Source organism: Bos grunniens, chromosome 23 (genome assembly GCF_055505025.1).
Source record: "Bos grunniens cultivar Pamir isolate PY7600 chromosome 23, Bosgru_T2T1.0, whole genome shotgun sequence".
Classification (NCBI taxonomy): Eukaryota; Metazoa; Chordata; class Mammalia; order Artiodactyla; family Bovidae; genus Bos; species Bos grunniens.
Genome location: NC_141187.1, coordinates 39,779,092 through 39,923,270, shown reverse-complemented (window position 1 = coordinate 39,923,270; position 144,179 = coordinate 39,779,092). Strand labels below are relative to the sequence as shown.

General features: G+C 40.4%; 2 long non-coding RNA genes across 3 annotated transcripts; both read right to left on the bottom strand.

Moving 5' to 3' along the window:
• Positions 1–62,542: 62,542 nt before the first annotated feature.
• On the bottom strand, positions 62,543–65,851 carry LOC147347674 (uncharacterized). The gene is made up of 3 exons (XR_015152444.1): positions 65,735–65,851; positions 64,796–64,861; positions 62,543–62,629 (listed from the first exon to the last, which is right to left on the bottom strand). It is a non-coding gene; the product is annotated as an uncharacterized LOC147347674 (long non-coding RNA).
• Positions 65,852–82,923: 17,072 nt separating this feature from the next.
• Positions 82,924–139,032, bottom strand: LOC147347673 (uncharacterized). 2 transcript variants are annotated; one of them, XR_015152443.1, is made up of 2 exons: positions 136,876–139,032; positions 82,924–84,122 (listed from the first exon to the last, which is right to left on the bottom strand). It is a non-coding gene; the product is annotated as an uncharacterized LOC147347673 (long non-coding RNA). The 2 variants fall into 2 exon arrangements; XR_015152442.1 differs by lacking the exon at positions 136,876–139,032 and adding an exon at positions 95,279–95,420.
• Positions 139,033–144,179: the final 5,147 nt, after the last annotated feature.

The following is a 144,179-nucleotide window of genomic DNA, read 5'->3' as shown; positions in this document are numbered from 1 at the left end:
TTATCCTGACCCAGCAGCACGTGGCTATCAAGAGGAGACAACGGTAGGCTTACCCCCTCTTTGTCCCCTCCAGCCCAGTTCTTTCTGTTCATTCACCACTGGTCCTCTCACTGCTGTAGGACATTCATTTGATTCTGACGGAGATATAACTGGCATCCATTAATTAACCATTTATTGTACCTCCTTGTTTTCCTTCTGTGTCACCTGTTTTACCACCACAAAGACTCAGATTTCATTATCTCATCTGTCAAGACTACAGTCTAAGAAAGAAAATGTTTTGGATATGAAAACAGTCTCCTTTATCCCCCCCTCAAAATTTAAAGGCACTGTATTCCAACTTTTAATGATTCCTCAATTACAGTAAGATTTTTTTTAAAGTCAAAAAAAGTGCCTCTTTCAGTTCACATAATTAAAATGAGTATCTTCCTTAGACAATTTGCAAGTTGCCAGTCTGAGAACTGTACATGGTTTGATCATTAATAAGTGGTAGAAAAAATGACTATAAAGTGGAAGAGAACTGTACAGTTTAATATTGCATTTTTCTTCAAGTCCTCTTCATATAAACAAGTTCCTCCTACAAATGATGATTAGTGATTAAAAGCCACAACCACACATTATATGTAAGGTAGCCAGTGTCTTTGAATATGGCAAGGTACATTCTCTACTAATCACTTACTAAAATGCTCTGTCTTACAGAATTAAGACATGAATATCAAATGAATCAGTTTTTTCCCTCAACATTTTCATTGGCTCTAAATCTGAAGATGAAGAGAAATTAGTTCTCATCAGAAGAAATGGAATATTCCTCAAGCAAGTAGACCCATAATTTTACAAATGTGGAGAAGTCAGGGCAGTACTGCCCAAACTCTGTGATCTGCATTCAGAAATGAATTAATGATGAAATTATTTTTCAGTTTCTGAGTTAACTGAATGGCCGGCATTCAGAAATAGTGGTGAAAGTGAAAGTGTTAGTCGCTCAGTCATGTCTGTCTCTTTGCAACCCCACAGACTATAGCCTGCCAGGCTCCTCTGTCCACGGAATTCTCCAGGCAAGAATACTGAAGTGTGGTTGCCATTTCCTTCTCCAGAGGATCTTCCCAACCCAAGGATGGAACCTGGGTCTCCTGCATGGCTGGAAGACTCTTTACAGTCTAAGGCACTTGGGTATCTCACCATAAACACTATTCTAAAATAATGTAATTCATTGTAAAGTGGTTCTTTCTCAGAACCTCTTTATCCTAATTACCTATTGCTATGTAACAGACCACACTCCAAACTTAGTGACATAAAAATAGCAACTATTTTATAATAGTCATGGATTCTGTGCATTAGGATTTTGGACAGAGTAGAGTGAGGATGGCTTGTCTCTGCTCCTGGGCATTTGGGACCTCCACTTGGAAGACTCAAGTGGGTTGAGGTTGATTTAGTCGGTCAGGGACTAGAATCATCTGGAGGGTCCTTCACTCACGGGACTGATGCTTGGGTTAGGATGACTCAGAGGCTGGGCTCAGAAGATCTGTTGACCCCATGCCTGCATAGAGTGTTTCCATGTACCTTGGGCTTAATCATAGCATGGCAGCTGGGTTCCAGGCAAAGTCCCCTGAAATGGAACAGCTGATAGTTGATTATTCCAGGAGATAAACGCTAATACTGCTGACTTCTGGCCCAGCCTCATGCAGCATCACTTCCAGCAAGTTCTTTTGTTTACAGGTGAGTCCTGGAGGCCAGCTCAACTTCAAAAGGAGTGCCCTGAGACTCTTCCCCTTGATGGGACAGACCCGAGGTCATTGTTGAAGGATATGTGGACACACGATATTGTTGCAGCTCTTCTTGGAGAATAAAATATGTCACCCCAAGGAAGGCAGACGATGGAATATGAAATACACTTAGCAGCTTTTATATAGCATTCTCTCTTCTAGGCAATATACACATCATGACATCAAGTTTCCAACTACTTTGTGAATCAGTCCTAGAACTTACCACATTATATTGAAAATACGGATTTTAATCTATCTCGCCTACTCATTGGCAAATTTCTCCAGACCAAGAATTCCCTTTGAATCAATTCCAAGTGCCTTGAGTATCTGGCATGTAATAGATGCTCAAGCATTTGTGAAGTAAAAATTATCTCTGTAATTCATTCATTGTATCTCATGTATTCATTATTAATTAGTAGCAATTATTCTTTTATACACATTTTCTCTGTTAAACTGTCTGCCACTTGCTGACTCAGACTCTGTGTTATCTCCAAAACCTAACCATCTGCCTGGCACAGAGTAGGTTCTCAGTAAGCTTTTATGAAACCAAACGGGCCTTTTTTGGAAGATGGTTCCACTGCTTGGAAACCAATAATGAACCTCGTAGGATGCTAGAGTTTCATTTTATTTGTGATCCCCTTACAATAGAGACTAAAAGAATGTATTTCTTTTATCTTATTGCTTCAAAACAAACCACTTCAAATGCTCCTGACTTAAAACAATGACTGCTTTATTTTACAGAAAGTCTTCTAGTTATGAACTTTCAAAGACATGAACATGCATTCCATCAACGTTAGCCGTGAGCACAATTGCATCTTGCCCTTCGACGTCTCCTGCTGCTGACGATCCTTCAGCTCTACCATCTCCCCCCTCTGCTCCCTCCTGCTGAACAGGTAACTCTTCGTACCTGTTCACTAGATGCCAGCCCCATATGCCAGCTGTTGTGCTGTACTACTGTACTTTTCAAAGTGCTGTACTGAAAGATTAAAAATGAGTTTTTGTATTTGTCTTTTGTGTATTATTTGTGTAAAAAGTATCATAAACCTATTACAGTACAGTACTATATAGCCCATCGTGTTAGTTAGGTACCTAGGCTGACTTTGTTGGACTTATGAACAAGTTAAAAACTGGTGCTCTTAGCACAGAACTCTTTCGTATTTAGGGTTCTTGTGATTTTATTATCATCTGAGATTCTACATGTTAACTAGGCATGTAGTTAACTAGGCAATGTAATTCTACATGTTAACATAATAACTTCTAATATTGGCTGAGTCTATAGTTATCTGAAGGCTCAACTGATCTGGAACCACCAATACGGCCCCGTGGTTCAGATGAGCAACCAACAATAGGGCCTGCACGACACCACCCCTAGTGGCTTGAGCATGTCACGGCTTGGAAGGGTGGCCCTGAGGGGGACGACCCAAGAGCAAGAATTCCAAGAGACAGCTGCCGGTCCTTGAAAAGCTAGACTCATAATCACCCAAGTATGATTTAGGTAAAGTTACTGGTTAAATCATCTATTTATTCTATTGTCATGACACATATTCAAGGGAAGAGAAGATAAGTTGCGGTCTTGAAAGGTAACATTCAAAAAAAAAAAAAAAAAGTGGTTAAAAGCTACAGTCCCTTTTAGCCACCACAGAACAGACAGAGTGAAAAAGGAAAAGCAAATGAAGACTGTTTGGTACAACTTCTGCTATGTGTGAGTACTTAGGCTAATCAGATATGACACAGTTAGTTAAACACAGCTCAAGGCAAATACCCTGAATGCTTTGTGCAGAGTTCAGAAACAGAAAACTTAATCTTTCCCCAACTGTCCAGTAGGGCTGAGATGCTCTACAAAAAGGGTTCATATTATTTCTTTATGGAGCATTTGAGATAATCTAAAAAAGTGAAGAGCATAGGTTGGTTGACCAGTTAACACTCTGAACACATGTCCATATATTTTAACCAAAGCAAATTGAAAAAAAAAAATTGCATAGGAAAATAATTATGACATTAGGTTTTTTGTTTTTTGTTTTTTGTTTTTCAAAAAAATCTTATAACATTTATAATAGTTTTTTTTGTAATTTATAATATTACACCAATTATGCTTTTGCTTATATGTAAACAAATTGAAGTGTTGGCATTTAATAGGACATGAAAACTCTGGCTTCTCAGGTAGCTCAGTGGTAAAGAATCTGCCTGCCAATGTAGGAGAAGCAGGAGACGGGGGCTCCATCCCTGGGTTGGGATGATCCCCTGGAGTAGGAAATGCCAACCTACTGTAGTATTCTTGCCAGGGAAATCCCATGGACTGAGGAGCCTGTGGGCTATAGTCCATGGGGTCGCAAAAAGTCAGACACAACTGAGCTACTGAGCATGCACACACATAGGTGAAAACCCAAAAGTTATTATCTTTTGCTGCTTTTAGAAGAAGCTGTACATCCTGAGGGGTGGAGTTTCCAGATTAGATGTCAAGACTGGAAACTTCTTAGCTCTTGGAATGTTAAATAGTCTATGCTGGGTCTCAAGCCTCAGAATCTGGCCATTTTCAAGATGGATTTGTTCAGATGAACCTTAAACATTGCGATACAAATGACTGGGAAAGAAAGGCTGCGTATTTCTAAGATTTAGAGGGGCTCATGACCTGATTTGGGGATGGACAAGCAGCAATTAAAAGAGTGAAGGGGTCCTCAGGATCACGAGAAAAGGACAAAAAGGTTGCAAATATCTTCAATGAGTAACTCTAGATGGCAAATCTAAGCAGGAACGGTGGGACCTCCAAATGGGGGTGTGGAGCAGGGGCCCTGGAGGCAGGTCAGGAAGCTCTGTGGCTCTGGAAGCCCTAGCAAGTCCCCACATGGAACAGGGCAAGGGACTCTGGGAGGCAGTCTCTAAATAAACTAAAGAACAGAAGTTCTTCCTGATTTCCTGGATTACAGAAATGTTGCCATTCTGTTCCAACCTAAGAAAGATGGGAGCAGATGCAGAAAATAACCAAGATTGGACTTCAGCTGTAATGGACAAGAACAGAGTCAAATGAAATTTGATTGTACCCAGGATTAAGAATGGAGAAGGCAATGGCACCCCACTCCAGTGCTCTTGCCTGGAAAATCCCATGGACAGAGGAGCCTGGTAGGCTGCATTCCATGGGGTCGCTAAGAGTCGGATATGACTGGGCGACTTCACTTTCACTTTTCACTTTCATGCATTGGAGAAGGAAATGGCAACCCACTCCAGTGTTCTCCCTGGAGAATCCCAGGGACGGGGGAGCCTGGTGGGCTGCGGTCTATGGGGTCGCACAGAGTCAGACATGACTGAAGCGACTTAGCAGCAGCAGTATTAACAATGTGAAGGACTTCCCTGGCAGTCCAGTGGTTAGGACTCAATGCCTTCACTAAAGAGGGCACAGGTTTGATCCCTGGTCAGGGAACTAAGATTCCCACATATGGTGTGGCCAAAAAAAAAGAAAGAAACATGAGATACTTTTATGTGAAGAGCAATTTAGACCTCTCTCTCTCTCTCTCATACACACACAGGCATGCACACACATAGATATATACACACATGAAGAAAAGAAGAAGACACACTATAACTATTGAGAATTATTTATATGCTATTAAATTATGGCTGACATTGTTTAGTTTTTCAGGGTTTTTTTTTGCAGTGAATATATGTTAACTTCAAAAGTGCAAAATATGAGGAAAAAAATAGAACCTAATTAGAAAACATAAAGCAAAACCCCAAAGTGTATCTCACTCCCCAGCAGTACCTCTTGATCTGTAATCAGGCGCATGGCTCCAAGCAACATTCAATGAGTGAGTTTATATGGTCAAAAATAGAGCAAGAAGACATAGCCAAAATAGTTCTCCTAAGTAGAGAAGAACTAGCTGCCCAGTATTTACAAATTTTGGCATAAACAGTGTAACAGCTCTTATTTTAGCATGCTTACTATCTGTTTTCATTACTTTCAAAACATGGAAGATTACTCTGAAGCAGACTCTAGAAATGTGTCTTTACTCACATTTCAGTGAAATTAAGCTTTCTATGAAATAAAGAAAACAAATGAAACATTTGGAAAGAGTATCCATTTTACATTTCCATCTCTGGAAAAAGTAAGTTCTACGGTGAGGCAGAAGGAAGGAGTGAGAATAGGTCAAGATATTGTTTTTAAAAAAATAAGAAAAAGAAGAAAGAGGAAGAATTAATAACTCACTGAGTAGCAACTACAGTTTGGTGCTTAAATGCACTAAATTAGCTGGAATCTTTTTAGGTGTTGCTGAAGTGGGGTGAGCATCTTTTATGAAAGTGATATTTCCAACTCATATTATGAATCAAAAAAAAATACAAATTTCTTTCTCTGAGACTCCAGCAGTGAAAAAGATGAAACAGCACAGAGGAAATAAATACTCTCTTTCATCAAGCAGTGGAAAGTTGAGGGCAGGGATGGCAAAGAGATTGGGACCAAGGCAGAAAAATATGACTGAGTGGCTTCTGAGTATATCAACTGAATTTTTAAAGTATTATATCAGGGCAGCTAAACCATGGGGGGGGGGGAAATACTGATTTAGTCCTTTCTCCAGAGAAACAAAATCAATAGTTTGTTGAGAGAGAGATTTGTTTTAAGGAATTGGTCCACATGATTTGGAGAGCTGACAAGTTCAAAGTCTGCAGAGCAGGTTGTCAGGTTGGAGATGGAACAGCTGATGCTGCAGAGTCCAAAGTCAGCCTCAAGACTGAATCCTCCCTCCTCAGGAGACCTCAGTCTTTATTTTGAAGCCTTCAACTGATTGCACAAGCCTCACCCACATTATGGAGAGTAATCTGCTTTACTCAACTGTCTACTGATTTAAATGTTCACATCTAAAATCTACCTTCGTAGCAACCTCCAGACCAATGTTGGATATCACAGCCTAGTCAAGTTAACACATAAAATTAACCATCACAAAAACCAAACAAACAAATGCAGAGAGAGCCCAGGAGAAAATAAAAGACGACTGAATTAGAGAATGAAGTGGTATATCATGACTGCAATTTTTTCTAAGCATACTATTCATTTGGTTGGATGGCATCACCGACACGACGGACATGGCTTTGGGTGGCCAGGAGTTGGTGATGGACAGGGAGGCCTGGCATGCTGCAGTTCATGGGGTCGCAAAGAGTCGGACACAACTGAGCAACTGAACAGAACTGATAGTGGATGGAAGTTGAGCTTCTTTTTAAAAAGAAAGGTGTCAGATTCCATCTGTTTTCTGATCAAGTGAATGATTTAAAGTACCTTTTCTCTGAGTCAGCTTTCACTATGATGTTCTGTTTTTCAGAAAAGACCAATAATTCCTATGGTTCTCTTGTTGTTATTGTGATACATTTAGATTTTACCTGAGTCTCAACCAAGACCCTTAGTCCACACTTAACCTTATTTTCTTCATTTCTCTAGGTGCAAACTTTGTCAACAAGTTTGTCAACTTTGTCAACAAAATCAACAAGTCACTTTGCTTTTCTTTCTCTACTATTCTCACTTTGCAGCCATATTTATTTTCTTCTCATCTTCACTGGTTTTCCCTTTTTTTTTTTGCCTATTCACCAAACATTCTAATCTTTGACAGATCAAAATAAGTTCTACCTAGTGTATCATTCCGGAGAAGGCAATGGCACCCCACTCCAGTACTTTGCCTGGAAAATCCCATGGATTTTTTTTCAGTCCATGGACTGAGCGACTTCACTTTCACTTTTCACTTTCATGCGTTGGAGAAGGGAATGGCAACCCACTCCAGTGTTCTTGCCTGGAGAATCCCAGGGACAGGGGAGCCTGGTGGGCTTGCGTCTATGGGGTCGCACAGAGTCGGACACGACTGAAGTGACTTAGCAGCAGCAGTCTTTCATTCAAGTTCATCTATGAATTCTCTGACTATTCTTGCCAACAGCAAGTGCTCAGTAAGTCTCTCTTTACTAAATACTTTATAATATAATATAATAGTATAAATTATACTTTTGCAATAAATTCAATTTCATTCATTTTTTTCTATATTTTGGTGATACAAAAAGAGGAACAATAAATATGTCATCCAAGGAATTGCATTCTTGTCCAATGAGAACACAAATGATTTATATTACAGAATTGCAAAATTTTATTTTCAATAAACAAAATCTACTGAACCCATAAAATAAATATGTACCAAGAACTGGGCTGGGCTCTTGAGATAAAATGAGAAATGTGATCACAATCCAGTAGGGGAAAATAAAATGAAACAAAAATGTATTTTCAATATAACATATATACAACATAACTCCAATATAATAATGAGAAAAATGGTTAGAAATCATCTCACATCAGTTCCTTATTTTAAAGCTGAAGACACAAAGGCTCAGAAAGAAGAAAGGCCTTGCCCACGGTCATTGGTTTATTTAGGTGTATCACCTGGGACTGAACTCCAAGCCATTCATTGGTTGCTTCAGCTAATTTCAGTCCATGGAAAGAAAAATGTCTATAGAGAGAAGGGTCACCCAAATAGCACAGAAAATCAGTGCAGCTCCAGATTCCACCGAAAAACATCTCATCTAAGTCTCAGACTAGGGACTCTTTTTTTTTTTTTTTTTTTTTTGGTAGAGAAATGACCCAGCCAAGAACGGTAGAGCATTAATCTCACCATTAAGGAAGGCCCTGACATCACTGAGATCTTTACCACCAGTGAGTAGCAATTATTTTTGTAGGAGAGGTCCATGTCCAGGGAATTGATTCTCCAGTGCATATGAATATCCCCTATTAGCCCCACTTGATAATGGGAGCTATGCTCTTGCCTGCAGTGGAGGCTACAATGGCCCAATCGAACAGCCTCTCTTCATGCATAAACATGACTCCTGCTATCACTAATGGGAAAGGGTTCCACAGTGCTGCAGAAAATAGAGCCCACGGTCTTGTGATAAATCTGTCAAATGTGACATGCTCTGTGTGAACAGCAGCACCGTGGCTGATGAAATGAGCAACCCAGAGTACAGTACAATAATGTGTCAAAGCACTTCGATGCAGACAGCGTGTCTGAAGCTCCAGGAGACAGATCAGGACTCAGCATATGAGTCATTAGAAGGAACCCAGGTACAAACATTAATGGACCACTCTCGTTAACATGCCCTTCACTTCCCTTCCCTCCTTGCCTTCTCTTGGTCACCCTCCTAGACTTGTAAGTCTGGACAAGTTTCTCTATCATGCAGAGTTGACAGCACAGCTTATCTGTGGTTTGGGTGGATGAGATACAGACCTATGACCAATCTCTGTCTGTCCTTTAACACCAGACCACAGGACAGGCTGTGCCTGACTTTAAAATACTCATAGAACAAGGCTCTCTCTACCCTGAGGCTCCCCTGACACCCTTTTTACCTCTTTCCTACCCACGTTGTGATTCAGTGACATAATAAGAAACTTGGTCTTTCTTCCTATTCTTGGTGCAGAGCTCCCAAAACCCTTGGAATTTCTTTTTTCTTTCTTTGTTTTTTGGCCTCATGGCATGTGGGATCTTAGTTCCCCAACCACGGATAGGACCTGTGCCCCCTGCATTGGAGGCATGGGGTCTTAACCACTGGACCACCAGGGAAGTCCCAACCCTTGGAATTTCTTGAGCGAATAATTTCTTACTATGAATAAGCCCCTTTTAACTACATCTGAATATATGCTAATGAGGTGATTCCTGGAGGGTTGGTTACCAGGGGAATCAACCACATGATTAGATGTTTAGAATTATTCTCTCACCCCCAAACCCCTAGGCGTTTAATGGCCAATGGCCAATGATTTAATCAATTATGACCACATAGGAGATCCTCCGTGAGAACCCCTATACAACAGGGTCGTGAGAGCTTCTGGGTTGGTGAACATATAAGGTGCTGGGAGGGCGGTTTGCCTGGATGCGGCATGGAGGCTCTGTGCCCCTTCTCTGTCCTTTACTCTGTGCGTCTCTTCCATTGGGTTGTTCCTGAGCTGTTTTCTTTATAATAAACCAGGTGTTGTTTAGTCGCTAAGTTGTGTCTGACACTTTGCGACCCCATGGACAGTAGCCTGCCAGGCTCCTCTGGCCATAGGATTTCCTGGGCAAGAATCCTGGAGCGGGTTGCTATTTCCTTCTCCAGGAGATCTTCCCATCCCAGGGATCAAATCCACATCTTCTGCATTGCAGGTGGATTCTTTACCACCGCGCAACCTGGAAAGCCCATAATATACCAGTAATAGTAAGTATTTCCCTGAGTCCTGTAAGCCATTCTAGCAAATTATGGAGCCAAGGAAGGGGCTTTGGGAACCTTGATTTATAGCTGGTCAGTCAAAAGTACAGGAAGCCTGAGACTTCCCTGGTGGTGAAGAGTCTACCTGCCAACGCAGGGGATGTGGATTCAAACCCTGGTCCGAGAAGATCCCACATACCTCGGGGCAACTAAGTCCAGGCACCACAGCTACTCAGCCTGAGCTCTAGAGCCCACAAGCCACAACTCCTAAGCCCACGTCATGCCATACTACTGAAGCCCAGAGCCCGTGGTCCTAACAAGAAAAGCCACCAAGATGAGAAGCCCGTGCATTGAAACTGGACAGTAGCGTCCTCTCGCTGCAGCTAAATCCCAAGTGCAGCGATGATAAAAAATATTTTTAAAAATTAAAAAACTATAGGAAGCCTGGACTTGTAATTGACATCTCAAGTAGAGGGGGCTGGTCTTGTGAGATTGAGCCCTTAACCTGTGGGGTCAGTGCCAGCTCTGGGTATATAATGTCAGGATTGAACTGAATTGCAAAATACTAAATTGGTGTCTGTAGAGAACTGAAGAACTGCTTGGTGTGAAAAAATCCAAACATTTGGTGTCAGAAGCATGGCGAGGAGTAAGAAAATAGTTGTTCCTTTACACATGTACCCAGGGCCCTCTCACCTCTCTATAAGCCACACCTAAGGAACAACAGGGTCCTGTCTGAGCCCCCACCTCTTTGTCATCTGCCCCACGGCCTTAAGCTTCAACCTCCTTTCTCTTTCACCCTGTTTGTCCTCCTGTGGAGCCTAACTAACAACACTGAAAAAAAAAGAAAATAACACCATCCTAGAAAAGATAAATGTACTGCAGGCATGGCCACCTGTATAAAAGTCTCTTCAGGTACAAGAACAGAAAGTACGTTCCAAAGATGTGAAAGATGAGCAAGCAGAGGGTGAAAGACTGATGTATGTGTGGGTGACATTTCAGTTCTGCTTCAGCTAAACCGCGTTAACGCTACCAGCTTGAGGTTGGCATCTCTCACACACTTCTGGGAAAGAGTTCTTGCAAGTGATTCACAAAAATTAATTACAAAGGCAATCTGAAAAAGTCCTTGAAGACGTTTTTTGTATGTATTTTTATTTATTTTTGTTTATCCATTCATTCATTAACATAAACCATACTTAAGAGTTCACCGTATAGATACAGAGCCAGACTCCAGCAGCTTAATGTCTATTGGAGACATCTTTTCCATCCTTAAAGGAATTTATCATCTACGATCAGGCTCCATGCACGTTTTCCTAAAAGACCACATAATGGAATTCCCTATTGGTCCAGTGGTTCAGACTCAATGCTTTCACTGCCCAGGGAGCAGGTTCAAGCTCAGATAGGGGAACTATAAGATCCCGCAAGTCATGCAGTGTAGCCAAATCAAGAAAAAAAAGACCAGACAGTAAACATTTTAAGCTTTGCAGGTCATTGTGTTTCTGTCGTAATGCCTCAACTGCCACTGTAGTGTCATAAATATGTAAGTATAACTGTGTTCCAGTAAAACATTTTCTATAGACACCGAAATTTGAATTTTGTATAATTTTCACATATCACACAATATCAGTCTTCTTTTGACTTTTTTCAGCTACTTAAAAATATAGGAGGGTCTTCCCTGATGGCCCAGCGGTTGAAAGCCTGCCTACCAATGCAGAGGTCATGGGTTCCATCCCTGGTCCGGGAAGATCTCACATGCCATGCACTGCAACAACTGAAGCCCACACTCAAGAGCCTGTGTTCTGCAACAAGAGGAGCCACTGCAATGAAAAGCCTGAGCACTGCAACAAGGAGTAGCCCCAATCACTGCAATTAGAGAATGTCCTGCACAAAGCAAAGAGGACCCAGCACAGCCACACACAAAAACACAGGTCACCTCATCCAGTTACTGGGAGAATAATTTTTCACCTAATAATTATAAATAACAGCTACTGAGCTCCTAATTCATACTTGGCATTACGCTAAGTGCATTCCGTATATAATTCTCACACAGCACCCTGAACTAAGCAGTGCTGTTCTTTTTACTTTATGGATAAGGAAAGTTAGGACTGAGAGGGTAGCTTGTCCACAAAACCACTGCTGATCAATGATGACTCTAGGGTTTGAATTTCAGTCTGTCTGATTTAACTACAGAGTTAATGACGAAACAACATTATTTCCTATGAGCAGATTCACAAGAGACCCAAAGGGCAGGCAGAGTTTTCCTAAAGTTTGGTGCACTATAGGGCTGTTTGATGGTTTAAGAGTCCAGTAGGTGACAACACTGTTTGCACTGTTGCACTTATTTTTCAGGTTAAAAACTTTCATACTATTATACACATCCAGGATGCGAGGGTCTTCTCTGAGCCCTTGTTCCAGCACAAGAGACTGAATTCTACTTTTTTAAAGTAATAATGACCTTATTTATTACCATTCTCAAAGTCTACCCTCATAGGTTAGAATTAGGGTCAAGTCCAAATACTTCACATCTGTTAGTCTGGTAGCTAAAGCATATGAACTTCTTTTTAATAAACAATACAAAGGCTCTCCCTTAGTCTGGGCAGGCAATTTAATCATGATTTAAATTTTGATGCTGAAGTTTATTAGAATTCTAATATTTAAACTAAAGGAGCAAAGGAAATTTTGTTGCTCAATTAAGTTTTGTCATCAGAAACAAAGTACTCAATCTATCAACCTGCTGCTGCTGCTAAGTCGCTTCAGTCGTGTCTGACTCTGTGCGACCCCATAGACGGCAGCCCACCAGGCTCCCCCATCCCTGGGATTCTCCAGGCAAGAACACTGGAGTGGGTTGCCATTTCCTTCTCCAATGCATGAAAGTGAAAAGTGAAAGTGAAGTTGCTCAGTTGTGTCCGACTCTTAGCGACCCCATGGACTGCAGCACACCAGGCTCCTCCATCCATGGGATTTTCCAGGCAAGAGTATTGGAGTGGGGTGCCATTGCCTTCTCCGATCTATTAACCTAGGTTTTTTAAAATGCTTTTTCTGAGTTACAGTTGCATGCTATAACTTCAGCATTTGTGGTCTATATATACAGTCATACCTCATTTCATCACACTTCACTTTATTGTGCTTTGCAGATGTCATGTATTTTTACAAATTGAAGGTTTGCAGCGATTCATGGGGTCGCAGAGTCTGACACAACTGAGCGACTGAACTGAACTGAGCAACTCCGCATCGATTGAGTCTATCGGTGCCATTTTTCTAGTATTATCTTTTAATTAAGGTGTGTATACTATTTTTTAGACATAATGCTATTGCACATTTATGGACTATGGCATAGTGTAAACATAACTTTTATATGTGCTGGGGAACAAAAAGCTTTGTGTGACTAGCTTATTGCAGTACTCACTTTACTGTGGTGATTTGGAACTGAACTGCAATACCTCCCAGGTATGCCTTTACTAGTTTCCATTTTTGGAAGGACTCTGCATCTATTACAAAATAACTGAATACACTGTTTATCATGTTACCCAATATCCCTTACATAGAGATCCAAATGATAGATTTCTTCCAAAACTGTAATCATCTTTCCAAAATAACTTGTAGCCTCCCTAATTACCATTCAATAAATACCATGCAACCCCCCGGGTTCTCTAGATCGTTTCTGTGCCAAGCCTATATTGTGCTTTGTCCTGGGTGAATCAGAGTCGATCTTCATCTCAGGTATGGTTACCAATTAATCGTAAGTTCCTGATAAATGTCTCTTGTTTCTCTAACTCATCTTGGGTAAATCTGCTTTTTTTTCTTCTTCTTCTTTTTAATGTTTAGCTCTACTGCCCAATTGTATTTAGATTCTAGTATCATAAAATATTGCTTCTCCTACAGGGTAAGGCTTCCCCGGTGGCTCAACGGTAAAGAATCCACCTGCCGATGCAGGCGACTCAGGTTCAGTCTCTGGGTTGAGAAGATCCCCTGGAGAAGGAAATGGCAACCCACTCCAGTATTCTTGCCTGGGAAATCCCATGGACATGGGAGCCTGGCAAGCTACAGTTTGTGAGGTCACAAAAGTGTGAAACACAACTTAGCGACTAAACAACAAGAACAAAAAGTCAACAGACAACTAGACACTAAGACCCATGCAGTCTATTTGGTCTTGTTCAAAAATGTCATAAGACGTTTGGTTCAAGCCAAAATGTCCTTGATATCTGGTCCTATCCGATACCATTTGGCATGATCAAATACAATTATGGATGTTTTGGATAGGACCATATCTCAAGGATCTTAGGGTGTGAACCAAGTGTCTTCTGGACATTTTGGGCAAGACAAAATTTCAAGGATCCTTTGTCATGGACAAAATATCTTACAAACCAAAGGGTTATGGATGTTTTGAGCAGGACAAAATGTCTACTAACCAGATATACAGATGGATGGATAGTTACATACATTTTCATAATACACATAAATAATACATGTCAGGGATCCCAACCCCCGGGGTACTGGTGGGTACTGGTCCCTTGCCTGTTAGGAACTGGGCCACACAGCAGGATGTGAGCAGCAGGGCAAGGGAGCAAAGCTTCATCTGCATCTATAGCCACTCCCTATTGCTTGCTTTACCTCCAGAGCTCCACTTCCTATCAAGTCAGTGGCAGCATAATAGATGTAATGTGCTTGAATCATCCCCAAACTATCCCACCTTGCCATCTAATGGAAAAAAGTATCTTCTATGAAACCGTTCCCTGGTGCCAAAAAGGTTGGGGACCACTGATATACAGCCATGGTAGAATGATAAAAATGAGACCAAAAAATGGGACTTCATTCATTAGTAAACAATTATATGTACAGAAGGAAAAAAAAAAAAAAAAAACCTCTTCATTGTTAGATTGCTGTTGTTGGTTTTGCTTAGTTGCTAAGTCATATCTGACTCTTTGTGACCCCAAGGACTGCAGCCCGCCAGGCTCCTCTGTCCATAGGATTTCCCAGGCAAGAATCCTGGAGTGGGTTGCCATTTCCTTCTCCAGGGGATCTTCCCATCCCAGGGATTGAGCCTGAGTCTCCTGCATTGGCAGGTGGATTCTTTACCACTGAGCCACCAGGGAAGACATCATTACAAGAGGCTACTTGTTTAAACACTGGCCAGTGTTTGCCAAAAACAGTATGAAAGTATTTGGAAAAATATGTCCAAACTATTGGGAAAGCAATTCAAAATATACATCATACTGATTAGTCCCCAAAGGAAAACACAGTGTAAGGCAGTAAATGGAGAACCAGCAACATTTCTGTTTAGCTGAGAATGCTGCTGCTGCTGTTGCTAAATTGCTTCAGTTGTGTCCGACTCTGTGCGACCCCATAGACAGCAGCCCACCAGGCTCCTCCGTCCCTAGGATTCTCCAGGCAAGAACACTGGAGTGGGTTGCCATTTCCTTCTCCAATGTGTGAAAGTGAAAAATGAAAGTGAAGTCGCTAAGAGTGTCCAATAAATAGGAGGTGATGATATTATTATCTGTGCTGCTCTTAGCAAATATGAGATTGTTACCACATATACAGAGGCCTGTATAAATTATTTACTCAATATTCAGACTATACTTGCCAGTTCTTTGCCTTTATATTATCTTGAAATAAAGGCCATATCTTAAAGGGGCTTCCCTGGTGACTTAGATGGTAAAGAATCTGCCTGCAATGCAGAAGACCTGGGTTTGATCCCTGGGTTGGGAAGATTTATTGAAAAGGGGAATAGCAACCCACTCTAGTATTCTTGTCCCGGAAAATTCCTTGGACAGAGAAGGCTGGCTGGCTCCAAGTCAGCCTTCTGACTCCCTGGGGTCACAAAGAGTCAGACACAACTGAGCAACTAACACTTTCCGCTTTAAAATAAAGAAATAAGTGCCAGGTCAATATGATACGTTTGTCACTGATACAGAATTGAGTTTCAAAATATGCCCTACCGACAAGTAAGGTCACTTCTACCAAATGGATGGTTCAGTTCAGTTCAGTAGCTCAGCTGTGTCCAGCTCTTTGCGACCCCATGAATTGCAGCACGCCAGGCCTCCCTGTCCATCACCAACTCCCTGAGTTCACTCAAACTCACATCCATCGAGTCAGTGATGCCATCCAGCCATCTCATCCTCTGTCGTCCCCTTCTCCTGCCCCCAATCCCTCCCAGCATCAGAGTCTTTTCCATTAAGTCAACTCTTTGCATTGAGGCGGCCAAAGTACTGGAGTTTCAGCTTCAACATCAGTCCTTCCAATGAACACCCAGGACTGATCTCCTTTAGGATGGACTGGTTGGATCTCCTTGCAGTCCAAGGGACTCTCAAGAGTCTTCTCCAACACCACAGTTCAAAAGCATTAATTCTTCAGCGCTCAGCTTTCTTCACAGTCCAACTCTCACATCCATACATGACTACTGGAAAAACCATAGCCTTGACTAGACGGACCTTTGTTAGTGATTATTTAAAATAGTTAAAATTTCAACGGGAAGTTTTCTTTCAGTTGTAGATAATAATGGAAAGAGTTAAAGCAGATTATCTGCTCATTATACTTATCTAAAATGAAAATATAACATTTAGGGTAATATTAAAGTAGCACAGTCAACTCTAAATACAGGAACAAATAAAGAAATACAGTGAGGAGCAAGGTATTCTAAAAGCCAGAATATATTTAAGTACAATGGAGCACTGCCTCCACTCAACTATTTCATTTATTCAATTAAATAAATTGAACAAGTTTGGCATGTATGGCAATACATGAAGTAATATTCTGGACATGAATAGCACGAAAGCAAATTAAACAGTCTTTGCCTTCAAGGGTTTTGTGAGTTACTGTGCTTTTGTAACCATCTTGGGAACAAATATTCTTTAATATTAGTGTTAGAAGCCTCTGCATCTGAACTTGTCTCCATTCACCCTCTCTTCGATATATACACAGTATGAGTTTGTTTTGTCCATTCTACTTTTTTAGTGTTTTACATGAGATTATTCCTATTCAACGTAAGAAGCTTCATGCTTATTTCTCCATTACTGTATCTTGTCTCTTCGTGGCCCGTTGACAAAAGCCTCCCAGGAAACCTTCCTAACCGTGGTCTGCACTTCTGAAGTCAGATGGAAGCACCTCCAGTCACCCAGAAGTGACTCTTCTACAAAGATCTTCTTCAAAGGTCAGCAAAATCACACTGCATAATGCTAACATGTTCAACATATTAATAATTGCTTTTGATACTTCAAAGACTTTTTTTTTCTTTCTTAGTCATTTTAAGAATTGTTTTAAAACAAAAGTATAGGGTAATCATCCCATACGGTGCAATGGGAAATTTTTTACTTCTTTTGTCATTTTAGGCAACTAAAGACACACTTGAGATGCCATTCCTGTATCACAGGTCTGAAGTTACCACGATAAATAGAAAATTTGTGAATTTCAGAGTTTGAGTAAGATAAGTTTCTATTTTTTTTTTCCCCTGTTGACCACATTAAGTCCTATTTAAAACATTGTCAGCCACATGTCAGATTATCTCAGAAAGCATACACATAGGGAAAAAAATAAGGAAAAAGAAAGACAAGAATTTCCAAAACCTTGGGTCAGCTAAAACTGTAGTTTAAAATGTGATGGATTCATTCTATTTGTTATGACTCTGAATTGCTCAGCAGCATTCTTGGACATGTACGAAAAGGCACAAATACTGAGTTTTAAAGTTTGGTCTACTTAATGTCACAGGTTCTGTATAATGTGACAGCACTGCAGAAAGGTACGTTGGAAACATACATGTTCTGTCCAACTTTATCCTCATAAAACCCTATTTCAAACATTAAAGTGGAGGCAAATTTAGTGAGTGCCACTGTCCCTATGTGAACCTCTGTAACCTTGGGTATATAATCGAAGATTAATTAGTCTACAGATCATAAAGATGTTCTGAAATCTATTTCAAAAGGGATACCGCAGGATTTTCAGTTCCAATACGGCCCACTAAGTCTGGAGGTTCTCCCAACACAAACTCTTGGAAATCGTGTACACAAGAGAACCAGGGCTTCCCTGGTGGTCCAGTGGTTAGGAATGACGGGGACATCAGTTCGATCCCTGGTCCAGGAAGATCCCACAAGCTGTGGGGCACTTAGGCCCCCATGCCACAATTCCTGAGCCTGGGCTCTAGAGTCTAAGCTCCACATCAAGAGAACCCACTGCAAAGAGAAGCCCACTCGCTGCAACTAGACAATAGCCCCCGTTCACTGCAACTAGAGAAAGCCTGCACACAACACTGAAGACCCCGGGCAGCCAAAAATTAAATAAATTAATTAATTAAATTAAGGAATAAAAAACAATAACCAAAAGTCTTCTGAATGCTTAGCTGAGCTTTTAGGAACTAGAAGGAAATCTCTATAAGCCAGGAGGGGGAAAGAAATTGAAAATCAAAGTGGTAGGAAAGAGGAAAATCCTGTAGAGGGGGTTCTGCCTTGGTTACCCAGGGGCTGGATTTTAGTATCCATGTGATGACTGAAGGTTAGGCCATCTTCTATGTAAAAAGGGGAGTTAGGAAAGAAATAAACTCAGAAAACTGGGATTTCTGGAGCAGACACAAGAGAAGGGGGACAAAGAGAAAATATCTTCCAATAGGCACAGAGAGAGAGCAAGAAAGAAGGAAAATTATCTGTCTTTGTCTAGATTCTGCTGGAAAAGCAATTTTAAAAAAATTCCAAAAGCCCTCATGAGAATGCAAATGCAGATATACTTTCTTCATGGTCAGATATTACCACAGGGTCTAAGGAACTCCAAGCTGAGAATGAATGCAAAGCATGGTCATGAACACTGATAACTGGGCACCCAGACACTCCCAAAACTCAGACTCAAAAGACTGTCAGGGGAAAAACAAGCCCCACCTAAAAGATGTGATTGTGCTGAAAATTTCCAAACTTTAAAAAATAATCAATCTAACATATGTAAGACTAAAAAGGATTTTAGGTGAAAAAACTTCAGATGATAAACTAATAACCAGAAGATGAATAAAAAATAAGTTTAAAAAAAATTAAAGGCATAACATCCAATTCCCAAGTTACATAGGCTAGAAATGACACTGAAAATGAGCCAATTAGAACTCACACAAATAAAATAAATATGATCATTGAAGTTTAAAAACTCAATGGATAAGTAAAAGGACAGGTTAGAAATAGCTGAGAGAATGTGCAAACTGAAATATGGATCTAAGGAAACTGCATAGAAGAAACAACTGAAATCACAAAGACACAAAATATTTAAAAGTGATAAAGAGACAAAATAGATAAAATGAGGAATTCCAGCTTATGTAGTGCCCCCCCCACCCCCGCCAATAAAAAAGGACAGAGACAAGCAATATGCAAGGAGTTGGTGGCTGAAAATCTTTTTTAGAAATAATGAAAAATATAACTCTTCAGATTGAAGATACGTGTCCAATAACTGCAGAACAGCATAAGTAAAAATAAATCCACAGTCAGGTACATTATTGTGAAAGCAAAGAATACTAAAAAAAAAAATCAAAGCCAACAGAAAGAAGAGTAAATTATCCACAATAGGATAAAAACTTAAAAGACAACAGACAATAGAGGTCACATGACAATGAAATGATACATTGAAAATACTTACAGGAAAACATCATCAAACAAGAGTTTGCATCCAACTAGTCATTTTTTTAAGCGAGAGAAAAAAAAACTATCTTGTTCAAAAAAAAAAAAAAAGGCTAAGGAAATTTACCACTTGCAAATACTCACAGAAAGAAGTGTGAAAGACATTTAATGAAACAAGAAATCGGACCCAAATGGAAGAAGTGGGATGTGAGAAACAATGGAGAGCAAATTAGTATGGAAGCACTGATTGCATAAAAATATTAACTAACTGTTGTATAATAAAGGCAACGTGTAAATTAAAATACTGCACAACAATTACTCATGTATGGTAGCGAGTAGAGGGAGGAAACTATAAAGCAGTTTAGTTTCTTTTATTGTCTTGAAAAAGTTAGAGATAATATATAACTTAAGGTTAAGTATTTTCTGTTCAACTTTCAATGGTAGCATTAACAAATACAAATTCTTTTCACAACCAGTGTAAGGGGGATAATCAGGATAAACAAAATTCAATACACTTAATACATATTAGCAGAAGACAGAAAAAGGAAGCCAAGAAAAATGTGATGGATAGATAGCATTAAAGTAAGTATCGGGGCAGGGGGGAATCCAAATAAATTTAAATAGACAAAACCAATAGCTGAAAAATAGTGATTCTCAGATAGTATTTAAAAAACTAAACCCAGATAGAGTTAAAATTAAACCCTGCCACTGCTGATGCCTAGACCCACGATTACTCCTCCCAACCTGAGTTCCCCTAAAGCTGCTGTTAATCATCTGAACACAGAGAACACCCCACCTGTAGAATACCTGGTTCTTGTCTTCTCTGCCTGATGGTTCTGTAAATTTTCTGACCACAAAGAGGATCAAACAGGATATATAAAGGAATTAACATCCGGGACAACCTTCAAAGGCATGAAGTCATTGTATAAATCTCCCAGCCTTCCCAGCCCCAAGGAAAAGATTTCTAAGAACATCTTCGGGGCAACTGAGCCTCAGTTCTCTACTGCGGTTATTTGACTATTTGCACAAACTTCACTGGCTTTTCTCCGATCTCACTTCTCTGATTTTCTTTTGTAAGTTGCTGGCCTCGCTTCCCCAAATAAATTAGCTGCACCCAAATCTGAGTCACAGGGTCTGCTTTGTAGGAAGAAAGCCAGAAATGAAAAAGACAACGCTGTAAACAACAAACACATAAGTTAAAAACAAAAGAAATGTAAAGAGAGTCTATCACAAATACTAAACAAAAGACCATATGAATGGATAGACAGAATAAAGGATAGATAGTTGACAGATAGACAGACGGATAGATAAGTGGATGAATAGAAAGATAAATAAAAACCACTACAGAAGGATAGAAACAATTCTGAATTGTGTCCTCTCAAAAATATAATCTCAAATATATTGTTAAAGAATTCCTAAAATAACCAAAAAGTTGAAAAAAAATAATAATAGGAGATTTTAAAAAGATGCCTTGTAGAAATTAATAGACTACACTGGCTAAAAATTAACAAAGATGAAATAAATTTAGAGCTTACCTTATACAGATAGAACATATGCTCAGTTGCTAAGTCATGTCCGACTCTTAAGACCCCACAGACTGTAGCCCGCCAGGCTCAGAGTCCATGGGATTTTCCAGGCAAGAATACTAGAATGGATTGCCATTTCCTTCCCCAGTGTATCTTCCTGACCCAGGAATAGAACCCGAGTCTCCTGCATTGGCAGGTGGGTTCTTTACCACTGAGCCACCTGGGAAGCCATAGATAGAACATACTAGGCCATAAGTCAAGTTTCAACAAATACTAAAGAGTGTATATTACATCAACTAAGTTCTCTGCGATGCAATAAAATTGAAATAAAATTATGAAATTATACTAAGTCCTCTCATATGTTTGTTAATTTGAAAAAGTATGCCTAAATTATTCATGAGTCATAGATTTCAAAATGGAATTAGAACAAACGTAAAACTGAATGACAATGAGATATATGTAAAGCAGTACTTTGAAGAAAATTATAATCTTCTTAAATTGATTATACTAACATGAAAAGAAACATTTAAATTAATGAAATAACTATCCAATTGGAAAAAAATGAACAATGGAATACATTTGAAGAAGGCTGAAATAAGAAAAATATAAAATAGGACCAAAATGGTATAAAGAAAAATGAAACATATTAGAGCTACATGGTCTGATAGGGTAGCCACTAGCTTTGTGTAGCTTTGTGTGTCTCTTGAGCACTTGAAATGTGACTAGTGTGACTGTGGAATTGAATTCTTAATTTAATTTTAATTAATTTAAATGTAAATTTAAAACTGAAGCAATACGAATTTTTTATTAAATATTACTGTTTTGATAGGAAAAAATGCTAAAACATTTCATTGTTTTAGCAGAACTACATTTTAACCATTGAAAATTAATTACCCAGTTTGAGATCTCCTTTCAGTATAAAATACATACCACATTTTGGTGACTTAGTATAAAATGAAGAAAATATCTCACTAATAAATTATATATTGATCACATGTTAAAAATAACATTTTGATGTATTAAGTAGAATGTATTATTAGAATATAATAACTATAATTGCAGTTGAAGTTCTTTTTTTCTGTGTTTGAATGTGGCTACCAGAAAATTTTAACTTACCTTTGTGGTTCACATTACATTTTTACTAAACAATAAACAAAGTTTAGCATTATTTCTGAGTACAAGATTAAAATATACAATGTAATAGCATTTCTATGCAACAAGAAACAATTATAAATAAAATTGCATTATGATACAATTTACAACTGCCACAAACTTATAAAGCACAAGAAGAAAAAGTACTGAAATATAGCTGCTGCTGCTGCTGCTACTATGTCGCTTCAGTCATGTCTGACTCTGTGTGACCCCATAGACGGCAGCCCACCAGGCTCCCCCGTCCCTGGGATTCTCCGGGCAAGAACACTGGAGTGAGTTGCCATTTCCCTCTCCAATGCATGAAAGATAGGGATAAAAGGAAAAAAAAATATTCCATATAATTAAAAGCTGAGATATGTTAAAAATTCTCTCCAAATAAATATGTAAATTCCGTGTGATTCAATAACATTTCTACAGACTAGACATGAACATTTGGGAGTTGAAAATTTTAAAACATTATTATTTATACCTAGATATAAATCAAATAAAATATGTACAAAATCTGTAGGCTAAAACTGAAACACCAATGAAAGAAAGCAAGGCAACCCTGTATAAAATGGAAAGATATATCATGCTCCTGTACTCGAAGACTTGATGCCATTCATATGAAAATTTTCCTCTAAATTTTGATCTATAAATTCAATATGATCCTAATCAAATCTACTGACAACAGAATCTAAAATATATATGGAAAAACATAAAGGAATTAGAATAGTTGAAACATTTTAAAAAAGAAAAAGTTGGAGAGTTCACCTTATATGAGCTTATGAACTAATATAAAGCTTCAGTTGTCAAACAGTCTAGTATCAAGATAGACCCACACAAATATGGCCAACTGATCTTTGTTAGACAAAGAACTTTAGATGTGTCAGTGGAGACACATTGCTGGTTTTTTAAAAAAGGTACCATTCTGGTGAGAGATGTTGATAATCAGGGGAAATTACGCAAGGGTGGGAGCAAGGGGGTATATGCAAAATCTCCTTGTTGCAAACATAAAACTGCTTTTGAGCTCGTGCTCAGTCGCTTTAGCTGTGTCTGACTGTACAACCCCATGGACTATAGCCTGGCAGGCTCCTCTGTCCATGGGATTCTTCAGGCAAGAATACTGGAGTGGGTTGGGATGCCCTCCTCCAGGGGATCTTTTCAAGCCTGGGATCGAGCCTGTGTCTTCTGCATTGCATATTCTTTACCCACTAAACCACCTAGGAAGCACTAGAACTACTCTATAAAAATGAAATCTTTCAGACAAGTACATGGGAGAGATTCACACCAGTATCTCAAGGGTGGTTTCCTCTGTAGACAAAGAGAAAAAAATGAGGGTGGAGGACTTGGGTTTATCATTAGTTCTTGTATCAGAAGAGGGAGAGAGGGAGAGAGAGAAAGACGGGAAGGGAGAGAGAAGATGTAAAGTAGATACAGCCAATGTTAAACTTCAAGTTGCAAATCTTTTCTGTGTTTGAATTTTTTCCTAATATTTAAACAATTTCTTTACAGTAATATAGTGTTTCATAAATGTGTTAACCATGTCAAAATTATCTTCCTAAATAGCTCCATTAAAGGGCAACACTTGTTTACTTAAGTGCTTCTGAAAAAATAAACTATATTGCTATTTTTTATATACCCCTTGTTTAAAGATTGGAATACAACACTGAACTTCAAGCATAGAATGAATAATTTTTCATGAAGGGAAGGGTAACTGGATCAAGACTAGAGCTATATCTATTAAGGATCTGTCTCTTCGATGTTTTTACATCTATTGAATTGTTAGGTACTGGCCTTTATTTTTTCCAGTAAATATCAGATTAATGTTATAAGAATGTTTTTTCATTTGGCCCTAAAGGGCAGAGCCTTAGGTAAAGAAATGAGATTAGAGGTGGAAACTTGAAAAGAAGTCAAGGTTCTAACTGCCTGCCTTAGTTGTTGTTTCCTCGGATGCCCGCAATTTATAACAAGTTGTTAGTGCTGCATCCAGAAAATGATATTCAGAAAGGTCCTCATGCTTTCTCCACTCCCAGCAAGATGCCATGAATTATTTAATCCTGGAGTTCCTTAAGCTTATTTTTACCAAAAAAAAAAAAAAGTTTTTCATCTACTTTGACAGTTATATCATATTTTTTTCTTCCAGTGTCTTCACGAAGCTCTTGATATGAAAGCACAGCCTTCCTAGCCAACTGTTGTTTGAAATGAAAAGCTGCATGGGCCTTGTCAGCCTCCATCTGACACTGTTTAACTTTCAGCCTAGAGTTCACAATATGGCCATTCCTATAATGCATTCCACGTTTCCAGATAGGGAAAATGGCTAGCACCGTAAATGTCCATCCAAGTCTTCTTTCTCATCAACAAAACAAGTCGTTTGTAGTACCCACACATCATCAGAACTTCCTCAAGCCTGCCACGATTGCTTTTTCATAATTCTATTTTATAATCCTCCTTTACACACGAGAGCTCAGTTCACTTCCTCCTACAATGCATCAGCACCCTCTTCAAATCCGTTAGTGGTATCTCAAGCTCCACAGCGTCGTTCCCTCTTCAAAGTATTTTATTATTAAGTTGCTGTACTGCGAGCAGGGAGCCTATGAATATGGAAGCAAGGCATTATATGTTTATGTACACTCTGCCAAGACACACACACACACACACACCTATTTGCCCTAATATTTTGGCAGTAGTTTAAAAGCTGCTATGTTTTTTAAGTGAGATGTTTGCTCAAGATTTCATGTTGCTCATGAAAATGATTGCTGTAAATAAGTAAAGAATCTGCTTGAAATTCCTGATGATTTAAATCTTACCTGTTTCTCAAACTGCAAATAAAACGTCAACACTGGTTATCAGCAGGAGTAGGAATAGGCAAACTGACTCCAGTGCCCTGAGAAACCCAGAGAGTTCCTTAGCACGGCTAACTCATTCCAGTTTCACTGACTCTATATTCACGTTTTAGCATTTGCAACTGATTAGCCCCACATCCCCCTGATGGTTATGGAGACTTTTCTATTACTGTGTATAATTTTTAAAGTTATACCATTCTCTTGAGTTAGTTGGGTGTATACCATTCTCTTGAGTTAGTTGGGTGTGTATATACATATAACATACATCAATAATCCATTATTTTCACCCCAAATAAATTACGTGATTTCATACATTGGATGATCTATTACTTAGCTGAGATGCAATGACAAAAAAATGTGTGAAATGTCCATCTATAGGAAAAATGGATAAACACATAGGGCATATCCATGCTGAATATTTTTCAGCAATAAAAAGAAAGGAAATATTGATGATATACTGTATAACATGGATGGAACCTGAAAGCATTGTACTGAGTGAAAAAAGCCAGTCACGAAAGGCAACATAACATGTGATTCTATTCATACGACATGTCAAGAGTACACAAATCTATAGAAAGTAAATGAATGGTTATTAAGGGCTGGAAGGGTGGGAACAGGGGGAAAGGGGACAAGGGGGTGATGACTAAAGAGAACAGGGTTTCTCTTTGTAGTAATGAGAATATTCTACAATCAACTGTGAGAATGACTGCACATACCTGTGACTATACTAATACCTGTGACTATACTAATACCTGTGACTATACTAAAAACTACTGAACTGTACAGTTTAAACGAGCAAATTGTATCCTGTGTAAACTGCGTCTCAATAAAAGCGTCCTGAAAAATGAGGTGTAGTGGGACTTCTCTCGTGGTCCACTGGTTAAGAATGTGCCTGTTGATGTAGGAGACACAGGTTCGATCGCTGGTCTGGGAAGATCCCATATGCTCCCCAGGTGTAGAGCCCCACGCCCCAACTACTGAGACCCACATGGCTATATGGAACAGTAGCACCTGCTCTCTGCAACTGGAGAAAGCCCGTGCACAGCAACGAAGACTCAGTGAAGTCAAAAAAGACATTAATTTCTTACATCATCTTGAACACTCTCTATCAGCCCCTCAACTTGTGTGTGGGAATGGAGGTGGGATGGGCAGGGAGTCGTGTGGGGGATGGGCAAGGAAGGAATGACCCAGAGCAGAACCACTTTGGAGTTTTTCAAACCACAAATACCTCTTCTTGGGCTTTCCAGGTGGCACTAGTGGTAAAGAACCCACTGCCAATGCAGGAGACATAAGAGATGCGGATTTAACCCCTGGGTCGGGAAGATCCCCTGGAGGAAAGCATGGCAACTCACTCCAGTATTCTTGCCTGGAGAATTCCCATGGACAGAAGAGACTGGCGGACTACAGTCCATAAAGTTGCAAACAGTCAGATACGACTGAAGCGACTTGACACGCATGCACACACATACCTCTTCCTTCAACAAATGTGCCATCTCCACTCCTATGCCAGAAGCCATCGCTCCATGAGGAAGTGGCGAATGATGTGACTCTGAGTCGCCGGCCTAAAATCTGGTTGAAAACAACTGCTCTAAGTAAGGGTGTCAATAGGGAGCTAACAAGGACCTACAACAGTGATGGTCAACATTGTGGATTTATTTTAGGAAATATAGCTGGCATGTTCAGCATTTAACAAAGATAATCAGGCTTCTTTTTCCCTAGCAATGTTTTACTTTATTCTTGGTTTACTTTATTCTAGTTTAAATGTTTACAATGACGAGACGAAAAGAATAGTTTTAAGCCAAATAATCGGATAAGGTTGGCAATATTTGTTTTGTGTCAAGCCAGATGGGTTGTAAAAGTTTCCAGAGGAAAACCAGTGTGGAGAGTTGAAATCACTGTATAAGATACATAAATGCAAATTTTCTGAAAAACTGTGTATTATGTTTCCTTCCCTGTTTGGATTACTTCTAAAAGTTTTACTTCCCTTTGACCATGGAAACTTGACCTGTGTATCCAGTTTACAGCACAGAACAGAAGTAATTTGGGACAAACTCATTATTCTTTTTTATCTGTTGCCCTCCCTAATTTTTCCTTTTCATTTGCCACTGTCTTTTTGGAAATGGTCCTCTCTTTGATGCTGTATCTGGGTACTGCTGTTTCTTTTTAAAATGATAGGTAAGCTTTCTTAATATGTGTCACTTACTATTGTAAGAGCCTTATATATTTATCCCATGTAATCCTCTCAACAACTCTATGATGTGGTGCTACTAATTCCATCTTTAAAGACAAGAAAATTTAAAGACAGAAGTTTAAGTAATCTTTCACTTACACTTTTTTGCCCCATCTTGATATCTATAGCTTCTGCTCCTTCACAAAAAAGGGTTAACTTTTGACTCCATTGACACCATTGGGAGTTGGCATCCCATTCTTGGATTCAGACAGGGAGTGAGAAGCCTCTCTTTGGTGGGTCCTTTCACAGGTCTTGTTTTTCCTTTTTAACTTTTGCTTTATATTAGCTTATAACCGGTTAACGATGCTATGATAGTTTCAGATGCACAGCAGAGTGACTCAGCCATACATGTACATGTATCCATTCTCCCCCAGACTCCTCTCCCATCTAAGCTGCCATATAACATTGAGCAGAGTTCCCTGTGCTGTACAGTAGGACCTTGTGGTGGTGGTTTAATCATTAAGTTGTGTCCAACTCTTGCGACCGCACAGACGGTAGCCCACCAGGCTCCTCTGTGCATGGGATTTTCCGGGCAAGAATACTGGAGTGGGTTGCCATTTCCTTCGCCAGGGGATCTTCCTGACCCAGTATGTGAACCCGGGTCTCCTGCATTGCAGGCAGATTCTTTACCAACTGAGCTACAAGGGAAGCCCACAGTAGTACCTTGCTGGCTATCAGTTGAAAATATAGCAGTGATTTCATGGGTTCTTAGGAGACTCTCATCACTGAAGGACTTTCACCTGGAGTTCCCTTGATGCTGGGGGAATACCAGCTCATTGATTACCATTATCTCTGCCTCTGAAATCAGGGAACTGAATAGATTCTTTGCTTATGTCTATCTCTTCAGAAATAATCTGTTCTTTGACAGAATCATAGAAGATCCCCAGCTGATATTCTATCCTGCATTTGGCCCAAATTCAGCCCACAGGAAACACTCACACACATTTATCTCTGCAACACCAGAGAAGGCAGCTATGCACCACTGCAATCACTTCTTGCTTATTCATCCAACAGGAGTCGGTCAGTGTCTTTCACCCCTGTTATGCTCCTTAGGTCGGAGTTAGACCATCCAATGAGTCTCCCCAGCAGGAAGAACATAGATCAACTTAGAACTGTCTCATCAAAAGTCTTCTTATTCAACCGAAGAATCGGACTCCATAGTCTTTTACTGAGTTGAGATATGGAAGAACTCACAGAACACAATAAGGTCTCTCTAAAAACTCTCTCTCTCCTCATTCTCTTATTTCCATACCCTTTTATATCCCTTATTTAGGAGAGGGAGTTAAAAGTTCTCTGAATAATTTCTGCCATCTACTTTTAAAATCTTGCTTTAATAGCACCTATTCTGGAATTTGGTTTCTGAAACATTGTGAGTGTGTGTGCATTTACATATAAAGATATATTCATTCATGCTGATTTCTGTACAGAACTATTACGTCACCAGGGGCATCAACCAGGTCTGTTGTAGTCATCACAGCACACACAGCATTTATTCAGGCACGTGGCACTTAATAGGCATCCATTACAATATTTGTATAATGAATGAATGCATGAACACATCTTTTTTACTTATTCATAAAAATATATTAAGATAATTCAGAAAGATCCCCTGCCCAGTTCTAATCATGAAGCCATACAGTCCCCAAAGAGATTTCCATTTATTCCACAAGAAACTTTTTTTCATTTTTGAACCTTTCCTGTAAATGCATCAGTTAAGAGATAAACATTATCTCCAGAGTTCTACACAGTTATGTCAAAATGTCAATCATGCCATGACATAAACAGCTATTTTTTTCTAAGTAAAGCAATTTACAATACAATCGTACACCAAGTGCCATGAATTCTCAGTTAGCTATACAAAAATATCAGACCTCTCTGCTAATGAGATGAAGGAAAACATAATTGACAGTTATCTTAGGAGATTTCATTGTAATGCACATGACGTTATAATAAATCTGGTTACTGGAAATTCTGTGGTGCACTCTTTTTAAGGTATATTTTAAAAAGCTGCCTTGAAGTCAGCTTATTTTGAAATTCCTAAACATGTAGTATACATCTGAACTATATTATAATAGGTCTTTACCAAATCTACTGCATAAAACAAAAATCTCTGTTACCATCTATTGCCAATTTGTAACAGATGTTGTGGCAAAAAAAAATTCCAATTTGAAACAAAAAGATTCTCCATACTAGCCTTTCCATGGTGCCTCTTCTGGATTAACAATTCCAGATCAAGTAAAGAAAAATTAATTTAACAAAACAGAACCACCTTGAAATCAAAAAACAAAATGATTATTCTATGTGACATTAAATTTGAAAATTATGTCATGAGAATTTATTTTAATGTGAGGGTTTTGTCTGTTTGAAATTAAGAAGGTGGGAGGGGGGTTCAGGATGGGAAACATGTGTACACCCGTGGCGGATGCATGTTGACATACGGCAAAACCAATACAATATTGTAAAGTAAAAAAAAAAAAATAAATAAGTAAGTAAATTTTAAAAAAAAGAAGAGGAGGAAAGTAAGAGCACTATTTTTCCTGCTGTTGGTGTTTCACCTACCAAGAGTCATTAACATGAAAGTCTAGTTGGGATCTACAGAATGCTTCAGACAGCATCTTCAAAATATGTGACCGTCCAGTGAGGAACAATGTTTCTGACCACTCCTAATCTAAAGTGCTCAGAATTTCTATGCTTAAAGTGAATATTTCATTCAAATTACAAATTTATTTTCAGGATTTTGTAGGAAATATCCAGATATGTCAATGAATCTTTTGTTTTTAGTTAAATTATTTGTCTTTTTCTTACTGAGTTGTAAGAGTTGTTTATTCTGGATACAAGTCCCTTATCAGATGCATGTTTAGTAAATATTTTCTCCCATTTTGCAGGTTGTCATTTCACTTTCTGAAGAGTGTCTTTTGCAAGACAAAATTTTTACATTTTGATGAAGTCCAATTCATCCTTTTTTTTTTCTTTTATTGCTTGTAATTCTTGTGGTGTTATATCTAAGAAATAAGCACCTCATCCAAGGTCAAGATTGACAGGAAAAAGTTGTATCATTTTAGCCCTTTCAATCAGAAATTTGAATTAAATTTTATATATGATGTGAGGTAGGGGTCTTTATTCTTCTGCATGTGGATATCCAGTTGTCTCAGTATGTACTCAGCCTCATTTCTTCCGAGATCAGACGAGATCGGGCGCCTTCAGGCTGATACGGCCTGAGACTCAGCCTCATTTCTTGAAAAGACTTTTTTTTTCCCACTGAATGATTTTGGCATCTTTTAGAAAATCATCTGGGTTTATTTCTGGATTTTAAAACTACATTCTATTAATATATATGTCTGTCTGTATGCCAAAACCATACCGTCTTGGTTGCTGTAACTTTCTATCAAGATTTAAAATCAGGAAGTGTGAGTCCTCCAATTTTGTTCTTCTGATTTTTCAAGACTGTTCTGTTATTGTGGGTCTTTTGAATTTGCACTAGCATATAAATTTTAAGACTGGGATTGCACTGCATTTGCAGCATTATTCAAGGTATAGAAACAACGTTAGTGTCCGTCAACAGATGAATGCTTTTAAATATCTCTATGTAAACTGCTTTATTCATGTTTTAGTTTTTAAAATGTTTCTTCATGTGAACTGACTGGAGAATTGGGAATTCAGACAAAAGTACAATCAACAGAAAGGAAGGAGTTTTTATGTCACATATGCCATAGACAGATAGATGCTGCATCTTAAAAGCTTCACTACTTTTAGCCTATATTATATGTTAAATTGTTAGTTTTAAGTGTTTCATGGACAAATTAAGATCAGTGTTAAAACTACAACACAGATCTCCTGCTTCCCAATCTGGGACCCTACTCACATCACCACGTGGTTTTCAATGCAGTATGAAGCTAACAGTACACAAATATGAGCATTTCATAAGTTTGTACAAAACTTATGAAATGTACAAAACATCTGATACAAAAAGATTGTACAAAACATCGAAACATCTGATACAAAAAGACTGTGTCAGATGACTAGGGTCCAAAGGACAGAGACTATCCTTTGGAGCTCAGTTTCCTCATCTTAAAGTATTCCACACCTCATATTCTCATTATCTCTGTAGAATCAAATGAGCTAACATATATAGCTTAGCTGAGTTCCTGGGAAAACTATTACTTACTCGATACCACCTTAACATGACTAATAGAGCAACAGGGACAGAAATACTTATTGATATAAGGATGTGGTCTAAAACAATAGAACTTGTTCTATTTTCTGAAATTTTCTTTCCAAATGAATTTAAATATATCTATTTTCCATATTGCACAGAATTCTATAACACGGTGTTAATATTGTGCTGCTGCTGCTAAGTCGCTTCAGTCGTGTCCGACTCTGTGCAACCCCATAGACAGCAGCCTGCTCTGCTGTCCCTGGGATTCTCCAGGCAAGAACACTGGAGTGGGTTGCCATTTCCTTCTCCAATGCGTGAAAGTGAAAAGTGAAAGTGAAGTCACTCGGTTGTGTCCGACTCTTCGCAACTGCATAGACTGCAGCCCACCAGGCTCCTCCATCCATGGGATTTTCCAGGCAAGAGTACTGGAGCAGGGTGCCAATTTTGAGCTAATTCAAAGTAGAATACTAAAGAATTGAACTCAAATGAACATGAAGTGTTGCCACTTTTATTGGGATGGTGAAAAAGTTATAATGTTACTAAAGACTCTGTTGGTTTCCTGTCAGTGCTAATAACTTGAATTTCAACAGTTATTAGTGCAATTGAGAAATCCTTTCAACATTGCCTCAAAAAAGACACCTCCTCCCAAATAATTCCTCTTAATCATTCCAAGGCATGTTTTTAGTCTGCTGACTTCACCAACTCAGGCTGAAAAGGACAAACAAGGAGATGAGTGTTGACTCCTCTCCCAGTCACATACCAACTATTCTATGAGAATGCAGAGCTTTTGTGTTCTCCAAAAAGAAGTAAGAAAGTGTACTTAGGAGAAATAATTCCCAATCCTCTAGATATGAGACATCCCAGTAGATTTCCAATGATTACAAAGAAAATTAAACTTTATTTAATTTTTTTTCTAAATCCTCCATTAAACATTTTAAGGTAGATTATATGCTTTATAACAGGGTCATATTGCAGAGACAGTCAATAAGAAGTATATTATACAAATATTGATGAACTCATCATTTCAAGAAAAATCAAGCCCTGAAACAATACAGTTCTGAATTTTAGTCATTAACTATGATGAAAATAAAAAAACTCGGACATCTCTATGGTAAATTTTATATCTCCTCTAAAAATTCCCTTTCTTACCCATTATAATAGCTCAGAAGATATTTTTAATAAAGTAGATAGCACATAAAATAGAACAGTTGTCTGATGTCAAATAAATATATTTTTGACTTAAAATCATTCAACAATAACCCTTCAGATGTGCTTGATCATTAAATCCATCAAAGGCACAGTTTAAGAGTGAAATTTTTATCATTCTCCAGTAAGCCTTTTACAAAGAAATAAAGTTAAAAGGATGATTAAAGCAGTTAAGTTCTCTCTGGGGGATGTGTAAACGTAGGTCAGTACATTCCAGTGGTCAAAAAGAGGTTAACGCCAGCTCTAGACTTATTCAATAAGGTACATGCAAGGTTATAATGATTCAGATGGCATGGCAATTCTCGGACATTCCCCAACCTTACCATTTTCCCAAACTTTGAGAAAGCTTTCTGATTCTTCCCATATATGCCACTTTTACAAAGGAGCGGAGCCTCTGAAAGAAAAACATTTTTGGCTCTGTTAATGCTAGTGTATTCTTCCAGCCCATTATTCGGTGTTCAGGACTGGACAGGCAATTACATGCAAATTTGTTGGGAGCTAGGAGGTTCATTTACTACATTCAACCCCATAGAGGAAGATCAATAGAAGTGCAAAACCTAATCCCAGATGAAAGCACCATGATCAGGTAATGGTTATAGAGTTAAGGCCCTCAGAAGAATGTTGAGAATCAAAAGGGCATGCTAGAGAAAAGCATTATGCACAGTGCTTTTTTGAACCATATGGGAAAGACAACAGACAAAGTGAGCCAAAGGGTTGGAACACAAGAAGGTAGGCATGCAGTTCAACGCAAATTGTGAGGGTTTTTCAAAAGATATGAATGAGGATCGGACCAATTAAAAATGGCTGCCTCGAAAACCTTTTGTTGGCTTTTTAAAGAATAGTGGTGTGCAAACCATTGCTCGAACTTAAACCATGCAAGCCATGCTTGCATTTAACTCAAGAAAAAGAGAAACTCTTTACTGCTAGTTTTCCTATCTTTTAATTTTTGTGGGCTTTTTTCTTTTTCTGATGTTTTACCCTACCCAAGGTCACAGACCCTACTGGCATTTAATAAAATGTATTGGATATTTCTTAACAAAAATGTAGAAGAATGCACATGCTAACAGTTATTGTTCGTTTCATGGAAGAAAGATATTGAGAACAAACAGGGTGGGAACTCGTACATGTCGTAGAGGCTGTAGAGGTGGTTGTTCTGATTGGTTGTTAAGCAATTTGAATATCACCACAGGCTTTGAATGGCTATGGAGCCTGCTTTACAAGGCGAAAAGAAAAGTTCTTAAAGCATAATTAGTCCTTATCAATGCAGACTATCAATGTCTTCAGAGTGTATTGAGAGGATACTTGACCTGGTGTGCTGTGGACTTTCAGAGGACTCTCCAATAGTTTACAAAGTTCCCATGTGTCTGCTAAAATTGCATGCAAATGTTTATGGGCCTCTACCCTGTTGCTATTTACTGGAAAAAGGGGCCTTTAAGAAGATTAGGAAAGAGTTTCTGAAACAGAAAAAAAATCTAAAACTTTTAATAAATAAGAAAATTGGTCAGCAATTTTTCTCTATGTTAGTTTAGATCTTCTAAGAAGCAGATGCCAAAACGGGATTAAGCATTCAAGGGTTTTATTAGGGGGAAAGCCTCTGAGAGAAAACAGGGGAAGATTCTGGGAAGATGGGGACAGCCATTAGACCAGCAAACAAGTCTAACCCCAAGAGAGGGAGGGAAGGAAAAGCATCTTAGACTGCCCTGTGGCCAGGGAAGACGGGGCAAGCCTGGATGGGGAGTTCTCGAGACAAAGTCGGATCCAACATTTAAGGGTCATTCTTGTATGAGTTCCACATCATACAAGAATAAGCCTGCTTGGTTTCTGTGCCAACGTTCAGTCTGGCAGAAGCCAGTGTGGAAGGGTGGTCTCAGGACAAACAGAGCAATGGATTTCATAGCCCAGCAGCCAGGGCATTAGTCAGTTTGCTCTAACTGAAGGTCTTCAAGACACATGCTCATGGCTACCATTCCTTGAGTCACATTATTGGTCAAATCTGCTTTCCAGCCTGCTGATAGTCTTGTTCAGGAAATCAGACTGAATTCTACGCAGTTTGGAGCTAGTCACTTAAGCATCATGTTTCATTGTCCAATTTGAAACTTATTTAGAGCTCTAAGCCTTTAAAGGAGTAAGTCAAGGCTGCGTATTGTCACCCTGCTTACTTAACTTATATGCAGGGTATATCATGCAAAATGCCAGGCTTGATGACTCACAAGCTGGAATCAAGATTGCCAGAAGAAATATCAACAAAATCAGATATGCAAGTGATACCACTCTAATGGCAGAAAGCAAAGAGGAACTAAAGAGCCTTTTGATGAGGGTGAAAGAGGAGAGTGAAAAAGGAGGCTTTAAAGTTGACATTCAAAAAATTAAGATCATGGTATCCAGTCTCATCACCTCATGCCAAATGGGGAAAAGTGGAAACAGTGACAGATTTTATTTTCTTGGGCACCAAAATCAAAGCAGGTGGTGACTGCACCACAAAACTTAAAGGCACTTGCTCCTTGGAAGGAAAGCTATGACAAGCTTAGACAACATATTAAAAAGGAGAGATAGCACTTTGACGACAAAAGTCCAGATAGTCAAAGCTGTGGTTTTCCAGTAGTCATGTATGGATGTGAGAGTTGGACCATAAAGAAGGCTGAGCACTAAAAAATGGATGCTTTTAAACTGTGGTGTTGGAGAAGACTCTTGAGAGTCCCTTGGACTGCAAAGAGATCCAACCAGTCAATCCTAAAGGAAATCAACCCTGAATATTCATTGAAAGGACTAAGGCTGAAGCTGAAGCTCCAATACTTTGGCCACTTGATGAGAAGAACTGACTCACTGGAAAAGACTCTCATGCTGGGAAAGATTGAGGACAGGAGAAGGGGACGACAGAGGATGAGATGGTTGGATGGCATCACAAACTCAGTGGACATGAGTTTGAGCAAACTCAGGGAGATGGTGAAGGACAGGCAAACCAAGTGTGCTCTAGTCCATGGGATCACAAAGAGTGAGATGACTTAGCGAATGAACAACAACAAAAAGCCTTTAATGCATCCCAAACGTACTGCCACCTTTATGTTTGCACGGTTCAGATTGCTTTTATTCAAAACTAAAATTTTAACTCCATACTATGTTTCACCAATACAAATACGCACTGTTTTTCATTTTTAATGTCTCAGATATAGAGGTTCATCTTAGAGCCAGTAGCACTTTAAAATGACTCTCGACCAGAGTAGACTGTTGATTTCATTGTCTTTGCTTATTTGTGTACAAAGCTGACTTTTTCCTGGTAGCTTTTTGAGGGAGCCACAGCTTCTTGATTTGTAATCAAGAGACCATTTAAAGGCCATTAGAGAAAGGTTACCCTGGAGAAGGAAATGGCAACCCACTCCAGTAACTTTTCCTGCTACTGGTCCTCTTAATGTACAGAGTAAAACGTTCTCCGGAAAAACACGGAATACAAATGACTCCAAGTGAAAAAATAATTCAGAAGACTCAAAATTTGAGTTTGAAGATATTTGGGGAATTCCATAATCAATATATGTCACTTCTATTTTCCTTATTATGAATGTATAAGAGTAATGTGTGATTAACAAATCTATATCTGAAAAAATCTAAAGGATTCTTTCAACAGGAATTAAATAAAAACTATTAATAAGAACACATGATGTCAGGTTTAATTAACAGCATATTTTTTTTCTGTCTTGGTACATAATATAATGGCTTCTCTGGTGGCTCAGTGGTAAAGAATCTGGCTGTCAATGCAGGCAACACGCATTTGATCCCTGGGTTGTGAAGATCCCCTGAGTAGGAAATGGCAACCCACTCTAGTGTTCTTGCCTGAGAAATCCCATGGACAAAGGAGCCTAGCAGGCTACAGTCCAGGGGGTCGCAAAAGAATCAGACATGACTTCGAGGCTAAAACAACAACAACATAATATAATGGTACATCTCACAATCACTGATGTTTTGGAATTGACAAAATAAAGTACTCACTGAAGAATATCTTTAAATGTTTTCAAAACTCCTTAATCCATACCAAAGAGAAGAAAAACCTGTTAAGAACAGTGGGCCATCGGGTGGTAAGTAGAATAATGTAGAAATGGTATCATATAATTATCCATCATTACAGCAGCAGTGATGAGCAAAACTATAATGAATTAACTCCTAAATATCTAAGGTGAGTAAGCAATTCTCTTGTAGCAAATGACTTGCTGCTATGAAGTAAATTAACTCCTCCTGGCACTGTTTAATAAATCACTTCTTATGGATTGTCTCTTGATGTTCTGGGAAGTTAATTTGCCACACAGGAGAATTTTTCTCCTATAGGGGATTTTATTCCTCTTACCTCACATTGATCATCTGGAGGCTGAAAAAGTCATCGAGATTACTGGGACACCTTAGAGTTTCTGTGTTTAAATGAAATACACAATGAGGTTCAAAACAAAAATGAATTCAGTGCTGTGAGGGAGCTCGGTAGATTTTCTTTCAGTCAACAGTTTCAAGGTTTGGTTTTGCTTTTGAGGGAAAAAAAAATGATAGGCTTAGGATTTGAAGCTTTCTTTTTTGACTCTAGTTTTCTATAGGTTCTCTTTTAATGTTACCTCTCCTCTTCCTGTTGCTAAGCAGATGGGACACGTTGCTATGTGACATTTTACACAACCACTTTTATGCAGCTTCGACGGTAATGACTAGAGGTCATGAAAACATAATCACACACATTGAAAACTTGAGCACTCGCCTTTTTGTTCCTGGGAAACTACAGGGAATGTACCCCCCAAAATGTTGTTTTTAGAATATAATAATAACAATGACATGTTTATTAAATAAATTTTTCTAATTTTTACTCCAGTGGAGACTCACAAAAACCCAGGATGATGTAAAGGAACAGTGTCACCATCATCACCACTACCATCATCATATTTCAGGTGAGAAAAATGAGATTATGAAAGGTCAGCTTGGATGATAAGTACATGGCAATGATGGGAAATGAGTTCCGTTCATCTGACTTCCCATTCAGAATATACCAAAGTGCCCTTTGAAGTACAGGGGAGCTGGAAGTTTTACACGTGTAATAAAAGCTAATTTAAGGGTATAGTTTCACTTCCCATAGCTCCATATTCTAAATTTGCAGCTTTCTTACTCTTAAATAAGAAATAATAAGAGTAGTAATAATAACACATCAATTATCTGAGTTTTTATTAGACACCCAAATAAATGCTGTCCTTATACCAGCTTACAGAATCCTAAACATTATGAAGAGTCAAAAGCTCAGAAAGTAAATAACACGCTGCTGCTGCTGCTGCTAAGTCGCTTCAGTTGTGTCTGACTCTGTGCGACCCCAGAGATGGCAGCCCACCAGGCCCCCCATCCCTGGGATTCTCCAGGCAAGAACACTGGAGTGGGTTGCCATTTCCTTCTCCAATACATGAAAGTGAAAAAATAAAGTGAAGTCACTCAGTCGTGTCCGACTCCTAGCGACCCTATGGACTGCAGCCTACCAGGCCCCTCCATCCATGGGATTTCCAGGCAAGAGTACTGGGGTGGGGTGCCGTCGCCTTCTCCGAAATAACATGCTGAAGTCCATCATTTAGTATGTAGTTGTTGTTCTTTAGTTGCTAAGCCATGTCTGACCCTTTTGCAATCCCATGGACTGTAGCCTGTCAGGCTCCTCTGTTCACTGGATTTCCCAAGCAAGAATATTGGAGTGGGGTGCTATTTCATTCTCCAGGGGATCTTCCCAATCCAGAAATTGAACCTATATCTCCTGCATTGGCAGGCAGATTCTTTACCACTGAGCCACCAGGGAAGCGCCCCTTGGTAGGTAGTGGGGCAGAATGAAAACGCACGTGTTCCACTCCTGCACTCCTAACCATTGTACCGTACTGTCCAGCTGCTGGCTCTTTCAGATTCTTCAGAAGATCCTTTTCCCAATTATATTACAGGTTGCTTTTTCATCACTCCAGTTTTAATTAATGTCTTTCATTCTCAAGGAATATACTGAACACAGTGAAACTTATGGTTTGAAATGCAGTAAGAGGTTTGCATTCAGAAGACATGGTGAATTAGCTGGGTGATCGAGAACCGAAAAGTAACTCTCTTACAATGACAATAAAGTGGGTAATTAATTGCTCTGTAATTTCTGGGTTCGATCCCTGGGTTGGGAACATCCCCTGGAGAAGGGCATGGCAACCCACTCCAGGATTCCTGCCTGGAGAATCCCCAAGGACAGAGGGGCCTGGAGGGCTACAGTCCATGGGGTCGCAAAAAACCAGACACAACTGAATGACTAAGCACAACACCGCACAGCACACAAAATAGAGAAAAGCCAATGACCACGTGCTTGGTGCGCTAGGATGAACACTGCCACAGGGTTCAGAAGCTCAGTTTTTTAATTGCTTTGTAAAATATTGACTAGATGTATAGGAACATTTATAAAAATTTGCAGTACAAAGAATCACAGTAAAATTCAAATCCATACATCACCATCCAGATAAAGAAACAGAGCATTTCCATTATCTATGGCGCCCCCGCTTCCCTCCACAAGTAACTTCCCTCCTAACTCTCATGTTTATCATTTCCTCTGTTTCTTTCTTTCACCAGACCACTCGCATGCTAGACAACAGGTTGCTGAGTTGTTCATATTTTAGAACATGAATGTTCTAGATCTTCCCCTGCCTTCTAATGTGACTTGCATTGTTCACTTACATTTATGAGATACATTTAACTTGCTGCTTATAACTGCAGTTCATTCTTTTTAATTGTTCTATGTATGTGAATATATTTGTCCTCTGTAATGATTATATCACAATGTATTTATCTATGTGAATTTTTAAAAATTATAGTTAACCTATGAGTTAAATTGCGTTAATTTCTGGTGTGCAGCAAAGTGATTCAGTTTTTATAGGTATATTCAGTATATGTATGTGTGTATATATGTACTTCTTTTCAAATTCTTTTCCATTATAGTTTATTATAGAGATATTGAATACAGTTCCCTGTGCTATACAATAGGATCTTGTTGCTTATCTCTTTTAGATATAGTAGTTTGTGTCTTCTAATCCAAAGCTCCTAATTTATCCCTCTTCTACTTCCCCTTTGGTAACCGTACCTTTGTTTTCTGTATCTGTGAGTGTGTCTGTTTGTAAATAAACTCGTTTGTATCGTATTTTAGATTCCACATATAAATGATTTTGCTACAAGTTTGTTATTGTTGTTGTTCAGTGGCTCAGTTGTGTCTGACTCTTTACAACCCCATGGACTGCAGGACACCAGGCAGTCTATCCTTCACTGTCTCCTGGAGTTTGCTCAAATTCATGTCCATTAAGTCGGTGATGTTATCTCACCATCTAATCCTCTGCCATCCCCTTCTTTTGCCTTCAATATTTCCCATCATCAGGGTCTTTTCCAGTGACTCAGCTCTTCACGTCAGCTGGCCAAAGTATTGGATCAATTCCTTGGATGCTCATATACGGGAATTTTTTGAGACCTGGGTTGAATGTGGGATTTTTTCCCCTCTGCCTTTGCTTCTCCCAGATGCCTACTCACATTGTTAACTAAGGTTCACTTTAAGTTAAATTATTAACTTGAGTGTATTGAGACCACCAAGCTATATAATTCAGATATGAACTCTCAGGGTGGACTTCCTCCCTTTTCCCCAGCCAACACTAAGGTTTGAGATGAAAAATGTTTATTGCTATCAGTGCTACCCTCCTCCACACATACATTTCAGGTCAGGGGTCATGTTTACTTCTAGTTACCTAAACAGTGAAGGTGTAGTCTTTTGGGATCCTGGTTTTATCCAAAGGATCTCCTATGAAGTTTCCTTCCCCTCTCTCTTCTGTAGGAATGGAAAAGCCAAAGCTTAATGTCGTCTGGATTCAGCAAATACCTTCATTGTGAAAGCAGCCTCAGTTCGAGTTTACTTCTCCAGATTCCTACTACCATCTAGTTTTAAGCCTCTGAGTAAGATTGTCAGAATTAGCTACGGAATCCCCAATTAAACCTGAATCTTTAGATAAACTACAAATAATTTTTAGAGTTAGTATATCAAAGGCAAAACTTGGGATAGACTCATACTGAAAAAGTATTTGTTTATCTGAAATTCAAATATAATTTTATTTCCTATATTGTTTTCTTGCAACATTCTACCAATGGAATTATTATTTTCTTGCCAGTTCACCATTGCAGCTAAAGAGACTGTTAAAAAACTATCCTAAGCAGCATTTTCAGTTATTTGCAGGGAGGTCAGTCAGGGTATCGAGTCTGCCATATTGCCAGAAGCAGAGTTAGTTCTTGTCCTCGTACCACCCACCCACTTTTATGAAACTGCAAAAGTCATTGGCCTCACTGACCCTTAAGCACCCACATTATTTTTTTCTGCATATCCTGGAATTTATAAAGGACCTTAGAGATCATCTCCTATAATCCCTTATGTTAAGATAAAGAAAACGGAGACTCAGATAAAGAAAACAGTAAGACCAATATTAAGCCCAATCTAGTGGCAGGATGGAAGCTTGAAATCCTCACTCCTTCAACTTTCCACTCTACCATGTTGACTGTGGGGATCAAATAAGCTAGTGATATCAAGGCACTAGACGGGACATAAAGCATTAAAAGCACACAATGTATTAGAATAAAAGTAAAGAATTTTAAAACGATTTTGATTACAAAGTCCAACAAAAAATTGAGCAAACTGAAATATGAGATTTACTATAACATTTATGGAAGGAACCCCTTAGGAGTACAATAACCTATTTATACATTCTTTCCTTCCAGGAATCTTAAAAATAACAATGAGAATTTTCTATGAATATTTAAAGAAAATAAATGAGTGATATGAAAATAAAATATCTGCCTGGAAATATACTGTATTAAACAGGCATTTTGAACCTGGAATATAATGTATTCTCCATAGCGAATAAAACAAAACGAAAAAAAACACAGAACTTAATTAACAAAAGCCCTCTCTTCTTTTCTCCTTCCTCTTTTCTTACAAAGAAATGCTTTCAGAATGCTTAAGACTCTCACCATGCCACTTTCTTTGCTAAATCAGTGCATGATTGCCACTCAAATTGCTATACTGGTCCTTTTTCCTCTAGCTCTGCATAAAAAGAAGATGCAGATGAATAGATTTTCTGTGGGTTAATTTATTAGGAGTGCAAAGCAATTATCAGCAAGGTAAATCACGGAACATGAAGTACACTGTTACACGCTGGTTGCTGTATAATGTAGGTCCCTTGGCCACAAATGCAATTAGAAAGTTATATTTTATTCCTTTTAATTTGATTTCCTGGTGTATCCTTGGCTTGATGCTGACAAGTCTGACTGTCCATCCGTATGTGATCAATAAGCAGAAATGTATAATAACTACCACAATTTTGTGTTTTTGCTGCTACGGAATTCACGTTCATGATATGACAGCATAAATCTTCAAAATGAGGGTTGAGGAGTTTAACTGAAGGACTCAGTTCCCAGGGCATCAGGTTGTCAGTTTCTTGTGTGGCTGTCAACGGGTGAAATTATATTACTATCATGTGACCAGAGACTGATGTGAGATGAATTAAGCAGTGCTTGCAAATGCCGGTCACATTAATAGTGTCCAAATCTTCCATTTCTAATTTTAAAGGGCAGGTCCTAAGAAATGCATGTTTACTAGGCTTTCAAGACACATAAAAGAAATCCTTGACAACAAAAGCAAACCTTCTCCCTACACAGACCAGTACAAATGTGAATGATCCGTGTTTCAACAAAGAAGAGTGAGACTAACACCTCAGCTCTGCCATTTACCAACTACAACTGGTCAAGCTTCCTCAACCCTCTCTGCCTCGGTTTTTCATTTACAAATTAGGAATAAGGACAACTTCTTGGTGGGATTTAATAATGTATGAAAGATACCTTGTTGTAAGGGCTCTATAAAAAGAAGCTGCTGGGATGATGCAGTTCATTTCTTATTCACTAAGAACTGAAAACCAGTGATAACATTAAAAGTTGCACACCCAAAGCAATACATCAGGCAATACCTACTTATAAGCCATAAAACTTGAAGCAAGCCAATGTGAGTGACCAGGATGCGCAGTGTTAGGGGAAAAAAAAAAAAGATCATGGATAAAATGAGCCTTTATTCTGAGACACAGATTCAAGGAAAGACAGTGGCAAATGCAAGACTCCAGGGGAAGGCAGAGATATCATCCAAGTGTTAGCCTGGACAACGCAGAAAAACGAGATAGGATGAAAGGAGTTATTCACAGAAGTTGAAGAAGAATCTTCAACTATCACACAGTTTGAAGCATTCCTATCTGTGCTAATAATGGACTATTAGAAGCTCCTGAGCGAGGTGGCAATTTGAAAATTATTCTAACCTACGTGCTTTCAATTTCTTTTCTTTTTTTTTTTTTTTTAGCTTACGAGGTCCTACTGTGGAGAAAGGCTTAAAAAAGGAAAAGACCAACCAGAAGATTATTGTCCTAAGATAGATAAGAGGTGATGAACATGGCAGGGACAGTAGGTGACTTGATCTATGATGTGAGCTCCGGAGTAAAGGAAAAATCAACACCTGCTACACCTTTCTCCTCTGAACTAGCTGAAGCCTAGACATCCAAGCTGATGCCCTTCTTTTAGTGAAAGGCTCTGCTCTCAATGATAATGTAAATACTCTGCACAGAGAGTAGAAATTAAACTTTTCACATTTTAGCACCTCAGGGTGAATCCATTTGCTTTTCGTTTTTCCTAGAGCAGATGGCCATAGGGGAGGTGGCAGGCTCAAGCAGAGAAGGACTTAAAAGGGGAGCCAAGGGGGTACCGAACCTTGGTCTTTATACAACTGTACCTGGGGCGCCCTTGAGGCTAATGATCATGGCGCCAATACTGTTCTGAATAACCGAATGTGATCCTGGAAGATGACCTCAGTTACCTTGAGAATTAAAAACAAATGTTTTCATGTAACACGCTCTAAAGAAATAGTGCTGTTGAAACAATATTTCTCCCAACCCACCCTCTTGCTTTCGGGGGAATTCCGTGCTTGTGTGTGTTCCTGCTCCTTCGTGTGAACAGATGGAGGGTCTATCCAGTCTCACCTTGCACTTCTACTACCCAAATGTCTTTTTCGCTTCATTGCCTTTCCTTCTCTTGACATAACCCATCATTATTGTCTCAGCTTACCTATGAAATATGTATTTTATGTTTAACTTACATGTACAAATTGAAATGAGTCGTCAACATGACCATAGGTTGATACATTCTAAAATAAAGACATGCAGGTATTCAAGCTCTTGAGTCCCCAACACCGGTGAACTGTAGCGCCCACAACTCTTCACTTTGTAAAAGGCTTGTGTTTTCTGGGCTTAATCACAAACTTGTCACAGGTGGACGTGCTTGCTCTTTTTTGAAAGTGATCACTTGACACTGAATGACACCTCCAAGTAATCATGTTTATAATCAATTAATGGGAGAGAAGGAACAAGGGAGACTCAAAACCACTTTGATGCACAGGAAAACATGATAAAATCAGATTCCTTAACTTTGAGGTTGGTATAAACTTGGAAAAGATTTACACCTGTAGCTCTTGAGTCATCAAGAGATCACGAGTTATTCACCAACTTGTGGTACAAAATGAGGTCCCATATTCCAAATGAATTGTTTTGAGCCCTCCCAGGTCCTCCCCATCCTTTTCATAGCTGCACTGCACTCTGCTCCCAAGATGCAGCTCTCTAAGTAATTTCTGGGGACCTCGAGCAACTCAGTCACCATGCCTGACTCTGTCTTCTCCACTGCTTGCCTTTTGCCTGCAGGCACATGGCTTCCAGCACATGCCACTCCTGTGGCCGCATGAACCACAGGGTCACGACATCAGTGTGTCCTGTTAATGCCACCTCTGTGGGCTGGGCTGCAACCACCCTCCTTATTTCTTCTCCCAACTCTCCTTACCGCACACTCTGCGCACTTCCACACATCCCTCATGGCACTGAAACATGCATCATGTCACACATTCTGTCCCCTTTGCTGGGAAAGTCCTTTCTCCTCTGTACCTCCCTTGTCCACATGGACAGCCATTTAAATCTCAGCTAAACTGTAATCTTCACCATCACATTAACCCTGGGAGGTGACTCAGATGGAAAAAAAATCTGCCTGCAATGCAGGAGACCTGGGTTTGATCCCTGGGTTGGGAAGATCCCCTGGAGAAGGAAATGGCAATCCACTCCAGTATTCTTGCCTGGGAAATCCCATGGACAGAGGAGCCTGGTGGGTTACAGTCCATGGGGTCGCAAAGAGTCAGACACGACTGAGTGATTAACATTTTCTTTCTTCCCATCACATTAATTCCAATGCCCAGAATCAGCCATACACCCTCCTTTCTCTGATCCCTACCAGGTACTTCCAGTATAACATGGGTCACACTGGATTATAACTGTTTCCTTACACTTTTTTTGTTTTCTTTAAATAGATCATGAGATCCTTGAGGGCACTGAACAAAGCACAGTTTCATAGGAATCTACAATCAGCTGCTGCTGCTGCTAAGTCGCTTCAGTTGTGTCTGACTCTGTGCGACCCCATAGACGGTAGCCCACCAGGCTCCCCCGTATCTGGGATTCTCCAGGCAGGAACACTGGAGTTGGTTACCATTTCCTCCTCCAATGCATGAAAGTGAAAACTGAAAGGGAAGTCACTCAGTCGTGTCTGACTCTTAGCGACCTCATGGACTGCAGCCTACCAGGCTCCTCCATCCATGGGATTTTCCAGGCAAGAGTACTGGAGTGAGGTGCCATTGCCTTCTCCGCTACAATCAGCTAGACAGACCCATTTAGAAATTTTACCAGCTCACCAACAACCAAGCCATTTGTTCATTAGTTTTGTTTTTTTTTTTTTAAGGGTTTTCATGGTCCTTAATTAGAATGAATTTTATACCATGATTTAGAATTCAGCCTTGATTCAGTCCAAAACATATTCTAAAAAAATCTACTTGAAGTATTAGTGTATTTGAGAATAGCAGAGAGGGTAAGGCAATGGGTATTTAAGGTCAGTTGCATGGAGGATAAGAGAGGTAGGTAAAATTAACTTACCTACTTCAATGTTGCAGAAAATTTGAAAAACTAAGCTGTCAAAAAAAAAAGAGAGCAAAAACCCTGCACATTGCTACTCAGCATAATTTTGCTTAGAAAATAGCATTATTTCTGCTTGATTTGATTTCATGTGGTTAGGTTTGGAGGAAACGTTATTTATTATATACACAGCTAAGCTTATGAAATTATCCACAAATGTTCTAGTGTAGTACATACAGCCAACAACACGGTTGCTTGTTGCATCAATTTGGAAAAGAGAAAAAAATTAGCCATGTAATAGTTAATTCAATTTATAAAATTAAATGTGTATTGAAAATATGCCTGGTAAATATTATGCCATCTGCACATGCTCAAACAGCGAGCCTGGTTAATATTTTATAGTTTATCTGATAAAGTTAACAAAAGAATTTAGTCAGAGTGGAGACATACACTGAATATTTCATCACCTTCTTAATTGCAGAATACAGACAAGACATTTTTTTCCCTTTGGGAAAAATAAATGTTAAAAGTTATTACAGATGGAATCAGTTTGGCAATTAGGTTGAAATCCAACTGAAACCAAGCAGAAATTGACGGCTGCAAACATCACAATACCGAAGTATTTTCAGCCAGCTCCATCAATTTACATGATGAAACAGAAACGTGGATAGCAATGCTGCGTTACTCGGCTAGCAGAGGTTATATTAACACAGAAGAAAAACTGGCTTTGTGCCTTTTTTTCCCCAATAGTTCATTCACAGTCATCAAGAGTTGTCATTCTTATGCACAGCAGACAATATGATATACCTAAGGCTTTTCATTCTGACTTCTGATTTAAAGGTCTTCAGCTTGTGCTGTGGACCTTAACCTTGAAGCCAAGTGCAAATTAGCTTTAAATCAATGAAGCTGATTAAAGCTCCATTGTGGTGGAGCCCTTAATAGAAGAAGGGAAGGGAAGGAACCACTTGAAAACAGCAAAAGATTGGCCTCTCTTAACTTGGAACATATGTAATGCTTTTCAGCTCTCCTCTACCCTGACAGAATCATGAATGGTTTTAAGGCTATTTACCTGCTAAGAGAATGGAACCAAATTTTCCAATTCAGTGGAAGAGGCCAAGTGAGAATCAAAGGTATTTTTTCACAAGCACTAGAATATAAAAGATTATTTTAAAAAGAAGTAAAGAGGGGAACATCAAAACCTCTCTCAGCAGAGACCAAGAAAATCAAGTTTCCCTCATGTGAAAAAAATTCTTATATTTTAAGTACTTTGGGCTTCTGCTTATGTTTGTTTGGTTTTGCATTTTAAAATACACCATTTCTAGGTAGTCGCCAACTTCAGACTATCTAAATAAAAAAGTTTTTCCTCACTCCCAAATGAATAGATCTCCCAAAAATATGCCTAAAAAGTTCTTTGCTTTGGTGTGTGAGGGTGCATGCTCAGTCATCTCTGACTCTGCGACCCCATGGACTGTACCCTACCAGGCTCCTCTGTCCATGGAATTTTCCATGCAAGAATACTACAGTGGGTTGCCATTTCCTCCTCCAGGGGATCTTCCCGACCTGGGATCAAACCCATGTCTCTTTGGAACTGGCCAGAATAAACTCCCATCAACAGACAGGACAATTTATTAGTCTACACTCTACCACCAGTACCACCCACCCACTACCACAGAAACTCAGCCCAAGGGATTTACCAATTCTTCCCAATCTAATGGAGAAGGAAATGGCAACCCACTCCAGTACTCTTGCCTGGAAAGTCCCATGGACAGAGGAGCATGGTAGGCCCATGGGGTTGCAAAGGGTCAGACATAACTGAGCAACTTAATGCTGCAATTCAAACCACCCTTCATGGGAATACCATCCTACTGAAATGTCCATGACCATGGTCAATGTCTTGACCATGTCCAATGTGTGGATGAATTCTTATCCTTGTATTTCAGTTTTAATGAGTTTGAAATTATGGAAAAGAAATTTTTGCCAAGGATATCAGGGGAAATAAAGCAAATACAAAGGGCCTACTTCCTGCATTCGTGGATATAAAGTGCTTTCAACAGTGCTTGGCCTATGGCCTGCGCTCAACAAACATGGGCTACTGGCTCTTCATTATTCTACTGAACTGGATGCACACACTTAACCAAGAGGGAGCTCTCAGTTTTTTCGTTTACCTCCCCTTTGATTGGACCAACCCCAAAGCTCTGCATTGAAACCCTCTAGAGGGCCTCTCCTACTCCAAGTTCTATGGAAGCTTAATGGAGGAAGAACAGGGAAAAAGGAAACTGGGCTAGAAAAAAAATCAGTTCCAACTAAGTGGCTAAAAACACGCCAATGGTCACCAAAGGTAGAGAAATATCCATTTAAAGAAACATGTACACTAAAAATAGAGCAGAATAAATCCTTCCCCACTACGTTTTATAAAATTTTGGCTGCACCCCAAGACATGTGGAACTTTAGTTCTCCAACCAGGGGTCAAACCCACACCCCCTGTATTGGAAGGCAGAGTCTTAACCACTGTACTGCTAGTGAATTCCATTTCCCACTTTTGAAAGTTAAAGAGCTGTTCTTTATATGAATCTCTAGGTCCATACTTTATCTTGCATAAACTTTCAAGGCAAGAGAGAATAAGGTGCAGTAGAGATCTGCCGGCGAAAATAGAGAAAGAACAGAATGGAGACAGGGGAGGCAGGCAATGCTAGGAGAGGAGAGAGAAAAGAACAAGGCAAATGACTAAGAAAAAAAAAAAGAAGGGTTGGGGACAAGAAGACAATCAGAGAAAACTCTGTGATCAAAGGTAGTGTTCTCCCAAGATGAGGGTGGAATGGTGACTGATAGAGGATAGACAGCTCTGTTCTGCACAAACTCAAGGTTACATCCTGCTCGCCATCCACTGAGCCGTTGCTACACAACTGCAGGGGGAGAGAAAAGACAAGGAGAGAAGGTTCAGGCATCAGCCCAACTAGACAGTCAGAATCTAGAGAGTGATAATTATCATGATTTCTTATTTGTCATCAACAAGATGTTGTGAGAATAATCAAACTGTCAGTTCGACGATGACAACTCTGGAAAGGGGTACCATTAAATGCAATCTGTTATTATTGATGAAGAGGAGGAGGAGAACAAGGAAGATGAATTCTTCTATGCAGGATCTCCTTAGCTACAACAGTCTGCCTCAAGGAAGCCCGAGCTGTTTTGAAATCTCAGTAATGCTTATTCATCACCATTTAAAAGAACCCCTGGAGAGACGTCCCTGGTGCTCCAGTGGTTAAGACTTCATGCTCCCAATGCACAGGGCTGGAGTTCGATCCCTGGTCAGGGAACTAGATCCCATATCCAGCAAGCCACAGCAAAGATCTTGAGAGGCACAGCCAAATCAATAAATAAATATTTAAAAAACAATAACCCCTGGAAAGCATTTTAGAGGTTGCCAATAAAATGAAAAGCAAAATCAAACAAGAGTAACTTTCATATGACCATGGGAAAATTACAGACACTTTTTATACCCTCATTTCATTTGCTAACAAGCCATTCATTTGAATACATTACACCAATGACTAGGACTAACCTTAAAAGTATGCAAGAGTGGCCAGAGTGGCACAAGTGTGCCAGAGTGGCAAAATTCAAGAAACTTTCTTTGCCCCAAAATATCTCCCTTGGCCTGATATAAAAATTCTCAACAATGTGTCATTAAAGGTCTATTCCTCTGGATTTCTCAGCAATTAGATCTCCATTTTTCTAACACAAATGTTTCTGGATTTTATCAAGAAATTCTATCAAAAAATAATAAGACAAAGTAAAATAAAATAAAAATCCAGTTACTAACTCAACAGAATTTTATTGAGCACTGAATGTGCCGGGCAATTTTCTAAGTGTAGGAACAGATTAACTTGACAAAAATTCCTATCTTTAAAGGATTTTAAATTCTAAATGGACAGAAAATAAAATAATACTGCAATGTTATTTTTTTAAAAAGGTAGTCAACTATCTTCATATCCTAAAACTAGCTGTTGTTTTGTTATCTGATGTTTTTCACCGCTTTGAGGAGGGATTCCTTTCTCCATGGAATGATTAGTCACCTGAAAAACTGGGATGGCTTCAGCGTAAAAGTCACTTAGGGAGTAGCAAGCCCCCTAAAAATAAAAATCATTCATTTCAAGATTTTGCTTAGAACTGGCTAACCCAGGGTTGTTCTAAAGACTGAGCACTAGAACAGGCAAAGCCACAGATCCAAAGAGGACTTAAAATAAAGCATCTTTTGTAGCTTCAGTGAAAAAAATAGCATCCAAAGAGCTCCAGTACACAAGCTCAACTTTATCCTGCTACTTTTCAAAACATGAGGATGAAAGATTTGTCTTCTCCCATTTATTCCTGGTGCTCAGTTTTGCAGCCACAGAACTGGAAGAAGAACACAGTTCTGGAGTTGCCAGCAGGGGACCAGGGCCTATGGCAGAGGGACGAAGACACACACCCTCCATCCAGTCATTGGCACCCTCATTGATAGTATTCTTCCTTCAAGGTCATATTGCTCCCAAAAGTCAGAGCCCTCCTACCTGAATGAGGGCACACAGAGGATCAGCATCTTTCTAAGGGCACAGCTGTGCTTCCTTCCAAATGAAGGTGCCAACAAGTTTTCAGAATTTTTAAAAGTTCTTTATGCATCCCAGAAAGCAAAGAGAAACCTGTTTGAGCCTTGAACTCCTGGAGAGCAACTAGGCTAGCCTTCCACAGACTGGGACAGAGTTCAACAAATTGGTTAACAATTGCTGGACAGAGTTCAACAATTGCAGTCAGCTGCACAGGCTGAATGGGGTCATCAGTCAACCTAAGCTTCTCATGTCAGCAAGACCTCCCCAACATCAGCCCCAGACACAGAGTATCCCTCACACCTCCAGCACCCTGACACTGACAAATGAGATGAATAGGAAGTATGTTCAGCCCACGTTCCCTTCACCAAGTGGTTTCTGAGAATGCGCGTGTGTGTAGACGTATGTTTGTATATGTGTGTGTGCTGATATCTAATTCTCTGCCGATACATATAGGGATAGAAACCAGGATATTCCTAACATTGCAAAGACTCATATACATCCCACCAGCACTGCCAGGCTGTCGTGTGTGCCTATGTGACATGCCCTGTTGCCCACACCAGAGGACACACACTGTCCAGAGAAACCAGACTGAATCACGGTCCAGGAAGCACCATTTCAAGTTATCTTAAAGTTCACAATCAACAAAGCTTATGTTAGCAGGGTTGGAGGATGCTCTTCTGAGTCTGTTTCCCATCTCCTTACACAATCTACTCCCCTGTAACTCACCACCCTCCGTACCCCATATGCAATTCTGTATCTCGCACTGTCTGTTATTAACTCAATCCAGGACTGGTATTTCCATACAGGTTACAAATGTGATTGAATTGACGTCAAAATGCCCACGAAACCTCCCAGATCCTGCCTCCCTCTTCTATGGTCCACATCTTCCCCTCCATGTTTCTACTGCAAAGTTCAAGTGTATCCAGCAGCAGCCAGCTTCTGACTTTGAAAAATCTTGAGGAAGCCAGGATAAACTCCAGCCTGATGCGAGTGGCAGGTGACCTGTCTCCTCTCCACAGTAGGACGGGTTCACAGCTGACAAAGGTCACCATCCCGGGAGGCAGCCTTCTGAGAGAAGCAGCAAGACCACGGGAAGGCGCTGACTATGTGATCATATTCTACCATTTGGCAAAGGTGTAGACTGCTCTTGGCAGCCACTGTCAGGTTAAATCCATTTTACTCCCTAGTGACACTGAAGAATTCTATCTATTTGCTGAATAACAGCTCTACAAATCCTGTGAGATGATTTTTCAAGGGCACAAATGTGCCATCAATCCACTCGTAAGGCTATTTAGTTTGTGTTCTTGTCTCTATAATTCTTCTAGAACAAGGGGGCCATTTTTAAAGTTTGTTTATTTATTTATATTTGGCTGCACTGGGTCTTCCTTGCTGCGTGCGGACGTTCTCTAGTTGTGGCAAGTAGGGGCTCCTCTCTATTGGTGGTGTGCAGGCTTCTCAGTGCGGCGGTATATCTGGTTTCTATGTTGGTGACCATTGAAACCATGACCATTCCAACACTTTCTAAATATCTTTCAAATATTTAAAATAAGTTCAAATCAGCTACACGTGTCAAGGTTGTTTATGAGATCAAACACAGCACACATGATGGAAAATAAAATGACTTACTTCCTAGCCTACATAAAACATAGAGGAATCTCAAAATATAAAGAGGAGCATAACTGCTTGCTCCTGATTTGGCAGATGATTATTTGTTCTCTTCTCACTCCATCCCAGTCCCGATTCAAAATAGCATTTAAAATAAAGCAAACCACACTGAAAGTATAGTAGAGTGTGGATAGTTTTTTCCCCACCCCCCTTAGATTCTTCAAAGTGTAGGTTAGGCTGATCACCTGTTTCACTTCCTTTTATAAAATTTTTAATTGGGAGGATAATTGCTTTAAATGTTGTGTTGGTTTCTGCCATACAGCAACATGAATCGGCCGTAAATATACATATGTCCCCTCCCTCTTGAACCTCCCTCCCACCCCGGACCTATCCCACCCCTCTAGGTTGTCACAGAGCACCAGTTTGAGCTTCCTGTGTCATACAGCAACTTCCCACAAGCTATCTATTTTACATATGGTAATATACATCTTTCAGTGCTACGCTCAATTCATCCCACCCTCGCCTTCCCCCTCCGCTGCGTCCACAAGTCTGCTGTCTGTGTCTGCATCTCTATTCCTGCCCTGCAAACAGGTCCATCAATACCGTTTTTCTAGATTCCACATACATTGTCTCACTTTCTCAATCATTTAAAGAAATTTTAAGAATTTGACCAAAACCCTAAATCTACTCTGTGGCAATTAGCTAGTTATAACAAGAAAAAGCATCATAGTTGTGTACAGGACAACACACAGGAAATATTTATTATTTAAAAAAAAAAACTGGAGAAATATTTGGGAACTGTATAATCCATTTGAAAGCTGAGAAAAATTAAATGTGGGGTTTATTCCTCCTGGGATTGTGAACAACTTCTATAAAAAATATCCTAAAAGCTCCCTTTATTTTAAAACGGACATTCTTGGGACTCAAACACAAGTCAATCGATGAAGAAATCAGATGCTGACAGTATGAAAAAGGTGAAAAAAAAATTAACCTTTCTTTAGTAGAAAGTTCCAGCCCATGGAGGAAAAATAAAAGTGTTTGGAGGAGGGGAAGAGGGAAAAAAGGCCCCAGTGAGTTTAATAATCGCTGAGAAACCTAAAAGGGTGATAATATAAATCACGAGAGAAGTGCAATAGGGCAGCTATTCGAAATTTGTTTTTCACACATCTAGTGCAAAAACAACAGCTCTCGCAGGAAAGGTCAATCCACCCACACGTTCATCTCCAATCAAGCAGCATTTTGAGAATCCAAATGTGATTGCTAATCTCTCGCATGCCAAGATGAAGGGGTTTTCATTTCAATCTATCTATTACTACCAGCATTTTACATTCATTACGGTCAGGGGTTGAAGCACAGACTAGGTGTTTGGCTGGTACAGAATTCCAGCACTTCCCTCATCACACTAGAATAGAATTAACACATTAACACGCACATGCACACACACACACAGACACACAAAACTACGCTAGAGCAACACGAAGCACCTTATTTTCTTTTGCCCAAGTAATCAGATTCAGACTTAAGGCATCTTTTGCAACCTGACTTCGCACCCTTGAAACCCTTGCTGGGGTCCTCTCAGATGTCATAGCTTGCTGCATGTGCCATAACAAGGCACAGGAGTAGTAAGAAGCAAGAGGCAATTAGCAGGGGCCATCCTTGCTTTTGTGACTTTTAAGTCAGACCCTGAAACTTTCTTTACATGTGGCTGTGTCTTAATTTCCTTTCTACAAATAGTTCAAGCACTTTATTTTATTTTTACCTTATTTTTTTGAGTTGCTTATTTCCATATTTTAATTTTTTTAATTTTATTTTAACTTTACAATATTGTATTGGTTTTGCCATATATCAAAATGAATCTGCCACAGGTATACATGTGTTCCCCATCCTGAACCCTCCTCCCTCCTCCCTCCCCATACCATCCCTCTGGGTCGTCCCAGTGCACCAGCCCCAAGCATCCAGTATTGAAGCACTTTATTTTAAATTATCAAATATAGTGTTGTTTTTGTTTAGTTGCTAAGTCATGTCTGAGTCTTCTGCAACCCCATGGACTATAGCCTGCCAGGCTCCTCTGTCTACAGGATTTCCCAAACAAGAATACTGGAGTGGGTTGCCATTTCCTCCTCCAGGGCATCTTCCTGACCCAGGGATCAAACCTGTGTCTCCCACATTGCAGGCAGATTCTTTACCACTGAGCCACCAGGGAAGCCCCATCAAATATAGTATGAAGAGAAAAAAATGCATAAAACCAATGTACACTTTAATGAACCCTTGAATAGTGACATAACCCACACTCATGGCAAGAAGTATAACAGACCAGACATGGATGGACCTCGAGTCTGTCACACGGAGTGAAGTAAATCAGAAAGAGAAAAGCTAATATCATATATGAACACATATATATACGTGGAATCTAGAAAAAATGGTTCAGATGAACCTATTTGCAGGGCAGGAATAGAGACAAAGAAATAGGATAGAGAGAGAATGGATGTATGGACATGGAGGGTGAGGGGGATGAACTGGGAGACTGGGATTGAGAGATATGCATTGCCATGTGTGAAACAGATAGCTAGTGGGAACCTGCTGTATGACACAGGAACTCAGCTTGGTGCTATGTGATGACCTAGATGGGTGGAATGGGAGTGACAGAGGTCCAAGAGGGAGGGGATATATGTATAATATAGCTGAATCACTTCATTAAATAGCAGAAACTAAAACAACATCGTAAAGCAACTACGCGTGCGTGCTAAGTCATTTCAGTTGTGTCCTGCTCTTAAGCGTCTGCCTGCAACGTGGGAGACCTGGATTCAATCCCTTGGTCGGGATGATCCTCTGGAGAAGGAAATGGCAACCCACTCCAGTACTCTTGCCTCGAAAATTCCATGGACGGAGAAGCCTGGTAGGCTACACTCCATAGGATTGCAAAGAGTCGGACACGACTGAGCAATTTCACTATTCTTTGTTCCCCTATGGACTGTAGCCTGCCAGGCCCCTCTATCCACAGGATTCTTGAGGCAAGGATACTGGAGTGGCTGCCATGCCCTCCTCCAGGGGATCTTCCTGACCCACGGATTGAACCTGCGTCTCCTGTGTTGCAGGTGGATTCTTTACCCATTGAGTCACCTGGGAAGCCCTTATTATGCATACCTAAAATGTGGTTGAATTATGCTTGATTTTTATTGATGAAATTCAAAGAATATATTCCATCAGGTCTGGCTTTGTTTTGCTTGATCTTTGCTTATATCTTTAAGATCGATTCACATCCTTCCATGTATGTGTAGTTTGTGCTATGCTAAGTTGCTTCAGTTGTGTCCAACTCTTTGCAACCCCAAGGACTGTAACCTGCCAGGCTCCTTTGCCTATGGGCTTCCCAGGCAAGAATACTGGAGTGGGTTGCCATTTCCTCCTCCAGGGGATCTTCCCGACCCAGCAACCGAACCAGTGTCTCTTAGGTCTCCAGCACTGGCACTTATTCTTTATTGCTGCATGCATGCTTGCTAAGTTGCTTCAGTCGTGTCCGACTCTTTGTGACCCCATGGACTGTAGCCCAGCAGGCTCCTCTGTCCATGGGAATGCTCCAGGGAAGAATACTGGAGTGGGTTGCCATTTCCTTTCCCAGGGGATCTTCCCAACCCAGGGATCAAGCCCTTGTCTCTCAAGTCTCCCTCATTGGTAGGCAGGTTCTTTACAACTAGTGCCATCTGGGCAGCCCCTTATTGTTGCATACTGCATGCCAATGCACAAATATGTCACAGTTGACTTATTAAATTGAATTTTGATGGGCATTTGCGATATGTGAAAGTCGCTCAGTCGTGTCCGACTCTTTGCAACCCCATGGACTATACAGGCCATGGAATTCTCCAGACCAGAATACTGGAGTGGGTAGCCTTTCCCTTCTCCAGGGGATCTTCCCAAGCCAGGGATTGAACCCAGAGGTCTACCACATTGTAGGTGGATTCTTTACCAGCTGAGCCACAAGGGAAGCCTATTTGGGATATATATGTATATATATACATATATATCCCATTACAGGGCAGCTTTGAGAAGTGTTAGCCATATTCTGGTATACATAAACAGAAACTGATGGAGGATACACACATAAGCGTGGAATTACTGGATCATACTGCATATGTATGCTTAGTTTCACTAGACACGGCAAAAATTTTCCAAAGTTTCCATCCCACCAACAATGCCTAAGAGTTCTTGTTCTTTCACATTTCCAGCAACACTTAGGTATTTTAGGTTTGGGGGTTTCTTGCAGGTCTAGTTGGTATTCATTTCCTTTTTAAATAGAATAGTTGGAGAGAGAAGCCTTCATTGGACGTTTTGAACCTCTTATATTCCATACTCACTGACTCACTCTAAAGGTCATCAAAACTCTATCTTGTCAGTGTGCACTATTAGAGAGCCCCTTAATTTAGAAGTTATTGAGGTGATAATCTATTAGTTATCAGTTCTAAAGGAGCTATTCCACCTTTTAAAATCTGGACAAAAGTCTTGAGAAAAGAGACTAAATCTATCAAAGACCCAAGTAGGCAGCAGACCTATATCTGAGATGGAGAAGAACAAGCGGTTCTGTGTTATCTGTAAATCAAATAAATAAACACCAGATTCGGAAAAAACCCAGATCTTATTAATGTGGCTGAGAAAGTTAATCACAAAGAAAAATCGCTCTGAGAAAAGCGGTGTGGGAACATGGGGATTAAATAAAAAACCTCCTCTTCCTTCATTTCTGTCTCCTCCCACACACACACAGATATGCACACATACACACAATTATTTCACTCACCACCTCCAGCACTAATTAGTGAGTGACTTCCTTTCCCTGGAAATGCTGACAAGTTCCAGCTGAATACATTTTTAAAGAAAAGAAAACTGAAAATTATTTGCATTTAGTTAATATTTTTTTAAGAGTCTGTTTCTCTTGTGACCAAGTTCTGTATATACAGAGCTAAACCCCAAATGGGCATTATCGCCACAGGGATGGACAGGGCTTGGTATGAAGATCCGAAATATGTTTCCTAAACAACTCCTTTGTTTTCTATTTAGAAAAATGACAAGAACAATCAATTTTTATATAAAGGCATAGAAACTTAACATAGTCAAAAGATACCTCTTCACCCTTGATTGAGCATTTGCTTTTCAGGCTTTCAGAATCCACACTATGGCTTTCCTTATCTAGATCTATTTAGACATCAAAAATAATCAAAAATTCAATTTATTCCTTATTTTGGAGATTATTTACAATGGTGTATTTCATCTCTCTGGCAAGATTCTACAATGTGTAGGTTAGATCAATAGTAAACTGGCAGATGGAATATGAATTGATTGCCTTTCTGACATGAACTCATTTGCAAATACAAGTAGGGGATTTTAGGTAATATTACTAAGAAATGGACCAGTGGTTCACAATTACCATATCTATCTGGGGGAGCTCTTTAAAACACACATTTTAAAATGCACATATCCTAAAAATTGTGATTCAACAGCACGGGAGTATCATATTTATTTTTAAAAATTACTCTAGTGACTGTGAAACCTAGACAATATTAAAAACCAGTGAAATAAGGAGAAAGAAGAAAGATGGAAAAAATCAAATGCCAAAGGACCAATCTCTTAAGTTTGAGGCTCTCTAAAGGTTATTAACATTGGAGTTAGTACTTCAAATTTATGGTATGAGGTGCTCATAAAACTCCTCCCACTTTCTCCTTTCCCCCTCCCAGCCACTATAATAGAGAAATATGACCACAAGCTTGTCACTCTGAACCCTATTTCTCTTGAGAAGGGCTATATTTCAGCTGAGTTCACTCTCCCCCTTTCCACAATACATAGGACTTTATTTCTGGGGGTTTATTAAATGCATTCCACAATGTTCTGGTTTATGATAACTTTGTACTACATACTCCCATCATATCCAAACATTTTTGCTTTTTCAAATATGAAACAACGGAGGAACGAAACTGATCCAATGTTACTTTTTCAGATGTATCTCTTTCTTTGAAGAAAAATATTATTGTGTAATCTATTAAAAAGGGGACAGGTCACAAAAGAAAAAAACAAACCTCGAGTAAAAGCCTGTATAGTTTAGCAGTCTTGCAAACTATCAAAATTTTACTGGGATAATATATACTAAGTGAAGTAAAACCAAAATCCTAGTTATACCTAACCATATACTGACTAGGTTCCAACTCAGGCTGAAAACAAGGAATCTGTTCAATCCTGCCTATACTAACCCCAGGCTACTCACTCTAAGAAAGACATTTCCAGCACTAAACACTCAACAGCAAGGGGAGGCAGGGGGAAATGCCAGTAAATCAAGCTATAAAATAATTCACTATAATTCTGTATTTTTACCTTTTCAAATAATAAATATTTTGCCTTCTATACCAAATGGCATGGTTTCTATTAAAGTAGCACAAGCTAAAATATGGTCATTCTAAAAGACTATAAAAAAACAAAGCATCAAATGATCGCATATAACCAAACTAGAATTTTATGATCAATTCTATAAAAATAATAATTAATCTCCTGAATTCTAAGTGGCAGACATTTTGCAGAATAGGAAACGACAAGAAACTCATTGATAACAGATCATTAAAGAGCAATATGCTTTTCTTGAGTAATAACAAAATGTTGTTTCCTTCTCACTAAAAGCCACAAAACTATTAGCTAAAGCATTATTCGAATGGCCTATTAAAGCCAAGGAACTAATAAAAAAACATGAGGTTATTACTTTCAATGATTAAAAATCGCCACCCATTATAAATATATCCAGTAATCTGAAATTGCCTAGAAGGAAATCGGATGTAGATACCATTTTCCTGGATGAAAGCTGACTTCTTTTCCTTTACTAAGTATTTTCCCTTTTATAAGCAATCTCTCTGCCTTTTCCTCCTTCGACAGGGAAATAAACACAAACATTACAAACCAGTGCAGTGATATCCAACGTGTATTAGTCACTCAGTCGTGTCTGACCCTTTGAGACCCCATGGACTACAGCCTGCCAGATTCCTCTGTCCATGAAATTCTCCAGGCAAGAATACTGGAGTCGGTTGCCATTCCCTTCTCCAGGGGATCTTGCCAACCCAGAGATGGAACCTGGGTCTCCCACATTGTGGACAGATTTTTTACCGTCTGAGCCATTACCTTCAGAGTAAATAATGTTAGTTTTAAAAAAACAAAACATTCAAGTTTTCCAGGTAAAGTCATTCTCATTCCTTCCCTTTGTTCTGCACATTGAACATACAAAAGCTAAGCCATTATAAGTGAAATAAGATTTTAAAAAACACTCCTGATAAAATTGGATTCTCAGAATATGGACTTGTTTTTTCCCAACCAGGTAAGAGTGCTAAGTGTACTGTTCTCCCTGTGGCCAGCAAACTAGGAAAAGTTTAATTTTTTTCACCTACATTTGAGATTCCCAAGGGCCTTCTCTATAACCCTTGAAAGCAAACTTGTCATAGCTACTTATACTCCTGAATGGAAATTATAGTAATAAGTTTAGAAAATAGAGCCTCTTCAAGTTATTATAAAAGGTATTTGTCATCATTTGTCATCATAAGTATGATTGTACAAACTAGTAGCTAAGAGCTAGTGAACTTCTCTGATCTTAAATTCAAGTCTTAAGATTGACTTTTCACTCTGTGACTATTTCTTTAAAAAAAAAAAGGCGTGAGAGTATGATGTGGCAGAACTAAATACCACAAGAACTATGTATTTTAAATATTTAAATATGTAGTTGAGTTTCCAAAACAAACAAAAAGATGGGATAGCTATCCCTAAAGCCTGAAAATATCTAGAAATCTTGAAGCAAAACACAATAAAACAATACTTCATATGATATGATGGTATATAACACAACCCAAGAGAAGCTACAGTAAATTATCAAATTTAGTAAGACATGTCAGCAAAGTTGCTAGATGTAGTTGTGACATAAAAGTCAAAACTCATTTATGTACAAATAAAACATTTAACTGATTTCAAATATACCATTTGTAATAGCACCAAATATTAACTATTTAGAACAAAAGTCATGAAAACCTGTGAGAGAAAATGATCAACTTTCATTTGAAGACATAAGGAAGATGTAAATAAATAGAGAACTTATGATTTTCATGTCTTAGAAAATTGAAATACTGGGACAATGTCAATTCTTCCCAGACTGAGCAAGAGTTGGGGCAATTTCAACCAAAATTCAGAAGAGACTTAACGTGGAAATTAACATGCTAATTCTAAGGTGTGTATGAAAGAGCAAGAGATCAAGAAGACTCAAAACACACCTGAAGGAGTCAAGCGAACGTTTGTCCTCACCAAATAGAAAGACTACAAAGCCATTTTTAATTAAGATGGCATAGAATTAGGGTGAAAAGTGAAAGTTGCTCAGTCGTGTCCAACTCTTTGCTACTCCATGGACTACACAGTCCACGGAATTCTCCAGGCCAGAATACTGGAGTGGGTAGCCTTTCCCTTCTCCAGGGGATCTTCCCAACCCAGGTCTCCCACATTGCAGGCGGATTCTTTACCAGCTGAGCCACCAGGGAAGCCCAAGAACACTGGAGTGGGTAGCCTATCCCTCCTCCAGCAGATCTTCCTGACCCAGGAACCGAACCAGGGTCTCTTGCATTGCAGGCGGATTCTTTAACTGAGCTATCAAGGAATTAGGGTAGATAGAGTCAAATAAACTAATAGAACACAAATGAGAACCATAAAACAGACCCAGGTAAATACGAACACTGAAAATACAATGGAGGTGGCATGGCACACCAGTAGGAATGAAGGGACTATTTAAACACACTGGGATAAGCAGCTGCCCCTTCAGGGAAAAAACGGACTTGGATCTCTTCTTCACACCTCATGAAAAAACAATTACAGATTGACTGAGGACTTCACACTTTTAGAACAAGGATGTGATATAATGCTTCTTATAAAAATTTTGATTTTTAATTGGAGGATTACAATGTCGTGTTGGTTTCTGAGGATGCATTCTTAAACAGAACATAAAGAGTGAAAACCCTAACCCTAAACCTAACCCTAATTTTCTTTAGATAAGTCATCTAAAGCTCAGAACATATGTGGATCAAAAAAATATCTAATAGAGGATGAAAGTGCCAGCCACAAAGTAAGAATGATTTTGCAATAGCATATAATCATCACAAGATAAGTATGAGAATGTTTCTAATAATTTTAAATTTTAACTAATTTTTAATTTCATTATTTTTTTAAAAAGGAAGAGTATTTTATATGTGACGAAAAAGACAAAATGGACCAAAAAAAAAAAGAGATGAACAGACAATATATACAAAAAGAACAGCTATATTAAAATAATCAAGGAGAGGAAATTAAAAACCAAAATGAGGTAAAATTCTGGCAATAGAGTAATGGTAGGAAGGATAAAAAGCAACAGGAATTCTTCTACAGTGTGGTCAGAGTACATAGATTTTAGAAAGCAATTTTGGCATTAGCTGCAAAGCTGGAGAGCTACATAGCCTTTAATTAACAATTCTACTGTGCAAATACATGAAATCAGTCTAGAGATTACTATTTTGTTCATAACATTATAGCCAGAATAGAAATTAATAATGCATCACAAAAGGAATATGCCTTTGAGATAACCTGGCACCTCTGTAGCAGGAAACAGGCACAATAAAGAAATAGCATTATTTATAACAGAAAGAAAAAACAGAAGCCACATACATGTCCACCAGCAGGAGAACTGGTAAATAAGACAAATATACAATGAAATAAATGCATTCAAGCCTTACCGTTCTTATCTAACGGAGTATCCTTGTTCCAGAAGCTTCTGCTCTGGTTAATTCTCCCTTTCCCTCTGGAGAATAAAATCTGTTATTTCTGGCTATCTGCCTTCCACACTGTATTTATATGTAATTGACCTACTGGATTCAAACCGTGGTTTTATTTCCAAACTAGTAAATACCTGAGAGCCTTATTTATTCTGACGTTTTTTCCACTTCCATTCTGCACCTCACAAAACAGAGACACACACCCATTTCTTGTCATACTCTTCACACCATCTCCAAAATAGTCAAGTTTCTTAAAATACCTATGGAACTGTCCACTGCCTCTCTGTGACAACAGCTTAATGCCTTAAAAACCCTAACGATGTGTAGGACCAAGAAAACCGTTTTTTAACACCTGAACAAGAACAGAGGATGATTAAGATACAAATTTTACATGCTTGCTTATTTTATTTCTAATTATATTCTTAGTAAACAATGTTAATATTTAATAGGAATGACTTTGTCACTCAGTGCTTTTGCCCAGTAAAAACCAGAACCCCTAGCATTTTATTGGCACTAAAGCAGTCAGCTGTGACACAGGATAACAGCAAGGGTAAAGAAATTCTGCTCCGTTTCTAAATTAAATGTCTCCTCAATGACTTGAATGTTCAGGTAGAAATAGCAGTTGCTCAAAGAAATTGGCTCCTTTACAATGAAAAACAATCAACAGAGCATTTCCCACAAATCCAAGGAGACTGAAACATATGTAGAGGAGACCACAATAATTTTATAAGGTGTTGACAATATTACCATAATAGAGTCACCTGTTTAAACCAATGCTGGCCCTCACGCATGTATATTTATCATGTGGTTTCAATAACCCAAAGCAGACACTATACACGTAATCCAGCAAGAACTGTAAGGATCACTCATACCTCTTGCTTGTAGATGAGAGAGCGTAAAATGACTTACTCAACAAGGTCTATTTCAACAGCATCACCTTTATCTTCCACACCCAGTCACAAAACTAGCTAGTGGTGAAGCTCTTTTGTCCGTGTGCTATGGTGCCTATTAAACAAAATATCAGTTTTAGGCATTTGTTTATCTCACAAAATGATTTACGTATCATTTATTGAGCTATATTTTTTTTTCCTTATTTGTTTTTGGCCATGCCATGTGACATGAATATCCACTGGAAGGACTGATGCTGAAGCTGAAACTCCAATGCTTTGGCCACCTAATGCGAAGAACTGACTCATTAGAAAAGACCCTGATGCTGGGAAAGTTTGAAGGTGGGAGGAGAAGGGGACGACAGAGGATGAGATGGCTGGATGACATCACCAACTCAATGGATATGAGTTTGAGTGAACTCCGGGAGTTGGTGACGGACAGGGAGGCCTGGCGTGTTGCAGTCCATGGGGTCACAAAGAGTCAGATACGACTGAGCGACTGAACTGATGTGACATGTGGGATCTTAGTTCCTCAACCAGGGATTGAGCCTACAGTGGAAGCCCCCATTGAGCTATATACATTAATGCACATAAAAATACAACTTGAGAAAATTTTCTCTGGTAATTTAAATTTGCTACTTGTCTCTCAACTAGCATGACATGTGTCCATGGACAAGTCACTTTATTTAAAATATATTTTTTCATCTATATATTTTAGTAGCATATAAATAGACCCTAACTTCAGGTCAAGCCATTTAATGACACATCATCGTTGTCATTAAAATCATTTGCTTTTATATATTTATTTCTGTGTGGCCCCATACTAGGCACTATGAAAAATCAGAATTTTGCAAATCCTCATAGGATATGCAATTTAAAATAAAATGGAAATGCACATATTGAAAACACTAAGATCAAATACAGACACTAAACGTAAGCATGTAAGAATGTTTGATTACATCAAATGGAATGAGAGGGGTTTTAAGGTTTCTTTTTAAGACAGTTAAGGTTTCATGAATATCTCAATCTTTCCATCTTGAAGGCTTATTTCAGCATTTGGGTCTGAAGAGCGGTCTTAGTAAGGAAAAGAAGCCTGTAGTCCAGGGTTTCAGAGAAAGAAAACGCTCCAGAAGAGACTATATCATGGGGTAATTCATAATAGGGACGTGATTACTAAGAGGCCAGTGCTATGCAGTGGATCTCCATGTATCTGAATATTTGAAAACAAACGTATTTCATTAATAAGCCACCACCTGCTGCGAACCCATTCATCTGGCTGGTTGTTCAGTCGCTAAGTTGCATCCAACTCTTTGTGACTCCAAGGACTGCAGCACGCCAGGCCTCCCTGTCCCTCACCTTCTCCCAGATTTTGCCCAAGTTCATGTCCAGTGAACTACTGATGCCATCCAAGCATCTTATCCTCTGCCACCCTCTTCTCCTTCTGCCTTCAATCTTTCCCACCATCAGGGTCTTTTCCAATGAGTCAGCTGTTCGCATTAGGTGGCCAAAGGACTGGAGCTTCAGATTCAGCATCAGGGTTTACTTCCAATGAACATTCAGGGTTTACTTCCCTTAGCTACCAAGTAGTGTTTTTCTAACACACATCTCTTACTCAGGAAGACTTCACTTCACTTTGAGTTCCTAAATAGGCCACATCAATAACCTGGTAATACTAAATTACCAGTTTAGCACTCTGCAAAATGTTACTGGGCTTCCATGCTGGCTCTGACTGCAAGAATCTGCCTGCAATATAGGAGACCTGGGCTTGATCCCAAGGTTGGGAAAAATCCCCTGGAAAAGGAAATGGCAAACCACTCCAGTACTCTTGCCTGGAGAATTTCACAGACAGAGAAGCCTGGTGGGCTACAATACATGGGGTCACAAAGAGTTGGACAAGACTGAGCAACTAACACAACAATAATCTTTAGAAATCTATATTAGAGAAATGTTTACATTTAAGAATAGTTCCTCAGTCTTACTGAATTCCTAGTAGCAATCAGTAGCTATTCTTTTTCTCTAAGCTATTCTTGCAAAGAGGAAACTCTTATCATATTAGGTTCTCTCAAAATCATACAATTCTGATTCTTTACAGCCAGTAGTTCTCCAAAGTGTGGTCTGAGGAAGAGGACCAGCGTCACCTAGCAATTGTGCAAAATGAAGACTCTCAGGCTCCACTCCAGACCTGCTCCATCAAACAACTGGGGGGTGAGACCCAATCATCCAGTTTAACAAGACCCTCAGGTGATTCTGGTACACACTCAAGTTAAAAACTACTGCTTTGTACCTGTCTGATAATAACATCATTCACGCTTGCCCTGGTCCCACGGTCAGGAAAGGTATTTCAGTTCACCTGTGGAAACAATACGAGAAAAACAAAATATCTTTGTCGCTTTATCTTCACGCTGAAAATGACATATTTATGTTTGTCAATAAACATTCCCCAAATGGATTAACATTCTTAAATATTCCATATATCATAAACTTTCAGTGTTACAGGAATTGTAGATTGCAGTGTTTACAAGCATGTTCCAATATATTGTCAATGAAGCCAATAGATTTAACAAGCTCCCGAGGGTCTTCATTCTCTCCTGGGCCTCACATTGAGAACACTAATAGGCTGAGATCTCACAGCATGGCATTTAAAAGCTGTCCTTCGTGTGTAGGAGGGCGGGTGGCCCCAGGAGGAAGGTCTGGAAAAAGTCTCCTAGAGGGTCTGACAGTTTTAAAAAAAAGCCTGAGATTTCCTTTTTGCTCATCAGCAGGCCTTGACAGTCAACTTTACTGCTCTCAGCAGAGCTAAGACACTACCAATGGGCAAGGCCCAGTTCTCACTGTCAAGGTCTGGAAATTAATGGTTTAATGGGACTCAGTGGGAAAGACCCTGACTCTGGGAAAGACTGAGGGCAAGAAGAGAAAGGGGCGCCAGAGGATGAGATGGTTAGATAGCATCACTGACTCAATGGACATGAGTTTGAGCAACCTCCGGGAGATAGTGAAGGACAGGGAAACATGCAGTGCTGCAGTCCATGGGGTGACAAAGAGTCCGACGTGACTTAGCAACTGAACAACAGCGAGGGAATGTCATTGCTTGAAATCTTCGTCTGATACCCATCAGTGGTAGTTAAAACCACACCAGCTTTTTTGAAATACCAAGCCACCTAAGCCAAATAGAAAAGAAAATCGACTTCCTCAGCACGTGCACTGAAAGATTGCTTTGATGTACCTTAGGCCAAAATCCCACCAAGTCTCTGCACAATTCTCCACCTACGTTAGCCCAATGCCTGGACCCCAGGTCCCCCAGGAGTGAAGACCTTCCTGCTCGTGACCGACACCAATTACCTCCCACCAAACTTCACGATGAAAAGGTGGAGGGGGTGGGGGGAGGGATAGAGGGCGGGGGCGGAATTACTCTTTCAGCATTGGTCATTAAAAAAAAAAGATAATAACGTCGAACTCCCTCCAAAATTAGCCTCCACCGTCCTATAAATTGGTTTTCTTTGTGATCTAAAATTGACTCGCAGGGCACCAGTTAGAAAATAGTCGCTGAAAAGCCGGGGCCTCCGCGCTTTCGGATCCTGCCGGCCTTTCATCGTGTAAACAAACGCATCAGATTTAAAGCTTTTCCCATAATTGTTATGCTAACCTTGGAGCGAAACCTCTCCATTTGCATTTGAAGGAGCTAAATATTAGGCAGGAAAGAAAGTGCTCTTTTTGAAAGCCTGAGAAAATGTCCCCGCGCGGGGCTGCCGGGCCATCTGGGGCCGAGGGCTGGGGCGCACGCCCCCACCCCCTCACCCCGCGGTCCTTGGCAGCGGCGCGGGGAGGAAGGGGCGCCCCAGGCCCGTCATCCGGCTGCACAGGAATGCGGACTGGCCCCCGCCCGGAGCCCCGGGGCTCGGGGGGCCCGGGGACGGGAGCCGGGGACACACAGCGCGGCCTGGGCTCCTCACCCTCTTCCCACAGAGCGCATCCCCCAGGCCCAGTGTTTCCAGGATGCCCCGGGGGAGAGGGGCGTCCCCGCTGCAGGGTGAGGGGCTCTCGGAGGCTTGAGGCTGGATGGATGCGGAGGGTGTAGACCTGCGCTGGGAAGGAGAAACTGGCCTCTGGCAAGCGCTCTGACTCACTTTGAACTTGATCTCCTGGAGCCTCCAGTTTAGCCCGGGGAGTCGAGGCTCGTAGGGTAAGCACCCTCGTGCAGGCTAAGCTTGGAGTAATTAAAAGTAAAAACGCGGCATCCGTGGGGGCTTTTTAAAGAAAGGAGGGAGGTCTCGAACTTCACATCAGCCTATTCCCCGGGAATCCAGAAAAGCCTGCAGCCCTCTGCCTTCCAAGGGAACCAAAGCTTGACCAGGATGAGCTAAGGGAAATCATTCCTGGTGGAACAAGAGGGCATGCTGCACCAGGAGGACCAAGCTGGAGAGGATAAGATGCTGCTAGATTCCAAGAATATCATTTTCTCCTTTTAATCTCCTTTCGAATATAACTGAAAGATGCCTTGATTTTTTAAATGACTCTGCTGTTGTCAGAATTAGCATTTTTCACCAGTCCTAGGAGACATTCCAGAGGAGAACGGTATTTTTATTTTCCTTTTTTCCCCCAGCTATGGTTTGACAAAGGCTTCTCATGCATCGCTGGGCTGTGTTACAAAGTTAAGGGATTTTTTCCCTCTCTCAAAGGAAGATCATTGAGGCTGCAAGTAACCCTGGTAGCTGCTAGGAGATGGAATTCTTTAGGCCAGAACTGCATGTTGCACAAAATAACTGGCAAAAAGAGGAATGCAGGCCAGCACTCGAATCCTTTAAAGAGGCAAAAAAGGATGCAACAGTGACCCAAAGTCTGTATGGGAATAGGAGATGAAGTGTATTGTTTTTCCTGGTCATCAACTAAGTACCAGTGTTTGACAAGTCTCTGAAATGCATCAGTTGCCATTTATTTATTAAATGGTCACAATTTTGGTTTTTGGTTTGTTTGTTGAGACATAAGCCCTTGGTCTCAGATTGATTCCAGCTCCAGATGTGGTTTCTCATACGTACTACCTTGGTGGCCCTTTTCCTGGTGAGTTTGAGGTTCTTAATGTTTCATACAGAAAGAATTCAGTGAGAGACAAAGTGATAGGTAAGGAGCAGATTTATTTAGAGAGAAACACACCCCACAGACAGAGTTTGAGCCAACTGAGAAGGTGGGAGGCCCTGAAATATGGTGTGGCTAGTTTTTATGGGCTAGGTAATTAAACGGCAACCCACTCCCGTATTTTTTGCCTGGAGAATTCCATGGACAGAGGAACCTGGCGGGCTACAGTCCATAGGGTTGCAAAAAAGTCGAACACAACTGAAACAATTTAGCACACACACACAATTTCATAAGCTGATGAATGGGAGGATTATTCCGATTATTTCAAGGGAAAGGGGTGGAGATTTCAGTGAGCATATGATGAAGCTCCAGGTCCACTGGAAGCCAAATCTGCCATCTTGGTTCTGGTTGGTTCTAACCAATTTCTGTCATGTCACATGGCTATGTCATTCTTTTAAAGGTTGTGCCCTGCTCCCTTCACTCCTGTTTCAGTTCCAATCAAGTTACTCTGCCTTTCTAAAACCCAGTGTTCCTATCTGCAAAATGGGTGTATTGAAATAAACACAGTGCCTAGCACAGGGTAAGCTCTCTGTAAATCATAGCTGTTCCTATGTACGTTTTGATCATCGTTGTAATCACTGCCTTTTCCCTGAAAATGAAGGAACTGAATGGAGGCATTCAAAGATACTTATTCATTGCCAAGTTGTTTTAGTGTTGGAGATAAATCAATGAAAGTTCCTTGTTCTCATGGACTAGTTCTCATGTGTTCTAGTCTGGGAGATAAACAACAGATCAGAAAAGTATTAAATATGATCATTGTGTAACCAAGCAGAAACCTATGGAGCCTCCCTGGACAGACCTCTCCCCCATATCCTCTGCTGTAGTTCCTCTCTTAGGTACCTCATGCATATCTTCTGAGTTTTTCATATGCTAAAAACTACCACCAAATGGAAGAAATTGACAATTTGATGATCATGAGCATGTAACCCCTAGACCTACAGGTAGATAATGTTAAACCATACTGGAGTGGGTAGCCATTCCCTTCTCCAGGGGATCATCCCGACTCAGGGGTCAAACCCAGGTCTCCTGCTTGCAGGCAGATTCCTTACCATCTGAGCCACCAGGAAAGCCCAACTACTAACAGCTTCTAGACCTACAGGCAGATAATGTTAACCACCCTTTTACCTCACCATCAACCAATCAGAGAATCGTACACCAACTGATCGCAGACCCTGCGACCTCCCTCCCTCTCCTGATTTTTAAAACTGCTTTGCTGAAACCCTTCCAGAGTTTGGGGTTTGGGGAGTACATGAGCCCACTTTCTTCTTGCATGGTCCTGCAATAAACCTTTCTCTGCTCCATACTCCGACGTTGCACTTCACAACATGTTGGGCACATGAACTTGCATTTGGTAACAATTTCAGAGAGCAGTAGATTCCAAAAAGAAAATAAACCAGGGAATTGGGAAGAAAAGTGATTGAGAAAGGTGCTGGGGAAGGACAGGAGGGCTGGTTCAGATGAGATGCACAGAGTACCTCCCAGAGGAAGCACTGGGGTCTGCCAAGCAAAGCAGGCTGGAGGAACATTCCGGGTCTGATTTTAGAGGGTCAGGAGCTCTGAATTCTTTTCAGAGCAATAAGAGATCCCGAGAAAGTTGCAGGCAAGGGACTAACATGATCTGATTTATTATTTAGAAAGGTCACTATGCCTCTTATGTGGTGAATGGACAATGGGAAGTGGTGGAGGAAGACAAGGTAAAAGTGGTCTCCAGCCCTCCTTGCCTCTGGGAAGCTTTTATAAAGCCAAGTCCCACCTGTGGGCATGGAGTAGCAACCAGGCATTGTTTTTCGTTGCTTTGTCTTGGTTCTAAATGCCTGGGTGACTCTACTGTATTGTAAGAGTTGAAAAACACTAATTTAGAAGCCATCTCAATTGTTGAGTGAAAAATGGTGTGATAGACATGCAGATGCTAAGAGGCAGTCATACTCAGGCTGTGTCTTGGAGGTAGAAGCAAATCAACCCGCTAATGGATTAGAAGTGACAGAGGTGGGTGGAGAGAGAAAGACAGAAATGAGGAATGACCTTGCAGTTGGTACAGTAGTATGGATGGTGATCCCATTTATCAGAATGGCAAAAGTGAAGTCCAAGTAGACAGAGGTGAAGACTGGAATCAAGAATATAGATTATGCTGTGTATTCGATGATTATTGGACATCTGTTAGTATAACAATAATCTAATTATTCAGTGGAGACATCTAGCAGGCAGTTGACTGAGAGTCAGGAAGACAAAACTCTAAATGTCGTCTGTATCGTGTTGCCCAATAGAACTTTCATCAAGAATGGAAAATCTTCTATATCAGTACTGTCTGCTGCAGTAACGCTTACCATGAGTGGATTTTGAGCACTTGAAATACAGCTGGTATCACTGAGGAGCTAAATTTTTATTTTACTTTATTTAGTTAACTTTAATTTAAATAGCAATATGTGGCCAGTAGTTACCCCATTGGACAAAGTAGCTATGTGTTGATTCCCATATTTATATGGTATATCTGGCCTGAACCGGACACATTTTCACTACTTCCTCTGGTAACTGATCAAAGCCACTGTCCTCTCCAGCTTAGATTATTGCAGCAGCTGCCTATCTGGTCACAATGTTTCTCCCCTGACCTTCTATTGTATATTCTCAAAACAGCAGCCAAAATCATCTTCACAGCTTGAGTTCTATCACGTGTTTCTTTGTTTAAAGCCTTCTAATGGTTCCTCATCTCAAGGTGATAAAAGCCAAAGTTTTTTCAATAGCACACAAAAAAAGTCCTACATCATCTGACCCCTTCTTTGCCTCTGTAACTTCATTCTTCTCTTTTCGACCACCTCTCTGTCTATCCCATAGCGCTTCTCACCTTCTATTGTGCCATATAATAAACTCGGTTATATTGTTTAGTGTCTGCTCTTTCTTACTAGAAGATAGGCTCTATTAGGGTGGAAATTTATGACTGTTTTGTTCACTATTGTGTCCCTACTATCTAGAACACAGTAGCCTGGCACGTATTAAGCACCTGATAAATACTTACTGAAACATGATAATAGATGCTCACCTTGGTCAAGAAAGATTGCACGTGGCTTCAGGATTGAGCACTGAGCCATTCCTGCATTTGTGGTCACTAATAGTCGGACACGACTGAGCGACTTCACATTTACTTTTCACTTTCATGCATGGCAACCCACTCCAGTATAATTGCCTGGAGAATCCCAGGGACGGGGGAGCCTGGTGGGCTGCTGTCTATGGGGTCGCACAAAGTCAGACTCGACTGAAGCGACTTAGCAGCAGCAGCAATAGCCACTGGTGGCTTTTGAACTTCAAAATATGCTTCTCCAAACTGAGACACACTTTAAGTGCAAAATACCCATCAGACTGTGAAGGCTAATTATATATCTAAAGAATATTAAATATCTCATTAATTATTAAAAATCTCATGAATTATTACTTATTGAAATGATATTTGGGAATATTGTGAGTTAATTAAAATATGTTCTTATAATTGATCTTGCCCATTTCTTTTTACTTTTTTAATGTAGAAATTAAATACTGGGAAATTTAAAATCACATAGGTGGCTCATGTTTTATTTCTATTAGGCCTACTGGATTAGAGACTGAGAAGAAAAAAAGTCAGCAGGGGTTACTGTCCAGTAAGCAGGAGAAAATATCAGGAAAGTGCAGTACATGGAAGATTAAAGAAACAATTTTTTCAACTGGGAGGGACCAGTTAACTTGGTCACACGAGTAAAATAAAGACAGAATTGGCCACAAGACTTGGCAAGATGGAGACCGCTGTTGACTGACAGGGGCCGTTTCAGTGAAATGTGTCACCAGGAGACCAAGTGGAGAGGGTTTAAGTCAGAATGAAAACTGAGGAAGGAGAGACAACCAAGACAGACAACCCTCTCAAGGAGTTTTGCTATGAGAAACGGGATGACTGCAGGACATAGAAGAAAATTATTTTAAGATGGGAGATGTTTTGATAGCTGAAAGATATGATCCAAGAGAGATAGCCCCAAATTGGAAAATTTAGGCCAAATACAAAGAATATAGACACATAGCATCTCAAATCTGAAAGGCCCTTGAAGTTCATCTTAGACAAACACTTTGCATTATAGATGAGAATTCTGAGGTCCAAACAGGTGAAGGACTTGTCAGTATCCTACAGCAGAGCTGAAACCAGAACTAGAAGCATCATGGTCTTTGAGCTTGCATTTCTGCAGACATTTCCAAATCCTGATATATTTGACACAAAATACTCTTCCCCTTGTAAAGGTAACATTTACATGATTGCTAGTGTTCCATTAAGAGCTAACATAATAAAAATAACACCTAACATTTACTGAATACTAAGTGCTGTGTGACTATATATTTTAATAGTAAGCTATATAATAACTCTGTGATATAGATAGGTATTATTATACCTGTTTTATAAATTAGGAAAAACAAGATTTTGAGAGTTTGGGGTTTTCATGTACATAACTGTTTGGATCCAAAGTAAAGTCTTTTCAATATCCCATACAGTCTCATAATCATAATTCCTTTACTTGGAAACCATCCTTCAACAGAGCAAAATACCCAAATTTTCAAATTGATATAAATGAGATTAATAAAACAATACTTACTGCTAGGTCAAGTTTTTTTTCCAAAGTATTTGTCACTATGGATCCAAAGTCTAAACATCTAAAAGTTAAAAAAAAGATTAACTACAGCAATCTTATGGTTCTAAGCAAAAATGGTGGCATATTCATGTTGGGGTTTGCCTTTCAGTTTCCTGGAATCAAGCACATTGATTTTCAACACCCCCCCCCAAAAAAAATCTCATTGAGTGAGATTATCTTATGTGCCAACAACAGACTGTCTCCTTTGAAACATCTTCAATGATTCTAAGTGAATTGGATAAAACCTACAAAAAGATTTATGATCAGGGATGAAAACATCTGTGCCTTATACCTGACAGTTCATACCTGTAACCAAGTATGATTTCTCCATGGTAGAATAAAAACCAACTGTGTTCAGGATGGGGAACACGTGTACACCCGTGGCGGATGCATGTTGAGGTATGGCAAAACCAATACAATATTGTAAAGTAAAAAATAATAATAATAAAAAACCAACTATGTACTGTTTCCATATATAAAAGTTAAATTAACTGGAGTGCCCAGAGAATGGTGGAAATGAGAAGTTCTCATAAATTTTATTTTCTGCTTAACCTGAGGTCAACCAAACAAATTCTTTGTATTCTAACTCCACTGAAAATCTTTAAATGCTTAGCCCTTCTTTCCTTACTGTGTAGGAAATAGAAGATAATTTGATCTCTCTTTAATGATTCAGTATTTCTCTGTGCCTTGGGGTATCATGTTCAATAACATTTTATAATACCTACCTAGGACTTTCAGTGTAGAGAGTGACTAGGGAAGGAAATTTTCCAAAGTTTCTTTCTTTGAACATTAGCCTCTTTTTTGCTGAAGGTTAGGCAGAATAAAACTTCAAGTAATGAGGTTATCTGTTAATTCAACTTTATCATTCTGTTTTCATTTCTTGTTCACTAAGATAACACAACAGTGTTAACACATAAAAAGTACAGTATGTGTTAAGAGGCTTTGGTTTGCAGGTTCTGTTATTACCGTCGTTGTAACATTCTTAATGAGTTGGTGATGACCTTGACATACCCCTCACTTAGAGACTGTTCTGAACAATGATACTCATTCATAAGATGATTAATCTGGGGTGAGTCAGTCTGCAGCCACAGAGAGGCAAACGTTCACATACAAGTGGATTGAGACAGATAGTCTAGTCTCACAGGTGTGTGAACCCCACGCGATATGTGAACCCTATCACACAACTCTTTTCCATTCTACCTTCACATGAGTACCTATCCTTCTCCAAGTCCAAAGCTAATCCTTGTATCTTCTCTGCACATTTATCTCTTCCTTGGTACACAGCCTTGCTCAGCTCTCAGCCAGTTACAAAGGTACCTTACCCTCACTGTATCTCTTATCCTTCTTTTGCCTGTGTGTAGATGTGTGCTAAATCTAAATCACTTCAATCATGTCCCACTCTTTGCAACCCTATGGACCATAGCCCACCAGGCTCCTTTGTCCATGAGATTCTCCAGGCAAGAACACTGGAGTGGGTTGCCATGCCCTCCTGCTGGGGACCCTCCCGACCCAGGGACTGAATCTGCATCTCTTATATCTCCTGCGTCTCCTGCATTGGCAGGTGGGTTCTTTACCACAGGTGCCACCTGGGAGCCAAGCTTCAGAGAAAGTAGTTTGTCTCCGGAGTCTCTGATTCCTCCCAGCTGGTCCTCTTGAGGACTTTTTGTTTTTATTTTTCTTGATTTCCCAGGGCTCTCTGACACAACTGAATCCTTCCATCTGGAAACTCTCTTCACCAAACCATTATTTCACCTTTTCCTATGTTCTATCCTCCTCCTCCCCTGACCATTTCTTCTTGGTCTTCCTCTCTAGTTCTTTTCCGTATGGCCTCTGAAGGTGAGTGCTCCCAGATTGTCATCATTCATGTTTCCTTCCATTTCTTCCTTCTGTTATGTCATCCATTTCCCAAACTCTAACTGCTGCTAATACACTGATAACTCAGAAGTTTGGTATCTTTCTTGAGCCTATTGGACAATTCCACCTGGATATTCTGAAAGTGATATCAAAGTTAATGTATCCCCAAATAAACTCATTAGCAAGATTTTTCTTTATCCATTAATGGGGCTGAGCAGTTATCTAGTCACACAACTCAATTCCCTTGAATCTCACCTTTTCCTTCAGTCATTCAATTGATTTTGGCTTAAACACATATAGCAAACCCGCACATCCCTAAAATCTTGTGAGTTACTTCACTGTAGGTTCACAGCCTTCTTTTCTCTGATCATCCTCTTTTCAGTTATTTATCGCTCCTATCTGTCCTGCACTCTATTTGCAGAGACATCTTTCCAAAACATAAATCTGAGTTATTATTGCTGCTCCTTTGGGGACCACCTCCTTCACCCTCACCATGGAATAAAGTCCAGAATATATTTCAGAGCATGTTATGTCCTTCACATCTGGCCTTAACCTGTGACCCTCCAATACCTCTGCACCTGTTTCTACCCACACTCACCTCTTTCCTTCTGCTCAATGCACTCCTGTCTCATCCATCTGGTACTTCTACTCAACCTTCAACAGACCTTATCGATATCTTTTTTATATCACTTGTTACATTGAATAATTATTAATTTACACACCTCCCACTCCATTGTGTTGTAATTGCTAAACGACGTGCGCTGCTTAACAATAGGGATTGTGGTCTTTCCACCATTGTATCCGCACCATCTAGCAGAGCACTTTTGCTTCATAGGGGCTCAATATATGGATCGGAATTGAATGAAACCATTTCCCATTGTTTATCTCCACCATCGGGTATCCTCCGAAACATGAGACAGGTGATTTCTGATTTCATACACAGGGTGTGTCGTCCCGATTTGTGAGGAAGGGGAACAGCCCCTCTTTTCTTCATTCTTCCTGGGAGAACAAATTGCATGATACAGCTGTGGAGCTGACTCGCTTTTTAAGGGCATACATGGCTGTTCTGTTCAAATATCCCTCGTCTCTCCTGTTGTCCTTTCTCTAAGCCTGTCTGCCCTTTTCCAAAAGTGAAAACACCACAAAGCGTTTCTGTAATAATATGGTGTATACTATCACATTAGCTACAGTTATAATAAAAGTAGCTACATAATCAGATTATGCTTTGCCTCATAGCCACAGAAATAATGGTGCTTTATCAGGAAATTTTTTTATAACCAAATGGAAATTCTCTAATGCAATAGGAAGCTATCAGACATAATATAATTCAGGAAACCCAAACTGCAAGTGTCTCAGTAGGTGAAGGGGAAAAACATCTATTTTATTGTAATGAAACTCTTAAGAGAGACATTTTTGTAGAAATGCTCCACAGTATGTTCTTTTGCTATTTGTATGATCATTTTTTGTGTCATTTTTTTAAACTCTGCTTCTTCTTGTGAAAAGTCTATTTGAACAGCAGAAAAAAATAAAAGCAATCAGTGGTCAGACAGTTATTAAGTAGAAGAAACCATCCAAAACTTTAAAATATGTATTTATACTTTCAAACTGCTTGGAGAGTTTCAGAAAGGCTCCCATAAATGTAATCCACACAACAAAATACCAATGTGCCCATGGCTTGTGGAGAGTGACAGGCTGTCTACCCAAGCACAAACTAATGAGCAGGAAAATACAGAGCATGTCAAACAGTCTGCTCAAATTCCATCCAAGCTTTTACCTCGATTTCCATCTAAAAACAGTGAACAAACAGCCAAAATCGAGGTAGGTACAATTTTTGCCTTTACTAAACAAGGGTTTCATGACAGTCAGAATATCAAATTCAGAGAAAAAAAAAATTAAATGGCTTTTCTGCTTCAAAAAAAAAAATTCTTGCTAGAATTCAAAGGAAAGATGAAGAGGTTTTTTTCTTCAAAAAGATTTCCTTTAGTCCAGGACTGGGGGAAAAGTGACTAAGTAAAAAGGCATGAGAGAAATGCAATTCAAAGACACAGTCCCTTGCCATCACCACGTGTGTACGTGTGTGTACACAGGTACATATATAGTTATGTGTATTAGCATACAGATGGAGACAGAGAGATATAGATAATAGATAATTGGTGATCTCTCATTCTAGAAGCTTTGAAAGGGATACATTTGTTTAAATGATCTCTTCAATGGTGTATTCTATTGAGGTATAGCTACTTCTCCTTTTGACCTTAAATTCCAACCATTTGGTAATACACAATGATTAGATAACAACTATGAACCAGTGGGACTGCCCTTGTGGTCCAGCGGTTAAGAATCCGCCTGCCAATGCAGGGAACATGGGTTCTATCCCTGATCCAGGAGGATCCCACATACCATGGTGCAACTGAGCCCATTCGCCACAACTACTCAAGCCCGTGCACCTAGAGCCCGTGCTCCGCAACAAGAGAAGCCACGGCGATGAGAAGCCCGTGCACCGCAGCTAGAGAGTAGCTTCCACTTGCCGCAACTAGAGGAAGCCTGTGTAGCAGCCATGACCCAGTGCAGCCAAAAATAACAATTAATTAATTTTTTAAATTGTAAGCCATAAAAATGCACTTAAAATAGACTAGAAATACTTATTTTGACCACTTGGACATACTGGCTATTTTTGCATTGTGATCAACACTTCTATTCAGTTTTGTTTCCAACCGAGTTAGTCCTCTTTCCAGTTCCAGGATCCCATCAGTGCTTGGGGCTACAGCAGTGTACACAACCTCAGCTCCCCTTCTGCGGATGACATCCTCTCCCCTCCAACCTCTAAATGTGGCACAGGAGGTGAGTGTGACCTGGGAACAATACAACTAGATACAATTACTAATCTTTTTTTTTTTTTAATCAGACTTTCTAAATATAGAGCAAGCCCATTTTTTGTATGTTTTTCTATACGGCAGGACAGAGATTGGTGGAGGTGTTTGGAGGATGTGAAGGGGAAAATGGGAGCCAATTTGGAATGCGGACAGGTGGCGTTAATTCAAAATTACATATTTAGCGGAGAAAGATCATCTTGGTCTGCAGTTTGAGGACAAAGCTAAAGAGGTAAACAAACCAGCAGGGAGCGTCTTTGTATATGCAGAATCAAGATAAAAAACCAGTTTTCTGTCTTCTCGTCATCCTAGCAGGTGGCAAGTAATCAAGGTTCCATAAAGTGTGCAGGGCCTCCAGCAGTGTTCTGACTGCTCGGGTTCTTTTCCTTTGCCGCTAGTTACTGTTGATTCACTCACTAAAATGTATTTCTGTCCAGATGAATACTCCCTCCCGTCCTTCACCTACACATTTGACGGTATGTTTCTCAGAATGTGGCCCAATGTGGAGAAGAGGGGTGGCATTATGGTCTCATTCAAGTGACACTGTGTTTTAAATATCTCAATTTAATGAAATCAGTCCTGAATATTCATTGGAAGGACTGATGCTGAAGCTGAAACTCCCATACTTTGGCCACCTGATGCGAAGAGCTGACTCATTGGAAAGACCCTGATGCTGGGAAAGATTGAAGGCAGGAGGAGAAGGGGATGACAGAGGATGAGATGGCTGGATGGCATCACTGACTCAATGGACATGAGTTGAGTAAACTCTGGGAGTTGGTGATGGACAGGGAGGCCTGGCATGCTGTGGTCCATGGGGTTGCAAAGAGTCTGACACGACTGAGCAACTGAACTGAACTGATACCTGAATAGAGAATAATATCCAAAAGAACTCCTACAAGTGGCCTACAGATACGTGAAAAATGTGCTCGACATTACCGATCATCAGAAATGAAAATCGACGCACAATGAGATATCACCTCAGATCTATAAGAATGCCTGGCTTCAAAAAGACAAGTGATAACAAGTGTTGGCGAGGATGTGGAGAAAAAGGAACTTTTGTGCACTGTCGATGAGAATATAAATTCATACAGCCACTATGGAAAATAGGGTGGACGTGCCTTAAAACACTGGAAGCAGAAATACCAGTTGATCTAGCAGTCCCTCTTCCCTTTGAGAATATGCCCAACGGAAATGAAATCAGTATCTCAAAGAAATATCTGCATCCTCATGTTCATTGCAACATTATTTACTGTAGTCAAGACATGGAAAAAAACCTAAGTGTCCATTAGCAGATGAATGGATAAGGAATATATTCACACACATACATACACACAATTGAATATTATTCAGCCATAGAAAAGAAAGAAATCCCACCATTTTCAACAACATGGATGGACCTTGAGGGCATTATGCTAAGTGAAATAAGGTAGAGAAAGACAAACACTGCAATATCTCACTTATATGTGAAATCTAGAAAACTCCATTCACAGAAACAAAGAGAAGATTAATGGTTACTCAGGGGTGGGGTTTGGGTGGGGGGACGGCGGGAATAGGTGCAGATGGTCAAAAGGTACAAACTTCCAGCTATAAGGTAAATAAGTTCCGGGAATGTAATGTACAGCATGGTAACTATGCGGTTTAGTATATTTAGTATATTTTAAAGTTGCTAAAAGAGCAGATTTTAAAAGTCTCTCTTGAAAGGTGTTGGAATACTGTGCTTGTATAAGGATTTGAAGCATATTTAGGGGTGAATGGTGAGTCCAGGCTTGGATCCATGTAAGCAAACTTGAGCCAAGCCCCTCTCAGGTCTTTCTTCCAGACAATGCTGGAGTCTGTGTCATTCAGTGAGTGTGCTCTGTTTTCCCCACTCCCAATAGTTACTTAGGAAAGATCCCCTAGAGAAGGAAATGGCAACCCACTCCAATATTCTTGCCTGGAGAAACCCATGGACAGAGGAGCCTGGAGGGCTACTATTCACGGGGTCGCAGAAGAGTCGGACACAACTGAGCAACTGAATGACAACAATAGTTACTTGACATTTTCAAAGGGTTCCTACCACTGTTTGGAGATGTCCAGTCCCAGAAGATTCAGCGGTTTTCCTCCATGTCCTGCTTCACTGGTGCCAGTTGTGTCCAAGTCTTCAGTGAAAACTGGATGGTCAAATTGAGAGTGTCCACGGAGCCAGGAAGGGTAGAAGTCAGTGCAGTCAGACAAATTCCCCCAGCAAGGAAGATGTTCATTGCGCTGATGGGGATCACTATAAATCACTGCCAGTCTTTGATTTAACAAAACTTTATTAAATAACTACTATGAACTAAGATCATGGCATCCAGTCCCATCATTTCATGGCAAATAGATGGGAAAACAGTGGAAACAGTGGCTGACTTTATTTTTCTGGGCTCCAAAATCACTGCAGATGGTGACTTCAGCCATGAAATTAAAAGACACTTACTCCTTGGAAGGAAAATTATGACCAACCTAGATAGCATATTAAAAAGCAGAGACATTACTTTGTCAACAAAGGTCCATCTAGTCAAGGCTATGGTTTTTCCAGTAGTCATGTATGGATGTGAGAATTGAACTATAAAGAAAGCTGCGCACCAAAGAACTGATGCTTTTGAACTGTGGTGTTGGAGAAGACTCTTGAGAGTCCCTTGGACTGCAAGGAGATCCAACCAGTCCATCCTAAAGGAAATCAGTCCTGGGTGTTCATTGGATGGACTGATGTTGAAGCTGAAACTCCAATACTTTGGCCACTTGATGCGAAGAGCTGACTCATTGGAAAAGACCCTGATGCTGGGAAAGATTGAGGACAGGAGAAGAAGGGGACGACAGAGGATGAGATGGTTGGATGGCATCACCAACTCGATGGACATGAGTTTGGGTGAACTCCAAGAGTTGGTGATGGACAGTGAGAACTGGCATGCTGCGGTTTGTGGGGTTGCAAAGAGTTGGACAAGACTGAGCGACTGAACTGAACTGAATTATGGTTGAGGCACTATGGAAGATATAAATATAACACGGTTTGTGTCTTGGAAAAAAGCTACTATTTATTAAATGACTACTATGTACCATATTTTACATATGTTATTCCAACTAATATAATGACATTTTAAGCTTGGAAATATTATCCCTGTCTGACAGATGAAGAAACTGAAACTCGAAGAATTTAAGTAACTCTCAAGATCCTACAGTTGTTAAGGTGTAGAGAAACAACTGTCTGACTCCATGAGACAAAGTCAACTTAAGGTGGGTGAAAAGATAATTACTTGGATAACTAGAATTCAAAGCAGTATGTGATAAATACACCAAGAAAATAAACATTTTAATGTCATAATATTTTGGAGGAAAGAGATAAGAACTTGACAGCCCACCCCCTCCCCCCAAAAAATTAGCCCCTTCTTCCCCACCGGTTGGTATAGAGAAGAAACATCTTTCAAATAGATTGGAATAGAGTGTTACATTTACTTCGGCTAAAAGTTTATGGATAATATTGTTCACATTTCTCTGCACACATCAGTTTATGAGTTCTCAAAATGCCTGCTTAGGAGATCAGCTAGGGCTTAGTGAGGCCACGATAACAAGAGCCCTCCTAGCCCCCAGATAATTCTCTGTTATCAGGAGCCAATCCTGTTTTCTCCTCCTGAAAAACAGATATCTACAAATCTGAAGGATAAATTTTCATTTTTCCATTGCAGATGAAGCAATTATTGGTAAGTAGGTACTAAACAATCTGCTGGCTATGTGAAAAATATGCAAACTATAAAATGTACTGAAATAAAATCATTTTTCCACATTGGGTAGCAAACTTTAATTACCTGACATCTTTTGGTACCTAGTTCTCAAGTCTGAACCCAAAATACTATAGTAATAAAAACACATTTCATACAGTACATCACAGTACAATACAATTCCCTCAGTCCCTCTCAGGTAAATAGGAATTATTTTCTCTGATTAGAGATGAAAAATATGGTTCAGAAGAAAAGTATATTTCCCAGGTTCATGAAAAGTAGCATCTTTCCAGGATCACAGATCTAGGGAGTACAAAGCTGGATCTGTACTCAATATCACCCAGTTGCAAGCTGTGGGTTCTTTCTGTACAGAGTGTGGTTTCACAGTGTATATGAGACTGACTCTTCACTCTTCATCATCAAAGGTGACACTCTAAGATGATTTCCATTGCCAACCTTGTCCTCAGCAAAATTCACATTAATTCACATAAATCTGAGCATTTCTTCCTTCAAAATGTATCTTGCATTTCACATGTCTCTACAACCATATTGCTGAATTTCCATTATTATGACTTTTTGTTATCTTCTGGAATCTGTTATTCTGAATTTGTTATTTTCAGACTAAGCCTTTTTCTTCAGTCTATACTAAATAGCCATACATAGGAAATGAGACAAATGAATGGAAGAATTGGACCCACCTCCAGACATGAGAATGGGTTATTATTGCAATAATAACCTTAGAAAACTGATCAAAAAATCACTCAAGCAAAGCTTAGTTTACTTGGGTAAAACACAAAGTTAGTGACAGTTTCTCCCCCACAAACATCTGAATTATTAGCACCGCTACAGTTCCAAGAAGTACATAGGCAAGTAAAAACAAGGTATGTATATTTGCATCTGCAAATAAGGACAACTGGATATAGAAGGTCTCATAGTTTTAAAAGATTTCCTGTATCTGACCAGTTTTGAAACAAAAATTACATTTATCTAAGGTGTACAATATGATTTGACATACATAGTGAAATTTTTACTCTCTTCAGGGCAATTAACATATTTTCTCGTCACATAAGTTACCATTTTCATGTGTGATGAGAGTACATGAAATCTGTTCTCTTAGCAATTTCTAATATTCAGTACAGTAGTATTAATTATAGTCATCCTGTACATCAAATCTCTAGACTCATTCACCCTACAAAAGTTCCCCTTTGTACTTTTGGCCAGCATCCCCCCATTTCTCCCACCTTCTTGTCCTTGGCAATCACTTGTTCTGAGGCATTCAGCATCTTGGAAATATGAAGCATGATAGAAATGTGTTGGGTTGCTCAAACCTCTCCAACATTTGAGAGCTTTGAATAATTAATGATGTGACTGACCACTTAAGAGAGTGTGATTTATCACTCTCCTTACCATCCTGTCATGGTTTTAAAATGGAAAATTTTAAAACATGTAAAAATAATTTGTTTCTTCCTATTAAAGAAATTTATTTCCTCCTGTTAGTTTTTTGAAAAAAACTTTTTTAAACTTTTGTCATTTTAAGAAAACAACCAGGACTTCCTTGGTGGTCTAGTGGTTAAGAATCCACCTGTCAATGCAGGGGATATAGGTTGGATCTCTGATCCAGGAAGATCCCACATGCCACAGAGCAACTAAGTCCATGCACCACAGCTATTGAGCTGGTGCTTAGAGCTTGCTGCTGCTGCTGCTAAATCGATTCAGTCGTGTCTAACTCTGTGTGACCCCATAGATGGCAGCCCACCAGGCTCCGCCATCCCTGGGATTCTCCAGGCAAGAACACTGGAGTGGGTTGCCATTTCCTTCTCCAGTGCATGAAAGTGAAAAGTGAAAGTGAAGTCGCTCAGTTGTGCCCGACTCTTAGCGACCCTGTGGACTGCAGTACCCAGGCTCCTCCGTCCATGGGATTTTCCAGGCAAGAGTACTGGAGTGGGGTGCCATTGCCTTCTCCGGCTCTAGAGCTTACCTATCTGTGAAATGGAATAACAACAGTGCATTACACCTGCAGAGGAATATAAATTTAATAAGCCTTTCAAATGTCTGCTTTGTAATCCTCAGAGAAAAAGCCACTGTGTAAATATGAAGTAATTTTATCATCATGCCTCCTTATCTGAGCTAATATTAACTGTAGAAAAGTTATGTCAAATATAAAATGGATCCTGGAATAAAACTGCAGTCTGATTTTGTTGTTTCACCATTTATTTTGGCAAGTGAGGATAAAATAAGCATAGAGAAAGAAATAGATGGCAACACTCTGATCATATTATGTCACCAAAATTCCAACCTAGAAATAACATCTAATAATAACATAGCACAATTCCTGGCTCTGCCAATGTCTAAAATAAAAACCAACTCAGATTGGACATGCCAGCTGAAAATCAAGTAATATTTAAAAAAAAAAAAAGGCCTTCTTTGAAAAACCATAATGCCATCCTGATAATTGGCCAGCAGTATCATTTTCCACTACTTAATACTTAGCATATCATTAGCAAGAGTAAAAATGTCAAGAATCTCATACTGATATTGTTTCTGCTTTTGTGAAATGGTCCAGTGATTCTCATGCAAGGACAGCTTACTCTGTAAGTCAGATGCACGGTCTTTACAATGAATTAGAAAGATGCTGTGACTGATCCAAAATATTGGGCAGAACAGGAATGGTGCCCACATCTCGTGACCGTCTCCTTAACGTTTTATTCTTTGCATGTTTATTTTGAACAAATCCTCCTCAAGTCTCTGAGCCCAAGGATAGGTATCTGAGCTTTTGCAAGCTGATCTGAAAAAGCCAATCTGAGGCTCATCCCGAGAGAAAATGATAAGCTATTCCTTCGTGCTGCGATTTTTAACACTTTAACAAATGTTCTGTCATTTACCTCCTTCAAGGCAGGGGCAGGTATCTTCTCCTTTTTTAAGATTTATTTATTTATTTATTTCTGACTGCGCTGGGTCTTTGTTGCTGCATCCAGGCTTTCTCTAGTTGTGGCAAGCATCTGCTACTCTCTCGTTGAGATGTGCGGGCTTCTCATTGAGGTGCCTTCTCTTGCTGCAGCGTACGGGCTCTAGTGCACATCGGCTCAGTACTTGTGGCTTACGGGCTCAGTTGCCCTGTGGCTTTTGGGCTCAGTTGCCCTGTGGCTTGTGGGGTCCCTCCAGATCAGGGATCGAACCCATGTCCCCTGCATTAGCAGGCAAATTCTCAACCATTGGACCACCAGGGAAGCCCAGCAAGTATCTTCTTTATCTCTACCTTCCTTGTGCTATTGCAGTGCCCAGAGAAGGAAATGGCAACTCACTCCAGTATTTTTGCCTGGAGAATCCCACGGACAGAGGAGCCTGGTGGGCTACAGTCCATGGGGTCGCAGAGTGGGACATGACTGAAGCAACTTGGCACGTAGCAATGGAGTCCCAGGAATGTTGCAAACATTAAAAAAAAAAAAAAAGCAATTATTATTGCTGTTTTGTTAGGACCCTAATTCATTAATTTTATAAATCAGATTTTATCTCAGGTTGAATAACAACTTTTCTAGTTCTGTATAAGTCTTTTTCTCCCTTTTGCGGGGAGGCAGAGCTTTTTTTTTCCATCTGTAATTTATCCACGGGCTTCCCCAGTGGCTCAGTGGTAAAGAACCTGCCTGCCAATGCAGGTGACATGGGTTCAATCCCTGGGTTGGGAAGATCCCCTGGAGAAGGAAATGGCAACCCACTTCAGTATTCTTGCTTGGGAAATCCCATGGACAGAGGAGCCTGGTGGGCTATAATCCATGGGGTTGCAAAAGAGTTAGACATGACCTAGCAACTAAACAATAACCACAACAGCAATTTATCCAGAGTGCCACAATTCTCAGCATCTTCAAAAGTTGTCCAAACTCCTCCACCTTTTCTTCCACTGGGGGATTTAGCAACCCAAAGCCAGAGCGTTTAACCCTGTGTAGCTTTCTGCTAAGTCAGCAAATATTTTAGATCAAATTTCCCGATGCTCCTGATTATTTACTGACCACCCAGGATGTTTCATTCCCACAGCCAGAGGTGGGAAAAATCGAGTGGCAGCGGTCATCTATGGGGCGCATTTTCCAGTAGGATATCCTCAGGATTTTCTGTTACAGTCAAAATATTTCCCTCCACCTAGCCTCTCTCTCCCTTATTCCTTGCCCACTGAAGCCAGAGATCCTATTGTTCATATGTGGCATCAAATCTTTAAGCATTTGATGAAGCACTAACACACACTCTTAATCACAATTCTGGCCATCTTCTAGCTTAAAAACCCTGCTTCTGAGTTGAAGGCATAGCAAGTAAAATAATTTTTAAGAGTTTCCACTTTCATAAAGAATGTATTAAAGATTCATGGATGAAACTGTGCTTAGACTTATTTTCAGATTATATCAAAACCATAGGTGGCCAATGTAACAAAGACCAGACTGTCCCCAGGAGTTCAAGTTGGATCTGGTCTTAAGTAACAAATTCTCTAAGCCTAGTTTCTTCATTTATCTACTCCAGGGACAGGTGTGAAGAGCTCAGTGAGATTAATTTATAAATGGTAAATTTTATTCATGTAAGATTTTACACCTTCTCATCCATAACATGCTTACACTGAAAAATAGAACTAGTAGAAGTAAAATACACAAGGAAGTCGAGAAAGGTTGTAGGTTTAGCAGTAAATCTCTGTAAGACTTAACATAGTTCTTTGGCAAAATATTCTTCTAACAAACATTTCTTTGGGAAATATCTAATCTAGAGCTCTCATCACGAAGTAATGTCCCAAACATCATACCCAATTTGTTTTGACCACTAAATAGGCCACTTCATGGTCTCTACATGAAGTCCCAAATTATAGTATAACCTTAATTAATACGTGCAATGATAGGCAGACATTAGTTTGGTATGTGATGACCAAGGACTGCAACCCTTAATTGGCCATTTTGCCACATTCAGCAGTATTTGTTACCCTCTGTCATCCAAATTTATTTTGCTCCAACCCTGTCATCCCATTGGACTTTAATGCCTATAGAGTCATTAAAATCCAGCCTAATGCTTTCTTGGTGACTAGCTCTAGTTCACGGAGAAGGCAATGGCACCCCACTCCAGCACTCTTGCCTGGAAAATCCCATGGACGGAGGAGCCTGGTAGGCTGCAGTCCATGAGGTCGCTAAGAGTCGGACACAACTGAGCGACTTCACTTTCACTTTTCACTTTCAGGCATTGGAGAAGGAAATGGCAACCCACTCCAGTGTTCTTGCCTGGAGAATCCCAGAGACAGAGGAGCCTGGTAGGAGGCCATCTATGGGGTCGCACAGAGTCGGACACGACTGAAGCGACTTAGCAGTAGCAGCAGCAGCAGTTCTAGTTCAAGGGTCATAATGTCCCCCAGGACATGGAGGGTCTCAGATCTAACAGGAAGGTATCGCCTCATATTTTGCAAGAAAAATTGTGTTTACTTAAATATGAAGCTCATCTTCTTAGGAGTGGGGTTCAGTAGAGGGCACCCAGGTTTCCTAAAGCAACTTCACAAGCTTGAACACTTTGGCCTTATGAACAATCTTTTGACTTTTTTTTTTTTTCTCTCAAAGGTGTTCTGGAAAGCAGAGCGTGTGGGAGCATAATCAAAATGAGTCATATGGGGGTGGGGGATCCGCCACTAGGGGACTGGCATTTAGAGATAAACAGACTGTGAGAAGGTTACTGAAATTGCATTTTCACTGGCCAGCTTCATCTTTTTTCAGCGAAACGGCGACGTAAAATAAAACCCAAGACAATGGCTACAGAGGACTGTTAAGGCTAAACAGGAGAGGAGACTGACTCGCATGTACCGTGTTTTTCCCACCGCAGATTAATAAAAGAGGCAATTATCTAATACAAAATTTACTGTTAATTGCTACCAGTTAAGTACTACTACTGTTAGTACTATTAAGTACTATTAGTACTGACGAGATTCATTTCACCTTCTGTTGCTTGGAACTTTGACATCATTCCTGGCTTCTACCTCTCCCCCAATTATAATCCACTGGAAGAGAGAAAGCGACAAGAGCCATTTAATGTGTCACAACACAGAGTGAGGGGAAGAGGTGCTGGAAGGGGGGGCTTTTCAAATAGTCCAGCGGAATGATTACAGACCATGGTTTTTTTTTCCCTTCTTTCTCCCTCCTTTTTCTGGAGGGGCTCATTTTGGTTTTGGTTTTTCTCATTTCACGGCCAAAGTGTGATTCCTGAAGGGTGTGTTCTTGCAGGTTTCTGGCTCTGACTAATGGAATTGCTCTAAATAACATTTTGATCTTGGAAGGTCACCCAGAGTGCTATACCTTTCCTTTAATGATTCAGGTCTGGACCAGGCATTTCCCAGAATTGAGATGGTAATGAAGTCATTAGTTTCTTCCTACTTGAAGCCCTGGCTAGAAAGCAGAATTCTATGGGCAAAGTCTGAGTGGGCTTTTCTTTTTTTTTTTTTTCATAAATCTCACACCCAGCTGAGCTGTAACACCTGTTACATTTTCCCAGGAGCTCGAGCCATAAGACCATTTCCAATCTATTTGCTCTTCTTCTTGCGCAGGACACTGACAAAGGCAGGGGTCCCTGTTTTCTAAGGCGCTGCTAATTGAAAATCTCTGGCTGGTGCAAATGTGAACTCAAACCCACAAGAGTTCCAAATAAGGCCCCCGTGATTATTTCCTCCTCTTTTTAAAAATAGCCTTTATAAATGCAGGTTATACAAGATTAATTTGTTTGAGGGAAAAATAGTCATTGAACCTCTTGCCCCCAATAAACTTTTACTTTCCATGCAGTTGTTTTTTTTTTTTTTTAAAAAGAAAAGAAAGAAAGGGAAAAATAATAAAACCCAACCCAGAGATCAGCTAACCCTACAAGTCCTGTGTTTGTGAGAATGAGAGGGTAGGGGTGGGACAGCATTGAAATGTATTTGCTTTTGTTTTGTGGCTTTTAAAAATCTTTTCTGTTTATTAGATTTGCACACAAGGATTGAGAAGAAAGTTGAGTCCAATGATTGAGTGAATGTAAAGTGATTACAATGGAATGTTTTTTTTTTAACTTAAAAATTAGTTTCAAAAGCTGGATAATTAAAATGGGAGGAAATTTTCCTTTAGGATCCTTGAAAGGAAAAAAAAATTTTTAATGCACTCATCTACAGAAAAGATGGGCATTTCTGGCCCTAGTAAGAGTCTGTGGGAAAAATACTGAAAAACAATATTAATCAGGTCACAGACAGCATTTGACAGAAAAAGGAATGACTAGAAATAAAGTCAATATAAACACATTCACAGTTATATATTCCTCTGGGAGTCAGAGCACCCTATGAAATGGAATCTTAAATCTTTGAGGATTATAGCCCACAGATCATAACAGAGCCAGGAATCAAGCTGTTTTCCCTGTGGTTCTACCAACTGCATTCTTCTCACTCAAAGGACCACCTTTGAATTCAGTACCTTGCTTCACTGATGTTTTGTAGTTTGGTGGTTGGTTTGTTCGGGGTTTTGCTGTTGCTTATGGTCATTGTCATGGTTTGAGTTGGGTACCTTTGTATGCCTGATCCTTCTTTTCTCTCTTTTTTTAACTTTTTATTTTGTACTGGGGTATAGCTGATTAACAGTGTTGTGATAGTTTCAGACTCAGCCATACATACACCCATGTACGTGCATATGTCAGGCGAGTGTATGCGCCTCGGTTCTGTCTCGTCACAACAAAGATTTGGAGTGATGGACATTAAGCCCCCTCGGCGTGTCACAGCTCTTGGGTCTTAGACAGACCGTGCTATAGCTCTCAGGTCTCAAACGGACCAGGTTATAGCTCTTGGACAAATCAGTGTTACAGCTCAGTGTTACAGCTCTATTTTATTTAGAAGATAGCAGGAAAATCCATCTTCAAGGCATGAGGGGATGTCGATCCACAGACACAAAGAGAAGCGCGCCCCAGCCCATGGTGGGGCGTGGGGGGAGAGAGAGTGAGCCCTTTGGCTCCTCTTTTTATATCTTTTTCTCCCCTCTGGGCCTGCCCTATGCAAATTGGGCTTAGTCAGGAGTGCTGTTCTACCTGAAGTCCTCACTCTGGTCCTCGGACCTTCCTTTGACCTGCCTCTGTTTTATTTTCTCAGGCTTTTCTCTTCCTTGTCTTTTAGCCACTGCCATTTTGGACTCCTTTTCCCTATTCTAACTACCTAACACATACATGGCACCCCACTCCAGTACTGTTGCCTGGAAAATCCCATGGACAGAGGAGCCTGGTGGGCTGCAGTCTATGGGGTTGCTAAGAGTCAGACACCACTGAGCGACTTCCCTTTCACTTTTCACTTTCATGCATTGGAGAAGGAAATGGCAACCCACTCCAGTGTTCTTGCCTGGAGAATCCCATGGACAGAGAAGCCTGGTGGGCTGCAGTCCATGGAGTTGCACAGAGTCGGACACACGAATGAAGTGACTTAGCATCAGCAACACATACATACATGTACCCATTCTCCCCTAAATTCCCCTCCCATCCAGGCTGCCACATAACACTGAGCAGAGTTCCCTGTGCTATACAGGAGGTCATGTGTGTGTCTCACTCTTAAGGCACATCTGCATTAACTATATTCCTCCTCATCTGACAATTGAGAATACGGCCTCAGACTGGCTTTCAATGATGGCTTTCTACACATCAGTAGAAAGAGGGCTATCATTTCAATACAAGAGGAAAAAAACAGCAAATACGCTTTTAAGTAAATGGTTGGTAACTGCAGCACATTAGATCTACTATGAAATCTGCATGAGGATCTCAATCTGATTCTGAAAAGAGCTGAGACACTCAGAGCCTTCAGAGAACACTTATTCAAATAGTTTCTAAAGCATATATGAAACCATTAAAAGTAGAGCTGGTTGCCTATTTATCAAAAAGGAAAGAGATGCACAATATGTTGTTCGTGAAAAGCTTTTAAGTTGATCCATTTGTAAACTGCCTTTTGTTTTGGGTGGGGGTAGGTCAAATATGGTCCAAAGTCTGTAATTTCAACTTAAATACTATGTAAGATAATGTGAATAATATGATCACTTTATTGTTGTTTAATATACACTCTGCAAATTATCAGTAGTTTTCCCTGGTAAGGGGATTGTGGGTAACTTTTAAATTCATTTCTTCTATTGGTTTACCTATTTTTTTTTTTTTTTTTTACTTTTTTTGGAGTAATCTCATGAGTTTTATTTCCCAAACCATATCTCACCAATTCTGACTTAATCCACATAAACTGTAGAGTAGACAAGTTAATAACTTAAGAATTAAATTGGATTAGTGATCAAATCTACAATTGACCTTGATGGCTTTTTCTCACTTCAACTACTATAAAAACAATGTCAAAATACTAAAAAAAAAAAAAAAAAAATTAAAAATTCTATTTAGTGTATTTTATGTTCCCATCCACTGCCCTAAAAATTAAAGATACATTTCCACAAAGTAAAAGTCAAGCAAAACAAAGATTCTTAATAAACTGAAACTAAATTTCTAGAAAAAAAAATATAGTCAAGGTGTGGCTTCTTCTTTGTTAGGAAAGCAACACAGATTTTGTCAGAAATATCTTTTCCTTAGCTGTGCACAGTGACAAAATCATAGCCAAAGAGGTTTATCCGAGATGCAATTATTGCTGATATAAATATCTTCTCTCATTTTCAGAATTTGATTTTTTTCTAGGTTCTTCCATCTCCTTTCTGCCATTCACTTCTTTTGACTCCTGGCTTGTCAAGGAGGTGGTTTTTCACTCTGAATGGACGATTGCCTCCTTCTTCCTCTATTTGGTCATTGATGTCCAACAGGACATTACTACCCTGTTCCCCCAGTAGGTTCTGCCATCTTTGCAATATTTTCTGTATGATATTAAGGCCTTGCTTGATCAATATTTATGTATTAGTACTGGTATTCATCATCTTCCTATGACCTTATGAATTTATTAAAAAAAAACTATTATATTATTTAGTTTGGTAATACTAATGTATATTTTAATTAGGGAAAGTTGAGCAAAAATAATTTAAAACTTTCCCCATTGAGAGAGGTAGCATGAAGCAGTAGAAAGAAAATTGCACAGGTAAGGTTATAGCCCAAATTTTATGACTTTGAGCCTATCACTTAACCTCTGTGCTAAGTTGCTCAGTCATGTCTGACTCTTTGCGACCCTGTAGACTGTAGTCCTGATGCTCCTCTGTCCATGGACTTCTTCAGACAAGAATACTGGAATGGGTTGCCATGCCCTTCTCCAGGGGATCTTCCTGACCCAGGGATCAAACCTGCATCTCTCATGTCTCTTCACTGGCAGGCAAGTTCTTTACCACTGGTTCCACCTAACCTCTAGGGGCCTTGTCAGTATCTGTAAGATAAAAGATTTTCAAGAGACAGAACTTAGGTCTTTCTGTTTATACATTTGTTTGGCTCTCAATTCATTAACCCATAAATCCTCTCTGAATTCTTAAGTGTCTCCGATACAATATCAGTTTTCTACAATGACCAGTAGCCAAGAGCAGTCGATACAACAGTCCTGTGGTTCCTGCAGTTCCAGAACTTAGCTGAATGTTCAGTTACCTAGACATAGAGATTTAAAAACTTTTTTTCTTTACTGTTTCCTCATGGCTCCTCTTTTGATTGAGGCTCAGTGAGAGCTCTGCTCCTGACAGATATCTTGGTGGGCGCAGGCAATCCTGCTGAATAAATCCCTCCCTAGAAACACCTGGTAGATTTGAGTTTCATTTGCGTGTCCACTGATGTCTTGTACCTATTCAGGAATTTCCCACTCTCATTCTTCCCTAAGCTCCCACCCAAACTGCACCCCAGTTGAATACGAATAGAAATCGACTAAGAATGTTATCCAGAATAGAACAGAAATCAACTAAGAAAGCTGTCCAGAATAAAAAAAAAAAAAACACTTTTTTTTCTCAGCTTCAGGTAATGAAAGTAAAAAGGTCAGAGTGATTTTTTAATTTTCCTGGAGAAAAAAAGTTATTAGTTGCTACAGTGCCCCAGGAAGGAATCCCCCCAACCATCCCCCCCAATCCCCCCAATCCCCCCACCCACCTCACTCCCTGCCCTTTTTTAAAAATAAGAGCTTCCCCTTTCCCTACACAGCCCTTTTGATACAAGTGCAAAAATTCCAAATTCCTCATTTGTTTAGCCTGAAAATCCCCTGCATATTCCCACAAACTACTTCCTTTTCTCTCTTTTTAGCAAGACTCCCCTCTCTCTCTCTTTTAATGAAGAGAAAGTTCAGAGGGTTTTTCCCATGAATAGATGGCAGGCACCTGGGAGTTATGAATTTTAAAGTGATCATTTTCTTTCAGCCCTGCCGGACAATGGGCATCTCCTTTTGACTCACTTTCACAGCTTTGAGAGGCTCTCAGATCAGCCACATTCCAATCGGACTGGAGTCAGATCAGAGCCGTGCTGGACCGCATCAAGGTCTCGCACAGAAAGACAGGGAGCAGATGGCCGGCACGGAGCTCTCCTCCCCTTTCAGCGCGCAGAGGCGGCCAAATGTGGGAAAAGCGTCCGCCCGGCATTGCCTATTGATCCCTGAATAGAACCACCGCATGCCACCAGCCTGTAGGTATGAACCTCTGTTAACAGATGGTGAGATCATTATGAGCAATTAATTCCTTTAATGTATCAGTGGGAACATGTTGGAAAGGATGATGCAAGCACTGAGTTGAATAGTGAACTTCTCACTCCTGGGGGAGCGAGGAGGAGCTACCTTGGAGAGGGGGCCGGGGGGCGGCTGGAAATAACTTCCCAGGCTTCAGCAGTGGAGCTGGGAACCGACTGCGCAGAAGTGAGGTGGGGTTTTCAGGAACAGGACTGTGAATCCTCCCTTCCGAGTCCTGATGAATGCCAGATTGGTCTCTAGATCGTTTTAATACACAAGAACTATCCAACAAATACAGCGACACACAAAAACATGTGTCCGTCCGAGATGCACGGGGAATTATTTCACAGAAATCCACAAAGTATTAGGTCATCGTGGGTCCCTTTTGCTAAGCCCAACTATAGACATGACAGTTCTAAGTTTAAAATAAAGGTTCCTTTCAATAAAGTTAAAGAAGTGGTAAAATTGTGCTCATCCCAGTGTTTGAGTTGGAGAACTGAATGTTTGGATCCATTATAAATGGGTAGATTTAAAAGACAGTATTTTTTAAACTATGAATGCACACTGAGGATAAATTTGAGCAAATGACACATGTAGCAAATTATCCCCCTAGTATATCCCCCTAGTATAGGATGGAATTTTTTTTTTTCTTTTTAATTTCAGTAACAATGTGAAGATGACTGTCAGTGGTCACCTGGAAAAAATTGTCACCTTCTTATTCAGATGTTTCTATGATTCATGATCAATGAGATCGTGGCATTTTTACATGTTTTCCTACTTTGAAAAATAATATTTAATAGTAGGAGTGTTTTTCTTTTATAGGAAAAATAATCTTAGGACAGAGTACCAATCATAGCATAGCCCTTAGATTTTAAGAAGATACAAAATACAGGAACAGGAAATACTGGCAACGATTCACTTAATTCATATTTAAATGACACTTTTTGCTTGTAATTAAGACACTCAAGTAGTGTCTCTGTTCATGAAATTTACATAACTGTACAATAGCTTGCCTAAATGAACAGCAAATGGCAGTTAACCTTGAAGTGTATTATCTTAATTGAATAAATCTGGCTTTAATTCAATAAATTAAAAACAGAAATAATATCTCAAAAGACTTTTAAAAACAGACTTGCAATCCCCCATAAATACAGCATGGTACTGTTTACAGTTGGGTTGGAATGCTCGGACATTTTCCAATATGATTTTATAATGCTAAAAGCATTCCAGTACACAGTCACTATTTTTCTATCATTGTTTCCAGAGCAAATCAGCGTCACTCCCTGGAAATCATTGATAAGAATATCTGAACACTGAATCAAGACACCTAAGCATGCTTATTTGTGATGGCTTTTCATCTGGGTTCCCAATTCTTCTACCTCCATGGGAAATTTGGTCTTCCCTTTTTTCTCCAATTTTATATTACAGAGGGTCCTAGGACATGCAGAAAAGACTAGAAGAAAATAGATTTCTGACAGAGGAAAGAGACATTCCCTCTACTTTTCCGTTTAAATCAGATTTACTACCAGGCCTGCAAATCCCTTCAGCATAAGAGAACCAACAAAAGATGCTGAATCTTCCCCTTCCAAAGTTTGTTGCGTTCATCAACACGATCATGTTTCAGTGATTATATAGTTAAGGAGCAGAAATCATGCAATATGTTTTTATTTGCATGAAATAAGTTAATGAGGCACCACCTGTGCCTTGTCTGTTTACTGGGGGGGCGGGGAGCAGAAGAACACAGGTGTTCTAAGAGTATCGTGGTAGATTTTATACATTAGTTTAAAAACACTAAAACCTAAAATCATTAATCAGAATCTAGTAGCGTATATTGCTCAGGAATACCCCATCCACACAGAAACATACATAAAAATCATTGTGAAGAAATTCCTGGTTTTCTTGGCTAGCAAGGGGCGGGGGGAAAGCTGTAATTCATTCTTTCCTCGTTCTCACAGCGTTCGCTATTGTACCGTCTGCAATATACAATGTACATGCTCAGCCATAACCCGTAAGGCTGGAAAAGAAGCATTCACACTGTGAATTACCATTTTTCCCAGCATCGAGCTCTAGTCAAAGACAGCACAATAATAAACTAGAAGCTCCTTTGTCTGTTAAACATTGTTCTTCATTACTACATGAAAAGCAAATTGTCTTTGTATAGAGGAAGAGTGGCACATACAGCTATGGGAGTGGGGGGCGGTGGGATTTGCCTCTCTCGCTGACCACCTCACAGACACAGAGGCCACTCATCCATCTTCTCCCCACTGGCCCACCCAACTGTGCCTTCCCAATCATTTCATCTGCACGCACACCGGGAAGAGATCCCTGGTTCTGTTGGGTGAGATGCTGTCTTAGAGACTCAGGGGTTGCTTTTACACTGAGTATCCTGAAGCTTCTATCCATAGATTTCTTTCTTTAAAGTCACTTCAGTGTATCCCCTTATAATGTTTGGGAGAAGTGATGCTTAGCGGAGATGCTCTTTTTTTTTCCCTGGGGCTAAGTAGATTCTGCAAGTTATTGTGGGTTGTTGGGGCTCTTAAGAGCCCAATGAAAAGAAAACAAGCAAACAAACAGAACATTTGGAGCAGAAGATGTGTGTGTGTGTATATACTCACATATACATACATATACACACACACATATACATATATAACAAGTGCACAGTAACAGTTACCATGAAAGTTAAGAAAGCATATAGATTAGACCAGAACTATCCATTCAAAGAAAGGGTCCTTGTAATGGAAATAAGTTACTTGTTAGAAATTAATGATTTTCTGAGGGCTGTTTTTTTTTTTTTCTTTAGGATGTAATAAATTCCAAAAATCTTGCAACAGAATACGCTTGCTTACAAAAACTGTACTCAATTTAAAAATCATTAAGTATTCTCCTCATATGGAGGCCAGTGACCAAACCCAAATCCTTAATTTAAATCTCAGAGAAAATTACCTCTTCATAACATCTGATATGACCCTTGATGGATCATTTCCCGAGTGTGTTGCTAGAGAGGTCGGCCAGGGGAGGTTGAAGGGTGCTCTGCTAGATAGGACCTGGACAAAAATCATGTCTGCTGACTCAGCTGTCCTGGATAGAGTCTGGCTGGATGAAATCAATTGCCCGAATATCAGTCCCAAAGTGGTTTAGTTTGTGTATTTACCATTAAAAAGAAGTTGAGATCTCATCAAACAGGTAAAAAAAAATCACTGAGGGAGTGATGTCCAAAGATCAATTCTGGACACAAAACAGCTGTTTCTACCTTGTTAGGTATGATTTTCTGCACAATTGCTAGTTTTTCTTGTTTTCACATGAAATAATACCTGACTCACTAAACTGTCATGAGGCTTTAGGGAAATCACATCATAAAATAACTATAATAGTTCTCTCTGATATGGTATTAAATGCCAGTGGTCTTTTCAGGTGTAGATGAATATTTAATTTTAATTTGGGGGGGAGAACAGTTGATTACCAAGTAGTATATTCACATTTTTTCTACCGCTAAAAGAGGCACAACTTTTTAGGTGTTTTTAATGTGTAATATTTAAAATATCATCTCAAGAAATTATAAAATGTTTGTGGAGATAACCATGGCAATCTTTCTCTACTCTGAAATCCTGTTATTCTAGAACATTCCCAAATATCTAAAATTCATGCACTCAACCCAGAAATCAAGTCTATTCCCCTAGAGCCTGCAACTATATTCTATCTAAAGAGAAACCCACCTCTGTATTTTTACCATGCATCACATGACTTGAGGCTAGTTTTGACTTAGGCAGGCTCATCCTGTGTAAACAAGACATTGACATCACCAGGAGACAGAAAGGAATAAACTCAGTTCATGCCCATGAGAAAGTGGTAAAAATACATGAGTCACATCAGAAACATCTGTCTTCAATCCCAAGTTAAAGACTTCCCAGGCTAAGGGGCAATTTATGAATCACGTGATCCACTTTCCAACTCAAACTGTGTGCTCATTTGTCTTATCCTCCTAATAAGTAAAAAAGATAACTGATGGTTTCTCTTTTTTAAAATAATCTTGCTTTTCCTTGAAAATTTGCATGCTGATTTCCAAATTGTTATAACAAATGTATTTTTTCTTTTCTGATTTTCAGTTTCAATGCTCCCTTCTTAATTTGGAGTAACATTTGTTCCTAAACTCATACAATACAGCACTGACTAACAGTCCTTAGAGTTCTGCTTTTTCTCACTTGCTGGTGTTTTGAACTTCCTGACTATGGTGCCTCATGTTAAGACCCTCCCTTCTCAATCTCTTTTCTCTCTCCCTCTCCATGGGCTCATTAGCCATCATTTCTAACTATACAGGTTAACTCAGTAGAGAGCATGTGTTCTCAACTGGGGGAGACTTAATTTCCAGGGGACATTTAGCAACACTTTGAGACATTTTTGGTTGTCACAACTGGCTGGAAGGGGTGTTCCTGGCATCTAGTAGGTAGAGATTAAGTATGCTGTTGAACACCCTACAATGCATAGGGCAGTACCCCTTATCACTCTCAAATCAAAAAGCATCATCCAGCTCCAAATGTCCACAGTGCCGAGGCTGAGAAAACCTTGTCTGGAGGCGGAGGGGGAGAAGCACAAAAAATTAGTTTTGTATCATTTATATCTGCCCAGTGGTAAAGAACCCATCTGCCAAGCAGGAGACGTGGGTTTGATCTCTGGGTCTGGAAGATCCTTTGGAGAAGGAAATGGCAACCCACTCTAGTATTCTTGCCTGGGAAATCCACCAACAGGGGAGCCTGGTTGGCAACAGTCTGTGGGATTGCCAGAGTTGGACACAACTTAGCGACTAAGCAACTCCCTTAACCACTCTCCTTCATGGCTAAACTGTTTCAAAATATCTCCCCTCTATCCATTTCCTGTTACGGTCTTACTCCTTAATCATCTGCAGTTTGTCTCCCAAACAAGTCAATGCAGCTGCTCTTTTTAGGATCACTAACCTCCTTAATGGTCAAAACTAACAATCCAATAAACAGTTTCCTATCCTTTACTTTGACATCTCAATGCATTTGAGTTGTTGACAACTTTCTCCTTCTCAGGACTCTCTCATCCCTTGGTACCATTCACACCATCCTCTTCAGGTCATCTCGTTAATCATCATAACTGCTAGCATCTCAGGCCTCACTTCATTCTTCTCTGTACTGAGATATCACCCCGCCCCTCAACAGAGAGGTCTCCCTGCCTCCCCTGCCCAAAGCAGCCCCACTGGATCTTTCCATTTCCTTAAGTTGCTTTGCATTTTTCATAGCATTTACTGCCACTTGATATTATATTATATACTCACTGTGAATTTGTTTTGTGTCTCTCTTCACCCCACTCCCTCTTCCCCCAGAATATAAGCTTTAGGATGAAGTAGGGATAGTATTTGTTTTCCTCACTTCTATGAGTTGAGCAACTGGCACTTGGCTATACATGCATATTTGTAGAATGAATGGTTGAATGGATGAATGAATGAATGAATGGTGGGGGGGGGGGAATGAAGTGCTTTCTACCTGCCAACCCTGTGCTTAGTACTGTGTCCAATACTGCTTATATCTGTTTTCTTAAAACTTGCTTTTCCCTTTGGCTCCTAAGACATTGCCCTAAGCGGACAGAACCTATTTCCGTGACCATTTCTCGCTCTCGTTGGATGCCTCCTCTAGACATGCGGCTGTTACTGAGATTCACCCCTTGGCGGCTTCCCATCCCCTCGCCCTGCACTCTCCCTGACAGTGCGTTCCAGTGTCCCCAGAAGTGACCCTGCTAGGATGCTGTGTGTCACACCCACATCTGAACAACCAGCTGTATCATGGGTTATCCTGATGTCCTAGATCCATGCTGTTTCTGGGAACTCTTTCAGCAAAGCAGAACATTTGCAAAGGTCTTGAGACAGGAGGGAACCTTGAATGTTTGGAGAAGTAAAGAAAAGCCTGTGTGGCTAGGATGAGAAAACAGAGGGGTACCATAGTGATAAAATATGACTGTGAAGGACTGATGCTGAAGCTGCAACTCCAATACTGTGGCCACCTGATGCGGAGAGCCGACTCATTGGAAAAGACCCTGATGCTGGGAAGGATTGAAAGCAGGAGGAGAAGGGGACCACAGAGGATGAGATGGTTGGATGGCATCAATGACTCGATGGACATGAGTTTGAGTAAACTCCGGGAGTTGATGATGGACACGGAGGCCTGGCATGCTGCAGTCCATGGGGTTGCAAAGAGTCAGACACGACTGAGCGACTGAACTGAACTGATGATTATGAAGACATTTTCACTGGAGGCTCCTTTATGTGCATAAAATTACCCAAGAGGCATAAAGAAATTAAAGATGAGCTGGTTCCCATCATTGCTCAAATCCTGTGATTTAGTCATCACAAGTACTCTGTCTAAATAGTGCTTACTTTTTTGTTTCTATCAAACACCTCATCTTGCAAATTCCCCTCTCCCCTGCTTCTTTTTTGAAGTCCTCTATGGTCAGTTTCACTCTTGTATACTTGAGAAAACAAGTTATCACTTATTTTTTCAAATAGTGATCTATATTTAAGATGAATAAGAACAAGAAAACTTACTCCAAAATTTATTCCAAAGTACGGAGAATTCACGTGCAACTTAAATTATATATATAATATATAATAGCACAAGTTTTAGAAGTACCTGTATAACTAAGATGTCATTTGCTTTCTCCTGTTTTACCCAAGCATATTTTCTTCTTCAAAGATTTTTTTTTCCTTCCTCTGATTCATCTTTTTTGCTATCCAGTCTCTTTGCCTTTAAAGAAGACTCCTTAATAGTGGGCAACCACTGAAAGCAATCACATAGAATCTGAGTTATCAAGGGGGATTTGAAAGGAAAGTAATTTCTGACCGGGAATACCAAACAAGACAAAGATAAAAGAAGCAGAGAGTGTGTGTGTGTGTGTGTGTGTGTGTGTGTGCGCGTGCGAGCCTGTGGTAGTGTTTATACAAAACCCTGGAATCTGCACTTTGGGGGTGCTCTCAAACATCCTCAACTTTTTACATTTTTGAGTACACATGAACCAAACGAGAATTACATGAATGAAAGATGAATCTCATTATAAGGGTGAAACAATTACATAGATTATTTTTTAAAGCTTGAGAAAAATAAGCAGATATTATTTTAAAGAATGAGTCTAAAATACTCTGGAAACTGTAAAAGTATAGACACACACATTCTTGCTATTAATAAATAATTGCTTGTATATTTATTTGGCTTTGCACATTTGCATACAATGTGAGTTAAATAGGATTAGTGAGGGCTGCATTAAATAGGGGTGGAAAGTCAATTCTAGAGAGAAACTGGAGGGAAAAAAAAGGTCCTTTTCTCTTCCTGTACTTGTCTCAGGAAGTTTATGTTTGGAGTTTTAATTTTAAATCACTATTTTATTTCTAATTATCTTCTATATTCATATATTTGGACATAGAGCTTTAACATGCGGTTTAGAGTCTTATATCTGTCAAGCTAAACAATGAATTTAACTGATTAATGAATTAACCAGCTGCCAACCTCGGGTGTTTCTATTACCTGGGTGTATTTTAGCACGTTTTCAACTAAGAGGGATAAAAGAAGTATTAGAGACCACCTAGGAGTCATTAATAATAGTAGCATATATAGAGAGGAAGGAAATTTGATATGAATTTTCAGAGAAAATAGTAAAAATCTTATGCTCTTTTCTGGGGGAAGGTGTGGAAGGTGGAGACTAGAACCTTGGTGATTCGACTGGACTGTGTACTACACAGTCTAAGGCTAATCCTTAACAGAAATCGCTTGGTTTGCAAAATTGTCAAGGGACTAAATGACTTAATCAACCTTTCCCATTTTTATCTGCAGTCAATCTAAGCTTATTATTATCAAACCACTCAAGTGATGGCTCCTGATTGAACAGAACATTCCGCTGGGAACAACATTGAGTAGCCTTCCCTCCCAGGAGGCAGGTATTCACAAACACGGCAATGTTCTTTTTTCACCTTCAACCTCTATAGGTAGACACTTAAAAGCCATTTTGAACATTATCTCATTATGCCTTCACTTTTCAACTAGGAGTTGATTACCCTTAATTTACAAGGGGATACTGTATTGAGAAGGAACCTGATTTCTCTACTGTTACATACAAAGCACTCTGTGTGGGGCTAAGAATAGAATTCAAACCTTTGGGTCATAATTTAGCCTCTGCTTTAGCATTTACATAGCATACTATTATGACTAGGATCCTCTCCACCTTTGAAAAATAATGAGGTTTTATTGACAAACAAAAATCCTTTGGTGCACATTTAAAATCCTATTTCTTAAATCAATGGTGGCTGTTTTTGAAAAAGAAATAAACTCAGACCTTCAAATATAGCCATGGATTTATTTATGTTTCTAGTTAGAAAGCTGCTCTGTTTAGTAAGAGCCCAAACGGGTGAGCACATTCCTCAAAGAGACAAACTAAGGTAACCCTGATTGTTTTGTTGACTTTGCTAAAGGCAATGGCCCAAAGCATTAGTAATTAAAATCCATTTAAAATTAATTTAACTTCAGGAGCTCCACAAACCCATAAAATCAGATACATGCAAAATTAACCGCTACAGATGCATTTTTGAAATCAGTGATTTTCAAAGTGAAAAGTAGACCATGGGAGGAAGGAGAGTGCAGGACAAAGAAAAAGGGAAGAGAGACACAGAAAACAGAAAGTGCCCAGGATCCACTTGAGAAGCTTGTCCTCTGAGCCCAAGATAGCTTCACTATCTTGAAGACAGGATGATGTCACTTAGTAAGGTTTCAAGTTACTGAAGCGTCATTTACCAGCATGGAGAATGATGACTCAAACTAGACTGAGACATTTGAAAATATTTCTCTGGGCAAATATTAAATTTGTATCCATTTCATCTGACACTCGCCCCCTTCCCCACTGCCTTGGGTCCACACATTGGCTCTCTGTGTCTGGATCTCTATTCCTGCCCTGCAAATAGGTTCATCTGTACCATTTTTCTAGATTCCACACACATGCATTAATATACAATATTTGTTTTTCTCTTTCTGATTTACTTCACTCTGTATGACAGACTCTAGGTCCGTCCACATCTCTACAACTTTTTATGACTAATATTCCATTGTATATATGTACTATATTTTCTTGACCCATTCAACTGTCAGTGGACATTTAGGTTGCTTCCATGTCCTGATTATTATAAATACTGCTTCCGTGGACACTGGGGTGCATGTGTCTTTTTGAAATATGGTTTTCCTAGGCATATGCCCAGTAGTAGGATTGCTGGGTCATATGGTAGTTCTATTTTTAGATTTTTTACATAACTTCCATACTGTTCTCCGTACACTACCATGTGTAAAGCAGATAGCTAGTGGGAGCCTGCTGTTTAGCAGGAGGAACACAGCTTGGTGCTCTGTGATGACCTAGATGGGTAGGATTGCAGGGGTTTGTGAGTCCAGGAGGTGATTATAGGTATACATATAGCTGACTCATTCCTTTTACAGCAGAAGCTAACACAACACTGTAAAACAACTATACCCCAATTTGAAAAAAGAAACACTGTGTCCATTTCTCAAAACCAATCAGAGCTTCCATTGACTACCATCTTAACCTCATTGAGATGAAGCAACCACTCGCTGCCGTGAAGTGTTTGTTATCTAAGATTTGCATTGATGGAAGCTTCAACTACTGCTCACAAGTTTTAGACGTGGGCTTTTAGATTATCAGACATTGGTGTTTGGGGAAGAGGTGGTAAATATATCTAAACACTGGTCCAATTCTTATTTAAGAAAGTGTGGGCACTGCTTTTGCAGATGTGGAAAAGAATGTCATCTACAATAAATTGCAAGCGTAGGGGTTTGAGTGTAAGAGCTGGAGGTGGGGTAGGCATGTGAGAGAGCAAAGACAAGGAGATGAAAGTCTCCTTTTTCTACCTATTTCTTTCCCTTGCAAAGAATAATTTCCAATTAAGTGAATGGCTCAGTACTGAAAACAAAATTGCCTTAAAAAAATTTATACTATAAAACTCTATTCTTGAAAAAGACTACAGAAATTACCAATCCTACTTCTAATTACATGCAGTAAATTTGCCTATGCCTTCTTGACAGTGACTTTTGCCACCCCAGCTCATTTGTAGTTGAGGCAGACAAGTCTGTTGTTGGCACAGACCAATTCTTAAAGGCTCTTCTAAACGCTAATCCTGCTCTCTTGAGTGACATAGGATACGATACTGTGTTCCACCATCCGTAAGCAATAATATGATAGTGGTGCGTGGAGCTCTGGGATCAGACAGGCGTAAGTTCATGCCCAGGGCTAACAGGAGTAGCTACATGGATACAGATGGGTCACTCAGCCTTTCTAAGCTTTAGTCTCCTTACCTGTAAAGTGGAATAGTAAACATTTCCCACCTCATAGGCTTTTTGCAAGGGTTACAGGAATAATGCACTTAGAACAATGCCTATTGTTGTTGTTGAGTCGCTAAGTTGTGTCTGACTGTTTGTGACCTCGTGAACTGTAGCCCACCAGCTCTTCTGTCCATGGGATTGCCCAGGCAAGAATATTGGAGTGTGTTGCCATTTCCTTCTCCAGGGGACCTTTCTGACGCAGGGATTTAACCCACATCTCCTGCACTGGCAAGCGGATTCTTTATCACTGAGCCATCTGTGAAGCCCAGAACAATTCCTAGCATATAATAACGCTTAGATAGATTAACTACTATATATGTTAAAGGCATGGATTCAGTCAAACAGTTCCCTTTTTAAATCCCAACTTCACAGATAAGTAGCTGTCCTTGAACTAATTTCTCTGAGCTTTAGTTTTCTCACCTCCTTTATTAATGGAGCCTCCTGTTGGATTTGCTGTTCTCTTTCAGACCCTCAGAAATAAGAGTATGAAAGAGAAAGTATCCTGGATTCCCAGGAATCCTTTGGTTCAATCATATTTATTCAGAGAAAGTCCATTAAAAACAACATACAGCAAATAAGAATGCAAATGGTAAAGGTAGGTCACACGACAACTTTCTTTAGAGAAAGATATAATTACACTTAATTCATTTATCCACTCCATTAATTGTTCTACAAACACTTGCCAAGTGCTTACAGATTGTATCAGATAGACCCTGCTCTCTGGGGTCTCGTGGTTTCATGACAGCTGGGATCCTCTGACCGGCTTAATTAAATCCTATTTCTCTTAGATGGTCTTAAAATGGCCTCTATGTGATTCACTCCACATAATCATTCATTTTCCCCCAGAAAAGTAAAATGATGTGCTTTTCTAAAGTCCAGATGTAAAATTGAAAGAATGAACTACCTCCATCAAGATGGTCGCACATAAAAGGAGACTATCGTGGTCTCCACACAACTGACCAATGTACGGCACGGGTCATTTGGACTTTTTGTTCATTTATAAACTGTATGGGCATGACACACGAAGTAATCTGAAATGCCCCTTCTAGCTGTCTCATTTGAAAACATAATTGCATTATCCTATTATTAAGAACTTCCTGTAGCACAAACCATCCAAGGCTATACATGTCACTAGAGCACTATCTCTGAGCTCAGACATAAAGGGAACCCTCACAGATGGTTCTTTTTTAACTCTCAAACAAACACTCACGAGGAAATTCCTAATGTCCCAAAATATACATGACCAACCTTTAAAAAATTCTTGCCGCACACACTGTTGATTTTCCCACCAACCGTCTCTCTCCTATGCAGTCTTATTTCTTCCAAGTTACAGAAACCCATTTTGTTCATATATTTAATCACCACGTGCATCGAAGAAGCCCAGACTCCTACCTGGTCCCAGAGGTTAAATATTCATTGGCTTTAGCCAATCATCATGATTCTAATCCTTTGCCAATGATTGGTTTAGGAATGGGCAAAAAATTGCAATTCTGGACAGCCAGATATGAGACATATAACATGAAAGGAAATCTACTAAGTGGCTTCTGGAAAATGTTTCTTTGCTGTTAAAAAGGCATATGTGTGAGAGGAAGCTTCCTTTTTCCCACCCCTTCACTCAGCTGCGCAAGGTAATGCCTGGAGCTTCTGCAGCCACCTGTGACGACAGGAAGATAAATCCAAGTATAAAAGTAAACACACTTAGCAGAGCAGAGCAGAAGAATGAAGAACACCCAGGTCCTTTTTGACATCCTTGAGTTGCTGAGTTAACCCAACCCTGGAACTGCCTACCTCTAGCCGACTTGGTCTCTGAGACTTAGAAAAACACAGAGTTCTTGTTGAAGGCTGTGCTTCTCCGATTATAAAGTGCATACAAATAACCTGTGTGTCTTGTTAAAATGCAGACTTTGATTCAGGTCTGGACTGGAGCTGTGGATTCTGCAATTCCGACAAGCTCCCGGGTGATGGTGAAGGCAGTCCTGAGACCAAAGTTTGAGTAATAAAGGGTTTCAGTCATTTGACATAAATTTTCTGTTATCAGTAGCCAAAATCATCCAAAATAATAGAATCCTCAATCTAGCACTTTCTTATCACCTCTTTCCTGGGTTGATGAAATCCAGTTGAAACCTGAAAGCTTAAACATTAATTTCGGTTGATGTTAACAAGTAGTTCATGCTTTGACTCAGTTCCACACGTCTCAATACCCCCACCGTCAACAGCACCCTTTCATTCTTTGCTGGCTTAAATAAGGCATTCACGGGCCCAGGCACCCAGGGTGTCACAAAGGCGCCTGTAAACGCTTGGGTGCCTTCTCCCTGCTCCACCACGGAGTGCTTGCCAGTGCACCTGGCCCAAAGGTGAAGCAGCTGCATGCACGTAGGTTCCTTCCCTGCCATCTCCGGCTCTAAAGAGAAATGCTTGAGCGCTTTTGCAAATCAAAACCTTTTCATCCTGAATCTGGTGATTCACCCCGAATGGCGTCTTCTTGGAAAGTCTGTAATGCACGATTGTGTAAGATGGGTAAAATTGGCCTGTCTCATTGACATCGCTCTTCTTCTCATGGCTCAGGCTGGGCTGGGGGAGGTGAAAGAGTCACAATAAAAAGGGATCTTTACAAAGGGCCTCCCTCCCCGGTCGGTGTACCTGCGTGGGCTGAGCTGTCTGCGCGCCCGTTGGTATTACTGCCCCCTTTGTTCATTACACAGCCTCTGGATCAGAATTACCTTTCAGCAGGTATGAAGATGGTGCTTGTTTTTGAACAAGGCGAATTTACAAAGCTTCTATACTCAAAAAAAAAAAAAAAGCGTGGAGGAGGCAGACATTCAGAGGCCATGCCAAATTTGCTTTTCCCCAAAGCAGGGAGAGACAAAGGAAACCTCAAGCATACCTCCCAGACACAAAGAACATGTGTTTGCCCTCCAAATTCAAGCGGGTGAACTCAGCTCATTATCCCAGGAGCTGGTCACTAATTCTATCCAGTTAAACAACGGTATCTACAGTCCCACTCACATAGTTAAGCAGTGTCTCCATAGTGGGGGTCAACTGACATTTCTCTTAGTCATTCTAAGAGACTGTAGAGTCATTCTACATTCTGAACTTGCTTGTGTATATCTTATTTAATCTTTTGGACAGAGATTTGAATTAGTAGAAGTCCAAAATCCAAAATGTGCATATTGAGCCGAAGAGAATTTTACAAGAGGAAAAGGTGAAATTACTTTGGGAAACTATGTTGAATAATGATAGAGCAATTTTAGATCATCAATACCTTTTTTTTCCGCCACAGAGCTAAAACAGACCTCTCTGTGCCTCCTGCCTCAGTAGGACAGTCGTGGCCTTTGCAGACAGAAGGGCTAGTGGCCAGAGCCTTCCCCCAGTACCTTGCAACCTGCACTATACTTCTTAGGACACGACTGTCTGGGTGACAGCTTGTAGGTAGCAACCCAAAAGCCAAGTGCAGCTCATGGTCGTCTTTTGTGTGGCTTTCTCAACCTTGTTCATTTGGATTCATTGCTGGTATTTGTAAATGTAGACATTCACGTAAAAATCCGGATTTCAGAATTCTCCAAAGAAGTCAGATCTGTCTATACTGGGTCGTAGGACAGTGACTTTCGATTGCTAAGCAGTGGGGACTCCTTTATTTAGGGAAGGCCATACGTCTCCAGCTGGCACCCTGAGGCTCTCCTGCTGCCCCTCCCACTTGGGGGCCAGAGTCACTACCAAATCTGTGTCTGTCTACAATAGGCATCCCCAGCCTTGGAACTCCTGTACAGAGTTTTGCAGGCAGATAATTCTTGGTTGTGGGGGCCTGTCTAGAATCCTTAGCCTCTACTTACTAGATGCCCCTAGTAACCTTCACTGCAGTTAAGACAACCAAAAACATCCCCTGCTGCTGCTGCTAAGTCGCTTCAGTCATGTCCGACTCTGTGCGACCCCATGGACTGCAGCCTACCAGGCTTCTCCATCCATGGGATTCTCCAAGCAAGAACACTGGAGTGGGTTGCCATTTCCTTCTCCAATGCATGAAAGTGGAAAGTGAAAGTGAAGTCGCTCAGTCGGTTCCAACTCTTAGCGACCCCATGGACTGCAGCCCACCAGGCTCCTCCATCCATGGGATTTTCCAGGCAAGAGTACTGGAGTGGGGTGCCATTGCCTTCATCCCCAGACATTGCCAAATGTCCCCCTAGGGGGCGGGGAGGGGCGGATATTGCTTGCTTGAGAACCACTGCCTTGCGTATGTATACCCAGTCCTCTTGGCTCATTTAAGACTCGAGCCACGCCCCATCCACACTAGAACCTCCATCCAAACTGCCCCTTCTACTACTGATGATGAAAAGTCTACAAATCCACGCTGGTTTCCCTCAGCCTAAGGTTTTGTGTCCCTTTAAAATGAATGTCAGTCTGGGTAAGGTTGAATATTGTTATCAATCATTTTTATCTTGTTATCTATCTTGGATTTTCTGGATCTTTTCTTAAGGATGCATTTTTATAGGGAAAGGAGAAAAGGAGCATGAAACCACTGTGTCCTGAAGGAAGGATGATAAGAAAAGGCTATTTTAAGAGTAACAAACTGGGCTACATTATTTTCTCAGTCACCAGCCCAGCAGGCATCCACGTGAAACAATGCTTTATGAGGCTCACCTGCAGCTCACTGAACAGTTCCTGCTCTGAATGAGTAGGAGAGTCGATTTACACCAGTCCACCGCCTTCCCACTTTGCTTAATGATGCTTCTCATCCTATTGTGATGAAATCTAGACACAATCATATTCCTGTTTTAACTAGTTGTTCTGGCAAAGGGTCTCTCTCCAGAACTCATTCTCGCATGTTGGCAACATAGTTAAGAAAAACATGCCCATTTGCCAGCTCCCCTCGTTGTGTGCCCTAATTGGGGGGTGGGGGGTGTTGCTGTTCCTCTCTAAGTGGTGAGGAAGGCAAAGGGACGCTGCAAGAGGAGTGACCCTCTGCAGGGGCAATCACTCCCAGTGTCCTCTTAGCAGAGACGTCAGACTCTGCAGGGCTTCTGGACGACAGTATCTGAAGAGAGTCATTGGGAGAACTTTGGGGTTAGACAAACCTAACTTTACAAACCGTTTATAACTGAGCAACCACAGAACAACCTCCTACACCAAAACCCACGGAGTGTGGTGAAAGCACTACCCAAAGGAGATCTGTCGACTTAAAAGAATGTGCTAGAGCTCAACAAGGCTGAAAACTAAGAAACCCAAAAAGACAGAGATGATAACTCTGTTCTTTAAAGTAGAAAAATTGATAAAATTAAAACATATGTGAATGAAAAATAAGAACCAATAAAACAGACAATTGTTGATGAGTATGATACAGAAAGGGCTTTCCTGGTGGCTCAGTGGTAAGAATCCACCTGCCAATATAGGAGACGTGGGTTGGATCGCTGGGTCAGGAAGATCCCCTGGTGAAGGATATGGCAACCTATTCCAGTATTCATGCCTGAGAAATCCCATGGAGAGAGGAGCCTGGCAGGCTACAGTCCAGGGGGTTGCAGGGAGTCAGACACGACTTAGCGACTAAGCAACAGCAATGATACAGAAAAAGAGATCAAAAGGGAAGTCATAAAAAAATAACATTGGGTATGAAAAGGGGCTTATAAGTTGGGTTACAGATGAGATTTTTAAAATTCTAAGATATGAGAGACCTTCCCTGCTCTGCACCAGTCAAACCCTACGTGAAACACATTGCTTATTTCTAACACAAAAAGGCAAATTATACTTCCATAACATCTCCCATGCATATCTGTATTATAGCACTTATTACAGTATACAGTTTTTTCATTTGTCTCACCCACTAGCCCCAGAACTCTTTCACGGAAGGATCTATATCTTATTTATGTTGGTACTTTAGCTCTAGGCATGCCTGGCCTATAGTTGGTGCACAATAAATTTTTGACAAGTGAGCAGAGTCAGAGAAGAGTAGCGGGATGATGAAAGGGCTGGAAATTTTGCAATGAGGAAAGGCTGAAGGAAAGAGCGCTCTCTGATTCTCAGCAGAGAGGATTACAAAGCACACCGTAGCTGCCTTCAAAAGTGGAAAGGGCCATCATGGGGAGGAGGGTTACATTTTTCTGTGTAGACCCACAGAATAGACTCAGACGAATGGGTACAGCGAGACAAATAAGGTTCAAAAGGCAGAAGAGCCAACTGGATTATTTGAGTTAGAAGATGCCCTCCTTCCCAGAAAGCTTCTATTTAACTTATTTAAGAGGAAGAAATATGTCTCATTTCTCTTAAATTGATTGTAAATCCTCCTGCTTTTCTTCTCATATGCTAACCCCACACACACACCCCCCCCAAGTCTCCCGCAGACAGCCCAGGACAGTGGACAGTCAAGAACTCTTTTTGGCCAGCTTCAGGGTATAGCCATGCACATACTACTTCCCACACCTCTGATGGATTTCCAAGCTTCAGAAATGAGGCTTGTCAGTTTAGTATGAAGCCTGATTCTAGGAAGACCTAATATTCCACTGAGCTGCCTGCCAGACACTGCTAGTATCAACATTCTGTTCTTCCCTCCGAGTTGCAATTTAAAATCAATCGGGCTTTCCCCCAAATATCACAGCCACCTGTTTCAATCCTCTTTTCCTCTATGCCCAGCTTGAACATATTTCTCCAAAAATTGGAATTAATGACTTCATCAACTGTGTTAAATGCAGAGTTTAGACTGACTTTTTCACCTGATCACAGCTTCTCTCTTGAGAAGCTCACTGAAGTTGTATTTTCTAGAAAGACCACTTTCAGACAAGAAATGCAATTACAAAAATTGCATCTGAGTCTGTATCTGCAATGAATCAAGAAGCAGGGCGTCTTCTAAGCCAGAGAAGAGTAGCAGGATGATGAAAAGGCTGGAAATTTTGCTGTGATGTTTGTAGGTCCTTGCCTATCTGTTCATAAAGTGAGAGCCTAAAACCAATAAGAAATCCAGTGCATGAGGGAGGACCCATACCCTCGTAGGTTTCTCTCTAGAATGAGTGCAGGGAAGGTCCGCTGCATACTGGCGAACTCCTAAGTTCATGGAGGGGGCTTCCCTGATAGCTCAGTTGGTAAAGAATCTGCCTGCAATGCAGGAAACCCTGGCCCTGGTTCAATTCCTGGGTCAAGAAGATCCACTGGAGAAGGGATAGGCTACCCACTCCAGTATTGTTGGGCTTCCCTTGTGGCTCAGCTGGTAAAAAAGCCGCCTGCAATGCGGGAGATGGGGGTTCGATCCCTGGGTTGGGAAGATCCCCTGGAGAAGGGAAAGGCTACCCACTCCAGTATTCTGGCCTAGAGAATTCCATGGACTGTATAGTCCACGGGGTCCCAAAGAGTTGGACATGACTGAACAACTTTCACTTTCACTTAAATTCATGGAAGTTCTTTTCTCCAGGGTAGAATCATCAGGGTAAAATCCTGGCAGCTGAACCTCCGGGAGAGACAAACATCCCACCAGGGCCAGTTAGGTGACTTATACAACCCAGTGCAAAATGAAAACCTAGGCCCCTTGTTCCAAAAGCAGGAAAAATGCCATTAACGTTAACAAAATAGAAAGCTTTTCCCTTTTTTCTGTAATCTCTCTCTCAATTGGTCATGGTGTTTTTAAGATGCTATTTAAAGTTGTTTTAAGTAAAAACTAAATAAAATTTTACATTATGAGCATGAATTTTACTGTTCATCTTTATATTGTACCATGCCAAGTCTAAATGCAAATATCAGAACTTTAACCCTTAGGCAGAATCACCAAAATTACATAATTTTTGTTTCATGGAGTGTACTTGTATATACATATTTCATTCTTGCCAAAACAGTGTCTAACACACACACAAGATTATTTTCATTTCACTTCTTGATATGCTGTAGCCATATACTCTACCTTGAGCTCACTGATGAGTAAGATAGAACTGAAAGGGAACCCTGCCTTGCCCAATCTTTCCCCTTTCTTCTTTCTTCAGCTTTATTGTAGGTGGTCTGGCTAATACAGGAAAGTAACAGGAATAAGAAAGGGCAGGATAGGGTTCCTTGGTGGCTGTGTTTCTTAGAATGCAGCTGCCTTTTTCTGCATTTGAAAGTTCTGATTTATCTGAACAGAAAGCACGGTCCCTTGGGATGTGCCTCAGTGTCCTCTCTTATAGGCTAATGTGCTCTGCTCACCTTATATTACAATTTTGAGTCTTGCTCAACTACCACATATATGGGTTCATTGGAATTCTGTTCTCCTGGGGCATCACAAAAACTATTCTCAAATGCACATTATGCCTAGCTCCTCTGCTCATGATCATGCTCCATCATCCCACTGAGCTTCACTTACAAAACACAAGTTCAAAATAAAATTATTAAGGATTTCAAGATGGTGGCATTCAGTCAAGCACGGGACCCTCCTGAGCACTGTGCCTGGAAAGCTAGCCCTGTGTCCTAGGCATTATTAGGCAGAAAGTGAAAGTCATGTCCAACTCTTTGTGACCCCATGGACTGCAGCATGTCAGGCCTCCCTGCCAATCACCAACTCCTGGAGCTTGCTCAAATTCATGTTCATTGAGTCAGTTATGCCATCCAACCATCTCATCCTCTGTCGTCTCCTTCTCCTCCTGCCTTCAATCTTTCCCAGCATCAGGGTCTTTTCCAATGAGTCAGTTCTTCGCATCAGGTGGCCAAAGTATTGGAGTTTCAGCTTCAGCATCAGTCCTTCCAATGAATAGTTAGGGCTGATTTCCTTTAGAATTGACTGGTTGGATCTCCTTGCAGTCCAAGGGACTCTTGGAGTCCAAGGGAATTCTCCAGGCCAGAATACTGGAGTGGTAGCCCTTCCCTTCTCCAGGGGATCTTCCCTACCCAGGGATTGAACCCAGGTCTCTGGCATTGTAGGCAGATTCTTTACCATCTGAGCCACCAGAAAAGCCCAAGAATACTGGAATGGGTAGCCTATTCCTTCTCCAGGGGATCTTCCCAACCTAGGAATCAAACCAGGGTCTCCTGCATTGCAGGCGGATTCTTTACCAGCTAAGCTAACTTTCCCTCAAAGCCCTTTTCCCAATCCACTACCTCACCCTCACCTATGATAATATCTGGTTTCTCTGAGTCTGCAACTTCTCCTGTTCAATTACTTCAGAGAAGAAATCTGCTCTATGTTTAAGAACTATATACCTCGAATGGAAACCGGATCCACTAGGTGTGTGGGAAACAAGTCCAGGATTGATAAGAGTTTCAGTGGGAAAAATATGAATAGAAAGTTAGGGAACTTCCTACAGCCTGAGTGGGGCAAAGGTGGGTGTGAGGGAAGAAGTGGGGAGAAGAGGGTATAAATACTACATAAGAGCTTAGAAAAGTAATGTTATTGACACATCGATTTTATTCTTTAACTGAAGATTACTGAGTCTATCTAAATATATTTTGCACCTTAAAAAATGTCTTTGATAAGTCTGGCATTGTAAATGTTTGTGACTTCTCCAGTGTTTTTGTTGGAGTAGTGGGAAATAACAGATTCTGAAGTTTACAGTCATAACTTTGAACCCTGGTCCTGACACTCCCCAAGGGTAGCTATGGATTAAAAAAAAAATAAAGAAAGCTTTGCTTTTCTCTTCTGAAGATAACAGAGATAACAATATCTAATCTCAGGTCATGCTTGCAAAAATGAAATGAAATTTGAAATCATATAACATAATGCCTAACACTATTTCTGGAGAAGGCAATGGCACCCCACTCCAGTACTCTTGCCTGGAAAATCCCATGGATGGAGGAGCCGGGAAGGCTGGAGTCCATGGGGTCGCTGAGGGTCGGACACGACTAAGCGACTTCCCTTTCACTTTTCACTTTCATGCATTGGAGAAGGAAATGGCGACCCACTCCAGTGTTCTTGCCTGGAGAATCCCAGGGATGCAGGAGCCCAGTGGACTCCCGTCTACGGGGTCACACAGAGTCGGACACGACTGAAGCGACTTAGCAGCAGCGGCAACACTATTTCTTATGCACGAATACCAGTTTCCTGCCTTGCATTATGTATTATAAATATCTCTTGCGAACATATTTAAGTGAACCAAACAGAAGGCCAAGTAGGGAACTTCAGGAGTTGTGTGTCTTAGTCACTTAGTCGCTTCCAACTCTTTGTGACCCCATGGACTGTATGTAGCCCACCAGGCTCCTCTGTCCATAGAATTTCCCAGGCAAGAATACTGGAGTGGGTTGCCATTCCCTTCTCCAGGGGATCTTCCCAAGCCAGGGATCAAACCCAGGTCTCCTGCATTGCAGGCAGATTCTTTACCATCTGAGCCACCAGGGACGCCAGAAAGCTTCATAGCTGCCAGATCTTCAGTTTGACCAGAAGAATAGAGCCCTGTAGAAATGTCATGCAGTTACAATGTGTATCCAATACAATGTAAACTGCTTAAAAAGGTAACAACACAAACTTCACATAAGTACATGACTAGGTGTGAGGTATCTGATATCTGACAGGAGAAAGGGATTTAGAAGGTGATCACTCTGGGATGTGGAGCTTAGCAGGGAAGGTGGCAATTTGGCTAGACAGAGATGAGGCAAAGCCCTTACTGGGTTGGCCAAAAAGTGTATTCAAGTTTTCTATACCAGCATGTGGAAAAACCCAAACAAACTTTTTGGCCAACCCCATACATAGGCAACCATCCACATTATCTCATAGAAAAAAAAGCCTTAATGATTCTCACAGTTAGGAGTAACCTTGTAATACATATTCTTTATGCCCAACCAATTTGTGGGTTTGTGCTTGCTTTTGATATCATAAAAATCTCTTATGAGAAATGATGGCTTAGAGTGTAAGAAATAGTAAATAGGATGAGAGGACTTGACTCTCACTGATGAACGTGAGGAAGTTCATTCCACTCTTATCCACCCCCATCCACTCTACAGGAAAACAAATGCCCTGGTACTGCTACTAAGCTCCTTCACAGGAGTTTGCAAAAGGGAGAGGAAACCTTTCCCGCTGCTCCAGAGCTTCAGAAAGCAGTAAGGAAATCTACATCACTCCTTGCCAGGGAAACAGAATAGAAGGATCTCCAGGGAAGGTTCCAAACAGGATGACCCATGAACCCATGAAGCCAAAATTAGAATCTGCTTTTGATTCTGACATCAATAATATTCCAGAATTTGCTAATGCTTCCTGGTGAAATCATCCCCATCTTTCAGTATATTCTTGGGTCCAAGACTGGCCTTCATAGTGGATGGCATCAGTGATCAATTATGAGGCACTGGAAATTCCCCCGCCCCTTGTAACTGCCATTCTATGGTTGGAAATTCCTATATTTACACTCATATCTGCAAGAGCCCACAATAAAAAGGCAATGCTGTTTAGAGAACTATCTAGTGTTGGTATTGGCTAATTCTCAGAGAAGATTGCCCTCCACTGAGAGGAAAAAGGAAAACAAGTCTCGAAGTTTCTGAGAACCAGAAGAACAAAAGGGTCCAAAGGAAACAGAGAATGTTCATGAGAACCATAACCTCCTTCTCCACAATACACTGTCCTTGGGCCTCCTCTTAAAAAATAAAAATTAAAAAACTTGCTTCACTTCTAGAATAGTCAAGGTTCCTAGCAGCTTTTCCTGCAGATATCTTGCTCAAAAATGACTCCATTTTGCTAATAAACTACCCAGGAGTCCTGTTACCACTCACTTCACAGGTGGAATAACTGGCCCACAAAGAAACACCTGCCTGAAATGGCATGGATCATCAGATACACGAACAGTTTTGCAATCGGGAATTGTAAAATCCCCAATCCATGGAGCTAGAATCTCACAAGCACAGAAAGAGCATCAGCATGACTTTCCAGTTCTATTACTGGCCCTTGCTTTCCAGCTGGCTTCACTGCTCGACAGAGAAATATGGCTCCCATCGTGTGCATGCATGGAACATACATGAAGTAGTCTTTTTTCCCCTCCTTGATAGACAAAAATAGCCATGCCTATATCAATGCAAAGTAACTGCACACATTATTTTCCACTCTTCAGATTTGCCCTTAGAAACTGACATCTACTAATAATAGCAGTTGAATAATTTTTTTTTAATGGACTGGGACAGACAGACTTGTATTTGACTCCCTGGAACTGACAGTATTTTCTTTGGTGGAGGACCAAATGGAAAACTATGCTTGGTTTCTGAGACACGGGAGCTCTGTTTCGAGAAGAAATCAAACATCAAGGGTCATAACACGTGTTTTATAGCAAACCTGTGTCTGATAAGCCTTTTCTGAATGCCACAATTGCAGCTCCAAATAAACTTCTCTACAGGTGTAGTCCGCATCAAATGTGTGATGTACCTCTTCCTTCTAGCACCCCCTACATTTGATGAGGCAAAAGGAAGAAGACTAAGAGTGTAGCTGCCTCTTAGAGGATATTCATGGACATCAGGAGAAAAGCAAAAGAGGGTATGTGTATAAAAAGTTGAAGAAATTAGGATTCTCATATGAGAAGAAAAATTGGTGTTAATGGGAATTTAATTGTTAGGTAACTAACCTATGAAAACGATTATAACAACAACAATAACAAAACAACAACTGTTCCATGATTAGGAAAAAATACCAATGGGCATACGGAGCATTCTGAAGACCTGGGAAGCACCCCAGAGCAACCTGGAAGTGAAAAGGTGGTAGCTGCTCAGCTGTGTCCAATTCTTTGCAACCCCAAGGACTGTAGTCCCCCAGACTCCCCTGTGCGTGGGCTTCTCCCAGCAAGAATACCGGAGTAGGGAGCCATTCCTACCCAACCAGGGATCTTCCCAACCCAGGGATCTAACCCAAGTCTTCTGCATTGTAGGCAAATTCTTTACCATCCGAGCCACCAGGGAAGCCCAGAGCAGTCTGGGAAGAGAATGATGCAGGCTCTGAGAATAAGTTCAGTTCAGTTCAGTCGCTCAGTTGTGTCTGACTCTTCGAGACCCCATGAACAGCAGCACACCAGGCCTCCCTGTCCATCACCAACTCCTGGAGTCCACCCAAATCCATGTCCATTAGTCGGTGATGCCATCCAACCATCTCATCCTCTGTTGTCCCCTTCTCCTCCCGCCCTCAATTTTTCCCACCATCAGGGTCTTTTCAGATGAATCAGCTCTTCGCATCAGGTGGCCAAAGTATTGGAGTTTCAGCTTCAACTCAACAACTTCCAATCAACTTCCAATCAACACCCAGGACTGATCTTTAGGATGGACTGGTTGGATCTCTTTGCAGTCCAAGGGGCTCTCAAGAGTCTTCTCCAACATTGCAGTTCAAAAGCATCAATTCTTCGGCGCTCAGCTTTCTTTATAGTCCAACTCTCACATCCATACATGACCACTGGAAAAACCATAGCCTTGACTAGTCGGACCTTTGTTGACAAAGTAATGTCTCTGCTTTTTAATATGCTGTCTAGGTTGGTCATAACTTTCCTTCCAAGGAGTAAGCGTCTTTTAATTTCATGGCTGCAATCACCATCCACAGTGATTTTGGAGCCCAGAAAAATAAAGTCAGCCACTGTTTCCACTGTTTCCCCATCTATTTGCCATGAAGTGATGGGACTGGATGCCATCATCTTTGTTTTCTTAATGTTGAGCTTTAAGCCAACTTTTGCACTCTCCTTTTTCACTTTCATCAAGAGGCTCTTTAGTTCTTCTTCATTTTCTGCCATAAGGGTGGTGTCATCTGCATATCTGAGGTTATTGATATTTCTCCCGGCAATCTTGATTCCAGCTTGTGCTTCTTCCAGCCCAGCATTTCTCATGATGTACTCTGCATATAAGTTAGATAAGCATGGTGACAATATACAGCTTTGACGTAATCCTTTTACTATTTGGAACCAGTCTATTGTTCCATGTCCAGTTCTAACTGTTGCTTCCTGACCTGCATATAGGTTTCTCAAGAGGCAGGTCAGGTGGTCTGGTATTCCCATCTCTTTCAGAATTTTCCACAGTTTATTGTGATCCACACAGTCAAAGGCTTTGACATAGTCAATAAAGCAGAAATAGATGTTTTTCTGGAACTCTCTTGCTTTTTTGATGATCCAGCAGATGTTGGCAATTTGATCTCTGGTTCCTCTGCCTTTTCTAAAACCAGCTTGAACACATGGAAGTTCATGGTTCATGTATTGCTGAGGCCTGGCTTGGAGAATTTTAAGCATCACTTTACTAGCATGTGAGATGAGTGCAATTGTGTGGTAGTTTGAGCCTTCTTTGGCATTGCCTTTCTTTGGGATTGGAATGAAAACTGACCTTTTCCAGTTCTGTGGCCACTGCTGAGTTTTCCAAATTTGCTGACATATTGAGTGCAGCACTTTCACAGCATCATCTTTTAGGATCTGAAATAGCTCAACTGGAATTCCATCACCTCCACTAGCTTTATTCATAGTGATGCTTCCTAAGACCCACTTGACTTCACATTCCAGGATGTCTGGCTCTAGGTGAGTGTGAGTGATCATACCATCATGGTTATCTGGGTTGTGAAGATCTCTTTTGTAGTTCTTCTGTGTATTCTTGCCACTTCTTCTTAATATCTTCTGCTTCTGTTAGGTCCATACCATTTCTGTCCTTAATGAGCCCATCTTTGCATGAGCATAAGACCATGATCTAAAATGGGAGGATTGTTAGTTCTGCTCAGACATTTATTTCTGAAAGTCAATGGGCTACTTTGAGTATGTAAGAGATAAATATTGATAGCTACAAGATGCCATCTGATGTTCTGTAATAAGTTCGGAACACAAATTACTGCATCTGAGTTGCTGCCACAGTAACAAAATGATGCAGGGAGTGGGGTGGAAGTTAAACTGGGGCTCATCATCTCTTCAAGCAAGGTGATGATACCCATTAGCTATCAGATGCCTTAAAGAATATGAAACAGCTCTCCACGTGCAGAGTTTACAAAAGAAATTTTGGAGAACTGGTTCTGTACCTCCTGAATCCCATCACTCATCTAAAAAAAAAAAAAAAGGATGGACTAAGGAGAGAGAAAGAAATAGCAAAGAGACTGTGTGGAGAAGATAGTTGCTTTGAGTCTGCCCATTGATAAGGAGTGGAGGGCAAGAGCCTCCTCTGTCATCTCAGCCTAGATGGGATGGGGGTGGGGAGGGCTTCCAAGGGACCATCAGAAGATCTGGAAATGGGTTTTCTTCTGTCAGGCAATGCAGAGGATTGGTTCCTGCCTCATCCCTGAGAAAGCTGAAACACTCCAAGGAGGTAGGCTAGGCTGGAGGGTGGTATTGGGACTGGCCTGAATTCCCTAGTAAGGATGCACCCATAATCCCTGGGAAGCGGATGTGTGCTAAAGGGCTTTGCATCGGGTCCTGTACACGAAGGTGCAGTTGGTGGAGAGGGGGCATAGGACCAAGATGTTGGCAATGAATCCATCAGAGCTGCATTCTGACTTCAGTTTGGTTATGAGGACGTTTTGGCTGTAAAAACTACAACAAAATTGAAGGATTTAAGGAAGACGTGAGAAAAAAGGGAAATGATGTTCAGAGCAAAGCAAAATATGGAAAATTCAGTGATAAACTTTAATGTAAGGTGCCGCACTACTGACAGAAAGAAATTAAGAGTTTTCAGGCAAAACCAGCTGTCAGACAGGTAAAAAATATGATGGAGCCGTTGCGAAGAGAGAATGCTCCCGGAACAGATGGGCGCACCTCTGAGCTTTATAAAGCATTAACTAGCTGTTTAAATAAGTCCTTAGCAGATGTTTTCAATGTAATTTTGGAGGTGAAATGGAAAGAAACAAAAGTCCAAGGCACAAGGGGAATTGATATCACATAAAAGAGACATTCTTGAATTCAGAGTACAAGTTATTTTCAAAAGTTGCTCTTTTTGTAACTACCCACAGTATTTGTAAAATTGGAGTACATTACCAAACCCTGCAATTAAAATAACACATATTATATTATTAGCCTTTAAAAGAAAGAGACATATTTAAATATGTCTTTTACGTCATGTTTGAAAGACATTCAAGGAAGCTACATGATATGTATGGCTATTCAACTAGATCAAAAAGGTGAGTATATGCTCCATATCTGCATTGCTACTTGTAAGAGGTTTGTTTTTGTAATGGTATCCTGTTATAAATGAATAAATTTATAGGAGATAGACCACAGAAGGAGAGAGGGAAAGATGCTCATAGATCTTGTTAAATATATTGATACTCAATACTGTGGTGAAAAAGAAGAGAGTCGATTATATTATACAGAAAATAAAAGGGGCACACTTTTCTTATGACTCACACACATACATACACAAGTAGATCAGCAAATATATATGAAGTGCCTCTATATGCCAGGGAGTGAACTAGGTGATGTACAGGGAAGATAAATAACATGTCGGCCCTACCCTCAAGGAGCTGACTTTCCTTGCTGGCTGTTCTTATCATTACTAGTACATATTGTTATCTGATTTTCCCTATAAATGCTATTCACACCTATAGGGATGGTGGAGGGGGAAGTAAAGATGAGGAGCCAGAGAGATGAAGTGGAGGCATCTATGAAGATTCAGACTCCACACAAGAGAGGCTGGAAAGGAAAATCTGTAAAATCATTACTCCACTGGGATGGCGACCCATATATTTAACTACTCAGCCCATTTACCTCGATGCCTTCACTACATGTCATCATTTAAGGTGGAAGGAGAGAAGGCATGAGAGACGAGAGGGAAGATAGCATCCATGCTTGTAAAATCCAGGCATACGTATTGAGAAAGGATGTGAACAATCCAGGAATGAAATACACAGAAATGGAAGGAGGAAACAAATGATTAACTAAATTGTCATGTTCAAAATTCACATCATTCAACGGGTCATTGAATCCAGCAAATCAGTTCAGAACGTGGGTTATTTGCCTTTAAATAACCCAGGATTAGAGCCAAGATTTTGCCCCTTGCCAGCTGTGTAACTTCTAAGTTTCCTTTTCCTCATCTGCAAAATGGGAATAAAAATAGCACCCACAAGGGTTGCTTATAAGGAATGAAATCAGATAATGCTCATGAAATACATGTATCCCAGTGCAAGGTATTTACAAAAATTCAGCAAATGTTTTCTACTATTATGGTTACCAGAGCATCATGTTTGCACTACACTGCAGAATTGATCATTGGTGCATTCACCAAGATGCTGTAGAGCATCTAAGATATGGCAGACACCATGCTCAGGATACAACAAAGGAAAAGACAACCTGGTTCCTACCTTCGTAGAGCTCAAATTCTAGGAGATTCACTCTAGAAAGGTTATGTTCTTCCCAACATTTTTGGCATCAGAAAATTTCAAAAGACCCCTTCTAAGACTCACGGCAGATCAAATAACTCTTACAATAAAACAGGACAAACTTCCCTGTAGGAGAACTAGAAGGGGAAGAATGAATTTGAAAAACATGAGTCTGAGACAGGATGGAACATTTATCTGACACTGGATCTTGTGGTTCATTTAATGGTGATGACCACGAGCCTTGGTATTCCACACTCAGTTCCTCTGACGGTTCCCCTCCCTTTACCGTCACTGTCGCTCTCCTTGTTCCTTTCTTAGCATCTCAGAGCAGACACTAGACTCCTTACTAAAAGAAAGCAGAAGAAGGGATTTTTTGAATGCAAGTTGAAAATGAATCTAACTCATGACTCTTGTTAGTCACCTCTCAAAAAATGCACTCTCAAAGAAGAATTTTCTACATTGTTCTTTCTCCCCAAACCAAACAATAATCCTTTTATCATTGATGATCTGCTCACCCATCAAAACTTCTTACTCTTTTGCTATTTGCAATCACCTTTAAATTTCCAAACTGACATCAAGTAGTCCATCTAGGGATACAACAAATCCACCTAGTAAGTAGGACACTGCCCATAGGACTCGTGCTTGGTGGTAACTGGGTGATCCAAACAGGGAAGCAATATTGCTTTAGGCCACACCAGCTCTTGATGGTGTCACTGGTCACGGGGAGAGAGGCAGATTCACAGACCGCATCGTGGGAGTTAATGAATGGCCGACCAGATGGTGCCTGTCAGGAGGTGTTGACTCTCTAGACAACTGGGACTGTTTCCTGGGAGTAAGTGAGAGGTGAAGCAGAAACGGACTGCATCTCAATCACACAGAGGCACAGAGGCTCACTATTAACAAAATCATCACATCGCCAGGCATATTTTTCTTCTTATGATTTTCTGTTGCTTGTTTTATATGATAGACATGGAGGAGGGTCTAGCTGAAAATATACTATTCATAGTAAGTTATGCTATGGAGTAAATATAAAAAGCCACATATAAACTGCATACTGGTATTCTTAATATCAGACTCTGTGAGATCATGGTAAACTTGCCTGGGATTAAATAAGGGTATTTCAATGACCATACCATGCACTGCTTAGAAAGAAATAATAGTTGAAACACAACAACCTGTCGATGTTATTGAAAGACATTCAAGCAGGTGGAGCCCACATTGAGGACATGCCGACACTTCTGACTTTCTAACTCAACACAAATAAACCACTCTTCCCAGTTTGACCATTTTCACTTGTTGCTTTACACAACAGGGTGAAGTTTTCCTATTACTTGCTCACCAATGTCTTTGAGAGGTAAACCCTGACACTCCAATGATGACTTCTTAACAGACAGAATCAGAAAAAAACTTCATTGGTATTGTTGTGATCAGAGAATGTTACATCCGGTATCTTACTGTCAGGTAGTACCCAGAATCGGAGAAGGCGATGGCACCCCACTCCAGTACTCTTGCCTGGAAAATCCCATGAATGGAGGAGCCTGGTGGGCTGCAGTCCATGGGGTCGCGAAGAGTCGGACACAACTGAGCGACTTCACTTTCACTTTTCACTTTAATGCATTGGAGAAGGAAATGGCAACCCACTCCAGTGTTCTTGCCTGGAGAATCCCAGGGACGGGGGAGCCTGGTGGGCTGCCATCTATGGGGTCATACAGAGTCAGACACAACTGAAGTGACTTAGCAGTAGCAGTACATGAAATCAACTAAATAAAAGCCATCACCTAACTATGGATAGGCAGTTGGATCTGAGTGAAGAAGTCAGCAGATGAGATGATCCACTTGTCAGCTGTGAGACCTCAGACAAGGTGCTTAATCTCTTCTTGCCTCGGATTCCTGGCTGTAGTAGAGATTAGCTGAAATGAATGAAAGGAACTTGACATAGAAGCTGGCATGAATTTAAATCTCCTATTAATGCTTCAGTCAAGTTCATTCATTCATTTCATTCTTATTTTTCCATTCTCCTTAGTTGCTAATCCTGCCTTTATCTTCAATCTTGCATCATCCTGAAAAGGGATCTAGAACTTCAGAGATGTATCCAGAAATTTGCTTTGTTACCTAACAAAGGAAGCAATGACTACATGAGGATGACCTGGAAATACTGACTACCATATTATCATTTTTTGCTGCTAGAGTCAACCCCCTCAACAAGGATCTACTGGTGGGTTTTTCCCTTACAATGTCCTCTATGCTGAGCACTGAGTAGGTCCTGGGAGCAAAGCATTCTTGCAGAGAGTTTAAACAATGCAGTCTGCAGAAACAGGTGAAGTTCTATATTCTTAGCACTGACCAAAATGTGTGTCATTTCATTCTCTTTGAGATGTAATTTTTTTAATTTGTTGGTTGTGAGATCCACATCTGATTACATACGCATTTCTCATTACATGGGGTTACCCTCTCGCCCAGCCTCCATCTCCTCCTGCATAAAAGACTGAAGTAACTATCAAGATGTGGAACCAATTGTTTTGGTCAAAATAACAATGGCATATATTTGTTTCCAACAGACTTGATAATGAAACAGAATGAATGACAACATGAGAAAGATTTTGACAATCCTTTCTTTGCTTCTAAAAGCAAAGAAAGGCAAAGGCAACACTGAATTCAAAACGGAACACTCAGCGGCACAACATGAGTAGCATGGCTCGGAATACAGAGGTAATGCTGACATCATTTACGACGCTGGTTCAGCCACCTGGAATACGATGTGACCGCCAACAACCACAGACTTGAAAATGTCATTGTAGCTACCTCAGAAAAGTCTCCAGCTTTTAGCTAAATTCCAGCTGAAGACTTCCAACCATGAGGAAAATATTCTTAATGCTAATTCTGAGAGACTAGAATTCTACTGCTAACTATTGTCAAGTTGAGTCAAGTCAGTGCTTTTACAGACAATGAGCTGTGGACAGCACCACTAATATTTGTCTCAGGTCACTCTTCTCTCAATACCATCCTTGTATCTGTCCCACCAGCATCATTAGTGAGACGAGATTAAGACTCAGGTACACTCAGTACTGCTGATTATCTCCATGTTGACAATAACCCATGCATCATTGCAAATCGGTTGGCCTCCTAAGTCTAACCCATTCGCTTTGTCATACATCCACTGGTACCATTTACGGAGTTAGAAGGGCTCCCCTCGCAAACATTTGCAGGCCATCTAGATCTAGTTATTTAGAATGATTATGTGCACGTTTAGAATGATTACATGCAAGATGAACATCACATACATGAAACTAAGACATACTATACATGTGTCAAATAAAAGTTGGATTTTAACACAGCTTTCCTCCCTAAAGATCTGTGATTTTCACATTCCAAGGTTCCAAATCAGGATTAGCTCCATATTGATTCCTCATTTCCCCATTAGGGCAACAGCTTTTCTCCACTGGGCTAAAAAGACAGAGAATGGAGACAATGCTCTGGACCATTTGGGCCAAAAGCCACTTCAACTTCATGTATTTGTGCTGAATAGCATTTTTGCCTCATTTCTCTTTTTTCACTTTGCATTTGCAGAGCCAAGGAAAGAAGAATACTGAGAGATGATAATGTCAGTTTAGGGTACTATCAGACTGGGCTGTAAGAAGACACTCAAATCAGCTAGTGTATATTATTCATCGTGGCTCATCATATGAGGCTGAGCAATTTAAATACTGGAATTTCTGGTCTTCTGCCCCACCATGGTAGAACCACTTATAGTTAGGTCAAGTAAATGTCTAATTTCTAAGTTGAGTGACTTACTAGAAATTAGTGTCTAATTTCTAAGTAGAGTGAATGTCCCCATCACTGAAGCCTGTCTTCATCTTCGCCTCCCTGAAATTTCCCCAAACTGCCTAAGAACTCCCCAAATTCCTTTCACATGGGGCAAGATTTTTTGTTGCAAAATTCCACTAAGATTGACATATATTCACTACTATGCATAAAATAGGTAACTAATGAGAACCTATTTATAGTACAGGGAACTCTACTCAGTGCTCTGTGGTGACCTAAATGGGAAGGAAACCCAAAAAAGGAGGGATACATGTATTCATAGCTGATTCACTTTGCTGTACAGCAGAAATTAACACAACATTATAAATCAACTATACTCCAGTAAAAATTTTTTAAAAATAGTAGAGAAAAAGATCACTGCAGAAAGTATCCTTGACCTTGACATTTCCATCCCTGATTCAGTCCCTGTGTACTTAGGTACCAGAGAATGTCTCTTATATCTCAAATAAATTCACCTCTTTGCTAAAAAACAAAACAAGAAAAACAAAAAGCAAAATGCCACTAGGAATAAGTTGTGCGTTTACTCGTTTTTATATTAAGGGATGGATATCTGTAGAGGAGGTACCTTCTCCCTTTTCACAATGCAGACCCATTAAAACTCAGCACTGGACGAGCAACATCCTCATGAAAAAGGTAGGTCTCTCAGGGTGTTCATCTCCCTCACCACACCCTTTATCGGGGTTTTCCCCCCTGCTGAGCCACAGGAACACTGAGCTCCTCTTTGATATTCTAAAGCACATGACTAAAACCACTTTTCTCAGTGTCTCTTAGTACAGCTGATACTAAAATACTCCAGTCTACTTCGTATTAAAGTTCAGTGCTGGCAGGGGCAGGGGACCTGGAGGAAACAAGAAATGGAACGAAGAAAAAGAACTAATATTCTAGGGTCTTTTGTCTAGAAGGTTTCCATGCCTAGGAACTATTTCATTTCATTTTCACATCAATCTTATAAGGGAGATTTTGTTTTTCACACTTTATAAGTGGTAGGCTTCCCAGATGGTGTAGTGGTAATGAATCCACCTGCCAATGCAGGAGATGCAAGAGACGCGGGTTTGGTCTCACGGGTCAAGAAGATCCCCTGGAGAAGGGAATGGCAACCCATTCCAGTATTCTCGCCTGGAGAATGCCATGGATGGAGGAGCCTGGCAGGCTACAGTCCATGGGATCACAAAGAGTCAGACACAGCTGAGGGACTGAGAATGCACGCATGCACACGAGTGGTACAACAAGATGCAGAGAGATTTAGTAACTTGCCCAAGACCCACTTTTGGTGAATGGCGGAGCTGACTCCAGACCCAGATGTGCATGAACTTAGGTGCATACACCTGGATCACACAGAGCCCAACGGACGCCCACAACTTCTTGGTTAAGTTGCTTGAGCATGCTAATTCCCCATTCCCATGCCCAGTCTACTCTGTGAGAGAATGCTCACACCTTCCAAAGGGAACCACCTCTCTGGTATCTGGTTAAGTGCATGGGTAAAAACAAGAGCATCATCCCACAGTGCCCCTCTGGAGTTGACTCTCTGGTTTCTGGCTGTCCAGCCTGAGATATGCTTTCAAGGTGACTGGTTCTCACTTAAATCCAGTAGGTCTCTGATCTTCACAAACAGAGCATAAAACAATACTATCTTATAACCATACTACCGTCCATATATCTTCCACACAAGGGTTACACGCAAATACAGTAATAGAGCATTTCCCCTCAGATAATAATATTGTATTATTTTCTGAGGCAGGTACTAGGTACAACAAGGAGGAGGAATGTGGTAGAAACCCTCATAATCACACAGGTTGAAGGAAGAGCAGACTGGGGTGATGGAAACGTCCCTTTCCCCTTTCTCTCCTAAAAGCCTGCTCATTTCCAAAGCCTCGACCCAGATTTGTCCTCATCACAGAGCTTTTTTCTGATGTCTCCATGAGGTCCAAATTTACCCATTTTCTAATCTTGTAACATTTTGTTTATACCTTTATTACTGCCCTAAAATTACTCTGTCTCGTGGTATAATTAGTTGTTTACGATCTCCTCCCAAATAAAGTATAAAAACTCCTTGGAGGAAGGACTGTGACTTATCCCACGTATTTCTTAAGGCCTGTTAGAGCCAGTAACAGTAGTAATAATACCAGCATTTATTGAGCACTTACCTTTGAGTGCCCCAGCCACACAGCCCTTGAGATAAGGATTACCAGTCCTTTTTTATAGATGTAAGAACCAAGGTTTTAAACAGCAAAACAACTTCCCCAAAGTCATGCAACCAATATATGGCCTCAATCCCATATCTGACTAATTCCCGGGGGATATGGGTTTTTTGTTTTTTTTTTTCCAGTGACCACTAAATAAGGGTTTACTGAAGGAATAGGATAGTAAAACTTCACCTGTTTCCCAGTTTTGCTCTGTAAGTGGCCCAAAGTATATCAACTGGCAGAAGAGGTCTTTTGGTTGCTGTTTTTATTATCTAATAAGGTCCTGCCTAAGTGAGCGCCATTTCACTGGCTCATATTTCCAAGATGCTCAAATATAAAAGTATACAAATATTATGAATATAAAAATAAAGACGAGAATGTGTGAAAAGCTAAAGGTGATCAAAATGCACAAATTTCCAGTTATAAGATAAGTAAGTCCTGGGGATATAATGCACTGCAGGTCACTGTAGTTAACAGTATCATATGTTTGAAAGTTTAAGAGAGACTAGATCTTAAGTTGTCTTCACCCAAAAATAAACGTAGCCGTGTAGTGATGGATGGTAACTAAACTTATCGCAGTAATCATTTCGAGAAATATGTATGTACTCAGTCACTTCAGTCATGTCCAACCCTTTGCAACCCTATGGATGGTAGCCTGCCAGGCTTCTCTGTCCATGCGATTCTCCAAGCAAGAATACTGGAGTGAGTTGCCACTTCCTTCTCCAGTGGAACTTCCCAACTCAGGGATCAAACTTGGTCTCCTGCATTGCAGATCAGATCAGATCAGTTGCTCAGTCGTGTCCGACTCTTTGCGACCCCATGAATGGCAGCACGCCAGCACTCCCTGTCCATCACCAACTCCCGGAGTTCACCCAGACTCATGTCCATCAAGTCAGTGATGCCATCCAGCCATCTCATCCTCTGTCGTCGCCTTCTCCTCCTGCTCCCAATCCCTCCCAGCATCAGAGTCTTTTCCAATGAGTCAGCTTTTCACATGAGGTGGCCAAAGTACTGGAGTTTCAGCTTTAGTATCATTCCTTCCGAAGAAATCCCAGGGCTGATCTCCTTCAGAATGGACTGGTTGGATCTCCTTGCACGCATATTCTTTACCAACTGAGCTACAAAGCTTTTGGTTCTCAGTATATGCATATATCAAATCATTATGTTGTACACTTAAAACCAATACAAAGTTATATGTCAATTATATCACAATAAAAACAAAGATGTATATAAAGATTTAATTTAAAAAAATTTTTATCTCTCCCAGGGTTTAGGTGGCCCTTCTTGAATGGTATTGTCTTTTTTTTAAGAGCCTCAGAACCAGCACTCTGTGCTTTTTATTTATTTTCTTTGACCATGAAGCTTGTGGGATCTTAGTTCCCTGACCTGGGATTGAACCTTCGCCACCTGCACTGGAGGCATGGAGTCTGGTCCTTCTTATACTGAAAAGACTCTTAGGTTCCAACAAGCCAGCCAACTCACCAGTTTTACATGATGGTTAGTCTCTCTGTCGTAAAGGGTAAAACATATCAGAGAATTTTCTGAGATCTATATTAGTATAGATTAAGTGATATGAATTCAGAAGTGTTTTTTTTTAATAGAATGAAAAGTCTGTAAGGGAACTAAGTAGCCTTCAGGTTATTTACTGTGGGGAAAAAAAGATGATTCTTCATCCCTCGATGAACCACGCTTCATGGCATTGCACACAAAGTCTGCTTACCAGAGGTCAGCGCTGCGAATGTTAAGTGACTTTTGTGTGAGAATACTTAGATGTATCCTAGCTTTTGGATACAAAGACTGCCCCTACTCCACTGAGGCAGAGACGAGTCTTGTACCTGGTGATAATATTAATCAGATGTGAAGAGACAAACAATGAGGGAAGTGGAACTGCCATACTAATGGTGGGGAAATGAGAAGTAGAGAAAGAAAACTGAAGATAATAAAGTCACACAAACACGTATGAGCACATACTTGGGAGAGAAGATGGGAAAATAGCTATTAGGTTGAGTTGGTAACATATATAATCTACAAAATGATGGGCTTAAATCAGTACTAATCTAAATTGATATTATAAGGTTAAAAATGTTTTCTGCTTATTTGCTCAATCAACTAATCAAATTGCTTTGTCCTAACAACTTATCTTGGGTTATTCAGTCTCCTTCACGGCACATTTTTTACGTGCTCACCCTGTGCCAGGCACTGTTCCCAAGTCCTGTTGTCCTACTAGACCAAGGAATCCTTGAGGGCAGGAATGTGAGAAAACCATTACGACATAGCAAGGTCAATACTAATCAGAAAAACGGCCTTTGGAAAGCTTCCCAGAAGAGAGATTGATTGAGGTGGTCTTGATTCGTGGGTAAATGTTATGTATTTGAGACAACATGGGCCTGAAGGCAGTATGCCACTTTTAGAAAACAGTAAGAGAATCCACTTGTGGCTCAGCTGGTAAAGAATCTGCCTGCCATGCAGGAGACCTGGGTTCTATCCCTGGGTTGGGAAGAGCCCCTGAAGAAGGGAAAGGCTACCCACTCCAGTATTCTGGCCTGGAGAATTCCATGGACCGTATAGTCCACAGGGTTACAAGGTGTTGGATATGACTGAGCGACTTTCATTTTCACTTTCTAGAGAATCCACAGGTCTTCCTAACAGTGGTAAAGAATCTGTCTGCCAATGCTGGAGGCAGAAGAGACAAGAGTTGGATCCCTCAATTGGGAAGATCCCTTGGAGAGCGCAAAATTGTTGGTCACTTAGTCGTGTTCGACTCTTTATGACCCATATGGATTGTAGCCCGCCAGGCTCCTCTGTCCATGGTATTCTCCAGGCAAGAAAACTGGAGTGGGTAGTCATTCCCTTCTCCAGGGGATCTTCCTGACTCAGGGATCGAACCTAGGTCTCTTGCACTGCAGACAGATTCTTTATGGTCTGAACCACCAGGGAAGCCTGGAGAAGGAAATGGCAACTTACCCCAATATTCTTGCCTGGGAAAACCCTATGGAAAGAGGAGCCTGGCGGGCTACAGTTCATGGGGTCACGAAGATTTGGACACAACTTAGTGACTAAATGACAACAACAAAGAGACTCCACATAGTACAGTAGTGGTGTCTTCAAGGAAATAGAAGTAGAGGTAGCTGAAGTGAGGGGCAGGGGCCAGGCGCAAAGGATCTCAGATGCTATGATTTGGACTGGGGCTTTATCCCATCAGTGATGCAGAAATACTAAGGAGCAAAATGTATGCACAGACAAACACAACCAAGAGCATAAGAGAGCAAAGAGATGAAGAACTAAAGATTAAAAGTTCAGTGGGCTTGTCTTGAATAAACAGAAAAATGAGAAGATCACTTGGTGCAGACACGACAGCCATTCCAAACTCCCTTTTCTCTCGTCTCGCTTGCCTCCCATCATAAAGACAAAAATCAGGATAGCAGCTTTCTAGCCTCCTTTAAGCCAAGGTTGGGTATGGGCCAAGTGCCCATGAGATTCTGATCAGGGCACTGAGCTTAAGAAAACTGCAAGAGCTTCTCACATACGCAAACACAAAGGAACTGGACAAGCTACTTAAAGATTTTTCTTTCCTAATACAAGCAAAGACTCATCAAGCAAGCTTTGTCTCACTCCTCTACCACTCCCAGCTTTCTTCCTTGGAGAAGCCTTCAACCTTGTGCATTTTCACACTGCCGTGGCTAATTTAAAATCACGGCAGAGGCGTGAGCACTATTTCCTAAATTGAGATCAATCTCTTTAAAAAAATCATCCCTGGTTGAAGTGTCTCACCTAATGAACAGACCACCATTAACCATCTAATTACCAGCATTTATTTCCTGATGTAAGTAAACCAAATTTCACTTTGTTTACTACAACAGAGTAAGACAAAAAGCTACAAGTCAGATCCATGGGGACTAGAGCAAAGTCCTATACGGGTTTTTGTTCCGATGGCCACACAATATAATTTACGGGAATGAGCACAAGATGGAAAGCCAGTTAGATGAGCAGTTAGACTACCTACAAAATGAGTATGCCAGCTCGAAGTCAGGGCCTGGAATAAACTCATTCCCTTGGGTTGAAGACATGCTGGACACATGATACCTGTGGATAAGGGCCCATGAGCAGTGCAGGGGGAACTACTATGCTCTTCTCTTGCTGTCTTATGCCTCCCTTTCCATCTGATAGTGTTCTGCCTCTGGATAGAAGAGCTCCCAGGACCCATCTCTTTATGTCACACATACTCACATACTGCATGTGTGTGCTCAGTCCAGCTCTTTGCGACCCCATGGACCGTAGCCTGTCAGGCTCCTCTGTCCATGGAATTCTCCAGGCAAAAATACTGGAGTGGGTTGCCATTTCCTACTTCAGGGGATCTTTCTGACCCAGGGATCGAACCCACATCTCCTGAGTCTCCTGCACTGCAGTCAGATACTTTACCAATGAGTCACCTGGGAAGCATCTCTTTATGGTTAGAGATAATAGGGATTATTAGCAAAGTGGGTCTTAAGTCCCTGGAGCTGACTGGAAATCCATGTCCTCAATTGGGTTCTGGGTCAGAGTGAGACTGATGCTGCTGCTGCTGCTGCTGCTAAGTCACTTCAGTCGTGTCTGACTCTGTGCAACCCCAGAGACGGCAGCCCACCAGGCTTTGCCATCCCTGGGATTCTCCAGGCAAGAACACTGGAGTGGGTTGCCATTTCCTTCTCCAGTGCATGAAGGTGAAAAATGAAAGTGAAGTCGCTCAGTCGTGTCCAACTCTTCACGACCCCATGGACTGCAGCCTACCAGGCTCCTCCGTCCATGGGACTTTCCAGGCAAGAGTATTGGAATGGGGTGCCATTGCCTTCTCCCAGAATGAGACTAACAGCAACTATTTGTCAACTTCAAACTAATGGAATTCTGCCCTTCTAAAGTTGGGATTGGTCCTAAAAATAAGGAGGCTGATTGCTTCCCCCTGAAGGACAGGTGGTAGGGCCCTGAAGGAAGGAAGGAGGACCACTCATTAGGAGAGGAGATGGGATCCAATAGATCCATCATTATTGGTAAAATAAAGTCTTGAATCTCTTAAATTTAGTCACTCTTGATTGTCCTCCAGCTACTCAAAGACCCAATGCAGAGATTTTGCCAAAAAGTAGAGCCACAAAAAGGAGGGATTTTTCTCTGCTTAAATTTTAATGAGGGCCCCTTAGAAGTAGCCTTAACCTCCTCTCTCCCCTCAAAAATGGATTCCAGTGTATTAGACCCCTGGGGAGATATTAAGACAGAGCTTAATTAAAAACAGAAACTATTAGCTATTTAGCTCTAGACCAGTTCATTTTATATACTATCTAAAAAGGTCAGTAAGCACTATGTTAATAATAGTGAGTAACAAAGTCATACTAAACTAATACCACCCCACATTTATAAATCCATTTTGTAATACCCCCCCCTTGTATTGTTACATGCTTTATTGTTTACTTTTTATGTGATTGCTAATTGTTGCATCGTTCTCTGTTGGGGGTTGGAATCCCTTAATACATCTCTAGGAGATTCTTGGTTTCTCAGCTTCTGAAATGACAACAGAGCTAGAAACAGAAGGAAATTCAGGATCAAACCCCTGCTGGTGTGATTCCATATAGCTTCCTCGGAATGGAAACACTGTGTTTATCCATTTGCACATCAACTCCAACCTGGGCAGGAATATCAATTGCTTTCCATAGCTGCCCTCATCTTTGTTTTTCTGAACGTGAGGCATGCCATTGGTGCATGCTGATGAGGCAGTATCCTCTCAATGAGGAATTGTATTCATCATTGAACTTCAATCTATCTGAAAAAACAGATATTTTTTGATGTGAATATTTGAGGGCAGGTGTAAAGTTTGCTATCAATAAAACAAATGACAAATCAATACAAGATTTTATTTAGAACTAATGTATTTTTAATAAGTTTACTTTGACAAGTATATAGTACATGCTCATCATTGATTCTGATGAACACATTGATCAGCAAATGAGATGCTGGCGTGTGGAATGCATTAGCTTAGGCATTCTATTTCAAGGGCTTGAATTTTGACAATCAGAATCTAATCATTTAAATGCCTTGTAATTGTCAAGGTCTGATCCACAAATATGATACATGCCTGAAAATAAGCATTCTAAAAAGAGCACGGCATAAAATTTCAATAAACTGGTAGCTTCTAAGTGTAGGGAAAGAATCCAACAAGAGAGAAGCATTAAACAAGATGGACTGAAAAATGGATCCAAGTTCTGGAACAATATCACTGTAATGAGGAACAAAAGGTTCACTTTAGTGAGGGCTTCCCTGGTGCCTCAGACGGTAAAGAATCCACCTGCAATGCGGGAGACCTGGGCTCGATCCCTGGGTGGGGGACATCCCCTGGAGGAGGGCATAGCAACCCACTCCTGTTTTCTTGCCTGGAGGATCCCCATGGACAGAGAAGCCTGGCAGGCTACCTCCATGGGGTCGCAAAGAGTCAGACATGACTGAGCAATTAACACAACACAGCACAGCGCCCACAGCTGTGGCCCTCAGGGCCAGGACATTGTAACACTGTTGTACATACTCAAGGCTGATACTGAATGCTCTGGGTAGATTAAGTGGTGGCTACAAGAACTGCAGTTCTTGGTACATCACGTGCAAGAAAGAATCCTTTGACTTATGATTGCAGCAACAGTGAGCAGAATCTAGATCTGGCGTGTGCTCAAAAAGACCCATCCTGTCGTTAACATGACACCCTGGGATCCTGACTGCCTGTGGCCTGACGTGCCCCCATGCTTTCAGGATCTAGGACTGAGCTTCAAAAGAGTACTCACTTTAAGAATTATCTGAAATAGTCTCGGACCTTTAGCTTAAATGGGTATCTTTATTTGTACAAACAACCTGCAGTTGCATTGGACAGAAATGCTAAAGGAATAAAAGATAAGCTTGAAAAAGAGGTGCCCCACCCCCACCCCATGTTAAAAATATATATCACATTTGAGAGTTCCTCATATAGTTTGGATAAAAATCCTTTTTGACAAAATTCAAAAACTGTTTCTAAAATTCTCATGAAAATAAAAAGGACCTAGAATAACCAAAACGACTTTGAAAAACACCAAGGTTATAGGACTAACATGAACTGATTTCAAGTTTATTTAAAAGCTATAGTAAGTAAGAAATTATGCCAGTGTATCAACGTAGAAAATTTAATAGATGGAATAAAGAATCCAGAAACAGACTCACATATCTATGACCATTTGGTTTTTTGTTTCGTTTTCTTTATCAAAACTAGTGCAAGAAAAAAATCAGATATTCATATGCAAAAAGGGAAAACTTAGCTCACATCACATCAAAAAATTATTTAAAACACGGATTATACATTCAAATATAAAACCTAAAATTATTCAACTTCTAGAAGAAAATCTTATTGATTTTAGGTTAGGCAAATATTTTTAAACCAGGACTCAAAAAGAAAAAATTGATTGAATAGACTTCATCAAAACTCAAATGTTTGCTAAAATTTTACTATTCTAAAGGTACTGTTAAGAAAATGAAAAGGTTGGCTACAGATTGTGAGAAAATATTTGCAGAACATATATCTGATAAAGGACTTGTATGCAGACTATATTAAAAATTCTTATAACTCCATAAGAAAAGCAAACAATCCAATAAAAAAAAAGGAGGAAGATATTAAAGAAGACATAAGGAAGACAAATAAGCACATAAAAATTTTCAACATCATGAATCATTAGAAAAACACTCATTAAAACGACTAGATACCCACAAGAATGACTAAAATAAAGAAAAATTTATAAAGACAGACGATGCCAAGCATTGGTGAAGATGTCTAGCAACTAGATTCTCATGCATGGCTTGTGAGGGTGCAGAACAGAACTGTCACTTTGCAAGATAAGTTGATAGTTTTTTATCAATTTAAATACACACATACAATATGGCCAGCAATTCCATTCCTAAGCACTTATCAAAAAGAAATGAAAACGTGCCCATACAAAGAACTGTACTCAAGTTTAGAGCTGCTTTATTCACACTGCTGCTGCTGCTGCTGCTAAGTCGCTTCAGTCGTGTCCGACTCTGTGCGACCCCACAGACGGCAGCCCACCAGGCTCCCACGTCCCTGGGATTCTCCAGGCAACAACACTGGAGAGGGTTGCCATTTCTTTCTCCAATGCGTGAAAGTGAAAAGTGAAAGTGAAGTTGCTCAGTCGTGTCCAACTCTTCACGACCCCATGGACTGCAGCCTACCAGGCTCCTCCATCCATGGGATTTTCCAGGCAAGAGTACTAATTGTCAAAAGCTGGAACGAACTCAACACTCATCAATTAATGAAGGGATAAACGATTAGTGGTACATCCTTACGATGAAATATGATTCAACAATAGCATCGATGTTCTCAAGAGGCTCATGTAAAGCAAGAGAAGCCAGACACAAAGGACTATATACTCCCTTTAGATGAAATTCTAGAAAAGCCAGACGAAGGGATAAAAAATGATACGTACATACTGTAATGATTTTTTAATATACACAGGAAGTCAAAAGATATAATACACAAAAATGTTGACAGGGATTGTCCGCGAATGGGGTTGGTGATATTTTTAAAGTTATTTGCAATAATTTGCAAATTTGTATGAGAATTTAGTACTTTCATAATATGGCCTTTAAGTGTACAGAAAGGTAAGCAAACAACACACACAAATACCTGTCCAAAAAAGGGACTGCTAGCAAATTTATCATGATAGGTCATTTGTTCCACTATATAACATCTACCTGTTTAGTTCCTGTTTTTCTTATTATCAAAGAGCCTCTCAAAAAGCTTTCCTCACCTTACAAGTAATGGTCCAAATAGCTTCCACAAAATGCAAGTCATTTCAGCAAGACAGCAAGGGCTGGGAATACTACCCGGACAGGTAATTCTGCGATGGAGTATCAGTACTGCTCAGGAAGGGAACCTTTCTCATTAGCTTCTTCAAATGCTACATTCAGTTTGATACAAAGATGTGTGACAACCAGCTTATTGGCGTAGTTTTAATATGAGTTAAAGGTAGAAAACTATAGAAGTCATTTTCTTGAAAGTAATTGCAAAACAAGACATTATCTGTTATCAAAGCATAGGAAATGTGTTGAAGAGCTTACAAAGAAAACTGATGCTGGGGGAAATTTTAAGTACATTTCATATTGACAACTCAAAATATGAGAAGAATTCCTGGTGTATGTTTGGGGGAATGTTCGTGCAAGATAACGGACTTTGAATATAAACAAGTACCTAGAAAACATTTTTGAATTACTTGAAAGGATATCTGTTCTTTTAAAAACGTATGGATTTGTGAAGTAACTACCAGTTAATACCGGAGGGGATACAGTTACTGAGCTGAGCTACAAAACTACACATTTCTCCCCCAAATACTCTACTTTTACTGACAAAAATACAAAATGAAAAAAGTAAAAAAATTTTGCAATGAAAAATACCTTGTATGAAATCAGACTCCATCACCAAATATTATGCATTATGTAACATTCATTTGAATCACCACTTAAAATATAAGCAATTGTTTCATTGAAGAGACAATAATAATATTTAACATTTGATGAATTCTTAGTCAATACCAATAGCTATTCTACAAAATTGATATTTTGTATTAATTTATGAAGTACTTACACTCAGAAATGATAATTTTTCTCTGACTTTACCCAGAAATATTAAATTGTAGGATTGGTTTTTCTTACTACCTCTTCCTTTTAAAAACCTAGACAGCATACTAAAAGCATAGACATTACTTTGCCAACAGAGATCCGTCTAGTCAAAGCTATGGTTTTTCCAGTAGTCATGTATGGATGGGAGAGTTGGACTATAAAGAAAGCTGAGCACTAAAGAATTGATGCTTTTGAACTGTGGTGTTGGAGAAGGCTCTTGAGAGTCAATTGTACCAAAGGAGATCCAACCAGTCCATCCTAAAGGAAACCAGTCCTGAATATTCACTGGAAGGACTGATGCTGAAGCTGAAACTCCAATACTTTGGCCACCTGATGGGAAGGACTGACTCATTGGAAAAGACCCTTATTCTGGGAAAGATTGAAGGCTGGAGGAGAAGGGGATGACAGAGGATGAGATGGTTGGATGGCATCAACGACTCGATGGACATGAGTCTGAGTAAGCTCTGGGAGTTGGTGATGGACAGGGAGGCCTGGTGTCCTGCAGTCCATGGGGCAGCAAAGAGTTGGACACGACTGAGCAACTGAACTGAACTAAGCTGAACTGTGGGATAAATTAACTCTTTCAGACAAAGTTACCATCAATATCAGAGGAAATACTCTTACCAAATATTCCTTGGTATTATTACTCTACATTATACAGTACATTTGTCACATTATTTACGATTCTCTATTATCTGCATTACTCATTCTATTTATTGTCACATGCTGTCCGTCTAGAACATGTCCATTTGCTTCATTTGAAGGTGATACTTGCTCCACATCCAAAAGCTCCTGGAGAAGAAGGGCCAGTTTTAATTTATCTTTATTTTCCTGGGGCCCAGGACAGAACCCTGTAGGTGATTCAGTCGCTTTGAGCTGAAAACCGCTAAGCACTAATGTTTAAAAAGAATTTTCCTCACCTTAGGACACAGTCTAATAACCTTGGGAGAGTCTCAGGTGTGAGGCAATATTAAAGTGCAAGTCTGTCTGCACAGGTAATTAACTGAAGGCAAGCAGGAGCCGGCTGGTTCCCTGAGAAAGTTCAATCGGGGCATCTTTCGTGGGGCAAAACCAGACACCAAGTACAGTATGAAATGACCTTCCTTCCTGTCCTGGCTCAAGGTAAATGGAATTCAGAAGCATGAGACTTCCACGTGGCATGCCCAGGCTCTGATCTGGCTCATTACTAAGTAGATAACGTCAGGCACCTCCATCTACCTTGCCTAGCCTCATTTTACCCTTCCATAATTTTGAAATAATCTCAGAAGTCTTAACAAAGCAATATAAACAAAGCACTCAATCAATGATAGTTATTATCATTACCTCTCTGTAGCCAGTTGGCGGAGGGAAGCTGAACGAATGGTTTGTTTAACCTCAGACTGGTCAGCAGATGGTTCTGGGAACGAAGGAGGCAAAGGACCTCTCTCAGGCTAGAAAATGGCTGAACCAAAGGCAAGGAAGCCTGGATTACTTTCACCTGGTGAATCTGTTCATTTCAGTTCAGTCGCTCAGTCATGTCCGACTCTTTGCGACCCCACGGACTGCAGCACGCCAGGCTTCCCTGTCCATCACCAACTCCTGGAGCTGTAGGACACAACAAACCTATCAAGGGCTTACTGTTACCAAAGACAGGTTCAGGTGCCTGATGCACAGTGAGATCAAACAAACCGAAACGGAGTTGGAGCAGAGAAAGGTTTACTGCAGGGCCACGAACTCCCGGAAGGGTTTCAGCAAAGCACTTTTAAAAACAAGGTGAGGGAGAGGTGTGGTTAATTGTTGCAAACTTTTCTGTATCAGAATCCTTTGATCTTGCAGCTGTCCAAAGTCAGGTCATGGTGTTCCTGTAAACCTTGAACAAGACAAATGTTATTCTCTGTTCTGCCACTTTCTATCTCTATACAGACCCTTAAAGGTCAGAGCCAGGGGGATACCTTATCCTGTACATTTCAGGCTATAAGCAACATTCTCTTACAAAAGGTGCAGAGTCTGCTTGCCTAAGCCCAGGCAACAAGAGCTGGAAGGTTAGATCCAGTATGGAGTCAGATTTGTTCTTCTGAGTGAGTGAGTCACTCAATCGTGTCCAACTCTTTGCAGCCCCATGGATGGTAGCCCACCAGACTCCTCTGCCAATGGGGTTCTCCAGGCAAGAATCCTAGAGTGGGTAGCCATTCCCTTGTCCAAGGGTCTTCCCGACTCAGGGATCGAATCCGGGTCTCTTGCATTGCAGGCGGATTCTTTACCATCTGAGTCACCAGGCTAGTCCCTTTGTTCTTCCCTCTTTTATTACTATTCCCAACTTTTTCCCCCTGCCCACTGGAAGGAGCGTCAATTTTTCTCAGTTGGTGGACATTCTGTAGCCTCCTCTTCCAGCAGATTCAGGAGGACGTGAGCCCCCAGAGGTACCAGCCCAGGTTCAGTTCCAGCTGCAGTGACCCTGAGCCTTTCTCCAAAAGTCTGATGGTTATAGGGTGGTGGATCACCTCCAGGCTCCCAGTGAAGCTATACCTAGCTCAGGAGTTAAATACGGATATTTCAGGGAGATGGGCTGGTAAAGGCAAAGAGAAATAAGTCTCTGTATTGAATCCATTCTGCGATGTGTAACAAGCAGGACAGATGTGGTCCAAAGCTTCCAGCTTCCAAGCTTGAAATTTGGTGTCTCTCAACTTCTCTAATCCTCGGTTTCGTCAACCAGGCACATTTTCCATTATAACCCTTGCCTTGCCTGCCTCAAAATACTATGTGATAATCAGGTAAATGTAAAGACTCACAAAACTGTATTTTGGAAATATGAGTGTTCATTATTTCCTTAAGTCCTTACTCAAGAAATAGTCAAGAGATGTATCTCTCAACCTCCTTGAGGATCTTGCCCTGGACTCAGTCACTGGACTCAGCTCGTCTGGAAAACGGGAATGACAATGCCATCTCGAGAGATTTGTGGGAGCTATGAAAATGCAAATACTCTCACAGCCTTCTGCAAAGTCCTAGGTCAGCCAAACTGTATCTTAATTGATTAAATGTTTCTCCCAAGACAATACCTCAAGTTTATGTCTGAAGCATACAGAAAAGAAGCAGAAATGTTTCCGTTGTCATATAGAAAAGCAGAATGGGTGGTGCTCTCTCTCTCCCTCTGGGCTACATCTTTGGGTTACCTTTTTTTTCCCCTTTATTTCCATACATGCTTTAGTTTCAGTTGGCGTGAAGACCCCAAAGTTTCGCCATTCTTTGCTCCCTCCTTTTTCATTTGGCTGTTTTATTCCTAACAGATCCTCTATACTCCATTATACCCCATACTTTAGGATTAGAAAGACAAAACATTTCTCTAGGGGACCAAGCTGTGTGCTCAGCTTGTCTGGCCCTGATCCCTCCCAGGTCTGCTCTGGATGTGTTTGCTCAGAGGTGGCGGAGGCGTCATTAAGTTCCCGGTTCCCTTGGAGATTAGGGTTGCAGGTTCGCCCAGGGTGCATTCAGCTCACATATTCTTTCAATCTGTGTAAAAATTAAAATGCAGCAGCTGTGATGCCTGCAAATCTCCGTGCAAGTACGGTCTGCCTGTGCTGACCGAGGAAATCAAGTCCATTAGGATCACCAGGGCTCATTCTCACTTCCAAGAAGAGAAGACTCATAAATACTAGCCTGCTGTAAACAGCAAGCAACTTGGTTTTATTTTTATTTTTTGGCTGCGCTGCTTGACATGCTGGATCTTAGTTTCCCAATCAGGGATGGAACCCATACCCGCTGCACTGGAAGCACAGAATCTTAACCACCGGACCACCAGGGAAGTCCCAGGCAAACTTTTAAAAAAATGTATTCCCTTTGGCTTTTTAATTTTTGGCTTTTGAATATGAGCAAAGTAATATGTTCTCTGACATCAGAAGAATGAAATCAAGGCTCTGAGAAATGAGTAGATCAGGATTTGAATAGAATAAAATATTCCAAACCTTATCAGAAAATCCTGGACCATCCCACTCTATTTCTCCTCATATTCAACATCCCCAAACCATGTATTCTTTCCAACGATACAAAAATTCAAAAGATCATTTAAAAGATGCTTAGACATTTAGCATCACATAGGGTATGAATATTAAAACTTTAATTTATATATAATTAAATCCCAGTACTTGATGGGGATGCATCATAGCACAGCTGTTTAGATTGGTTACAATATTTTAATCTTTCTGAGGTCGTGGTACTTGATGAGGGGCATACAATGGCGATAATCTGAGTAATTCCTTTGCTGTATCACTCCATGAACTGCCTTGCACCAATTCAGAGAACTCATCCTTAAGCTCCTATTCTTCTGGAATCACTTCTAGCACCAAAATCTGTTTCAATCAGTGTTTAATCAGAGAAGAACTAGTGAGAGATAGAAGATAACTAAATAGACAGGTAAGTGAAAGATTGTAGATAGGTAGATAATTTATTACAGAAAACTGGTTTACGTTTGTGACGGCTAAGTCAGTAAGAAATTCAAAGGCCAGGCCATCAGGTAGCGTCCTGAATGGAAGCATCCTGAATAGAACGAATCTCCATGGGCACAACCCAGTCCTGTCATCCTGGGTCCCAATTTCTTCTCTCTGAAAGGGAAACCTCAGTCCTGATTTTAAGTCCTTCCAACTGATGCAGTCAGGCCCATCCAGATTATCCACGTAATCTCCCTCACTTAAGGTCCAGCAATTATAGGGACTAGTTATACAAAAATACAGGCACAGATTGGTATTTGATTGAATCACTGGTCTAGCATAGGAAGCACTAGTCTACTGGACTTTAGTCAAGTTGACACGTGAAAACATTATCACAAATATTTTAAAAATCCAATGCCTAGGTATAAACCCTAAAAAACAGAATTTACAAGACCTCTGCATTGAAAAACTACAAAATCACAAGGAGAGCTATGTTATAAAATGTAAATGAATGGAGAGTTATACCACATCCATAAATTGAATGGCTCAATATTAAAAAGCTAATAATGCTCTCCAAATTTAGCGATAGATGGATCCAATTGTACTTAAGTCCCCAGAAAGCCCATATATATAATGCACATTATGTAACACACACATATATATAAAAATTGACAAATTAATTTTGGCAAGAAGGCAAAAATCACTACAACAGTTCTGAGCAACAACAAAAAGCTGGATAATTTGTACTTCAGATATCAAGACTTATTATCAAGCTATATTCATTAAAATAATATAAATTACCATTAAAATATCAAGAGAACAGAATAGAATGCAGAAAGTGAAATAGACACAGGAGGTCATTTGATTTAGGATGAAGGAGCCACTCATTGCAATGCATTGGGGAAATGACAGAATTTTCTACAAATGGTTCTGGGTCAACTGGATAACCATGGAAAAAAGTAAATCTTTATTCTCACCTCATATCATACACACACAAAAATCTGTCCCAGAGGGACTGTAGATCTAAACATGAAAGGTAAAACAATAAGCTTTTAAAAGAAAATACATGAGAATATCTTCATGACCTTGGAGTAGGCAAACATTTCATAAGTAGGACACAATTAGCACTAACTGTAAAAGTAGGCTTATTTTTACATTTGTATATGTCAAATTTAAAAATTTATATTTATCAAAGGGCACCATTAAGAATAGAAGAGACACAGAAATAAACTCACATCTGCAGAGTCAATCGATTTGGGCAAATATGCCAAGAAAATTCAATGGGGAAAGGAAAGTGTTTTCAACAAATGGTACTGAAATCAATGAATCACCACATGAAAAAAAAAAAGAAAGAAAATGCCTCAAGAAGTATCGTAGACCAGATGATAATGGTCTAGTTCTTGACCTGAGCACTGATTATAGGGCTGGATACCTTTTGTGAAAATATTTCAAGCCATACACTACACTCCATCTGTACACTCAGTTCAGTTCAGTTCAGTCACTCAGTCGTGTCCGACTCTTTGCTATCCCATGAATTGCAGCACGCCAGGCCTCCCTGTCCATCACCAACTCCCGGAGTTCACCCAGACCCATGTCCATCGAGTCAGTGATGCCATCCAGCCATCTCATCCTCTGTTGCCCCCTTCTCATCCTCCTGCCCCCAATCCCTCCCAGCATCAGAGTCTTTTCCAATGAGTCAACTCTTCGCATGAGGTGGCCAAAGTACTGGAGTTTCAGCTTTATCATCATTCCTTCCAAAGAAATCCCAGGGCTGATCTCCTTCAGAATGGACTGGTTGGATCTCCTTGCAGTCCAAGAGACTCTCAAGAGTCTTCTCCAACACCACAGTTCAAAAGCATCAATTCTTGGGCGCTCAGCCTTCTTCACAGTCCAACTCTCACATCCATACATGACCACAGGAAAAACCATAGCCTTGACTAGACGAACCTTTGTTGGCAAAGTAATGTCTCTGCTTTTGATGTGTACACTACCCTTCTATAAAAATATGTGTGTATACACAGGTAGACTGATTGTATATTTTACTTGAAGCCCTAACCTACGTGCTATTATTATGAACTATCTCTAACCCTCACTCTAGTTTCACAAAGCTAGAAGAAATCTTCTCTACCTTTAACTTAAGTAGTTTTTATTGGTGTCATAGGCATTTGGATTGCCATAGCAAAAAATACTACAGACTAATGATATGTAACAACAGAAATTGTTTTCTCACGGTTCTGGAAGCTGGAGGTCTAAGATCAGGGTGCTGCATGTTTGGGTTCAAGTGAAGACTTTCTGAGTTGCAAGTTGCTGACTTCTTGCTGTATCCTCACATAGTGGGGGTGGGGGGAATGAGGGAGTTATTCAGGGGGCTGCACACTCTCAACCTCATCATCCTCAAAGGCCCCACCTCCTGACACTATCCCTTAGGCATTAAATGCTTTTCAACATAGGAATTGAGGAAGGAAAAAAAAAACCCAACAACTCTATAACAACTGGTGAGTCCTTTATGGGGCAAGCTACTTTCTTCCCTGTAGTAATAGTACCAAGTACAGATTTTATTTCCTCTACTAGATTGCAAAAGAATCTATCGAAAGAGCTAACCATGTCTGGGCCATAGCAAGTACTCAGTAATTACATGTTGAGGAAGTGAATGAAACTTCCGTTTGGTTTTAAAACAAGCCTAAAATCCTTTTGGATTTTGAAACTTTGAATGTGTTGCCTATCTCCCAACCAAAAAAAAAAAGAAAAACCAAAACTGTTCTGACCCTATACCTCTTCATCATTTCTGAGCCAACTAAGAAATCAAAATGGAAATCTAAAAATAAATAGAGGCTTCCCTGGTGACTCAGACCTAAATAGTAGTGAACACTCTCCAGATACGTGGGATGCAACTAAAGCACTACTTGTAGGAACTTTAGAACCATAAATGCATCTTTTAACAAAGAACAACAGCAGCAAATGGATGAGCATTTCACAGGAGGTCATGGAAGAGAGAGGGGTCTCAGATGTTTGTTGAATCTGTCCGTTAACTGCTGTTTTTAAAAATATTAATAAATAAACCTTTTTCTAAAGGAAAAAAAAAGCCTAAAATCTCAGTGCTGTTTTTTTTTAAGTCATCATTATAGCATTCAAACTTTTAGGATTAAATGAACTGCTGACAACGCATGGTGTGAATTAATTTTAGGCATAAATTCTACAAAAGGTAATTTCTTATTCATAATACATATAGATCTTCCTGGTGGCTCAGATGGTAAAGCATCTGCCTACAATGCGGGAGACCTGGGTTTGATCCCTGGGTCTGGAAGATCCCCTCGAGAAGGAAATGGCAACCCACTCCAGTACTCTTGCCTGGAAAATCCCATGGACACAGCCCACAGGGTCACAAAGAGTCGGACATGACTGAGCGACTTCACTTTACTCACATAATACAAATACATTTCCATAAAGCAGTATGGCTGGTACAATTTTTTCATCACGTGAATATCAATAATTTTTTCATTAAAATGTATATTTTTAACATGAAGCAATCCCTATCAACAATTAGAACTGGACATGGAACAACAGACTGGTTCCAAATAGGAAAAGGAGTACGTTAAGGCTGTATATTGTCACCCTGTTTATTTAACTTATATGCAGAGTACATCATGAGAAATGCTGGGCTGGAAGAAGTACAAGCTAGAATCAAGATTTTCGGGAGAAATATCAATAACCTCAGATACGCAGATGACACCACCCTTATGGCAGAAAGTGAAGAGGAACTCAAAAGCCTCTTGATGAAAGTGAAACAGGAGAGTGAAAAAGTTGGCTTAAAGCTCAACATTCAGAAAATGAAGATCTGGTCCCATCACTTCATGGCAAATAGATGGGGAAACAGTGGAAACAGTGTCAGACTTTATTTTTTTGGGCTCCAAAACCACTGCAGATGGTGACTGCAGCCATGAAATTAAAAGACGCTTACTCCTTGGAAGAAAAGTTATGACCAACCTAGATAGCATATTGAAAAGCAGAGACATTACTTTGCCAAGAAAGGTCTGTCTAGTCAAGGCTATGGTTTTTCCAGTGGTCATGTATGGATGTGAGAGTTGGACTGTGAAGAAAGCTGAGCGCCAAAGAATTGATGCTTTTGAACTGTGGTGTTGGAGAAGACTCTTGAGAGTCCCTTGGACTGCAAGGAGATCCAACCAGTCCATTCTGAAGGAGATCAGCCCTGGGATTTCTTTGGAAGGA